We start from the raw sequence: 144,179 nt of genomic DNA, 5'->3' as shown, positions 1-144,179 counted from the left end.
CGCCAGACAAGATTGAGGCTGTAGTCAAGGCTCCAGCACCGGAAAATGTGTCGCAACTGAGGTCGTTTCTCGGGCTGGTGAACTACTACCATAAGTTCTTGCCGAATTTATCTACAATTCTGCACCCACTGAAGGACCTGCTGCGAACTGGAGTAACATGGAAATGGAGTGATGAGTGTAAGCGTGCCTTTCAGAAATGTAAATGCCTAATCACTTCAAAAGAAGTATTGGCCCACTACAACCCAACACGACTGATTCAGTTGGCATGTGATGCGTCTCCCTATGGCATTGGAGCGGTGCTGTCACACAAATTCCTTGACGGTTCAGAGAGGCCAATAGCCTTTGCGTCGCGCTCGTTAACCTCAGCCAAGCGTAACTACGCCCAGATTGACAGGGAGGCCCTCAGCCTGGTGTGGGGGGTGAAGAAGTTCAATCACTATCTGCACGGGCAGAAATTCACCCTACTGACTGATCATCAGCCCCTGGTCTCCATTTTTAACCCAAAGAAGGGCGTTCCGGTGATGACGGCGCAACGGCTGCAAAGCTGGTCACTTTTTCTAGGGGCACATCAGTACGACATAGAGTACAAAGGTACGAAACAGCATGGAAACGCTGATGGGCTGTCGCGCCTCCCGTTGCCTACGGTAGAGGAAGCACCTGCAGTGGACCCTGTTGAGATATTCCATGCGACCATAGTCGAATGTCTACCTGTTACAAACTCAAGTATAGAGAAGGAAACCCGAAATGACCCGACACTCTCTCAAGTCTATGATTTGACGGTGAATGGATAGCCAGCATATGGCGACTCACTGTTGCCAGCATTCTCGCCAAGGAGAGAACAGCTGTCAGTGTGCCGGGGGACCTTGATGTGTGGATCCCGAGTGTTAATTCCACCCAAGTTGAGAGACAGAGTGCTCAATGAGCTTCATGAAGGTCATCTGGGAGGGGTAAAAATGAAAAGCCTAGCCAGGGCTTATATGTGGTGGCCGGGAATCGATAAACAAATCGAGGACCTGACCAAGAGCTGCTCGGGATGCCAGAAAGTCCAAAATGCACCACCACAGGCCCCTCTACACCCATGGGAGTGGCCCTCATCTCCATGGCAATGGGTACACATTGATTTTGCTGGTCCATTTATGGACTCAATGTTTCTAATCGCCGTGGATGCCCATTCGAAATGGCCAGAGGTCATCAAAATGTCCTCCACCACCACGGAGAAAACTACTGCAGTCCTACGGACCATCTTCGCCAGGAATGGCTTGCCAGAACAGATTTGCTCCGATAATGGGCCACAGTTTGCGTCCGAGGATTTCCGGAGGTTTCTGAGGAATAATGGGGTGAAACATTACACATCTGCCCCATATCATCCAGCCACAAATGGATTGGCTGAGGGGTTTGTTCAGACCTTTAAAAAGGCAATAAAGGCGATGTATAATGACGACATACCACTACAACACAAGGTAGATAATTTCTTGTTTGCTTACCGGAATGCGACACATGCAGTCACCAACCAAGCTCCAGCCATAATGTTCTTTAACCGAAAGCTAAGATGTCGCCTGGATTTGCTCAAACCAAACATAAGACGAGATGTTGAGGATAAGCAATTCCAGCACATCAACGAGAAGCCAACCAGGAGCTTCAAGATAGGGCAACCAGTCTTGGCCCGCGACTACCGAACAGAAAAATGGCAGCCAGGAACGATATGCACACAGCAGGGACCACTAATGTACACAGTGGACGTTGGAGAGAGCATCATGAGATGCCATGCTGACCAGATTCTAGAGTCACAGGAACAAGCCAAACCTATACCACGAGCATGTGCACCTGCTAATGAGCCCGAAGTACAGATTGCGTCTACCTCAGAAGCAGTGGTATTGGAAGCTGACGAACCAACCAATGACAATGAGCCAGAATCGACTCCACCGCAAGAACAGGATACTCAAGAAAGGCGCTATCCAGTCAGGATTAGGAAGTCTCCTCAAAGACTGAACTTATAAATGATTATTTCAGTTGATGTATATAGTACCGAGAAAACTGTAATTGTAATTAGTTATTATTTAGCTGTTAAATGAATGTTATGTACTGTTTATCTGAAAGGGGAGGAATTGTTGTGTATGTACCTTTAAGAGAAGAACTGATTTCATACTGCAGTACCGGCAGTGACCACCCCTGTATAAAAGGCCCTAGCAGGCTTCTGTACTTCAGTCTTAAGTTACCCTCTGTTACCTCATTCACAGCATTGCTGGCTGTGCAGCTGCAAGCAGAAGGAGAAGGAGCAGCCAGAGGAGCAGCCAGACTAGGAGAGTGGACTAAAGTGGTGGTCCCCTGACCAGACAGAGGAGGAGAACGCTGGATCACCACCACCTCCACCTCCACCTCCACCATCATCACAGCAACTGAGGTGCCTGGAGAGAGAGGACAGAGGAGGAGAAGGAGAAGGGAGGCCAGAACAACACCAACCAGGGGAGAGGCCTTTCCCATTACTGCCTCCCCAAATTGGCCTCCACTTCAGGAGAGGGAGAGAGGGGAGAGAAACCACCATCAACCAACACCAACTGTTCGGAAGGAGGGAGGAATATCATCTTTCAAAATATCTACAGGTGGGTGTTATTTGGGGCACTCTCCCAAAGACTTTGTATTTTAGGTGGGGGGAGAAAAGAAGAAACAAGGCCAGAACATCAAGGGGTGTCTGTGTGTGTGTGTGTGTGTGTGTGTGTGTGGTTCTTGTTAAAAACTAGGCCACACACACCACTAATAAGCATCCCTTCTATTGCCTGTCCTGGGACAGCTGGAGCTGCCTAGGTGAAGTGGTTAATTCCATTAATTACATCGTTAAGACCTGGTGCAGGACTGAGCCTGGGCATCTCCAGCTTTCCCAGGTGAAGACATCTTCTCCCCCTGCCAGAAGATCACCACTATTAGAGACTTTAAATTTCCATCAGGAGAGTGCACCACTGCCAACACCCACCCACCCGCCATCCTGAGTGGCGACCCTGCCTTTGCGGCCTCCCTCCTTCCCACCCCCCCTCTCGCTCTCTCTTTGTCTCTCTCTGCTCTCTCTCTCAAGAGGCACCTCTACTAATCTTTTTATTAATTGCCACTTGAGCAGAAGGGAGAAGGCCCCTCTCCCAATTCCAATCAATAGAGGGAGAGGTGTGCCTTCAATTTAACAGCACCCTCTGCTCAAGGGAGGACTTTTAACCCGAGGCCATTAACACCTTCAGGCCTGTGACTTGGGGTGGGTGTGGCTCTTTTTAAAAAACCACACTATAATGGCGTCTGCTTCATCGCCGGTGGCGGGGCCAGCCAGGACTTATGCGGGAGTGGCAACCACAGCCACAGCTGCTCCCACTGCTTCTGCTGCCTCGTCACCTTTTAGGCTAATAACCAAAAAGCTTGGGGTGAAGAGTTACACTCACCCCACTATGACCACTGAGGCCTGCGTTAAAGCCATGGCTGGGGTTGTCGGCCCCTCAGCCATCGTAGCGGCCTCAAAAATGTATGGGAAGGCTGTGTTCTTCCTGGGGTCGGAGCGGGCGGTGTCCCTGGCCGTCGCCAAGGGGCTCACTGTGGGCGGGACCTTCCTGCCGGTGGATCCTCTCGAGGCCACCGCGCAGAGGATCGTCATTTCCAATGTCCTGCCATATGTTCCTGGTGAGCTCCTCCTTCCCCATTTACGCCAACTTGGGGAGGTGAGGTCGTGGATCACACCCATCCCGCTCGGCTTCCGGGAGGCCAGCCTTCGCCACGTCTTCTCCTTCCGGCACCAGCTGTTTATCCAGCTGGTGGGGGAGGAGGACACTGACGGGGCGTTCGTCGTCCTCCACGAGGGGACCGCCTATCACGTCTTTTGGACGTCGGACGGTGTGCGGTGCCACGCCTGCAAGGAGGTGGGGCACATCAGGAAAAACTGCCCCGCCTCTAAGGCCGCCAGATCATCTCGTGCGGCCGAGGCTGGCGCCGCCGCCGCTCCTCCCCCCGGATCTGCCCGCGCGTCCAGAACATCTGATGCGCGGTTGACGTCGGGGGCCGATGCCACCAAGGCCTCCGGCGGGGGGGAGGGAGCGCGTCCGGCTGGAATGAAGGTGCAGATAAAATCAAAACACCTTAGGGCGGGTCCCCCCATGGAGGGCCAGCCCTTGCCCCTTGAGCCCCTTACACCCGCGCTCCTCGCGGAGTTGATCGGGGCGGACGTGAGTGGGAGGGGCCTCGTGCCCGAGCCTGTGGTCGCAACCGCCGTTGCGGAAACGCCGATACCTGCGGCCGGGCTCGGGTCCGAGGAACCCGACAAACCTGCTCCGCTGGAGGGAGCTGAGGAGGAGGCCTCTGCAGACATGGAGGTCTCCCTCGCTCCCAAATGCTAAAAAGATGGTGCGACCCCCTGGAAGAGGAGGAGGGCCGGGAGGAGGAAGGTCCCTCCGAGCAGGGGGAGTCGTCGCCCGCCGCGGGTACTGCGCCCCCCCCCCCACTGTCGTCATCACCAGCGATCGGCAGGGGTCGCCTGTCCCTCGGGAGGCTGAGGCAGATGTGTCTGTCCGGCGCGTGCCTCCCGGGGATGGGGACAAGGCCCTGCCCGTGGGGGGGGTCGCGGAACAACCCGCGGCGGAAAGTGACATTCTATCGGTGCCGTTACCCCTCGCCGGGTAGGGCGGCCTGGGGTCTGGGTCGGGCGAGCTCGAGGATAATGAGCTCGCCCAATGCGACCCGGACATCTCCCAGGGGCTGCTCGACCTGGTAGAGGTTTTAATTCAAAACACCCCATCCGCTGGGTCGGAGGTTGGTGGCGGGGAGGATGATGGCCCACTGGCTGTGTCTCTGGTGCTGGACGTACTGGAGGAGCTGGGAATTGTTCTCTCCCTGGTTTGTCCGGTCGTTCCGGTGTCTGGGGCGGAGGGGAGCTCTGAACCGCCGCCGTCTTCTGGCCCAGCAACCCTAGAGGAGCCCAGGGAGGAATCCTCTGCCGCCGATCCTGGGGGTGGGATTCGGGCGGAGGCGGGGCTGGCTGGTGCGGCCGAGCCGTTCGCTGCGCACTGCGCGGCCGACGGGTCGGCCGCTGGTGATGACCCCCTGGAGGAGGATGGGGACTCAATGATGGGCACGGAGGATGATTCGGACTCCAGCGCCGACGAGGCAATGGATGACCTCGTGCCCCTTGCCGAGTCTCCCCTCATTCCCGTAAGGGAACTCCGGCATTTTATGGCCACGTGCCAGGGTCGGCGCAATAAGGTCCGGCTGGCCCTCGACAGGTGGTCGGAGCTGGCGCTGCTCATCGTATCCGTCCGCGCCGCCGTTAAGATCATAGGCGCGGACGAGGGTGTGAACCCGCTCGAGCTGCGTCGGCTCAGAACGTTTCTCACTGGGCTGCTGAGGAAGTGGCGGCTGACCAGCGGCTGCGCTTCCTCCCCCCGTTAGGTGTAGGTAGAGGTTGCACTATGCTTCTGACATGAAGATAACCATAGCCTGCCTCAACATCAACGGCAGCAGGGAGGCGCGCCGCAGATTCAATAACTTCTCGGTCCTTCAGGACGGGAAGCATGCGGTGTGCTTCCTGCAAGAAACCCACACCGTTCCGGGAGACGAAGCCACGTGGCTCCTGGAGTGGCAAGGAGGGGTCAGCATGAGTCACCTCTCCAACAATTCCAGCGGGGTGGCTATCTTGCTGGCCCCACATTTTCAGCCGGATATCTTGGGGGTCAAGGAGCACATGCCGGGCCGCTTGCTCCAGGTCACTGTTCGCCTGGGGGGCGTGCCGCTCCATCTAGTGAACGTGTACACCCCTCAGACCGGTGCGCAGCAAGTGCGCTTCTTCGAAGAAGTATCCGCTCTTTTGGGCTCCGTTGACGTGGGCGAGTGCGTTATCCTCGGGGGGGGATTTTAACTGCACCCTCGAGTCGAGGGACCGTTCGGGTCCCCCGCGAAGCCCGGCGGCGATGGAGAAGTTGAGGGACCTGGTCGGGTCCTTCAACTTGGTGGACATCTGGCGAAATCTCCACCCCAACTCCAGCGCCTTCACTAGCGTGAGGTCTGAGGGAGGAAGGTCCAGAATCGACCGCCTTTACATTTCCCGGGCGTACGTCTCCTGCGTTCCGGCGGCTTTCATGCGGCCGGTGCCGTGCACGGACCACCACCTGGTGTGGGTGGAGCTCGCTCCGCTGCACGTGCGGGGGTGTCCGCATACTGGCATTTTAACAACCTGCTGCTGGAGGACGCGCGGTTCCGGGATTCGTTTCGTCGGTTCTGGGCTGACTGGATAAGGAAGCGGGGGGGCTTCCCCTCCTTGAGGCTATGGTGGGATGTGGGCAAGGCTCACATCTGTCTCTTCTGTCAGGAGTACGCGAAGGGGTCGACCAAGAGGCGGGAGGCCCGGGTCGGGCGGTTGGAGAAGGAGGTGCTCGACCTGGAGTCCCGTCTCGGTCAGGTCGTCGAGGACCCGGCCCTGCGGAAGGTGTATGAAGAGAAGAAGGGCGCGCTGAAGGGCCTGCAGCTCGTCGGGTCCCAAGGCGCGTACGTGAGGTCGCGGATCCAGCTCCTGCGGGACCTGGACCGCGGCTCCCCCTTCTTCTACTCGCCTGAAAAAAGACGGGGGGTCCGTAAGCAACTCTTGGGGCTGCTGGCCGACGACGGATCTCTGGTCTCGGATCCGGAGGGAATCAGCGCGGAGACCCACGCCTACTACGGGGCTCTGTTCTCTCCGGATCCGTCCAGCGAGGATGCATGCAGAGTTTTGTGGGAGGACCTGCCGAAGGTCGGCCCGGAGGGCACCGAATATTTGGACGCTCCGCTAAGCCGGGCGGAGCTGACCGGCGCCCTCCGCCAGCTCTCTAGGAGAAAGTCCCCGGGGGTGGACGGGCTGACTGTGGAGTTCCACAGGACGTTCTGGGACGTCTTGGGGGGCGACTACGTGCGGGTCCTGGGGGAATGTTTGGCGACCTCTTGGCGCAGGGCAGTCATTGTCCTGCTGCCTAAGAAGGGTGATCTCCGCCCCCTTAAGAACTGGCGCCCGGTCTCCCTCCTCAGCACGGAATATAAAAGCTTTGCCAGGGCCATGTCTGCTCGCCTTGGCACCGTGCTGGCCCACATGATCCACCCCGACCAGTCCTACATGGTCCCGGGCCGGACCATCCACGATAACATCCATCTGGTCTGGGACCTGGTCCACCACTCCCAGAGGGCAGGTCTGTCGGTCGCCTTCCTTTCCCTGGCTCAGGAGAAGGCGTTCGATAGGGTGGATCACAAGTATCTCTTCAGGACTCTGCGCGCTTTCGGGTTCGGGACGCATTTCGTCGCCCGGATCCGACTTCTGTACACCGCCGCGGAGTGTCTGATTAAAGTTAACGGGTCCTTGATGGCACCCCTTCGCTTCGGGAGGGGGGTGCATCAGGGATGTCCCATGTAAGGTCAGTTATACGCTGTTTGCGTGGAGCCATTCCTGCACATCTTGCGGAAGAGGTTGACGTGACTGGCTCTGCAAGGGCCGGGCATGGAGGTGGTCCTCTCGGCTTACACCGATGACGTGCTCCTCACGGTCACGGATCCCGCTGACTTGCGGAGGATGCGGGAATGCCAGCAGATTTACTCGGACGCACCCTCCGCCAAGATCAACTGGGAGAAATGTTCCGGACTCCTTGTGGGTCAGTGGCGGGTGGACTCCCTGCCGGAGGAGTTCAGGCCTTTCGCCTGGAGCACCACGCACCTCCTCTATTTGGGAGTCTACCTTAGCCCTGCCGAGGACGCCTGGCCGGCGAACTGGCAAGAGCTGGAGGCCAAAGTCACCACTCGCCTAGGACGCTGGACAGGACTGCTCCGAGTGTTGTCCTACAGGGGTCGAACGTGGGTCATAAACCAGCTGGTGGCTGCCATGTTGTGGTACCAGTTGGTCACTTTGATCCCTCCCCCTGCGTTTGTCGCCAAGATGCAGAAGAAGCTCATCGACTTCTTCTGGGACAAAAGGAAGCACTGGGTCTCTGCCGCAGTTCTGTGTCTCCCGCTTAGGGAGGGCGGTCAGGCGCTGGTGTGCCTTCGCACCCAGGCTGCGACTTTCCGTCTTCAGACTCTGCAGAGATACCTGTACATCGAGAATCCTCCGAGATGGTGTGCGCTGGCGACGTTTTTCTTCCGCCAGCTGCACGGCCTCAATTACGACACGCAGCTCCTGTTTGCGAAAGTGGGCAGCAGGCATGCTGGCCTGCGGGAGCTGCCTATCTTCTACCAGGAACTACTATGGGTTTGGAACTACGTCGCTTCCAGGCGGAGCTCTCCCCTGTCAGGAGCGGCGGCTCTCCTTCGGGAGCAGCTGCTCAGGAATCCGCACCTCCACGAACGCGGGTTCGGGCGGCTGGCGGAGGGCAGGGCTGTGCCTGGCAAGGTGACCAGAGTCGGGGACCTGCTCGATGGCGGAGGAGCGGGCTGGATGGCGCCGGAGGAGCTGGCACGGCGCCTGTCCTGGGCCAACGTCCGGCTCGCGGTCGAAGCCATCGAATCGGTGAAAGCGGCACTGGGCCCTGACTCCACTAGGTGTATCGAGGCGGCTCAAGCACGTGGGGCAATCCCGTCCGAGCTTACCACCGTTCGGACGGAATTCCTCATTGGCGCCCGGCCCCGAAACTCCCCTCGGGAGCCGGCGCCTCACAACTTGAGCCGTCTCGAGGAAATACCCTCCGTGCCTTTTCATTCCGCGTGGAGGGGTTTCCTGTACGGGCTGCTCCTGCACACCCTCCACTTTGCCATCTTCGTCTACCGTCCGGACACACCTTGGCGTGGCGTCTTGCCGACTGGCGGTGGCGGAGGTCCCCAATGGAAGGCTCTCTATGTGGGAGTCCTCCCTTTTTCCATCGGGGACTTGGCCTGGAGGGTGTTCCACGGAGCGGTCCCATGCAATAAGGTTTTAAGTAGGTTCACGGACTCCCAGGCCGCCTGCATTTTTTGCGGCCTGGAGGAGTCCGTGTTTCACGTTTATATGGAGTGTGAGAGGTTGCAGCCCCTCTTTCACTACTTGAAGGGGCTGCTCCTCGATTTTTGGTTGCACTTCAGTCCCACGCTCTTGATCTACGGTCACCCGGTGCGGAGAGGAGCGGACAGGTTGGAGGACCTCCTTGTGGGCCTGCTCCTGGGCCTGGCTAAAAGAGCCATCAATTGGTCCAGGCAGCGGGCGGTCGAGGGGGTCGTCCAGCCGGATTGCCTGCCTCTCTTCCGTGGCCATGTTCGCGCCCGGGTGGCCCTGGAGATGGAGCACGCGGTGTCCACCGGTGCGCTTGAGTATTTCCATGACTGGTGGGCGCCGCGGGGACTGGAGTGCATCATCAACCCGGAAAACCCAATTTTAATTTGATTTGTTAAGTTTTAGTTGAACTTTTGTTTACAGTCCAATTTTTTTTTTTTTGGTACAAACAAAAAGAGTACCCTCTGTTCAGTACCTCATTCACAGCATTGCTGGCTGTGCAGCTGCAAGCACAAGCAGAGGGAGCAGCCAGACTAGGAGAGTGGACTAAAGTGGTGGTCCCCTGACCAGGAAGAGGAGGAGAACGCTGGACCACCACCACCACCAACTCCACCATCATAACATCAACTGAGGTGCCTGGAGAGAGAGGACAGAGGAGGAGAAGGAGAGAGGAGGCCAGCAACAACACCAACCAGGGGAGAGGCCTTTCCCATTACTGCCTCCCCAAATTGGCCTCCATTCCAGGAGAGAGGGGAGAGAAACAACCAACAACCACCAACTGTTTGGAAGGAGTGAAGAACAACATCATCTTTCAGGTGGGTGTTATTTGGTGCACTCTCCCAAAGACTTTGTATTTTAGGTGGGGGGAGAAAAGAAGAAAAAATGGCCGGATCATCAAGGGGTGTGTGTGTGTCTCTTGTAAAACACTAGGCCACACACACCACTAATTAAGCACCCCTTCCTATTGCCTGACCTGGGATAGCTGGAGCTGCCTAGGTGATCAGCCCAATTGTACATCGTTAAGACCTGGTGTGGGACTGAGCCTGGGGCGTCTCCAGCTTTCCCAGGTGAAGACATCTTCTCCCCCTGCTAGAAGACCACCTTCAAAGACTTTAATTTTTCATCGGAGAGTGCACCCCTGCCGACACCCACCCACCTACCATCCTGAGTGGCGACCCTGCCTTTGCGGCCTCCCTCCTTCCCACCCCCCCTCTCTCTCTCTCTTTGTCTTTCTCTGCCTTTCTCTCTGAGGCACCTCATTTCATCTTTAATTATTAATTGCCTATTGAGCAGAGGGGAGAAGGCCCCTCTCCCAATTTCAATCAATAAGGGGGAGAGGTGTGCCTTCAATTTAAACAGCTCCCTCTGCTCAATTGAGGACCAAAAAATACCTGAGGCCTCAATTAACACCTTCAGGCCTGTGACTTGGGGTGAGTGTAGCCCTTTTTAGAAAACACCTCGGAATGGCGACTGCATCTTCGCCGGTGGTGGGGCCAGCCAGGACTTATGCGGGAGTGGCAGCCACAGCCACAGCTGCTCCCGCTGCTTCACAGAAACCCGTGCTTCTGCTGCCCCGTCACCTTTCAGATTGATAATAAAAAAGCTTGGGGTGAAGAGCTACACTCACCCCACTATGACCATTGAGGCCTGCGTTAAAGCCATGGCTGGGGTTGTCGGCCCCTCAGCCATCGTCGCGGCCTCAAAAATGTATGGGAAGGCTGTGTTCTTCCTGGGGTCGGAGCGGGCGGTGTCCCTGGCCGTCGCCAAGGGGCTCACCGTGGGCGGGACCTTCCTGCCGGTGGATCCTCTCGAGGCCACCGCGCAGAGTATCGTCATTGCCAACGTCCCGCCCTATGTTCCTGGTGAGCTCCTCCTTCCCCATTTATGCCAACTTGGGGAGGTGAGGTCGGAGATCACACCCATCTCGCTTGGCTTCCGGGAGGCCAGCCTTCGCCACGTCTTCTCCTTCCGGCGCCAGCTGTCCATCCAGCTGGCGCGGGAGGACACCGACGGGGCGTTCGTCGTCCTCCACGAGGGGACCGCCTATCGCGTCTTCTGGACGTCGGACGGTGTGCGGTGCCACGCCTGCAAGGAGGTGGGGCACATTCGGAAAAACTGCCCTGCCTCCAAGGCCGCCAGATCATCTAGTGCGGCCGAGGCTGGCGCCGACGCCGCTTCTCCCCCCAGATCTGCCCGCGCATCGGGAACCGCTGATGCGCTGTCGACGTCAGTGGCCGATGCCACCAAGGCCTCCGGCGGGGGGAGGCAGCGCGTCCGGCCGGAAAGAAGGCGCGGAATAAATCTAAACACCTTAGGGCGGGTCCCCCCGTGGATGGCCAGCCCTTGCCCCTTGCGCCCCTTACACCCGCGCTCCTCGCGGAGTTAATCGGGGCAGACGCGAGTGGGAGGGGCCTCGAGCCTGTGGCCGCAACCGCAGTAGCGGAAACGCCAATACCTGCGGCCGGGCTCGGGCCCGAGGAACCCGACAAACCTGCTCCGCCAGAGGGAGCGGATGAGGAGGCCCCTGCAGACATGGAGGTCTCCCTCACTCCCTCCGCGTTAAACAGAAGGCGCGACCCCCTGGAAGAGGAGGAGGACTGGGAGGAGGAAGGTCCCTCCGAGTAGGGGGAGTCGTCGCCCGCCGCGGGAACTGCGCCCCCCCCCGCTGTCATTACCACCGACGATCGGCAGGGGTCGCCTGTCCCTTGGGAGGCTGAGGCAGATGGGTCTGTCCGGCGCGTGCCTCCCGGGGATGGGGACGAGACCCTGCCCATGGGGGTAGGCGCGGGACAAACCGCGGCGGTGATTGACATTTTATCGGTGCCGTTACCCCTCGCCGGGTCGGGCGGCCTGGGGTCTGGGTCGGGCGAGCTCGAGGAAAATGAGCTCGCCCAATGTGACCCGGACATCTCCCAGGGGCTGCTCGTCCCAGTGGAGGTTTTAATTGAAAACACCCCATCCGCTGGGTCGGAGGCTGGTGGCGGGGAGGAGGATGGCCCCCTGGCTGCGTCTCTGGTGCCAGATGTACTGGAGGAGCTGGGAATTGTTCTCTCCCCGGTTTCTCCGGTCGTTCTGGCGTCTGAGGCGGGGGGGACTCCGAACTGCCGCCGTCTTCTGGCCCGGCGCCCCTAGAGGAGCCCAGGAAGGAATCCTCTGCCGCCGATCCTGGGGGTGGGATCCGGGCGGAGGCGGGACCGGCTGGTGCGGCCGAGCCGTTCGCTGCGCACTGCGCGACGGACGGGTCGGCCACTGGTGGCGACCCCCTGGAGGAGGATGGGGACTCGGTGATGGGCACGGAGGAAGATTTGGACTCCACCATCCACGAGGCGCTGGATGACCTCGTGCCCCTCGCTGAGTCTCTCCTCATTCCCGTAAGGGAACTCTGGTACTTTATGGCCATGTGCCAGGGTTGGCAAAATAAGATCCGGCTGGCCCTCGACAGGTGGTCGGAGCTGGCGCTGCTCATTGTGTCCGTCCGCACCGCCGTTAAAATCATGGGTGCGGACAAGAACGTGAACCCGCTCGAGCTGCGTCGTCTCAGAACGTTTCTCACTGGGCTGCTGAGGAAGTGGCGGCTGACCAGCGGCTGCGCTCCCTCCCCCCGTTAGGTGTAGGTAGAGGTTGCACTATGCTTCTGACATAAAGATAACCATAGCCAGCCTCAACATCAATGGCAGCAGGGAGGCGCGCCGCAGATTCAACAACTTCTCGGTCCTTCGGGAAGGGAAATATGCGGTGTGTTTCCTGCAAGAAACCCACACCGTTCCGGGAGACGAAGCCACGTGGCTCCTGGAGTGGCAAGGAGGGGTCAGCATGAGTCACCTCTCCAACAATTCCAGCGGGGTGGCTATCTTGCTGGCCCCACATTTTCAGCCGGATATCTTGGGGGTCAAGGAGCACATGCCGGGCCGCTTGCTCCAGGTCACTGTTCGCCTGGGGGGCGTGTACGCCCCTCAGACCAGTGTGCAGCAAGTGCGCTTCTTCGAAGAAGTATCCGCTCTTTTGGGATCCGTCGACATGGGCGAGTGCTTCATCCTCGGGGGGGATTTTAACTGCACCCTCGAGGCGAGGGACCGTTCGGGTCCCCCGCAAAGCCCGGCGGCGATGGAGAAGTTGAGGGACCTGGTCGGGTCCTTCGACTTGGTGGACGTCTGGCGAAATCTCCACCCCGACTCCAGCGCCTTCACTAGCGTGAGGTCTGGGGGAGGAAGGTCCAGAATCGACAGCCTCTACATTTCCCGGGCGTACGTCTCCTGCGTTCCGGCAGCTTCCATGCGGCCGGTGCCGTGCACGGACCACCACCTGGTGTGGGCGGAGCTCACTCCGCTGCACGCGCGGGGGTGTCCGCGTACTGGCATTTTAACAACCTGCTGCTGGAGGACGCGCGGTTCCGGGATTCATTTCGTCGGTTCTGGGCCGACTGGAGAAGGAAGCAGGGGAGCTTCCCCTCCTTGAGGCTATGGTGGGACGTGGGCAAGGCTCACATCCATCTCTTCTGTCAGGAGTACGCGAAGGGGTCGACCAAGAGGCGGGAGGCCCGGGTCGGGCGGTTGGAGAAGGAGGTGCTCGACCTGGAGTCCCGTCTCGGTCAGGTCGTCGAGGACCCGGCCCTGCGGAAGGTGTACGAAGAGAAGAAGAGCGCGCTGAAGGACCTGCAGCTCGTCGGGTCCCAAGGCGCGTACGTGAGGTCGCGGATCCAGCTCCTGCGGGACCTGGACCGCGGCTCCCCCTTCTTCTACGCGCTGGAAAAAAGACGGGGGGTCCGTAAGCAGCTCTTGGGGCTGCTGGCCGACGACGGATCTTTGGTCTCGGATCCGGAGGGAATCAGCGCGGAGACCCGCGCCTACTACGGGGCTCTGTTCTCTCCGGATCCGTCCAGCGAGGATGCGTGCAGAGTTTCGTGGGAGGACCTGCCGAAGGTCAGCCCGGAGGGCGCCGCAAAATTGGAAGCTCCGCTAAGTCTGGCGGAGCTGACCGGCGCCCTCCGCCAGCTCTCTAGGGGAAAGTCCCCGGGACTGGACGGGCTGACCGTGGAGTTCCACAGGGCGTTCTGGGACGTCTTGGGGGGGCGACTACGCGCGGGTCCTGGGGGAAAGTTTGGCGACCGGGGAGATGCCCCTCTCTTGGCGCAGGGCGGTCATTGTCCTGCTGCCTAAGAAGGGCGATCTCCGCCTCCTTAAGAACTGGCGCCCGGTCTCCCTCCTCAGCATGGACTATAAAATCTTTGCCAGGGCCATGTCTGCTCGCCTTGGCACCATGCTGGCCCACATGATCCACCCCGACCAGTCCTACACGGTCCCGGGCCGGACCATCCACGATAACATCCATCTGGTCCGGGACCTGGTCCACCACTCCCAGAGGGCTGTTCTGTCGGTCGCCTTCCTTTCCCTGGATCAGGAGAAGGCGTTCGACAGGGTGGATCACGAGTATCTCTTCGGGACTCTGCGCGCATTTGGGTTCGGGGCGCATTTCGTCGCCCGGATCCGACTTCTGTACGCCGCCGCGGAGTGTCTGATTAAAGTTAACGGGTCCTTGACGGCGCCACTTCGCTTCGGGAGGTGGGTGCGTCAGGGATGCCCCATGTCCGGTCAGTTATACGCCGTTTGCGTGGAGCCATTCCTACGCCTCTTGCGGAAGAGGTTGACGGGACTGGCTCTGCAAGGGCCGGGCGTGGAGGTGGTCCTCTCGGCTTACATCGATGACGTGCTCCTCACGGTCACGGATCCCGCTGACTTGCGGAAGATGCGGGAATGCCAGCAGATTTACTCGGACGCATCCTCCGCCAAGATCAACTGGGAGAAATGTTCCGGACTCCTGGTGGGTCAGTGGCGGGTGGACTCCCTGCCGGAGGAGTTCAGGCCTTTCGCCTGGAGCACCACGCTCGTCCTCTATTTGGGAGTCTGCCTTAGCCCTAGCGAGGACGCCTGGCCGGTGAACTGGCAAGAGCTGGAGGCCAAAGTCACCGCTCGCCTAGGACGCTGGACAGGACTGCTCCGAGTGTTGTCCTACAGGGGTCGAGCGCTGGTCATAAACCAGCTGGTGGCCGCCATGTTGTGGTACCGGTTGGTCACTTTGATCCCTCCCCCTGCGTTTGTCGCCAAGATGCAGAAGAAGCTCATCGACTTCTTCTGGGACAAAAGGAAGCACTGGGTCTCTGCCGCAGTTCTGTGTCTCCCGCTTCGAGAGGGCGGTCAGGCGCTGGTGTGCCTTCGCACCCAGGCTGCGACTTTCCATCTTTAGACGCTGCAGAGATACCTGTACGTCGAGAATCCTCCAAGATGGTGTGCGCTGGCGACGTTTTTCTTCCGCCAGCTGCACGGCCTCAATTACGACACGCAGCTCCTGTTCGCGAAAGTGGGCGGCAGGCATGCCGGCCTGCGGGAGCTGCCTGTCTTCTACCAGGAACTACTATGGGTTTGGAACTACGTCGCTTCCAGGCGGAGCTCTCCTCCGTCAGGAGCGGCGGCTCTCCTTTGGGAGCCGCTGCTCAGGAATCCGCACCTCCACGAACGCGGGTTCGGGCGGCTGGCGGATGGCAGGGCTGTGCCTGGTAAGGTGACCAGAGTCGGGGACCTGCTCAATGGCGGAGGAGTGGGCTGGATGGCGCCGGAGGAGCTGGCGCGGCGCCTGTCCTGGACCAACGTCCGGCTCGCGGTCGAAGCCATCGAATCGGTGAAAGCGGCACTGGGCCCCGACTCCACTAGGTGTATCGAGGCAGCTCAAGCACGTGGGGCGATCCCATCCGAGCTTACCCCCGTTCGGACGGAATTCCTCATCGGCGCCCGGCCCTGAAACTCCCCTCGGGAACCGGTGCCTCACAACTTGCGCCATCTCGAGGAAATACCCTCCGTGCCTTTTCATTCCGCGCGGTGGGGTTTCCTGTACGGGCTGCTCCTGCACACTCTCCACTTTGCCATCTACGTCTACCGCCCGGACACGCCTTGGCGTGGCGTCTTGCCGACTGGCAGTGGCGGAGGTCCCCAATGGAGGGCTCTCTATGCGGGAGTCCTCCCTTGTTCCATCGGGGACTTGGCCTGGAGGGTGTTGCACGGAGCGGTCCCGTGCAATAAGGTTTTAAGTAGGTTCACGGACTCCCAGGCCGCCTGCATTTTTTGCGGCCTGGAGGAGTCCGTGTTTCACGTTTATATGGAGTGTGAGAGGTTGCAGCCCCTCTTTCACTACTTGAAGGGGCTGCTCCTCGATTTTTGGTTGCACTTCAGTCCCACGCTCTTGATCTACGGTCACCCGGTGCAGAGGGGAGCGGACAGGTTGGAGGATCTCCTTGTGGGCCTGCTCCTGGGCCTGGCTAAAAGAGCAATCAATTGGTCCAGGCAGCGGGCGGTCGAGGGGGTCGTCCAGCCGGATTGCCTGCCTCTCTTCCACGGCCATGTTCACCCTCGGGTGGCCCTGGAGATGGAGCACGCGGTGTCCGCCGGCGCGCTTGAGTATTTCCGCGACCGGTGGGCACCGCGGGGACTGGAGTGCATTATCAACCCGGAAAACCAAATTTTAATTTGATTTGTTAAGTTTTAGTTGAACTTTTGTTTATTTACAGTCCAATTGGGTTTTTTTGGGGTCCTAATAAAAGAGTACCCTCTGTTCAGTAAAATACCTGTTTAATTGTTCTCCCGCAGTCCGTGTATTATTGAGGCGCGGACTTTACAGCTTCTAAATTGAAACATGCTTGTACAAATTAAAAAAGAGGAAAATGTGTCAGGTACCAACCAAAGAACAATCAAACCCTTTCACCCTTTAGGTTGTATATAGGAAGCAGTCCACCCGAGAAAGCAACTCAGGTAAAAATCAAAACACTGGAAAACAAACTATACCATCCTCTCCGGTTCGACCAATCACCAAGGAGCAAGAAGGATGTCCTGTACCCCATTATAAATGGCTCTCCAGGGCTCAGAGAATTTGGCATTTCTCTAAACCACAGAGGTCACCAGAGCAAGAAATTCCTATCCCTCCTCTCCAAAAACATGCAGGGTGTTACATTGTTATAGTATCACATCGTTAAATGGAACTACTTTGGTATGGAACTACTTTGTTATGGTGTCGTTAAATTGCTATTTGGCACACTGTGCACGGGCGGTGCACAGTGCAGTGTCGGACATCTTGTATCACTCCGCACCATGCGGCAGCACTGAAACAAAGCAAATACAGCTAAGTAAAAAGCACTAACTAAAAATGAACTAAAAGTGTCTGTAATATATATATAGTAATATAAGAACACAAGGAGACACAACACAGGGTATCAAAAAAATCTCCTCTCAGTTGGCTGATAAGACCAGCAGAGTTATGTCAGATTGGGGGAGGAGAAGTGGGGTAAAGCTGCATGTCCAGACAGTTGAGCCACAAGTTGTACTGAAGAACACAGGAACAGGGGTCGGCCACTCAGCCTCTTGAAAATCTATCAGCCACAGTTCTGAAAATTCGAATTGAAAGAAAAAGGCAGGTATGTTACAACACCGCAATTATATCATTGTCCCTGCCTCGCACTTGTTGTGTCCGTCAGTAGTAAGACACAGACTGCAGGAGAACGGTACAACAGGGGTTTACTCAATGTGGCTCACTCTGGAACTGAACTGTACAGATTACTACTCAGTGCTATATACAGGTGTGGTCACTGCCGGTACTACAGTATACATGAGCTGTAAAAAGTAGTTCCCCCCTTAAAGGTATATACATTACAATTCCTCCCCTTTTAGATTAACAGTACCATAACACTCATTTAACAATTAAATATCAAACTAATTACAATTAACACTTTTAACATACAACGTTAGCTGAAAATAATCCATTTATATATTCAGTCTTTGGGGAGGCTTCCTGATCCTTTCTGGATAGCGCCTTTCCCGAGTGTCTCGCTCTTGGTGCGGAGGCGATTCTGGCACCCTGTCGTCGGTTGGGTCATCAGCTTCCGTTGCTACTGTTTCTGGGGTAGATGCGACCTGTATGTCGGGTTCCTCACCAGGTACGTATGGGCGAGGCATGGGGTTGACTTGTTCCTGTGGCTCTAGGATCTGGTCAGCATGGCGTCTCACGATGTTCTCCCCAACGTCCACTGTGTACATTAGTGGGCCCTGCCGTGTGCATATCGTTCCTGGCTGCCATTTTTCTGTTCGGTAGTCGCGGGCCAAGACTGGTTGCCCTACATTGAAGCTCCTTGTTGGCTTCTCACGGATGTGCTGGAATTGCTTACTCTCAACATCTCTTCGTACGTTTGGTCTGAGCAAATCCAGGCGAGATCTTAACCTTCAGTTAAAGAACATCATGGCCGGGGCCTGGTTGGTGACTGCATGTGTCGCATTCCGGTAGGCGAACAGGAAATTGTCCACCTTATGCTGCAGCGGAATGTTGTCATTGTACATAGCCTTTATTGCCTTCTTAAAGGTTTGTACGAACCTCTCAGCCAATCCATTTGTGGCTGGATGATACGGGGCGGATGTGTAATGCCTTACCCCATTCTTCTTCATAAACCTCCAGAAATCTTCGGACACAAACTGTGGTCCGTTATCGGAGCAAATCTGTTCTGGCAAGCCGTTCCTGGCAAAAATGGTCCGTAGGACTGCAATAGTTTTCTCCGTGGTGGTGGAGGGCATTTTGATGACATCAGGCCATTTCGAGTGCGCATCCACTGCTATTAAAAACATTGAGTCCATGAATGGACCAGCAAAATCAATATGCACCCGTTGCCATGGAGATGAGGGCCACTACCATGGGTGTAGAGGGGCATGTGGTGGTGCATTTTGGACTTTCTGGCATCCTGAGCAGCTCTTGGTCAGGTCCTCGATTTGTTTATCGATTCCCGGCCACCACACTTAAGCCCTGGCAAGGCTTTTCATTTTTACCCCTCCCAGATGACACTCATGAAGCTCATTGAGCACTCTATCCCTTAACTTGGGTGGAATTACCACTCGGGAACCACACATCAAGGTCCCCCGGCACACTGACAGCTGTTCTCTTCTTGTCGAGAATGCTGGCAACAGTGAGTCGCCATGTGCTGGCCATCCCTTCACCGTCAAATCATATACCCGAGACAATGTCGGGTCATTTCGGGTCTCCTTTTCTATACGAGCGTTAGTTACCGGTAGGTATTCAACCATAGTCGAATGAAATATTTCGACAGGATCCACTGCTGGTGCTTCCTCCGCAGTAGGCAGTGGCAGGCGTGATAGCCCATCAGCATTTCCATGCTGTTTCGTGCCCTTATATTCAATCTCATAGTAGTGCGCCCCTAGAAAGAGTGACCATCTTTGTAGTCATTGCGCAATCATCACCGGAACGCCCTTCTTCGGATTAAAAATGGAGACAAGAGGCTGGTGTTCAGTCAGCAAGGTGAATTTCCGCCTGTGCAGATAGTGATTGAACTTTTTCACTCCCCACACTAGGCTGAGGGCCTCCCTGTCAATCTGGGCGTAGATACGCTCGGCTGAGGTTAATGATCATGACGCAAAGGCTATTGGCCTCTCTGAGCCGTCCGAGAATTTGTGCGACAGCACCGCTCCAATGCCGTAGGGTGACGCATCACACGCCAACCGAATTGGTAGTGCTGGGTTGAAATGGGCCAATACCTCTTTCGATGTGATTAGTGTTTTGCTCTTCTGGAAAGCTCGTTTACATTCATCACTCCACTTCCATGGCACTCCAGTTTGCAGTAGGGTGTTCAGTGGGTGTAGTATTGTAGACAAATTTGGCAAGAACTTATGGTAGTAGTTTACCAGCCCGAGGAACGACCTCAGTTGTGACACGTTTTCCGGTGCTGGAGCCTTGACTACTGCCTCAATCTTTTCTGGGGACTTATGTAACCCCTCTTTATCGATAACGTGGCCACAATACGAGCTCTGTTTTTTTAAAAACTCGCATTTGGGGCGGTTAGCTCGGAGCCCATATTCCTTCAATCTAGTGAGCACCTGCTCCAGGTTGGCGAGGTGATCACTGTCATTTTTGCCCGTGACCAGGATGTCATCCAAATAACACTGGGTCCCTGGGATCCCTTGCAGGACTTGTTCCATTGCCCTTTGCCAAATAGCCGGAGCTGATGCTACCCCGAATACCAGCCGGCTGTATTGGTAGAGACCTTTATGGGTGTTGATTGTGAGGTATTTTTTTGATGCTTCTTCTACCTCCATTTGCAGATACGCCTGGGCCAGATCAATCGTAGTGAAGCGTTTCCCTCCAGATAGCGAGGCGAAAATATCTTCAATCCGCGGAAGTGGATATTGCACGGTGTGAAGGACTGGGTTCACTGTTACCTTAAAGTCCCCACAGATGCGAACCTTCCTTGGTTCCCCAGGCGTGCTGCTCAACGACTTTTTCATCACAGGAACGATGGGTGTAGCCCACTCGCTCAAGTCTACCTTGCACAGTACTCCTGAACATTCCAAACTCTCCAGCTCTGCTTCGACAGCTGGGCGGATCGCATTAAAAAATTTTGGGCTTGCGTTTTCTTCGATTTTAATTGTTGCTGTCATGCCTTTTAGTGTTCCGAGTCCTTGCTGGAACACTTCTTGCGCGTCGGTTAGGATCTTTGACAGTCGCCCAGGTGTGACTTCGTCATCCTTTTTGGCAGCCACAGTCAGTGCTTGTATGGAATGCCAATCGAGCTGTATTTTCCAGATCCATTCACGTCCCAGTAATAGTGGTCCTCCATCTTGCAATACATACAGGTCTAGTTTTGGTGTTTCCTTACCGTTATATATAACGGTCACCCTTATTTTTCCTTTGGGGTAGACTTTTTGCCCCGTGTACGTCTTCAAAATAATTTTTGTGTCTCTCAAGGGTGTGTGTGAGAATAGCCGCTCGTAGTCTCGTCAGTTTATGACTGTTAGAGCTGATCCTGTGTCCAATTCCATTTTTACCTGGACTCCTGCTATCTTGAGAGTGACCCAAATGGTTCGGTGATCCTCCATTTTATCACATTATGTCGTTTCAGACAACTCAGCTCCCTGCTTTCGGAGTCGGTATCACTCTTTTGTTCGTCTGAACTATTCTCCGTCACCTTATGTACCTTCTTGTACTTTTCTTTTGGAGATTTCTTATTGCTGGTTTTCTTCCCGACCTGCAGACTCGTGCTATGTGTCCTACTTTTCCACACTGTCTGCACACTTTGTCTTTGAACCAGCAATCCTTGTGGTCGTGTGTTGTTCTGCCGCAGCGATAGCACTTCTCTGTTCTGTATGACATTTCGTTTGTGCCATATTCTTGCGGTCTCTGTTGTATCTCTGCAGCGCCCCATGCTGCTGCTTCATATGATACCGCAATGCTGAAAGCCTTGTCCAGCGTAAGGTCCTTTTCAGATAAAAGCCGTTTCTGGGTTCGTTCACTTTGAAGCCCACACACAAACTTGTCCCTTAAGGTATCTGCCGGTCCCGTTCCAAACTGGCAGTGTTTCGATAGTTTGCGCAGTTCTGTTAAATATTCAGCATTGCTTTCATCCTTATGCTGGTTCTGTTTGTGAAACTTGAATCTTTCTGCTATCAGCAGCGGTGTGGGGTTTAAATGTTCCTGTAGTATCATCACTATGTCTCCAAAACTCTTTTCCACTGGCTTCGCTGGGGTTATTAGATTTTGTAATAAGCCATACGTCTTTGCACCCATTAAATTTAACAATACTGCCGCTTTCTTGTCATCTGACACCTCATTTGCCTTGCAGTATACTTCTCTTCGTTCGACATATGTAGTCCAATCTTCGACTTCATTGTCAAATGCGGTGATACTGCCACTCTTCGGCATTTTGGGTGTGGTTTAAAATGGCTTAAAATGGTGTCTCCCGCGCTTTCCTTCCTCCCCCGCTACAGCCAACGCCACTCTCGGCGGTCCTCGTGGCAATGGCGGTGCCCTGTAGGTTTCGCGCGCTTCTCCTGCGCTGCTGCCAACGCCACTCTCGGCGGTCCTCGTGGCAATGGCGGCGCCTCGCGGCTTTTTGTGCGTCTCTCTCCCTCTCCTCGACGCTGCTCGGCCCCTGAACACTGGCTGCGCCCTGTGCGCTCTGCCCTCTCTCTCTCTCTCCCGTTGACGCTGCTTGGCCCTTTGCTGTGCCGCTCGGTCGGGCTCTAGCCCGCCGCTGTCCGGGAAGGGTCTGCGCACTACCTGTTGCCAGCCCGTTTCGCTGGACCACCGTGACTGGAAAGCCAAGCCTGGCTCTCAACAGCTTCCCCCGCAATTCTCGAGTCTCTGCTGGATGACTGGGCGGTTGCCCGTGGTCGACGCCCGTGTCTCTGGCCTTGACCTCCAATCTACTGGTCTCCAGGAAGAATCCCTGGGAGGTGATGCAGAGTTGTAGGTAGGATCGAATTTGCCTCGTCGCCAATGTTGTGTCCGTCAGTAGTAAGACACAGACTGCAGGAGAACGCTACAACAGGTGCTTACTCAACGTGGCTCCCTCTGGAACTGAACTGTACAGATTACTACTCAGTGCTATATACAGGTGTGGTCACTGCCGGTACTACAGTATACATGAGCTGTAAAAAGTAGTTCCCCCCTTAAAGGTATATACATTACAGCACTAACCCACTAATATTATTGTCAATACTTGACCTCATCCAGCAGACTTGGATTTTATAGAGTGTGTAGACTACAAGTCATTCAGTGGGCGCTCCTGTTTGGACTGTGCATACAGCTGAGGTTGAGTGGGTAGTTAGCTTGTTCAGTTTACCTTGGGTTTCTTTTTATGGGTAGCAACTGGTCTCTATTTCCATCTAACAGTTAATAGGATGTAGTGCAGTCCACTAGGAAAGGGCCTATGTTAAGTTGATGTAAAGAGAGTGCTGGGATTGTGAGACTGATATCTAGGTGAGGGGTGGCTGTGATCTTCAATCATGCAATCTGGAAACATTTCCAAAAAAACATCGTTCCCATAAAAACATCCGCAGAGTCCCGTTCGCATTGCCGGCTTTGGTCTGCACCAGATGGGCATTTGTGGTCTGATTGCTTCAAACAGGGAATACTACTTTCCAAAGTCAGGGAGAATTGCTAACAAAAAAACTGTATGGCCTTTAGTGAGGGGCAAAGGGGGGGGAGTCACATCCACACAGTTGGCTCATCCTCTCCAGGCAGGTTGTTCTTGTTAACAGGAAACAGCTGGTGTGGGCCTGCAACAATCTAGGCCTCTGTGAGTGCTGGGGGGAGGGGCGGAGAGGCAGAGGGCACGATTAACTCTGGTTCCTCAAAACAAACATTCTTTGTGTTTAATCTTCACTCGCTGGGCAGATAATGTTCCACAACACTGCCTCCACTGTTTTAATTGTTAAAAATGACCCTGTATTGGTGTAATTACTCTACCATGTCAGCTGCTTTGTATCATTGCAATAATCTTTATTTGGTTCCAGTGGAGATTAAAACCAGACCCTATCAATCCAATGCTACTGAACTGCCTCCTCGCCTTTGGGAGTTCACGGGTTTAAAATTCATTACTTCTTCCATCAATCCTGCCAAGGCCTACCGAGGCCTACAACTATAAATACACCCACCGAGAGTTCACTTTCTGCTTTTGCCCCTTTAACTGCAGGGCGGAATGGGACTGTGCCCTGGAGCCTTGCTCGCTCGATTCCCCCACCTCCCTTCTCCAGGGCAGCTTGTAGCCTCTATATGGTACCTACGCACTGATGGCACAGTCACGAGACTGTAAATTTAGCACAGGGAAGGGCTGCAGGACCAAACCTGCATCATACCATGTGGACGCACAGCTACATTTTGTTCCTGTTGTATAATCGCTTCGTATTCCAAGGACTGAGGAACTAAAAAAAAATATATATCTAATTGAGGATTTCTGTAACTATTATAATACTGGCTGTTTCATTGTGGCATTTACTAATGTGATTTTTTTTCTTCACCCGCAGGTTTTTTTGTTAACCCACTCGGTTCAATTTGCTGCAGTTTTCTCATCCCTTCTGGTTCCCCACCTGCACCCCCCCCCGCCCCCAACACTCCTGAAGTTGATTATTCAGTGGTTCCATGGATGCCAGTCGTCTTCTGGTGCCTTACCCACGTGTATGTGCGAGGCAAGACAAACAATGTCGACAGGCTATTCAACTATGGAAGGCATCAGAACCAAGTCTGACCCAGTCCTCACTTCACACGCTGACAGGAAAACACCAGAGACACAGACACACCCAGAGAAACAGACACAGATACACCCAGAGAGACACACTCAGAGACATGGACAGAGACACACCCAGAGACACAGACACACCCAGAGACACAGACACAGACACACACAGAGACACAGACACACCCCGAGACACAGACACAGACACACACAGAGACAAAGACACAGACACACCCCGAGACACCAACACAGACACACGCAGAGACACAGACACAGACACACCCAGAGACGCATACACCCACCCAGAGACACAGACACACCCAGACACACAGACACAGACACACCCAGACACACAGACACTCACCCAGAGTCACAGACACATACCCAGAGACACAGACACAGACACACCCAGAGACACAGATACACCCAGACACACAGACACAGACACACCCAGAGACACAGACACACCCAGAGACACAGACACACCCAGAGACACAGACACACCCAGACACAGACACGCACAGACACACACAGAGACACAGACACATCCAGATACACGGACGCACCCAGACAGACAGACACACCCACAGACACAGACACACCCAGAAACACAGACACACTCAGACACACATCCAGACACCCAGACACAACCAGACACTGACACACCCAGAGACACAGACACACTCAGACACCCAGAGGAACAGACACAGACGCACCCAGAGACACAGACACACCCTGACAGACAGACACACCCAGAGACATAGACACACCCAGACACACAGACACACAACCAGAGACACAGACAGACACACCCAGACACACAGACACAGACACATCCAGAGACACAGACACTCACCTAGAGACACAGACACACACCCAGAGACACAGACACAGATACACCCAGAGACACAGACACGACCAGACATACCCGGAGACACAGACACACAGATACACACAGAGACACAGACACACACAGACACACACACCCAGACACAAAGACACGCCCCACCCAGAGACACAGACACACACAGAGACACAGTCAGAACCTCAGGGAGATAGACACAGCTAGAGACACAGACTCATCCAGCGACACAGACACAGACAAATCCAGAGACACAGACACTCAACCAGAGACACAGACGCACACCCAGAGGCAGACACAGAAACACCCAAAGACACAGACACATCCAGAGACATAGACATACCCGGAGACACAGAAACAGACACAGACACACCCAGAGACACAGACACAGACACATCCAGAGACACAGACACTCACCCAGAGTCACAGACACACACCCAGTGACACAGACACACATCCAGAGACACAGACACAGACACACCCAGACACACATATATACCCAGACACACCCAGGGACACAGACAAACCAAGAGACACAGACACACCCAGAGACCCAGACACAGAGACACCCAGACACACACAGAGAAACTGACTCACCCATAGGCACAGACACAGATACACCCAGAGACACAGACATGCCGAGACACACCCAGAGACACTGACACAGACACACCCAGAGACACAGACTCACCCATAGGCACAGACACAGACACACCCAGAGACACAGACTCACCCATAGGCACAGACACAGACACACACAGAGACACAGACTCACCCATAGGCACAGACACAGATACACCCAGAGATACAGACACACCGAGACACACCCAGAGACACCGACACAGACACACCCAGAGACACAGACTCACCCATAGGCACAGACACAGACACACCCAGAGACACAGACTCACCCATAGGCACAGACACAGACACACACAGAGACACAGACTCACCCATAGGCACAGACACAGATACACCCAGAGACACAGACACACCGAGACACACCCAGAGACACCGACACAGACACACCCAGAGACACAGACTCACCCATAGGCACAGACACAGACACACCCAGAGACACATACACATCCAGAGACACACAGAGACACAGACACACCCAGAGGCACAGACACAGACACACCGAGGGACACAGAAACAGACTCATGCATATACACAGACACATCCAGACACACAGACATACCCAGAAACACAGGCACATAGATACACCCAGACACACCCAGAGACACAGACACATCCAGAGACACAGACACATCCGGAGACAAAGACATACCCGGAGACACAGACATACCCGGAGACACAGAAACAGACACAGACACACTCAGAGAAACAGACACACCCAGAGACACAGACACACCCAGACACACACCCAGACACCCAGACTCACAGACACAACCAGACACCGACACACCCAGAGACACAGACACACCCAGACACACAGACACACCCCGAGGAACAGACACAGACACACCTAGAGACACAGACACACCCCGACACACAGACACACCCAGAGACATAGACACACCCAGACACACAGACACACAATCAGAGACACAGACAGACACACCCAGACACACAGACACAGACACATCCAGAGTCACAGACACTCACCCAGAGACACAGACACACACCCAGACACACAGTCACACCTAGGCACACCCATAGGCTCAGACACAGATACACCCAGAAACACAGACACGACCAGACACACCCGGAGACACAGACACACAGATACACCCAGAGACACAGACACACACAGACACACACACCCAGACACAAAGACACACCCCACCCAGAGACACAGACTCACACCCAGAGACAGACACAGAAACACCCAGAGACACAGACACACCCGGAGGCCCAGACACAGAAACAGACATGCCGAGAGACACAGACACAGGCACAACCAAAGACACAGACACATCCAGAGACATAGACATACCCGGAGACACAGAAACAAACACAGACACACCCAGAGACACAGACACATCCAGAGACACAGACACTCACCCAGAGTCACAGACATACACCCAGTGACACAGACACACACCCAGAGATACAGACACAGACACACACAGACACACATATATACCCAGACACACCCAGGGACACAGACAAACCAAGAGACACAGACACACCCAGAGACCCAGACACAGAGACACCCAGACACACACAGAGAAACTGACTCACCCATAGGCACAGACACAGATACACCCAGAGACACAGACACGCCAAGACACACCCAGAGACACCGACACAGACACACCCAGAGACACAGACTCACCCATAGGCACAGACACAGACACACCCAGAGACACAGAATCACCCATAGGCACAGACACAGATACACCCAGAGACACAGACACACCGAGACACACCCAGAGACACCGACACAGACACACCCAGAGACACAGACTCACCCATAGGCACAGACACAGACACATCCAGAGACACATACACATCCAGAGATACACAGAGACACAGACACACCCAGAGACACAGACACAGACACACCGAGGGACACAGAAACAGACTCATGCATATACACAGACACATCCAGACACACAGACATACCCAGAAACACAGACACATAGATACACCCAGACACACCCAGAGACACAGACACATCCAGAGACAGACACATCCGGAGACACAGACATACCCGGAGACACAGACATACCCGGAGGCACAGAAACAGACACAGACAAACTCAGAGAAACAGACACACCCAGAGACACACACACACAGAAACACAGACACACCCAGACACCCAGACTCACAGACACAACCAGACACCGACACACCCAGACACACAGACACACCCCGAGGAACAGACACAGACACACCCTGACACACAGACACACCCAGAGACATAGACACACCCAGACACACAGACACACAATCAGAGACACAGACAGACACACCCAGACACACAGACACAGACACATCCAGAGACACAGACACTCACCCAGAGACACAGACACACACCCAGGCACACAGTCACACCTAGACACACCCATAGACTCAGACACAGATACACCCAGAAACACAGACACGACCAGACACATCCGGAGACACAGACACACAGATACACCCAGAGACACAGACACACACAGACACACACACCCAGACACAAAGACACACCCCACCCAGAGACACAGACTCACACCCAGAGACAGACACAGAAACACCCAGAGACACAGACACACCCGGAGGCACAGACACAGAAACAGACATGCCGAGAGACACAGACACAGGCACAACCAAAGACACAGACACATCCAGAGACATAGACATACCCGGAGACACAGAAACAGACACAGACACACCCAAAGACACAGACACGGACACATCCAGAGACACAGACACTCACCCAGAGTCACAGACACACACCCAGTGACACAGACACACACCCAGAGATACAGACACAGACACACACAGACACACATATATACCCAGACACACCCAGGGACACAGACAAACCAAGAGACACAGACACACCCAGAGACCCAGACACAGAGACACCCAGACACACCCAGAGACACAGACTCACCCATAGGCACAGACACAGACACACCCAGAGACACAGACACACCCAGAGACACACAGAGACACAAACACACCTAGAGACACAGACACACCCAGACACACAGTCATGCCCAGACACACCCAGAGACACAGACACATCCAGAGACACAGACATACCCAGAGACACAGACATACCCGGTGTCACAGAAACAGACACACCCAGAGACAGACACAGACACTCCCAGAGACACAGACACACCCAGACACACCCAGAGACACAGACACATCCAGAGACAAAGACACACCCAGAAACACAGACACACCCAGAAACACAGACACAGACACACACAGACATACAGATACAGCCAGACACATTCAGAGACACAGACCCAGACACACCAAGTCACACACACACCTAGAAACACAGACACACCCTGAGACACAGACACACCCAGAGACACAGAAACAGACTCATGCATATACACAGACACATCTAGACACCCAGACACACCCAGAGACACAGACACATCCAGAGACACAGACATACCCGGAGACACAGACATACCCGGAGACACAGAAACAGACAGAGACACACCCAGAGACACAGACACAGACACATCCAGAGACACAGACACACCCAGAGACACAGACACTCACTCAGAGACGCATACACCCACCCAGAGACACAGACACACCCAGACACACAGACACACCCAGACACACAGACACTCACCCAGAGTCACAGACACATACCCAGAGACACAGACACAGACACACCCAGAGACACAGATACACACAGACACAGACACACCCAGAGACACAGACACACCGAGACACAGACATACCAAGAGACACAGACACACCCAGACACAGACACGCACAGACACACACAGAGACACAGACACATCCAGATACACAGACGCACCCAGACAGACAGACACACCCACAGACACAGACACACCCAGAAACACAGGCACACTCAGACACACATCCAGACACCCAGACACCCAGACAAACCAGACACTGACACACCCAGAGACACAGACACACCCAGACACACAGACACACCCAGAGGAACAGACACAGATCCACCCAGAGACACAGACACACCCTGACAGACAGACACACCCAGAGACATAGACACACCCAGACACACAGACACACAACCAGAGACACAGACAGACACACCCAGACACACAGACACATCCAGAGACACAGACACTCACCTAGAGACACAGACACACACCCAGAGACACAGACACAGATACACCCAGAGACACAGACATGACCAGACACACCCGGAGACACAGACACACAGATACACACAGAGACACAGACACACACAGACACACTCACCCAGACACAAAGACACGCCCCACCCAGAGACACAGACACACACAGAGACACAGTCAGAACCTCAGGGAGACAGACACAGCTAGAGACACAGACTCATCCAGCGACACAGACAAATCCAGAGACACAGACACTCACCCAGAGACACAGACGCCCACCCAGAGACAGACACAGAAACACCCAGAGACACAGACACACCCGGAGGCCCAGACACAGAAACAGACTTGCCGAGAGACACAGACACAGACACATCCAGAGACATAGACATACCCGGAGACACAGAAACAGACACAGACACACCCAGAGACACAGACACAGACACACCCAGAGACACAGACACTCACCCAGAGTCACAGACACACACCCAGTGACACAGACACACATCCAGAGACACAGACACAGACACACCCAGACACACATATATACCCAGACACACCCAGGGACACAGACAAACCAAGAGACACAGACACACCCAGAGACCCAGACACAGAGACACCCAGACACACACAGAGAAACAGACTCACCCATAGGCACAGACACAGATACACCCAAAGACACAGACACGCCGAGACACACCCAGAGACACTGACACAGACACACCCAGAGACACAGACTCACCAATAGGCACAGACACAGACACACCCAGAGACACAGACACATACAGACACACACACCCAGACACACAGACACACCCAGAGACACAGACACACACAGGCACACCCAGAGACACAGACACACCCAGACACCCAGACACGCCCAGACACACAGACATACCCAGAGACACAGACACCCCCAGAAACACAGACACAGCCAGACACACAGACACATGCAGAGACACAGATACAGACACACCCGGAGGCACAGACACACACCCAGACACACAGACACCCCCAGACACACAGACACACTCAGACACACTGACAGACGCAGAGACACAGACACACACAGGCACACCCAGAGACACAGACGTACCCAGAGGCACAGACACACCCAGACACCCAGACACAACCAGACACACCCCGAGACACAGACACCACCAGACACACAGACACAGCCAGACACACAGACACACACAGAGACACAGACACACCCAGAAACATGGACACACCCAGAGACACAGACACACCCAGAGACACAGACAAACTCAGACACACAGACACAGCCAGATACACAGACACATGCAGAGACACAGACACAGACACACCCAGAAACACAGACACACCCAGAAACACAGACACACCCAGAGACACAGACACACCCAGTGACACAGACACAGACACACCCAGAGACACAGACACAGACACACCCAGAGATACAGACACAGACACACCCAGAGACACAGACGCATACAGACACACACACCCAGACACACAGACACACCCAGAGACACAGACACACACAGGCACACCCAGAGACACAGACACACCCAGACACCCTGACACATCCAGACACACAGACACACCCAGAGACACAGACACCCCCAGAAACACAGACACAGCCAGACACACAGACACACGCAGAGACACAGACACAGACACACCCGGAGGCACAGACACACACCCAGACACACAGACACCCTCAGACACACAGACACACCCAGAGACACATACACACCCAGACACATAGACACACCCAGAGACACACCACAAACCCAGAGACACAGACACACCCAGAGACACAGACGCATCCAGGCACACACACCCAGACACAGCCAGAGACACAGACACACACAGAGACACAGACACATACAGACACACACACCCAGACACACAGACACACCCAGAGACAGAGACACACACAGGCACACCCAGAGACACAGACACACCCAGACACCCAGACACACCCAGACACACAGACACACACAGAGACACAGACACACCCAGAAACATGGACACACCCAGAGACACAGACACACCCAGAGACACAGGCACCCCCAGACACACAGATACAGCCAGACACACAGACACATGCAGAGACACAGACACAGACACACCCAGAAACATAGACACAGACACACTCAGAGACACAGACACACCCAGTGACACAGACACAGACACACCCAGAGACACAGACACAGACACACCCAGAGACACAGACACACAGACACACCAGGAGACACGGACACAGACAAACCCAGAGACACAGACACACACAGAGACACAGACCTACCCGTAGGCACAGACACACCCAGAGACGCAGACACAGACACACCCAGAGACACAGACACACCCAGACACACAGACACAACCAGACACACAGAAACACCCAGAGAAACAAGACACACCCAGACACACAGACACTCCCAGAGACACAGACACAACCAGACACACAGACACACAGAAACACCCAGAGAAACAAGACACACCCAGACACACAGACACTCCCAGAGACACAGACACACACAGAGACATAGACACACTCGGAGGCACAGACACAGACACACCCAGACACACCCAGAGACACAGACAACCCCAGAGACACAGACGCACACCCAGAGACACAAACACACGCAGAGACACAAACACACCCAGACACACCCAGAGACACAGACACAGACACAGCCACAGACACAGACACAACCAGAGACACAGACATGCCCAGACACACAGACACACCCTGAGACACAGACACACCCAGAGACACAGACACCCCCAGAAACACAGACACAGCCAGACACACAGACACATGCAGAGACACAGACACAGACACACTCAGAAACACAGACACAGACACACCCAGAGACACAGACACACCCAGTGACACAGACACAGACACACCCAGAGACACAGACACAGACACACCCAGAGACACAGACACACAGACACACCAGGAGACACGGACACAGACAAACCCAGAGACACAGACACACACAGAGACACAGACCTACCCGTAGGCACAGACACACCCAGAGACGCAGACACAGACACACCCAGAGACACAGATACACCCAGACACACAGACAGAACCGGACACACAGAAACACCCAGAGAAACAAGACACACCCAGACACACAGACACTCCCAGAGACACAGACACAACCAGACACACAGACACACAGAAACACCCAGAGAAACAAGACACACCCAGACACACAGACACTCCCAGAGACACAGACACACACAGAGACATAGACACACTCGGAGGCACAGACACAGACACAACCAGAGACACAGACACGCCCAGACACACCCAGAGACACAGACAAACCCAGAGACACAGACACACACCCAGAGACACAAACACACGCAGAGACACAGACACACCCAGACACACCCAGAGACACAGACACAGCCACAGCCACAGACACAGACACACCCAGAGACACAGACACAGACACCCCCAGAAACACAGACACAGCCAGACACACAGGCACACACAGAGACACAGACACAGACACACCCGGAGGCACAGACACACACCCAGACACACAGACACCCCTAGACACACAGACACACCCAGACACACCCAGAGACACAGACACATCCAGACACATAGACACACCCAGAGACACAGACACAAACCCAGAGACACAGACACACCCGGAGACACAGACGCATCCAGACACACACACCCAGACACACCCAGAGTCACAGACACAGACACACCCAGAGACACAGACACATACAGACACACACACACAGACACACAGACACACCCAGAGACACAGACACACACAGGCACACCCAGAGACACAGACACACCCAGACACCCAGACACGCCCAGACACACAGACACACCCAGAGACACAGACACCCCCAGAAACACAGACACAGCCAGACACACAGACACACGCAGAGACACAGACACAGACACACCCGGAGGCACAGACACACACCCAGACACACAGACACCCCCAGACACACAGACACACTCAGACACACTGACAGACGCAGAGACACAGACACACACAGGCACACCCAGAGACACAGACGTACCCAGAGGCACAGACACACCCAGACACCCAGACACAACCAGACACACCCCGAGACACAGACACCACCAGACACACAGACACAGCCAGACACACAGACACACACAGAGACACAGACACACCCAGAAACATGGACACACCCAGAGACACAGACACACCCAGAGACACAGACAAACTCAGACACACAGACACAGCCAGACACACAGACACATGCAGAGACACAGACACAGACACACCCTGAAACACAGACACACCCAGAAACACAGACACACCCAGAGACACAGACACACCCAGTGACACAGACACAGACACACCCAGAGACACAGACACAGACACACCCAGAGACACAGACACAGACACACCCAGAGACACAGACGCATACAGACACACACACCCAGACACACAGACACACCCAGAGACACAGACACACACAGGCACACCCAGAGACACAGACACACCCAGACACCCTGACACATCCAGACACACAGACACACCCAGAGACACAGACACCCCCAGAAACACAGACACAGCCAGACACACAGACACACGCAGAGACACAGACACAGACACACCCGGAGGCACAGACACACACCCAGACACACAGACACCCCCAGACACACAGACACACCCAGAGACACATACACACCCAGACACATAGACACACCCAGAGACACACCACAAACCCAGAGACACAGACACACCCAGAGACACAGACACATCCAGGCACACACACCCAGACACAGCCAGAGACACAGACACACACAGAGACACAGACGCATACAGACACACACACCCAGACACACAGACACACCCAGAGACAGAGACACACACAGGCACACCCAGAGACACAGACACACCCAGACACCCAGACACACCCAGACACACAGACACACACAGAGACACAGACACACCCAGAAACATGGACATACCCAGAGACACAGACACACCCAGTGACACAGACACAGACACACCCAGAGACACAGACACAGACACACCCAGAGACACAGACACAGACACACCCAGAGACACAGACGCATACAGACACACACACCCAGACACACAGACACACCCAGAGACACAGACACACACAGGCACACCCAGAGACACAGACACACCCAGACACCCTGACACATCCAGACACACAGACACACCCAGAGACACAGACACCCCCAGAAACACAGACACAGCCAGACACACAGACACACGCAGAGACACAGACACAGACACACCCGGAGGCACAGACACACACCCAGACACACAGACACTCCCAGACACACAGACACACCCAGAGACACATACACACCCAGACACATAGACACACCCAGAGACACACCACAAACCCAGAGACACAGACACACCCAGAGACACAGACACATCCAGGCACACACACCCAGACACAGCCAGAGACACAGACACACACAGAGACACAGACGCATACAGACACACACACCCAGACACACAGACACACCCAGAGACAGAGACACACACAGGCACACCCAGAGACACAGACACACCCAGACACCCAGACACACCCAGACACACAGACACACACAGAGACACAGACACACCCAGAAACATGGACACACCCAGAGACACAGACACACCCAGAGACACAGGCACCCCCAGACACACAGATACAGCCAGACACACAGACACATGCAGAGACACAGACACAGACACACCCAGAAACACAGACACAGACACACCCAGAGACACAGACACACCCAGTGACACAGACACAGACACACCCAGAGACACAGACACAGACACACCCAGAGACACAGACACACAGACACACCAGGAGACACGGACACAGACAAACCCAGAGACACAGACACACACAGAGACACAGACCTACCCGTAGGCACAGACACACCCAGAGACGCAGACACAGACACACCCAGAGACACAGACGCACCCAGACACACAGACACAACCAGACACACAGAAACACCCAGAGAAACAAGACACACCCAGACACACAGACACTCCCAGAGACACAGACACACACAGAGACATAGACACACTCGGAGGCACAGACACAGACACAACCAGAGACACAGACACACCCAGACACACCCAGAGACACAGACAACCCCAGAGACACAGACGCACACCCAGAGACACAAACACACGCAGAAACACAAACACACCCAGACACACCCAGAGACACAGACACAGACACAGCCACAGACACAGACACAACCAGAGACACAGACATGCCCAGACACACAGACACACCCTGAGACACAGACACACCCAGAGACACAGACACCCCCAGACACACAGACACAGCCAAACACACAGACACATGCAGAGACACAGACACAGACACACCCAGAAACACAGACACAGACACACCCAGAGACACAGACACACCCGGTGACACAGACACAGACACACCCAGAGACACAGACACAGACACACCCAGAGACACAGACACACAGACACACCAGGAGACATGGACACAGACAAACCCAGAGACACAGACACACACAGAGACACAGACCTACCCGTAGGCACAGACACACCCAGAGACGCAGACACAGACACACCCAGAGACACAGACACACCCAGACACACAGACACAACCAGACACACAGAAACACCCAGAGAAACAAGACACACCCAGACACACAGACACTCCCAGAGACACAGACACAACCAGACACACAGACACACAGAAACACCCAGAGAAACAAGACACACCCAGACACACAGACACTCCCAGAGACACAGACACACACAGAGACATAGACACACTCGGAGGCACAGACACAGACACAACCAGAGACACAGACACGCCCAGACACACCCAGAGACACAGACAACCCCAGAGACACAGACACACACCCAGAGACACAAACACACGCAGAGACACAGACACACCCAGAGACACAGACACAGCCACAGCCACAGACACAGACACACCCAGAGACACAGACACAGACACCCCCAGAAACACAGACACAGCCAGACACACAGGCACACACAGAGACACAGACACAGACACACCCGGAGGCACAGACACACACCCAGACACACAGACACCCCTAGACACACAGACACACCCAGACACACCCAGAGACACAGACACATCCAGACACATAGACACACCCAGAGACACAGACACAAACCCAGAGACACAGACACACCCAGAGACACAGACGCATCCAGACACACACACCCAGACACACCCAGAGTCACAGACACAGACACACCCAGAGACACAGACACATACAGACACACACACCCAGACACACAGACACACCCAGAGACACAGACACACACAGGCACACCCAGAGACACAGACACACCCAGACACCCAGACACGCCCAGACACACAGACACACCCAGAGACACAGACACCCCCAGAAACACAGACACAGCCAGACACACAGACACACGCAGAGACACAGACACAGACACACCCGGAGGCACAGACACACACCCAGACACACAGACACCCCCAGACACACAGACACACTCAGACACACTGACAGACGCAGAGACACAGACACACACAGGCACACCCAGAGACACAGACATACCCAGAGGCACAGACACACCCAGACACCCAGACACAACCAGACACACCCCGAGACACAGACACCACCAGACACACAGACACAGCCAGACACACAGACACACACAGAGACACAGACACACCCAGAAACATGGACACACCCAGAGACACAGACACACCCAGAGACACAGACACCCTCAGACACACAGACACAGCCAGACACACAGACACATGCAGAGACACAGACACAGACACACCCAGAAACACAGACACACCCAGAAACACAGACACACCCAGAGACACAGACACACCCAGTGACACAGACACAGACACACCCAGAGACACAGGCACACAGACACACCAGGAGACACGGACACAGACAAACCCAGAGACACAGACACACACAGAGACACAGACCTACCCATAGGCACAGACACACCCAGAGACGCAGACACAGACACACCCAGAGACACAGACACACCCAGACACACAGACACAACCAGACACACAGAAACACCCAGAGAAACAAGACACACCCAGACACACAGACACTCCCAGAGACACAGACACAACCAGACACACAGACACACAGAAACACCCAGAGAAACAAGACACACCCAGACACACAGACACTCCCAGAGACACAGACACACACAGAGACATAGACACATTCGGAGGCACAGACACAGACACAACCAGAGACACAGACACGCCCAGACACACCCAAAGACACAGACAACCCCAGAGACACAGACACACACCCAGAGACACAAACACATGCAGAGACACAGACACACCCAGACACACCCAGAGACACAGACACAGCCACAGCCACAGACACAGACACAACCAGAGACACAGACATGCCGAGACACACAGACACACCCCGAGACACAGACACACCCGTAGGCACAGACACAGCCACACCCGGAGAAACAGACACATCCAGATACACAGACACACCCAGACACACCCAGAGACACAGACACACCCAGACATACCTGGGGACACAGACAGACACACAGATACACCCACAAACCCAGACACAAACACACAACCAGACACACAGAGACACAGATACAGACACATCCAGAGACACAGACACACCCAGAGACACAGACAAACCCAGAGACACAGACACACGCCCAGAGACACAGACACACCCAGAGACACAGACACACCCAGACACACCCAGACACACAGACACACCCAAAGACAGAGACACACCCAGACACACACAGACACACAGACACACCCAAAGACAGAGACACACCCAGACACCCCCAGAGACACAGACACACCCAGACACACAGACACACCCAGAGACACAGACACACACACACACAGAGACACAGACACACACCCAGAGACACAGACACACCCAAAGACACACAGAGACACAGACACACACACAGACACAGACACACCCAGAGACACAGAGACACACATACACAGATACACCGAGAGACACAGACACACACAGAGACACAGACACAGACACATCCAGAGACACAGACACAGACACACCCAGAGACACAGACACAGACACACCCAGAGATACAGACAGAGACAAACCCAGAGACACAGACACAGACACACCCAGACACACCGAAACACACGGAGACACAGACTTACCCGTTGGCACAGACACAGACACACGCAGACACCCAGACACACTGACACAACCAGAGACAAGACACACCCAGACACACAGACACAGCCAGACACACAGTCACACCCTGAGACACAGACACTCCCAGACACACCCAGAGACACAGACACACCCAGAGACAAAGACACATGCAGAGACACCCGGAGGCACAGATACACCCAGACACACAGACACACCCAGAGACACGTAAACACAGACACACACAGACCCAGAGACACAGACGCATCCAGACACACACAGACCCAGACACACAGACACACCCAGAGACACAGACACACTCAGACACACCTAGAGACACAGACTCACCCAGAGACAAAGACACAGACACACTCAGAGACTGAGACACAGACTCACCCAGACACACCCAGAGACACAGACACACTCAGACACACCCAGAGACACAGACTCACCCAGGGACAAAGACACAGACACACTCAGAGACTGAGACACAGACTCACTCAGACACACCCAGAGCCACAGGCACACCCAGAGACACAGACACACTCAGACACACCCAGAGACACAGACTCACCCAGAGACAAAGACACAGACACACTCAGAGACTGAGACACAGACTCACCCAGACACACCCAGAGACACAGACACACTCAGACACACCCAGAGACACAGACTCACCCAGAGACAAAGACACAGACACACTCAGAGACTGAGACACAGACTCACTCAGACACACGCAGAGACACAGACACACCCAGAGACACAGACACACGCAGAGACACAGACACACCCAGAGACACAGACGCATCTAGACACACACACCCAGACACACAGACACACCCAGAGACACAGACACAGACAAACCCAGAGACACAGACACACCCAGACACATCGAAACACCCGGAGACACAGACTTACCCGTTGGCACAGACACAGACACACCCAGACACCCAGTCAAACTGACACAACCAGAGACAAGACACACCCAGACACACAGGCACAGCCAGACACACAGTCACACCCTGAGACACAGACACTCCCAGACACACCCAGAGGCACAGACACACCCAGAGACACAGACTCACCCAGACACACCCAGAGACACAGACACAGACAAACCCAGAGACACACCCAGAGACAAAGACACAAACACACTCAGAGACTGAGACACAGACTCACCCAGACACACCCAGAGACACAGACGCATCCAGACACACACACCCAGACACACCCAGAGACACAGACACAGACACACCCAGAGACACAGACGCATACAGACACACACACCCAGACACACAGACACACCCAGAGACACAGACACACACAGGCACACCCAGAGACACAGACACACCCAGACACACCCAGACACACAGACACACCCAGAGACACAGACACCCCCAGAAACACAGACACAGCCAGACACACAGACACACGCAGAGACACAGACACAGACACACCCGGAGGCACAGACACACACCCAGACACACAGACACCCCCAGACACACAGACACACCCAGAGACACATACACACCCAGACACATAGACACACCCAGAGACATAACACAAACCCAGAGACACAGACACACCCAGAGACACAGACGCATCCAAACACACACACCCAGACACACCCAGAGACACAGACACAGACACACCTAGAGACACAGACGCATGCAGACACACACACCCAGACACACAGACACACCCAGAGACAGAGACACACACAGGCACACCCAGAGACACAGACACACCCAGACACCCAGACACACCCAGACATACAGACACACCCAGAGAAACAGACACCCCCAGAAACACAGACACAGCCAGACACACAGGCACACACAGAGACACAGACACAGACACACCCGGAGGCACAGACACACACCCAGACACACAGACACCCCTAGACACACAGACACACCCAGACACACCCAGAGACACAGACACATCCAGACACATAGACACACCCAGAGACACAGACACAAACCCAGAGACACAGACACACCCAGACACACACACGCATCCAGACACACACACCCAGACACACCCAGAGTCACAGACACAGACACGCCCAGAGACACAGACACATACAGACACACACACCCAAACACACAGACACACCCAGAGACACAGACACACACAGGCACACCCAGAGACACAGACACACCCAGACACCCAGACACGCCCAGACACACAGACACACCCAGAGACACAGACACCCCCAGAAACACAGACACAGCCAGACACACAGACACACGCAGAGACACAGACACAGACACACCCAGAGGCACAGACACACACCCAGACACACAGACACCCCCAGACACACAGACACACTCAGACACACTGACAGACGCAGAGACACAGACACACACAGGCACACCCAGAGACACAGACATACCCGGAGGCACAGACACACCTAGACACCTAGACACAACCAGACACACCCCGAGACACAGACACCACCAGACACACAGACACAGCCAGACACACACAGAGACACAGACACAACCAGAAACATGGACACACCCAGAGACACAGACACACCCAGAGACACAGACACCCTCAGACACACAGACACAGCCAGACACACAGACACATGCAGAGACACAGACACAGACACACCCAGAAACACAGACACACCCAGAAACACAGACACACCCAGAGACACAGACACACCCAGTGACACAGACACAGACACACCCAGAGACACAGACACAGACACACCCAGAGACACAGACACACAGACACACCAGGAGACACGGACACAGACAAACCCAGGGACACAGACACACACAGAGACACAGACCTACCCGTAGGCACAGACACACCCAGAGACGCAGACACAGACACACCCAGAGACACAGACACACCCAGACACACAGACACAACCAGACACACAGAAACACCCAGAGAAACAAGACACACCCAGACACACAGACACTCCCAGAGACACAGACACAACCAGACACACAGACACACAGAAACACCCAGAGAAACAAGGCACACGCAGACACACAGACACTCCCAGAGACACAGACACACACAGAGACATAGACACACTCGGAGGCACAGACACAGACACAACCAGAGACACAGACACGCCCAGACACACCCAGAGACACACACAACCCCAGAGACACAGACACACACCCAGAGACACAAGCACACGCAGACACAGACACACCCAGACACACCCAGAGACACAGACACAGCCACAGCCACAGACACAGACACAACCAGAGACACAGACATGCCCAGACACACAGACACACCCCGAGACACAGACACACCCGTAGGCACAGACACAGCCACACCCGGAGACACAGACACATCCAGATACACAGACACACCCAGACACACCCAGAGACACAGACACACCCAGACATACCTGGGGACACAGACAGACACACAGATACACCCACAAACCCAGACACAAACACACAACCAGACACACAGAGACACAGATACAGACACATCCAGAGACACAGACACACCCAGAGACACAGACAAACCCAGAGACACAGACACACGCCCAGAGACACAGACACACCCAGAGACACAGACACACCCAGACACACCCAGACACACAGACACACCCAAAGACAGAGACACACCCAGACACACACAGACACACAGACACACCCAAAGACAGAGACACACCCAGACACCCCCAGAGACACAGACACACCCAGACACACAGACACACCCAGAGACACAGACACACACACACCCAGAGACACAGACACACACCCAGAGACACAGACACACCCAGAAACACCCAGACACACAGACACACACAGAGACAGAGACACAGACACACCCAGAGACACAGAGACACACAGACACAGATACACCGAGAGACACAGACACACACAGAGACACAGACACATCCAGAGACACAGACACAGACACACCCAGAGACACAGACACACCCAGAGACACAGACAGAGACAAACCCGGAGACACAGACACAGACACACCCAGACACACCGAAACACACGGAGACACAGACTTACCCGTTGGCACAGACACAGACACACCCAGACACCCAGACACACTGACACAACCAGAGACAAGACACACCCAGACACACAGACACAGCCAGACACACAGTCACACCCTGAGACACAGGCACTCCCAGACACACCCAGAGACACAGACACACCCAGAGACAAAGACACACGCAGAGACACCCGGAGGCACAGACACACCCAGACACACAGACACACCCAGAGACACGTAAACACAGACACACACAGACCCAGAGACACAGGCGCATCCAGACACACACACCCAGACACACAGACACACCCAGAGACACAGACACACTCAGACACACCAGAGACACAGACTCACCCAGAGACAAAGACACAGACACACTCAGAGACTGAGACACAGACTCACTCAGACACACCCAGAGATACAGACCCACCCAGAGACACAGACACACACAGAGACACAGACACACCCAGAGACACAGACGCATCCAGACACACACACCCAGACACACAGACACACCCAGAGACACAGACACAGACACACCCAGAGACACAGACACAGACAAACCCAGAGACACAGACACAGACACACCCAGACACACCGAAACACCTGGAGACACAGACTTACCCGTTGGCACAGACACAGACACACCCAGACACCCAGACACACTGACAGAACCAGAGACAAGACACACCCAGACACACAGGCACAGCCAGACACACAGTCACACCCTGAGACACAGACACTCCCAGACACACCCAGAGGCACAGACACACCCAGAGACACAGACACAGACACACCCAGAGACACACCCAGAGACAAAGACACAAACACACTCAGAGACTGAGAAACAGACTCACCCAGACACACCCAGAGACACAGACACATCCAGACACACAGACACGCACAGACACACCCAGACACATAGACACACCCAGACACACCCAGAGACATAGACACACCCAGACAGATAGACACACCCAGAGACACAGACACAAACCCAGAGACACAGACACACCCAGAGACACAGACACAGACTCACCCAGAGACACAGACGCATACAGACACACAGACACAACCAGACACACAGAAACACCCAGAGAAACAAGACACACCCAGACACACAGACACTCCCAGAGACACAGACACAACCAGACACACAGACACACAGAAACACCCAGAGAAACAAGGCACACCCAGACACACAGACACTCCCAGAGACACAGACACACACAGAGACATAGACACACTCGGAGGCACAGACACAGACACAACCAGAGACACAGACACGCCCAGACACACCCAGAGACACACACAACCCCAGAGACACAGACACACACCCAGAGACACAAACACACGCAGACACAGACACACCCAGACACACCCAGAGACACAGACACAGCCACAGCCACAGACACAGACACAACCAGAGACACAGACATGCCCAGACACACAGACACACCCCGAGACACAGACACACCCGTAGGCACAACACAGCCACACCCGGAGACACAGACACATCCAGATACACAGACACACCCAGACACACCCAGAGACACAGACACACCCAGACATACCTGGGGACACAGACAGACACACAGATACACCCACAAACCCAGACACAAACACACAACCAGACACACAGAGACACAGATACAGACACATCCAGAGACACAGACACACCCAGAGACACAGACAAACCCAGAGACACAGACACACGCCCAGAGACACAGACACACCCAGAGACACAGACACACCCAGACACACCCAGAAACACAGACACACCCAAAGACAGAGACACACCCAGACACACACAGACACACAGACACACCCAAAGACAGAGACACACCCAGACACCCCCAGAGACACAGACACACCCAGACACACAGACACACCCAGAGACACAGACACACACACACCCAGAGACACAGACACACACCCAGAGACACAGACACACCCAGAGACACCCAGACACACAGACACACACAGAGACAGAGACACAGACACACCCAGAGACACAGAGACACACAGACACAGATACACCGAGAGACACAGACACACACAGAGACACAGACACATCCAGAGACACAGACACAGACACACCCAGAGACACAGACACAGACACACCCAGAGACACAGACAGAGACAAACCCAGAGACACAGACACAGACACACCCAGACACACCGAAACACACGGAGACACAGACTTACCCGTTGGCACAGACACAGACACACCCAGACACCCAGACACACTGACACAACCAGAGACAAGACACACCCAGACACACAGACACAGCCAGACACACAGTCACACCCTGAGACACAGGCACTCCCAGACACACCCAGAGACACAGACACACCCAGAGACAAAGACACACGCAGAGACACCCGGAGGCACAGACACACCCAGACACACAGACACACCCAGAGACACGTAAACACAGACACACACAGACCCAGAGACACAGGCGCATCCAGACACACACACCCAGACACACAGATACACCCAGAGACACAGACACACTCAGACACACCAGAGACACAGACTCACCCAGAGACAAAGACACAGACACACTCAGAGACTGAGACACAGACTCACTCAGACACACCCAGAGATACAGACCCACCCAGAGACACAGACACACACAGAGACACAGACACACCCAGAGACACAGACGCATCCAGACACACACACCCAGACACACAGACACACCCAGAGACACAGACACAGACACACCCAGAGACACAGACACAGACAAACCCAGAGACACAGACACAGACACACCCAGACACACCGAAACACCTGGAGACACAGACTTACCCGTTGGCACAGACACAGACACACCCAGACACCCAGACACACTGACAGAACCAGAGACAAGACACACCCAGACACACAGGCACAGCCAGACACACAGTCACACCCTGAGACACAGACACTCCCAGACACACCCAGAGGCACAGACACACCCAGAGACACAGACACAGACACACCCAGAGACACACCCAGAGACAAAGACACAAACACACTCAGAGACTGAGAAACAGACTCACCCAGACACACCCAGAGACACAGACACATCCAGACACACAGACACGCACAGACACACCCAGACACATAGACACACCCAGACACACCCAGAGACATAGACACACCCAGACAGATAGACACACCCAGAGACACAGACACAAACCCAGAGACACAGACACACCCAGAGACACAGACACAGACTCACCCAGAGACACAGACGCATACAGACACACACACCCAGACACACAGACACACCCAGAGACACAGACACACACAGGCACACCCAGAGACATAGACACACCCAGACACACCCAGAAACACAGACACAGCCAGACACACAGACACACCCAGAAACACAGACACAGCCAGACACACAGACACACGCAGAGACACAGACACAGACACACCCGGAGGCACAGACACACACCCAGACACACAGACACCCCCGACACACAGACACACCCAGAGACACATACACACCCAGACACATAGACACACCCAGAGACACAACACAAACCCAGAGACACAGACACACCCAGAGACACAGACGCATCCAGACACACACACCCAGACACACACAGGGACACAGACACAGACACACCCAGAGACACAGACGCATGCAGAAACACACACCCAGACACACAGACACACCCAGAGACAGAGACACACACAGGCACACCCAGAGACACAGACACACCCAGACACCCAGACACACCCAGACACACATACACACCCAGAGAAACAGACACCCCCAGAAACACAGACACAGCCAGACACACAGGCACACACAGAGACACAGACACAGACACACCCGGAGGCACAGACACACACCCAGACACACAGACACCCCTAGACACACAGACACACCCAGACACACCCAGAGACACAGACACATCCAGACACATAGACACACCCAGAGACACAGACACAAACCCAGAGACACAGACACACCCAGAGACACAGACGCATCCAGACACACACACCCAGACACACCCAGACTCACAGACACAGACGGACCCAGAGACACAGACACCTACAGACACACACACCCAGACACACAGACACACCCAGAGACACAGACACACACAGGCACACCCAGAGACACAGACACACCCAGACACGCCCAGACACACAGACACACCCAGAGACACAGACACCCCCAGAAACACAGACACAGCCAGACACACAGACACACGCAGAGACACAGACACAGACACACCCGGAGGCACAGACACACACCCAGACCCCCAGACACACAGACACACTCAGACACACTGACAGACGCAGAGACACAGACACACACAGGCACACCCAGAGACACAGACATACCCGGAGGCCAGACACACCCAGACACCCAGACACAACCAGACACACCCCGAGACACAGACACCACCAGACACACAGACACAGCCAGACACACAGACACACACAGAGACACAGACACACCCAGAAACATGGACACACACAGAGACACAGACACACCCAGAGACACAGACACCCCCAGACACAGCCAGACACACAGACACATGCAGAGACACAGACACAGACACACACCCAGACACACAGACACCCCCAGACACACAGACACACCCAGAGACACATACACACCCAGACACATAGACACACCCAGAGACACACCACAAACCCAGAGACACAGACACACCCAGAGAAACAGACGCATCCAGGCACACACACCCAGACACAGCCAGAGACACAGACACAGACACACCCAGAGACACAGACGCATACAGACACACACACCCAGACACACAGACACACCCAGAGACAGAGACACACACAGGCACACCCAGAGACACAGACACACCCAGACACCCAGACACACAGACACACACAGAGACGCAGACACACCCAGAAACATGGACACACCCAGAGACACAGACACACCCAGAGACACAGGCACCCCCAGACACACAGATACAGCCAGACACACAGACACATGCAGAGACACAGACACAGACACACCCAGAAACACAGACACAGACACACCCAGAGACACAGACACACCCAGTGACACAGACACAGACACACCCAGAGACACAGACACAGACACACCCAGAGACACAGACACACAGACACACCAGGAGACACGGACACAGACAAACCCAGAGACACAGACACACACAGAGACACAGACCTACCCGTAGGCACAGACACACCCAGAGACGCAGACACAGACACACCCAGAGACACAGACACACCCAGACACACAGACACAACCAGACACACAGAAACACCCAGAGAAACAAGACACACCCAGACACACAGACACTCCCAGAGACACAGACACAACCAGACACACAGACACACAGAAGCACCCAGAGAAACAAGACACACCCAGACACACAGACACTCCCAGAGACACAGACACACACAGAGACATAGACACACTCGGAGGCACAGACACAGACACAACCAGAGACACAGACACACCCAGACACACCCAGAGACACAGACAACCCCAGAGACACAGACACACACCCAGAGACACAAACACACGCAGAGACACAAACACACCCAGACACACCCAGAGACACAGACACAGACACAGCCACAGAGACAGACACAACCAGAGACACAGACATGCCCAGACACACAGACACACCCTGAGACACAGACACACCCATAGGCACAGACACAGCCACACCCGGAGACACAGACACATCCAGATACACAGGCACACCCAGACACACCCAGAGACACAGACACACCCAGACATACCCGGGGACACTGACAGACACACAGATACACCCACAAACCCAGACACAAACACACAACCAGACACACAGAGACACAGATACAGACACATCCAGAGACACAGACACACGCCCAGAGACACAGACACACCCAGAGACACAGACTCACCCAGACACACCCAGAGGCACAGACACACTCAGAGACACAGACCCACCCAGAGACACAGACTCACCCAGACACACCCAGAGACACAGACACGGACACACCCAGAGACAAAGACACAAACACACTCAGAGACTGAGACACAGGCTCACCCAGACACAACCAGAGACACAGACACACCCAGACACACAGACACACACAGACACACCCAGACACATAGACACACCCACACACACACAGAGACACAGATACACCCAGACACATCGACACACCCAGAGACACAGACACAAACCCAGAGACACAGACACACCCAGAGACACAGACGCATCCAGACACACACACCCAGACACACCCAGAGACACAGACACAGACACACCCAGAGACACAGACGCATACAGACACACACACCCAGACACACAGACACACACAGAGACACAGACACACACAGGCACACCCAGAGACACAGACACTCCCAGACACCCAGACACACCCAGACACACAGACACACCCAGAGACACAGACACCCCCAGAAACACAGACGCAGCCAGACACACAGACACACGCAGAGACACAGACACACCCGGAGGCACAGACACACACCCAGACACACAGACACCCCCGACACACAGACACACCCAGAGACACATACACACCCAGACACATAGACACACCCAGAGACACATCACAAACCCAGAGACACAGACACACCCAGAGACACAGACGCATCCAGGCACACACACCCAGACACACCCAGAGACACAGACACAAACACACCCAGAGACACAGACGGATACAGACACACACACCCAGGCACACAGACACACCCAGAGACAGAGACACACACAGGCACACCCAGAGACACAGACACACCCAGACACCCAGACACACCCAGACACACAGACAAACCCAGAGAAACAGACACCCCCAGAAACACAGACACAGCCAGACACACAGGCACACACAGAGACACAGACACAGACACACCCGGAGGCACAGACACACACCCAGACACACAGACACCCCTAGACACACAGACACACCCAGACACACCCAGAGACACAGACACATCCAGACACATAGACACACCCAGAGACACAGACACAAACCCAGAGACACAGACACACCCAGAGACACAGACGCATCCAGACACACACACCCAGACACACCCAGAGTCACAGACACAGACACACCCAGAGACACAGACACATACTGACACACACACCCAGACACACAGACACACCCAGAGACACAGACACACACAGGCACACCCAAAGACACAGACACACCCAGACACCCAGACACGCCCAGACACACAGACACACCCAGAGACACAGACACCCCCAGAAACACAGACACAGCCAGACACACAGACACACGCAGAGACACAGACACAGACACACCCGGAGGCACAGACACACCCCCAGACACACAGACACCCCCAGACACACAGACACACTCAGACACACTGACAGACGCAGAGACACAGACACACACAGGCACACCCAGAGACACAGACATACCCAGAGGCACAGACACACCCAGACACCCAGACACAACCAGACACACCCCGAGACACAGACACCACCAGACACACAGACACAGCCAGACACACAGACACACACAGAGACACAGACACACCCAGAAACATGGACACACCCAGAGACACAGACACACCCAGAGACACAGACACCCCCAGACACACAGACACAGCCAGACACACAGACACATGCAGAGACACAGACACAGACACACCCAGAAACACAGACACACCCAGAAACACAGACACACCCAGAGACACAGACACACCCAGTGACACAGACACAGACACACCCAGAGACACAGACACAGACACACCCAGAGACACAGACACACCAGGAGACACGGACACAGACAAACCCAGAGACACAGACACACACAGAGACACAGACCTACCCGTAGGCACAGACACACCCAGAGACGCAGACACAGACAGACCCAGAGACACAGACACACCCAGACACACAGACACTCCCAGAGACACAGACACGACCAGACACACAGACACACAGAAACACCCAGAGAAACAAGACACACCCAGACACACAGACACTCCCAGAGACACAGACACACACAGAGACATAGACACACTCAGAGGCACAGACACAGACACAACCAGAGACACAGACACGCCCAGACACACCCAGAGACACAGACAACCCCAGAGACACAGACACACACCCAGAGACACAAACACACGCAGAGACACAGACACACCCAGACACACCCAGAGACACAGACACAGCCAAAGCCACAGACACAGACACAACCAGAGACACAGACATGCCGAGACACACAGACACACCCCGAGACACAGACACACCCGTAGGCACAGACACAGCCACACCCGGAGACACAGACACATCCAGATACACAGACACACCCAGACACACCCAGAGACACAGACACACCCAGACATACCTGGGGACACAGACAGACACACAGATACACCCACAAACCCAGACACAAACACACAACCAGACACACAGAGACACAGATACAGACACATCCAGAGACACAGACACACCCAGAGACACAGACAAACCCAGAGACACAGACACACGCCCAGAGACACAGACACACCCAGAGACACAGACACACCCAGACACACCCAGACACACAGACACACCCAAAGACAGAGACACACCCAGACACACACAGACACACCCAAAGACAGAGACACACCCAGACACCCCCAGAGACACAGACACACTCAGACACACAGACACACCCAGAGACACAGACACACACACACCCAGAGACACAGACATACACCCAGAGACACAGACACACCCAGAGACACAGAGACACACAGACACAGATACACCGAGAGACACAGACACACACAGAGACACAGACACAGACACATCCAGAGACACAGACACAGACACACCCAGAGAAACAGACACCCCCAGAAACACAGACACAGCCAGACACACAGGCACACACAGAGACACAGACAGAGACACCCCTAGACACACAGACACACCCAGACACACCCAGAGACACAGACACATCCAGACACATAGACACACCCAGAGACACAGACACAAACCCAGAGACACAGACACACCCAGAGACACAGACGCATCCAGACACACACACCCAGACACACCCAGAGTCACAGACACAGACACACCCAGAGACACAGACACATACAGACACACACACCCAGACACACAGACACACCCAGAGACACAGACACACACAGGCACACCCAGAGACACAGACACACCCAGACACCCAGACACGCCCAGACACACAGACACACCCAGAGACACAGACACCCCCAGAAACACAGACACAGCCAGACACACAGACACACGCAGAGACACAGACACAGACACACCCGGAGGCACAGACACACACCCAGACACACAGACACCCCCAGACACACAGACACACTCAGACACACTGACAGACGCAGAGACACAGACACACAGACACACCCAGAGACACAGACATACCCAGAGGCACAGACACACCCAGACACCCAGACACAACCAGACACACCCCGAGACACAGACACGACCAGACACACAGACACAGCCAGACACACAGACACACACAGAGACACAGACACACCCAGAAACATGGACACACCCAGAGACACAGACACACCCAGAGACACAGACACCCCCAGACACACAGACACAGCCAGACACACAGACACATGCAGAGACACAGACACAGACGCACCCAGAAACACAGACACACCCAGAGACAAAGACACACCCAGTGACACAGACACAGACACACCCAGAGACACAGACACAGACACACCCAGAGACACAGACACACAGACACACCAGGAGACACGGACACAGACAAACCCAGAGACACAGACACTCACAGAGACACAGACCTACCCGTAGGCACAGACACACCCAGAGACGCAGACACAGACACACCCAGAGACACAGACACACCCAGACACACAGACACTCCCAGAGACACAGACACGACCAGACACACAGACACACAGAAACACCCAGAGAAACAAGACACACCCAGACACACAGACACTCCCAGAGACACAGACACACACAGAGACATAGACACACTCAGAGGCACAGACACAGACACAACCAGAGACACAGACACGCCCAGACACACCCAGAGACACAGACAACCCCAGAGACACAGACACACACCCAGAGACACAAACACACGCAGAGACACAGACACACCCAGACACACCCAGAGACACAGACACAGCCACAGCCACAGACACAGACACAACCAGAGACACAGACATGCCGAGACACACAGACACACCCCGAGACACAGACACACCCGTAGGCACAGACACAGCCACACCCGGAGATACAGACACATCCAGATACACAGACACACCCAGACACACCCAGAGACACAGACACACCCAGACATACCTGGGGACACAGACAGACACACAGATACACCCACAAACCCAGACACAAACACACAACCAGACACACAGAGACACAGATACAGACACATCCAGAGACACAGACACACCCAGAGACACAGACAAACCCAGAGACACAGACACACGCCCAGAGACACAGACACACCCAGAGACACAGACACACCCAGACACACCCAGACACACAGACACACCCAAAGACAGAGACACACCCAGACACACACAGACACACAGACACACCCGAAGACAGAGACACACCCAGACACCCCCAGAGACACAGACACACTCAGACACACAGACACACCCAGAGACACAGACACACACACACCCAGAGACACAGACAAACACCCAGAGACACAGACACACCCAGAGACACAGAGACACACAGACACAGATACACCGAGAGACACAGACACACACAGAGACACAGACACAGACACATCCAGAGACACAGACACAGACACACCCAGAGACACAGACACAGACACCCCCAGAAACACAGACACAGCCAGACACACAGGCACACACAGAGACACAGACACAGACACACCCGGAGGCACAGACACACACCCAGACACACAGACACCCCTAGACACACAGACACACCCAGACACACCCAGAGACACAGACACATCCAGACACATAGACACACCCAGAGACACAGACACAAACCCAGAGACACAGACACACCCAGAGACACAGACGCATCCAGACACACACACCCAGACACACCCAGAGTCACAGACACAGACACACCCAGAGACACAGACACATACAGACACACACACCCAGACACACAGACACACCCAGAGACACAGACACACGCAGGCACACCCAGAGACACAGACACACCCAGACACCCAGACACGCCCAGACACACAGACACACCCAGAGACACAGACACCCCCAGAAACACAGACACAGCCAGACACACAGACACATGCAGAGACACAGACACAGACACACCCGGAGGCACAGACACACACCCAGACACACAAACACCCCCAGACACACAGACACACTCAGACACACTGACAGACGCAGAGACACAGACACACACAGGCACACCCAGAGACACAGACGTACCCAGAGGCACAGACACACCCAGACACCCAGACACAACCAGACACACCCCGAGACACAGACACCACCAGACACACAGACACAGCCAGACACACAGACACACACAGAGACACAGACACACCCAGAAACATGGACACACCCAGAGACACAGACACACCCAGAGACACAGACACCCTCAGACACACAGACACAGCCAGACACACAGACACATGCAGAGACACAGACACAGACACACCCAGAAACACAGACACACCCAGAAACACAGACACACCAGAGACACAGACACACCCAGTGACACAGACACAGACACACCCAGAGACACAGACACAGACACACCCAGAGACACAGACACAGACACACCCAGAGACACAGACGCATACAGACACACACACCCAGACACACAGACACACCCAGAGACACAGACACACACAGGCACACCCAGAGACACAGACACACCCAGACACCCTGACACATCCAGACACACCCAGAGACACAGACACCCCCAGAAACACAGACACAGCCAGACACACAGACACACGCAGAGACACATACACACCCAGACACATAGACACACCCAGAGACACACCACAAACCCAGAGACACAGACACACCCAGAGACACAGACGCATCCAGTCACACACACCCAGACACAGCCAGAGACACAGACACACACAGAGACACAGACGCATACAGACACACACACCCAGACACACAGACACACCCAGAGACAGAGACACACACAGGCACACCCAGAGACACAGACACACCCAGACACCCAGACACACCCAGACACACAGACACACACAGAGACACAGACACACCCAGCAACATGGACACACACAGAGACACAGACACACCCAGAGACACAGGCACCCCCAGACACACAGATACAGCCAGACACACAGACACATGCAGAGACACAGACACAGACACACCAGAAACACAGACACAGACACACCCAGAGCCACAGACACACCCAGTGACACAGACACAGACACACCCAGAGACACAGACACAGACACACCCAGAGACACAGACACACAGACACACCAGGAGACACAGACACAGACAAACCCAGAGACACAGACACACACAGAGACACAGACCTACCCGTAGGCACAGACACACCCAGAGACGCAGACACAGACACACCCAGAGACACAGACACACCCAGACACACAGACACAACCAGACACACAGAAACACCCAGAGAAACAAGACACACCCAGACACACAGACACTCCCAGAGACACAGACACAACCAGACACACAGACACACAGAAACACCCAGAGAAACAAGACACACCCAGACACACAGACACTCCCAGAGACACAGACACACACAGAGACATAGACACACTCGGAGGCACAGACACAGACACAACCAGAGACACAGACACACCCAGACACACCCAGAGACACAGACAACCCCAGAGACACAGACACACACCCAGAGACACAAACACACGCAGAGACACAAACACACCCAGACACACCCAGAGACACAGACACAGACACAGCCACAGACACAGACACAACCAGAGACACAGACATGCCCAGACACACAGACACACCCTGAGACACAGACACACCCGTAGGCACAGACACAGCCACACCCGGAGACACAGACACATCCAGATACACAGGCACACCCAGACACACCCAGAGACACAGACACACCCAGACATACCCGGGGACACTGACAGACACACAGATACACCCACAAACCCAGACACAAACACACAACCAGACACACAGAGACACAGATACAGACACATCCAGAGACACAGACACACGCCCAGAGACACAGACACACCCAGAGACACAGACTCACCCAGACACACCCAGAGACACAGACACACTCAGAGACACAGACCCACCCAGAGACACAGACTCACCCAGACACACCCAGAGACACAGACACAGACACACCCAGAGACAAAGACACAAACACACTCAGAGTCTGAGACACAGGCTCACCCAGACACAACCAGAGACACAGACACACCCAGACACACAGACACACACAGACACACCCAGACACATAGACACACCCACACACACACAGAGACACAGACACACCCAGACACATCGACACACCCAGAGACACAGACACAAACCCAGAGACACAGACACACCCAGAGACACAGACGCATCCAGACACACACACCCAGACACACCCAGAGACACAGACACAGACACACCCAGAGACACAGACACACACAGGCACACCCAGAGACACAGACACTCCCAGACACCCAGACACACCCAGACACACAGACACACCCAGAGACACAGACACCCCCAGAAACACAGACGCAGCCAGACACACAGACACACGCAGAGACACAGACACACCCGGAGGCACAGACACACACCCATACACACAGACACCCCCGACACACAGACACACCCAGAGACACATACACACCCAGACACATAGACACACCCAGAGACACATCACAAACCCAGAGACACAGACACACCCAGAGACACAGACACATCCAGACACACACACCCAGACACACCCAGAGACACAGACACAAACACACCCAGAGACACAGACGCATACAGACACACACACCCAGGCACACAGACACACCCAGAGACAGAGACACACACAGGCACACCCAGAGACACAGACACACCCAGACACCCAGACACACCCAGACACACAGACACACCCAGAGAAACAGACACCCCCAGAAACACAGACACAGCCAGACACACAGGCACACACAGAGACACAGACACAGACACACCCGGAGGCACAGACACACACCCAGACACACAGACACCCCTAGACACACAGACACACCCAGAGACACAGACACATCCAGACACATAGACACACCCAGAGACACAGACACAAACCCAGAGACACAGACACACCCAGAGACACAGACGCATCCAGACACACACACCCAGACACACCCAGAGTCACAGACACAGACACACCCAGAGACACAGACACATACAGACACACACACCCAGACACACAGACACACCCAGAGACACAGACACACACAGGCACACCCAGAGACACAGACACACCCAGACACCCAGACACGCCCAGACACACAGACACACCCAGAGACACAGACACCCCCAGAAACACAGACACAGCCAGACACACAGACACACGCAGAGACACAGACACAGACACACCCGGAGGCACAGACACACACCCAGACACACAGACACCCCCAGACACACAGACACACTCAGACACACTGACAGACGCAGAGACACAGACACACACAGGCACACCCAGAGACACAGACATACCCAGAGGCACAGACACACCCAGACACCCAGACACCCAGACACAACCAGACACACCCCGAGACACAGACACCACCAGACACACAGACACAGCCAGACACACAGACACACACAGAGACACAGACACACCCAGAAACATGGACACACCCAGAGACACAGACACACCCAGAGACACAGACACCCCCAGACACACAGACACAGCCAGACACACGCAGAGACACAGACACAGACACAGCCAGAAACACAGACACACCCAGAAACACAGACACACCCAGAGACACAGACACACCCAGTAACACAGACACAGACACACCCAGAGACACAGACACAGACACACCCAGAGACACAGACACACAGACACACCAGGAGACACGGACACAGACAAACCCAGAGACACAGACACACACAGAGACACAGACCTACCCGTAGGCACAGACACACCCAGAGACGCAGACACAGACACACCCAGAGACACAGACACACCCAGACACACAGACACAACCAGACACACAGAAACACCCAGAGAAACAAGACACACCCAGACACACAGACACTCCCAGAGACACAGACACAACCAGACACACAGACACACAGAAACACCCAGAGAAACAAGACACACCCAGACACACAGACACTCCCAGAGACACAGACACACACAGAGACATAGACACACTCAGAGGCACAGACACAGACACAACCAGAGACACACACGCCCAGACACACCCAGAGACACAGACAACCCCAGAGACACAGACACACACCCAGAGACACAAACACACGCAGAGACACAGACACACCCAGACACACCCAGAGACACAGACACAGCCACAGCCACAGCCACAGACACAACCAGAGACACAGACATGCCGAGACACACAGACACACCCCGAGACACAGACACACCCGTAGGCACAGAAACAGCCACACCCGGAGACACAGACACATCCAGATACACAGACACACCCAGACACACCCAGAGACACAGACACACCCAGACATACCTGGGGACACAGACAGACACACAGATACACCCACAAACCCAGACACAAACACACAACCAGACACACAGAGACACAGATACAGACACATCCAGAGACACAGACACACCCAGAGACACAGACAAACCCAGAGACACAGACACACGCCCAGAGACACAGACACACCCAGAGACACAGACACACCCAGACACACCCAGACACACAGACACACCCAAAGACAGAGACACACCCAGACACACACAGACACACAGACACACCCAAAGACAGAGACACACCCAGACACCCCCAGAGACACAGACACACTCAGACACACAGACACACCCAGAGACACAGACACACACACACCCAGAGACACAGACACACACCCAGAGACACAGACACACCCAGAGATACACAGAGACACAGACACACACAGAGACACAGACACACCCAGAGACACAGAGACACACAGACACAGATACACCGAGAGACACAGACACACCCAGAGACACAGACACAAACACACCCAGAGACACAGACGCATACAGACACACACACCCAGGCACACAGACACACCCAGAGACAGAGACACACACAGGCACACCCAGAGACACAGACACACCCAGACACCCAGACACACCCAGACACACAGACACACCCAGAGAAACAGACACCCCCAGAAACACAGACACAGCCAGACACACAGGCACACACAGAGACACAGACACAGACACACCCGGAGGCACAGACACACACCCAGACACACAGACACCCCTAGACACACAGACACACCCAGAGACACAGACACATCCAGACACATAGACACACCCAGAGACACAGACACAAACCCAGAGACACAGACACACCCAGAGACACAGACGCATCCAGACACACACACCCAGACACACCCAGAGTCACAGACACAGACACACCCAGAGACACAGACACATACAGACACACACACCCAGACACACAGACACACCCAGAGACACAGACACACACAGGCACACCCAGAGACACAGACACACCCAGACACCCAGACACGCCCAGACACACAGACACACCCAGAGACACAGACACCCCCAGAAACACAGACACAGCCAGACACACAGACACACGCAGAGACACAGACACAGACACACCCGGAGGCACAGACACACACCCAGACACACAGACACCCCCAGACACACAGACACACTCAGACACACTGACAGACGCAGAGACACAGACACACACAGGCACACCCAGAGACACAGACATACCCAGAGGCACAGACACACCCAGACACCCAGACACCCAGACACAACCAGACACACCCCGAGACACAGACACCACCAGACACACAGACACAGCCAGACACACAGACACACACAGAGACACAGACACACCCAGAAACATGGACACACCCAGAGACACAGACACACCCAGAGACACAGACACCCCCAGACACACAGACACAGCCAGACACACGCAGAGACACAGACACAGACACAGCCAGAAACACAGACACACCCAGAAACACAGACACACCCAGAGACACAGACACACCCAGTAACACAGACACAGACACACCCAGAGACACAGACACAGACACACCCAGAGACACAGACACACAGACACACCAGGAGACACGGACACAGACAAACCCAGAGACACAGACACACACAGAGACACAGACCTACCCGTAGGCACAGACACACCCAGAGACGCAGACACAGACACACCCAGAGACACAGACACACCCAGACACACAGACACAACCAGACACACAGAAACACCCAGAGAAACAAGACACACCCAGACACACAGACACTCCCAGAGACACAGACACAACCAGACACACAGACACACAGAAACACCCAGAGAAACAAGACACACCCAGACACACAGACACTCCCAGAGACACAGACACACACAGAGACATAGACACACTCAGAGGCACAGACACAGACACAACCAGAGACACACACGCCCAGACACACCCAGAGACACAGACAACCCCAGAGACACAGACACACACCCAGAGACACAAACACACGCAGAGACACAGACACACCCAGACACACCCAGAGACACAGACACAGCCACAGCCACAGCCACAGACACAACCAGAGACACAGACATGCCGAGACACACAGACACACCCCGAGACACAGACACACCCGTAGGCACAGAAACAGCCACACCCGGAGACACAGACACATCCAGATACACAGACACACCCAGACACACCCAGAGACACAGACACACCCAGACATACCTGGGGACACAGACAGACACACAGATACACCCACAAACCCAGACACAAACACACAACCAGACACACAGAGACACAGATACAGACACATCCAGAGACACAGACACACCCAGAGACACAGACAAACCCAGAGACACAGACACACGCCCAGAGACACAGACACACCCAGAGACACAGACACACCCAGACACACCCAGACACACAGACACACCCAAAGACAGAGACACACCCAGACACACACAGACACACAGACACACCCAAAGACAGAGACACACCCAGACACCCCCAGAGACACAGACACACTCAGACACACAGACACACCCAGAGACACAGACACACACACACCCAGAGACACAGACACACACCCAGAGACACAGACACACCCAGAGATACACAGAGACACAGACACACACAGAGACACAGACACACCCAGAGACACAGAGACACACAGACACAGATACACCGAGAGACACAGACACACACAGAGACACAGACACAGACACATCCAGAGACACAGACACAGACACACCCAGAGACACAGACACAGACACCCCCAGAAACACAGACACAGCCAGACACACAGGCACACACAGAGACACAGACACAGACACACCCGGAGGCACAGACACACACCCAGACACACAGACACCCCTAGACACACAGACACACCCAGACACACCCAGAGACACAGACACATCCAGACACATAGACACACCCAGAGACACAGACACAAACCCAGAGACACAGACACACCCAGAGACACAGACGCATCCAGACACACACACCCAGACACACCCAGAGTCACAGACACAGACACACCCAGAGACACAGACACATACAGACACACACACCCAGACACACAGACGCACCCAGAGACACAGACACACACAGGCACACCCAGAGACACAGACACACCCAGACACCCAGACACGCCCAGACACACAGACACACCCAGAGACACAGACACCCCCAGAAACACAGACACAGCCAGACACACAGACACACGCAGAGACACAGACACAGACACACCCGGAGGCACAGACACACACCCAGACACACAGACACCCCCAGACACACAGACACACTCAGACACACTGACAGACGCAGAGACACAGACACACACAGGCACACCCAGAGACACAGACGTACCCAGAGGCACAGACACACCCAGACACCCAGACACAACCAGACACACCCCGAGACACAGACACCACCAGACACACAGACACAGCCAGACACACAGACACACACAGAGACACAGACACACCCAGAAACATGGACACACCCAGAGACACAGACACACCCAGAGACACAGACACCCTCAGACACACAGACACAGCCAGACACACAGACACATGCAGAGACACAGACACAGACACACCCAGAAACACAGACACACCCAGAAACACAGACACACCCAGAGACACAGACACACCCAGTGACACAGACACAGACACACCCAGAGACACAGACACAGACACACCCAGAGACACAGACACAGACACACCCAGAGACACAGACGCATACAGACACACACACCCAGACACACAGACACACCCAGAGACACAGACACACACAGGCACACCCAGAGACACAGACACACCCAGACACCCAGACACATCCAGACACACAGACACACCCAGAGACACAGACACCCCCAGAAACGCAGACACAGCCAGACACACAGACACACGCAGAGACACAGACACAGACACACCCGGAGGCACAGACACACACCCAGACACACAGACACCCCCAGACACACAGACACACCCAGAGACACATACACACCCAGACACATAGACACACCCAGAGACACACCACAAACCCAGAGACACAGACACACCCAGAGACACAGACGCATCCAGGCACACACACCCAGACACAGCCAGAGACACAGACACACACAGAGACACAGACGCATACAGACACACACACCCAGACACACAGACACACCCAGAGACAGAGACACACACAGGCACACCCAGAGACACAGACACACCCAGACACCCAGACACACCCAGACACACAGACACACACAGAGACACAGACACACCCAGCAACATGGACACACCCAGAGACACAGACACACCCAGAGACACAGGCACCCCCAGACACACAGATACAGCCAGGCACACAGACACATGCAGAGACACAGACACAGACACACCCAGAAACACAGACACAGACACACCCAGAGACACAGACACACCCAGTGACACAGACACAGACACACCCAGAGACACAGACACACCCAGAGACACAGACACACAGACACACCAGGAGACACGGACACAGACAAAGCCAGAGACACAGACACACACAGAGACACAGACCTACCCGTAGGCACAGACACACCCAGAGACGCAGACACAGACACACCCAGAGACACAGACACACACAGACACACAGACACAACCAGACACACAGAAACACCCAGAGAAACAAGACACACCCAGACACACAGACACTCCCAGAGACACAGACACAACCAGACACACAGACACACAGAAACACCCAGAGAAACAAGACACACCCAGACACACAGACACTCCCAGAGACACAGACACACACAGAGACATAGACACACTCGGAGGCACAGACACAGACACAACCAGAGACACAGACACACCCAGACACACCCAGAGACACAGACAACCCCAGAGACACAGACGCACACCCAGAGACACAAACACACGCAGAGACACAAACACACCCAGACACACCCAGAGACACAGACACAGACACAGCCACAGACACAGACACAACCAGAGACACAGACATGCCCAGACACACAGACACACCCTGAGACACAGACACACCCAGAGACACAGACACCCCCAGACACACAGACACAGCCAGACACACAGACACATGCAGAGACACAGACACAGACACACCCAGAAACACAGACACAGACACACCCAGAGACACAGACACACCCAGTGACACAGACACCGACACACCCAGAGACACAGACACAGACACACCCAGAGACACAGACACACAGACACACCAGGAGACACGGACACAGACAAACCCAGAGACACAGACACACACAGAGACACAGACCTACCCGTAGGCACAGACACACCCAGAGACGCAGACACAGACACACCCAGAGACACAGACACACCCAGACACACAGACACAACCAGACACACAGAAACACCCAGAGAAACAAGACACACCCAGACACACAGACACTCCCAGAGACACAGACACAACCAGACACACAGACACACAGAAACACCCAGAGAAACAAGACACACCCAGACACACAGACACTCCCAGAGACACAGACACAAACAGAGACATAGACACACTCGGAGGCACAGACACAGACACAACCAGAGACACAGACACACCCAGACACACCCAGAGACACAGACAACCCCAGAGACACAGACACACACCCAGAGACACAAACACACGCAGAGACACAAACACACCCAGACACACCCAGAGACACAGACACAGACACAGCCACAGAGACAGACACAACCAGAGACACAGACATGCCCAGACACACAGACACACCCTGAGACACAGACACACCCGTAGGCACAGACACAGCCACACCCGGAGACACAGACACATCCAGATACACAGGCACACCCAGACACACCCAGAGACACAGACACACCCAGACATACCCGGGGACACTGACAGACACACAGATACACCCACAAACCCAGACACAAACACACAACCAGACACACAGAGACACAGATACAGACACATCCAGAGACACAGACACACGCCCAGAGACACAGACACACCCAGAGACACAGACTCACCCAGACACACCCAGAGACACAGACACACTCAGAGACACAGACCCACCCAGAGACACAGACTCACCCAGACACACCCAGAGACACAGACACAGACACACCCAGAGACAAAGACACAAACACACTCAGAGTCTGAGACACAGGCTCACCCAGACACAACCAGAGACACAGACACACCCAGACACACAGACACACACAGACACACCCAGACACATAGACACACCCACACACACACAGAGACACAGACACACCCAGACACATCGACACACCCAGAGACACAGACACAAACCCAGAGACACAGACACACCCAGAGACACAGACGCATCCAGACACACACACCCAGACACACCCAGAGACACAGACACAGACACACCCAGAGACACAGACACACACAGGCACACCCAGAGACACAGACACTCCCAGACACCCAGACACACCCAGACACACAGACACACCCAGAGACACAGACACCCCCAGAAACACAGACGCAGCCAGACACACAGACACACGCAGAGACACAGACACACCCGGAGGCACAGACACACACCCAGACACACAGACACCCCTGACACACAGACACACCCAGAGACACATACACACCCAGACACATAGACACACCCAGAGACACATCACAAACCCAGAGACACAGACACACCCAGAGACACAGACACATCCAGACACACACACCCAGACACACCAGAGACACAGACACAAACACACCCAGAGACACAGACGCATACAGACACACACACCCAGGCACACAGACACACCCAGAGACAGAGACACACACAGGCACACCCAGAGACACAGACACACCCAGACACCCAGACACACCCAGACACACAGATACACCCAGAGAAACAGACACCCCCAGAAACACAGACACAGCCAGACACACAGGCACACACAGAGACACAGACACAGACACACCCGGAGGCACAGACACACACCCAGACACACAGACACCCCTAGACACACAGACACACCCAGAGACACAGACACATCCAGACACATAGACACACCCAGAGACACAGACACAAACCCAGAGACACAGACACACCCAGAGACACAGACGCATCCAGACACACACACCCAGACACACCCAGAGTCACAGACACAGACACACCCAGAGACACAGACACATACAGACACACACACCCAGACACACAGACACACCCAGAGACACAGACACACACAGGCACACCCAGAGACACAGACACACCCAGACACCCAGACACGCCCAGACACACAGACACACCCAGAGACACAGACACCCCCAGAAACACAGACACAGCCAGACACACAGACACATGCAGAGACACAGACACAGACACACCCGGAGGCACAGACACACACCCAGACACACAGACACCCCCAGACACACAGACACACTCAGACACACTGACAGACGCAGAGACACAGACACACACAGGCACACCCAGAGACACAGACATACCCAGAGGCACAGACACACCCAGACACCCAGACACCCAGACACAACCAGACACACCCCGAGACACAGACACCACCAGACACACAGACCCAGCCAGACACACAGACACACACAGAGACACAGACACACCCAGAAACATGGACACACCCAGAGACACAGACACACCCAGAGACACAGACACCCCCAGACACACAGACACAGCCAGACACACGCAGAGACACAGACACAGACACAGCCAGAAACACAGACACACCCAGAAACACAGACACACCCAGAAACACAGACACACCCAGAAACACAGACACACCCAGAGACACAGACACACACAGGCACACCCAGAGACACAGACACACCCAGACACCCAGACACGCCCAGACACACAGACACACCCAGAGACACAGACACCCCCAGAAACACAGACACAGCCAGACACACAGACACACGCAGAGACACAGACACAGACACACCCGGAGGCACAGACACACACCCAGACACACAGACACCCCCAGACACACAGACACACTCAGACACACTGACAGACGCAGAGACACAGACACACACAGGCACACCCAGAGACACAGACATACCCAGAGGCACAGACACACCCAGACACCCAGACACCCAGACACAACCAGACACACCCCGAGACACAGACACCACCAGACACACAGACACAGCCAGACACACAGAGAGACACAGAGACACAGACACACCCAGAAACATGGACACACCCAGAGACACAGACACACCCAGAGACACAGACACCCCCAGACACACAGACACAGCCAGACACACGCAGAGACACAGACACAGACACAGCCAGAAACACAGACACACCCAGAAACACAGACACACCCAGAGACACAGACACACCCAGTAACACAGACACAGACACACCCAGAGACACAGACACAGACACACCCAGAGACACAGACACACAGACACACCAGGAGACACGGACACAGACAAACCCAGAGACACAGACACACACAGAGACACAGACCTACCCGTAGGCACAGACACACCCAGAGACGCAGACACAGACACACCCAGAGACACAGACACACCCAGACACACAGACACAACCAGACACACAGAAACACCCAGAGAAACAAGACACACCCAGACACACAGACACTCCCAGAGACACAGACACAACCAGACACACAGACACACAGAAACACCCAGAGAAACAAGACACACCCAGACACACAGACACTCCCAGAGACACAGACACACACAGAGACATAGACACACTCAGAGGCACAGACACAGACACAACCAGAGACACACACGCCCAGACACACCCAGAGACACAGACAAACCCAGAGACACAGACACACACCCAGAGACACAAACACACGCAGAGACACAGACACACCCAGACACACCCAGAGACACAGACACAGCCACAGCCACAGACACAGACACAACCAGAGACACAGACATGCCGAGACACACAGACACACCCCGAGACACAGACACACCCGTAGGCACAGACACAGCCACACCCGGAGACACAGACACATCCAGATACACAGACACACCCAGACACACCCAGAGACACAGACACACCCAGACATACCTGGGGACACAGACAGACACACAGATACACCCACAAACCCAGACACAAACACACAACCAGACACACAGAGACACAGATACAGACACATCCAGAGACACAGACACACCCAGAGACACAGACAAACCCAGAGACACAGACACACGCCCAGAGACACAGACACACCCAGAGACACAGACACACCCAGACACACCCAGACACACAGACACACCCAAAGACAGAGACACACCCAGACACACACAGACACACAGACACACCCAAAGACAGAGACACACCCAGACACCCCCAGAGACACAGACACACTCAGACACACAGACACACCCAGAGACACAGACACACACACACCCAGAGACACAGACACAGACACACCCAGAGACACAGACACACACAGGCACACCCAGAGACACAGACACTCCCAGACACCCAGACACACCCAGACACACAGACACACCCAGAGACACAGACACCCCCAGAAACACAGACGCAGCCAGACACACAGACACACGCAGAGACACAGACACACCCGGAGGCACAGACACACACCCATACACACAGACACCCCTGACACACAGACACACCCAGAGACACATACACACCCAGACACATAGACACACCCAGAGACACATCACAAACCCAGAGACACAGACACACCCAGAGACACAGACACATCCAGACACACACACCCAGACACACCCAGAGACACAGACACAAACACACCCAGAGACACAGACGCATACAGACACACACACCCAGGCACACAGACACACCCAGAGACAGAGACACACACAGGCACACCCAGAGACACAGACACACCCAGACACCCAGACACACCCAGACACACAGATACACCCAGAGAAACAGACACCCCCAGAAACACAGACACAGCCAGACACACAGGCACACACAGAGACACAGACACAGACACACCCGGAGGCACAGACACACACCCAGACACACAGACACCCCTAGACACACAGACACACCCAGAGACACAGACACATCCAGACACATAGACACACCCAGAGACACAGACACAAACCCAGAGACACAGACACACCCAGAGACACAGACGCATCCAGACACACACACCCAGACACACCCAGAGTCACAGACACAGACACACCCAGAGACACAGACACGTACAGACACACACACCCAGACACACAGACACACCCAGAGACACAGACACACACAGGCACACCCAGAGACACAGACACACCCAGACACCCAGACACGCCCAGACACACAGACACACCCAGAGACACAGACACCCCCAGAAACACAGACACAGCCAGACACACAGACACATGCAGAGACACAGACACAGACACACCCGGAGGCACAGACACACACCCAGACACACAGACACCCCCAGACACACAGACACACTCAGACACACTGACAGACGCAGAGACACAGACACACACAGGCACACCCAGAGACACAGACATACCCAGAGGCACAGACACACCCAGACACCCAGACACCCAGACACAACCAGACACACCCCGAGACACAGACACCACCAGACACACAGACCCAGCCAGACACACAGACACACACAGAGACACAGACACACCCAGAAACATGGACACACCCAGAGACACAGACACACCCAGAGACACAGACACCCCCAGACACACAGACACAGCCAGACACACGCAGAGACACAGACACAGACACAGCCAGAAACACAGACACACCCAGAAACACAGACACACCCAGAAACACAGACACACCCAGAAACACAGACACACCCAGAGACACAGACACACACAGGCACACCCAGAGACACAGACACACCCAGACACCCAGACACGCCCAGACACACAGACACACCCAGAGACACAGACACCCCCAGAAACACAGACACAGCCAGACACACAGACACACGCAGAGACACAGACACAGACACACCCGGAGGCACAGACACACACCCAGACACACAGACACCCCCAGACACACAGACACACTCAGACACACTGACAGACGCAGAGACACAGACACACACAGGCACACCCAGAGACACAGACATACCCAGAGGCACAGACACACCCAGACACCCAGACACCCAGACACAACCAGACACACCCCGAGACACAGACACCACCAGACACACAGACACAGCCAGACACACAGACACACACAGAGACACAGACACACCCAGAAACATGGACACACCCAGAGACACAGACACACCCAGAGACACAGACACCCCCAGACACACAGACACAGCCAGACACACGCAGAGACACAGACACAGACACAGCCAGAAACACAGACACACCCAGAAACACAGACACACCCAGAGACACAGACACACCCAGTAACACAGACACAGACACACCCAGAGACACAGACACAGACACACCCAGAGACACAGACACACAGACACACCAGGAGACACGGACACAGACAAACCCAGAGACACAGACACACACAGAGACACAGACCTACCCGTAGGCACAGACACACCCAGAGACGCAGACACAGACACACCCAGAGACACAGACACACCCAGACACACAGACACAACCAGACACACAGAAACACCCAGAGAAACAAGACACACCCAGACACACAGACACTCCCAGAGACACAGACACAACCAGACACACAGACACACAGAAACACCCAGAGAAACAAGACACACCCAGACACACAGACACTCCCAGAGACACAGACACACACAGAGACATAGACACACTCAGAGGCACAGACACAGACACAACCAGAGACACACACGCCCAGACACACCCAGAGACACAGACAAACCCAGAGACACAGACACACACCCAGAGACACAAACACACGCAGAGACACAGACACACCCAGACACACCCAGAGACACAGACACAGCCACAGCCACAGACACAGACACAACCAGAGACACAGACATGCCGAGACACACAGACACACCCCGAGACACAGACACACCCGTAGGCACAGACACAGCCACACCCGGAGACACAGACACATCCAGATACACAGACACACCCAGACACACCCAGAGACACAGACACACCCAGACATACCTGGGGACACAGACAGACACACAGATACACCCACAAACCCAGACACAAACACACAACCAGACACACAGAGACACAGATACAGACACATCCAGAGACACAGACACACCCAGAGACACAGACAAACCCAGAGACACAGACACACGCCCAGAGACACAGACACACCCAGAGACACAGACACACCCAGACACACCCAGACACACAGACACACCCAAAGACAGAGACACACCCAGACACACACAGACACACAGACACACCCAAAGACAGAGACACACCCAGACACCCCCAGAGACACAGACACACTCAGACACACAGACACACCCAGAGACACAGACACACACACACCCAGAGACACAGACACACACCCAGAGACACAGACACACCCAGAGATACACAGAGACACAGACACACACAGAGACACAGACACACCCAGAGACACAGAGACACACAGACACAGATACACCGAGAGACACAGACACACACAGAGACACAGACACAGACACATCCAGAGACACAGACACAGACACACCCAGAGACACAGACACAGACACCCCCAGAAACACAGACACAGCCAGACACACAGGCACACACAGAGACACAGACACAGACACACCCGGAGGCACAGACACACACCCAGACACACAGACACCCCTAGACACACAGACACACCCAGACACACCCAGAGACACAGACACATCCAGACACATAGACACACCCAGAGACACAGACACAAACCCAGAGACACAGACACACCCAGAGACACAGACGCATCCAGACACACACACCCAGACACACCCAGAGTCACAGACACAGACACACCCAGAGACACAGACACATACAGACACACACACCCAGACACACAGACGCACCCAGAGACACAGACACACACAGGCACACCCAGAGACACAGACACACCCAGACACCCAGACACGCCCAGACACACAGACACACCCAGAGACACAGACACCCCCAGAAACACAGACACAGCCAGACACACAGACACACGCAGAGACACAGACACAGACACACCCGGAGGCACAGACACACACCCAGACACACAGACACCCCCAGACACACAGACACACTCAGACACACTGACAGACGCAGAGACACAGACACACACAGGCACACCCAGAGACACAGACGTACCCAGAGGCACAGACACACCCAGACACCCAGACACAACCAGACACACCCCGAGACACAGACACCACCAGACACACAGACACAGCCAGACACACAGACACACACAGAGACACAGACACACCCAGAAACATGGACACACCCAGAGACACAGACACACCCAGAGACACAGACACCCTCAGACACACAGACACAGCCAGACACACAGACACATGCAGAGACACAGACACAGACACACCCAGAAACACAGACACACCCAGAAACACAGACACACCCAGAGACACAGACACAACCAGTGACACAGACACAGACACACCCAGAGACACAGACACAGACACACCCAGAGACACAGACACAGACACACCCAGAGACACAGACGCATACAGACACACACACCCAGACACACAGACACACCCAGAGACACAGACACACACAGGCACACCCAGAGACACAGACACACCCAGACACCCTGACACATCCAGACACACAGACACACCCAGAGACACAGACACCCCCAGAAACGCAGACACAGCCAGACACACAGACACACGCAGAGACACAGACACAGACACACCCGGAGGCACAGACACACACCCAGACACACAGACACCCCCAGTCACACAGACACACCCAGAGACACATACACACCCAGACACATAGACACACCCAGAGACACACCACAAACCCAGAGACACAGACACACCCAGAGACACAGACGCATCCAGGCACACACACCCAGACACAGCCAGAGACACAGACACACACAGAGACACAGACGCATACAGACACACACACCCAGACACACAGACACACCCAGAGACAGAGACACACACAGGCACACCCAGAGACACAGACACACCCAGACACCCAGACACACCCAGACACACAGACACACACAGAGACACAGACACACCCAGCAACATGGACACACCCAGAGACACAGACACACCCAGAGACACAGGCACCCCCAGACACACAGATACAGCCAGGCACACAGACACATGCAGAGACACAGACACAGACACACCCAGAAACACAGACACAGACACACCCAGAGACACAGACACACCCAGTGACACAGACACAGACACACCCAGAGACACAGACACAGACACACCCAGAGACACAGACACACAGACACACCAGGAGCCACGGACACAGACAAAGCCAGAGACACAGACACACACAGAGACACAGACCTACCCGTAGGCACAGACACACCCAGAGACGCAGACACAGACACACCCAGAGACACAGACACACCCAGACACACAGACACAACCAGACACACAGAAACACCCAGAGAAACAAGACACACCCAGACACACAGACACTCCCAGAGACACAGACACAACCAGACACACAGACACACAGAAACACCCAGAGAAACAAGACACACCCAGACACACAGACACTCCCAGAGACACAGACACACACAGAGACATAGACACACTCGGAGGCACAGACACAGACACAACCAGAGACACAGACACACCCAGACACACCCAGAGACACAGACAACCCCAGAGACACAGACGCACACCCAGAGACACAAACACACGCAGAGACACAAACACACCCAGACACACCCAGAGACACAGACACAGACACAGCCACAGACACAGACACAACCAGAGACACAGACATGCCCAGACACACAGACACACCCTGAGACACAGACACACCCAGAGACACAGACACCCCCAGACACACAGACACAGCCAGACACACAGACACATGCAGAGACACAGACACAGACACACCCAGAAACACAGACACAGACACACCCAGAGACACAGACACACCCAGTGACACAGACACCGACACACCCAGAGACACAGACACAGACACACCCAGAGACACAGACACACAGACACACCAGGAGACATGGACACAGACAAACCCAGAGACACAGACACACACAGAGACACAGACCTACCCGTAGGCACAGACACACCCAGAGACGCAGACACAGACACACCCAGAGACACAGACACACCCAGACACACAGACACAACCAGACACACAGAAACACCCAGAGAAACAAGACACACCCAGACACACAGACACTCCCAGAGACACAGACACAACCAGACACACAGACACACAGAAACACCCAGAGAAACAAGACACACCCAGACACACAGACACTCCCAGAGACACAGACACAAACAGAGACATAGACACACTCGGAGGCACAGACACAGACACAACCAGAGACACAGACACACCCAGACACACCCAGAGACACAGACAACCCCAGAGACACAGACACACACCCAGAGACACAAACACACGCAGAGACACAAACACACCCAGACACACCCAGAGACACAGACACAGACACAGCCACAGAGACAGACACAACCAGAGACACAGACATGCCCAGACACACAGACACACCCTGAGACACAGACACACCCGTAGGCACAGACACAGCCACACCCGGAGACACAGACACATCCAGATACACAGGCACACCCAGACACACCCAGAGACAGAGACACACCCAGACATACCCGGGGACACTGACAGACACACAGATACACCCACAAACCCAGACACAAACACACAACCAGACACACAGAGACTCAGATACAGACACATCCAGAGACACAGACACACCCAGAGACACAGACAAACCTAGAGACACAGACACACGCCCAGAGACACAGACACACCCAGAGACACAGACTCACCCAGACACACCCAGAGACACAGACACACTCAGAGACACAGACCCACCCAGAGACACAGACTCACCCAGACACACCCAGAGACACAGACACAGACACACCCAGAGACAAAGACACAAACACACTCAGAGACTGAGACACAGGCTCACCCAGACACAACCAGAGACACAGACACACCCAGACACACAGACACACACAGACACACCCAGACACATAGACACACCCAGAGACACAGACACACCCAGACACATCGACACACCCAGAGACACAGACACAAACCCAGAGACACAGACACACCCAGAGACACAGACGCATCCAGACACACACACCCAGACACACCCAGAGACACAGACACAGACACACCCAGAGACACAGACGCATACAGACACACACACCCAGACACACAGACACACCCAGAGACACAGACACACACAGGCACACCCAGAGACACAGACACTCCCAGACACCCAGACACACCCAGACACACAGACACACCCAGAGACACAGACACCCCCAGAAACACAGACGCAGCCAGACACACAGACACACGCAGAGACACAGACACACCCGGAGGCACAGACACACACCCAGACACACAGACACCCCCGACACACAGACACACCCAGAGACACATACACACCCAGACACATAGACACACCCAGAGACACATCACAAACCCAGAGACACAGACACACCCAGAGACACAGACGCATCCAGACACACACACCCAGACACACCCAGAGACACAGACACAAACACACCCAGAGACACAGACGCATACAGACACACACACCCAGGCACACAGACACACCCAGAGACAGAGACACACACAGGCACACCCAGAGACACAGACACACCCAGACACCCAGACACACCCAGACACACAGACACACCCAGAGAAACAGACACCCCCAGAAACACAGACACAGCCAGACACACAGGCACACACAGAGACACAGACACAGACACACCCGGAGGCACAGACACACACCCAGACACACAGACACCCCTAGACACACAGACACACCCAGACACACCCAGAGACACAGACACATCCAGACACATAGACACACCCAGAGACACAGACACAAACCCAGAGACACAGACACACCCAGAGACACAGACGCATCCAGACACACACACCCAGACACACCCAGAGTCACAGACACAGACACACCCAGAGACACAGACACATACAGACACACACACCCAGACACACAGACACACCCAGAGACACAGACACACACAGGCACACCCAGAGACACAGACACACCCAGACACCCAGACACGCCCAGACACACAGACACACCCAGAGACACAGACACCCCCAGAAACACAGACACAGCCAGACACACAGACACACGCAGAGACACAGACACAGACACACCCGGAGGCACAGACACACACCCAGACACACAGACACCCCCAGACACACAGACACACTCAGACACACTGACAGACGCAGAGACACAGACACACACAGGCACACCCAGAGACACAGACATACCCAGAGGCACAGACACACCCAGACACCCAGACACAACCAGACACACCCCGAGACACAGACACCACCAGACACACAGACACAGCCAGACACACAGACACACACAGAGACACAGACACACCCAGAAACATGGACACACCCAGAGACACAGACACACCCAGAGACACAGACACCCTCAGACACACAGACACAGCCAGACACACAGACACATGCAGAGACACAGACACACCCAGAAACACAGACACACCCAGAAACACAGACACACCCAGAGACACAGACACACCCAGAGACACAGACACAGACACACCCAGAGACACAGACACACAGACACACCAGGAGACACGGACACAGACAAAGCCAGAGACACAGACACACACAGAGACACAGACCTACCCGTAGGCACAGACACACCCAGAGACGCAGACACAGACACACCCAGAGACACAGACACACCCAGACACACAGACACAACCAGACACACAGAAACACCCAGAGAAACAAGACACACCCAGACACACAAACACTCCCAGAGACACAGACACAACCAGACACACAGACACACAGAAACACCCAGAGAAACAAGACACACACAGACACACAGACACTCCCAGAGACACAGACACACACAGAGACATAGACACATTCGGAGGCACAGACACAGACACAACCAGAGACACAGACACGCCCAGACACACCCAGAGACACAGACAACCCCAGAGACACAGACACACACCCAGAGACACAAACACACGCAGAGACACAGACACACCCAGACACACCCAGAGACACAGACACAGCCACAGCCACAGACACAGACACAACCAGAGACACAGACATGCCGATACACACAGACACCCCCCGAGACACAGACACACCCGTAGGCACAGACACAGCCACACCCGGAGACACAGACACATCCAGATACACAGACACACCCAGACACACCCAGAGACACAGACACACCCAGACATACCTGGGGACACAGACAGACACACAGATACACCCACAAACCCAGACACAAACACACAACCAGACACACAGAGACACAGATACAGACACATCCAGAGACACAGACACACCCAGAGACACAGACAAACCCAGAGACACAGACACACGCCCAGAGACACAGACACACCCAGAGACACAGACACACCCAGACACACCCAGACACACAGACACACCCAAAGACAGAGACACACCCAGACACACCCAGACACACAGACACACCCAAAGACAGAGACACACCCAGACACCCCCAGAGACACAGACACACCCAGACACTCAGACACACCCAGAGACACAGACACACACACACCCAGAGACACAGACACACACCCAGAGACACAGACACACCCAGAGACACACAGAGACACAGACACACACACAGACACAGACACACCCAGAGACACAGAGACACACAGACACAGATACACCGAGAGACACAGACACACACAGAGACACAGACACAGACACATCCAGAGACACAGACACAGACACACCCAGAGACACAGACACAGACACACCCAGAGATACAGACAGAGACAAACCCAGAGACACAGACACAGACACACCCAGACACACCGAAACACACGGAGACACAGACTTACCCGTTGGCACAGACACAGACACACGCAGACACCCAGACACACTGACACAACCAGAGACAAGACACACCCAGACACACAGACACAGCCAGACACACAGTCACACCCTGAGACACAGACACTCCCAGACACACCCAGAGACACAGACACACCCAGAGGCAAAGACACATGCAGAGACACCCGGAGGCACAGACACACCCAGACACACAGACACACCCAGAGACACGTAAACACAGACACACACAGACCCAGAGACACAGACGCATCCAGACACACACACCCAGACACACAGACACACCCAGAGACACAGACACACTCAGACACACCCAGAGACACAGACTCACCCAGAGACAAAGACACAGACACACTCAGAGACTGAGACACAGACTCACTCAGACACACCCAGAGACACAGACACACACAGAGACACAGACACACGCAGAGACACAGACGCATCCAGAGACACAGACACAGACACACCCAGAGACACAGACACAGACAAACCCAGAGACACAGACACAGACACACCCAGACACACCGAAACACCCGGAGACACAGACTTACCCGTTGGCACAGACACAGACACACCCAGACACCCAGTCACACTGACACAACCAGAGACAAGACACACCCAGACACACAGGCACAGCCAGACACACAGTCACACCCTGAGACACAGACACTCCCAGACACACCCAGAGACACAGACTCACCCAGACACACCCAGAGACACAGACACAGACAAACCCAGAGACACACCCAGAGACAAAGACACAAACACACTCAGAGACTGAGACACAGACTCACCCAGACACACCCAGAGACACAGACGCATCCAGACACACACACCCAGACACACCCAGAGACACAGACACAGACACACCCAGAGACACAGACGCATACAGACACACACACCCAGACACACAGACACACCCAGAGACACAGACACACACAGGCACACCCAGAGACACAGACACACCCAGACACACCCAGACACACAGACACACCCAGAGACACAGACACCCCCAGAAACACAGACACAGCCAGACACACAGACACACGCAGAGACACAGACACAGACACACCCGGAGGCACAGACACACACCCAGACACACAGACACCCCCAGACACACAGACACACCCAGAGACACATACACACCCAGACACATAGACACACCCAGAGACACAACACAAACCCAGAGACACAGACACACCCAGAGACACAGACGCATCCAAACACACACACCCAGACACACCCAGAGACACAGACACAGACACACCTAGAGACACAGACGCATGCAGACACACACACCCAGACACACAGACACACCCAGAGACAAAGACACACACAGGCACACCCAGAGACACAGACACACCCAGACACCCAGACACACCCAGACATACAGACACACCCAGAGAAACAGACACCCCCAGAAACACAGACACAGCCAGACACACAGGCACACACAGAGACACAGACACAGACACACCCGGAGGCACAGACACACACCCAGACACACAGACACCCCTAGACACACAGACACACCCAGACACACCCAGAGACACAGACACATCCAGACACATAGACACACCCAGAGACACAGACACAAACCCAGAGACACAGACACACCCAGAGACACAGACGCATCCAGACACACACACCCAGACACACCCAGAGTCACAGACACAGACACGCCCAGAGACACAGACACATACAGACACACACACCCAGACACACAGACACACCCAGAGACACAGACACACACAGGCACACCCAGAGACACAGACACACCCAGACACCCAGACACGCCCAGACACACAGACACACCCAGAGACACAGACACCCCCAGAAACACAGACACAGCCAGACACACAGACACACGCAGAGACACAGACACAGACACACCCAGAGGCACATACACACACCCAGACACACAGACACCCCCAGACACACAGACACACTCAGACACACTGACAGACGCAGAGACACAGACACACACAGGCACACCCAGAGACACAGACATACCCGCAGGCACAGACACACCTAGACACCTAGACACAACCAGACACACCCCGAGACACAGACACCACCAGACACACAGACACAGCCAGACACACAGACACACACAGAGACACAGACACAACCAGAAACATGGACACACCCAGAGACACAGACACACCCAGAGACACAGACACCCCCAGACACACAGACACAGCCAGACACACAGACACATGCAGAGACACAGACACAGACACACCCAGAAACACAGACACACCCAGAAACACAGACACACCCAGAGACACAGACACACCCAGTGACACAGACACAGACACACCCAGAGACACAGACACAGACACACCCAGAGACACAGACACACAGACACACCAGGAGACACGGACACAGACAAACCCAGGGAGACAGACACACACAGAGACACAGACCTACCCGTAGGCACAGACACACCCAGAGACGCAGACACAGACACACCCAGAGACACAGACACACCCAGACACACAGACACAACCAGACACACAGAAACACCCAGAGAAACAAGACACACCCAGACACACAGACACTCCCAGAGACACAGACACAACCAGACACACAGACACACAGAAACACCCAGAGAAACAAGGCACACCCAGACACACAGACACTCCCAGAGACACAGACACACACAGAGACATAGACACACTCGGAGGCACAGACACAGACACAACCAGAGACACAGACACGCCCAGACACACCCAGAGACACACACAACCCCAGAGACACAGACACACACCCAGAGACACAAACACACGCAGAGACACAGACACACCCAGACACACCCAGAGACACAGACACAGCCACAGCCACAGACACAGACACAACCAGAGACACAGACATGCCGAGACACACAGACACACCCCGAGACACAGACACACCCGTAGGCACAGACACAGCCACACCCGGAGACACAGACACATCCAGATACACAGACACACCCAGACACACCCAGAGACACAGACACACCCAGACATACCTGGGGACACAGACAGACACACAGATACACCCACAAACCCAGACACAAACACACAACCAGACACACAGAGACACAGATACAGACACATCCAGAGACACAGACACACCCAGAGACACAGACAAACCCAGAGACACAGACACACGCCCAGAGACACAGACACACCCAGAGACACAGACACACCCAGACACACCCAGACACACAGACACACCCAAAGACAGAGACACACCCAGACACACACAGACACACAGACACACCCAAAGACAGAGACACACCCAGACACCCCCAGAGACACAGACACACTCAGACACACAGACACACCCAGAGACACAGACACACACACACCCAGAGACACAGACACACACCCAGAGACACAGACACACCCAGAGATACACAGAGACACAGACACACACAGAGACACAGACACACCCAGAGACACAGAGACACACAGACACAGACACACCCAGAAACACAGACACACCCAGAAACACAGACACACCCAGAGACACAGACACACCCAGTGACACAGACACAGACACACCCAGAGACACAGACACAGACACACCCAGAGACACAGACACACAGACACACCAGGAGACACGGACACAGACAAACCCAGAGACACAGACACACACAGAGACACAGACCTACCCGTAGGCACAGACACACCCAGAGACGCAGACACAGACACACCCAGAGACACAGACACACCCAGACACACAGACACAACCAGACACACAGAAACACCCAGAGAAACAAGACACACCCAGACACACAGACACTCCCAGAGACACAGACACAACCAGACACACAGACACACAGAAACACCCAGAGAAACAAGACACACCCAGACACACAGACACTCCCAGAGACACAGACACACACAGAGACATAGACACACTTGGAGGCACAGACACAGACACAACCAGAGACACAGACACGCCCAGACACACCCAGAGACACAGACAACCCCAGAGACACAGACACACACCCAGAGACACAAACACACGCAGAGACACAGACACACCCAGACACACCCAGAGACACAGACACAGCCACAGACACAGACACAACCAGAGACACAGACATGCCGAGACACACAGACACACCCCGAGACACAGACACACACGTAGGCACAGACACAGACACACCCGGAGACACAGACACATCCAGATACACAGACACACCCAGACACACCCAGAGACACAGACACACCCAGACATACCTGGGGACACAGACAGACACACAGATACACCCACAAACCCAGACACAAACACACAACCAGACACACAGAGACACAGATACAGACACATCCAGAGACACAGACACACCCAGAGACACAGACAAACCCAGAGACACAGACACACGCCCAGAGACACAGACACACCCAGAGACACAGACACACCCAGACACACCCAGACACACAGACACACCCAAAGACAGAGACACACCCAGACACACACAGACACACAGACACACCCAAAGACAGAGACACACCCAGACACCCCCAGAGACACAGACACACTCAGACACACAGACACACCCAGAGACACAGACACACACACACCCAGAGACACAGACACACACCCAGAGACACAGACACACCCAGAGATACACAGAGACACAGACACACACAGAGACACAGACACACCCAGAGACACACAGACACACAGACACAGATACACCGAGAGACACAGACACACACAGAGACACAGACATAGACACATCCAGAGACACAGACACAGACACACCCAGAGACACAGACACAGACACCCCCAGAAACACAGACACAGGCAGACACACAGGCACACACAGAGACACAGACACAGACACACCCGGAGGCACAGACACACACCCAGACACACAGACACCCCTAGACACACAGACACACCCAGACACACCCAGAGACACAGACACATCCAGACACATAGACACACCCAGAGACACAGACACAAACCCAGAGACACAGACACACCCAGAGACACAGACGCATCCAGACACACACACCCAGACACACCCAGAGTCACAGACACAGACACACCCAGAGACACAGACACATACAGACACACACACCCAGACACACAGACCCACCCAGAGACACAGACACACACAGGCACACCCAGAGACACAGACACACCCAGACACCCAGACACACCCAGACACACAGACACACCCAGAGACACAGACACCCCCAGAAACACAGACACAGCCAGACACACAGACACACGCAGAGACACAGACACAGACACACCCGGAGGCACAGACACACACCCAGACACACAGACACCCCCAGACACACAGACACACTCAGACACACTGACAGACGCAGAGACACAGACACACACAGGCACACCCAGAGACACAGACATACCCAGAGGCACAGACACACCCAGACACCCAGACACAACCAGACACACCCCGAGACACAGACACCACCAGACACACAGACACAGCCAGACACACAGACACACACAGAGACACAGACACACCCAGAAACATGGACACACCCAGAGACACAGACACACCCAGAGACACAGACACCCTCAGACACACAGACACAGCCAGACACACAGACACATGCAGAGACACAGACACACCCAGAAACACAGACACACCCAGAAACACAGACACACCCAGAGACACAGACACACCCAGAGACACAGACACAGACACACCCAGAGACACAGACACACAGACACACCAGGAGACACGGACACAGACAAAGCCAGAGACACAGACACACACAGAGACACAGACCTACCCGTAGGCACAGACACACCCAGAGACGCAGACACAGACACACCCAGAGACACAGACACACCCAGACACACAGACACAACCAGACACACAGAAACACCCAGAGAAACAAGACACACCCAGACACACAAACACTCCCAGAGACAGAGACACAACCAGACACACAGACACACAGAAACACCCAGAGAAACAAGACACACACAGACACACAGACACTCCCAGAGACACAGACACACACAGAGACATAGACACATTCGGAGGCACAGACACAGACACAACCAGAGACACAGACACACCCAGACACACCCAGAGACACAGACAACCCCAGAGACACAGACACACACCCAGAGACACAAACACACGCAGAGACACAGACACACCCAGACACACCCAGAGACACAGACACAGCCACAGCCACAGACACAGACACAACCAGAGACACAGACATGCCGATACACACAGACACCCCCCGAGACACAGACACACCCGTAGGCACAGACACAGCCACACCCGGAGACACAGACACATCCAGATACACAGACACACCCAGACACACCCAGAGACACAGACACACCCAGACATACCTGGGGACACAGACAGACACACAGATACACCCACAAACCCAGACACAAACACACAACCAGACACACAGAGACACAGATACAGACACATCCAGAGACACAGACACACCCAGAGACACAGACAAACCCAGAGACACAGACACACGCCCAGAGACACAGACACACCCAGAGACACAGACACACCCAGACACACCCAGACACACAGACACACCCAAAGACAGAGACACACCCAGACACACCCAGACACACAGACACACCCAAAGACAGAGACACACCCAGACACCCCCAGAGACACAGACACACCCAGACACTCAGACACACCCAGAGACACAGACACACACACACCCAGAGACACAGACACACACCCAGAGACACAGACACACCCAGAGACACACAGAGACACAGACACACACACAGACACAGACACACCCAGAGACACAGAGACACACAGACACAGATACACCGAGAGACACAGACACACACAGAGACACAGACACAGACACATCCAGAGACACAGACACAGACACACCCAGAGACACAGACACAGACACACCCAGAGATACAGACAGAGACAAACCCAGAGACACAGACACAGACACACCCAGACACACCGAAACACACGGAGACACAGACTTACCCGTTGGCACAGACACAGACACACGCAGACACCCAGACACACTGACACAACCAGAGACAAGACACACCCAGACACACAGACACAGCCAGACACACAGTCACACCCTGAGACACAGACACTCCCAGACACACCCAGAGACACAGACACACCCAGAGACAAAGACACATGCAGAGACACCCGGAGGCACAGACACACCCAGACACACAGACACACCCAGAGACACGTAAACACAGACACACACAGACCCAGAGACACAGACGCATCCAGACACACACACCCAGACACACAGACACACCCAGAGACACAGACACACTCAGACACACCCAGAGACACAGACTCACCCAGAGACAAAGACACAGACACACTCAGAGACTGAGACACAGACTCACTCAGACACACCCAGAGACACAGACACACGCAGAGACACAGACACACACAGAGACACAGACACACGCAGAGACACAGACGCATTCAGAGACACAGACACAGACACACCCAGAGACACAGACACAGACAAACCCAGAGACACAGACACAGACACACCCAGACACACCGAAACACCCGGAGACACAGACTTACCCGTTGGCACAGACACAGACACACCCAGACACCCAGTCACACTGACACAACCAGAGACAAGACACACCCAGACACACAGGCACAGCCAGACACACAGTCACACCCTGAGACACAGACACTCCCAGACACACCCAGAGACACAGACTCACCCAGACACACCCAGAGACACAGACACAGACAAACCCAGAGACACACCCAGAGACAAAGACACAAACACACTCAGAGACTGAGACACAGACTCACCCAGACACACCCAGAGACACAGACGCATCCAGACACACACACCCAGACACACCCAGAGACACAGACACAGACACACCCAGAGACACAGACGCATACAGACACACACACCCAGACACACAGACACACCCAGAGACACAGACACACACAGGCACACCCAGAGACACAGACACACCCAGACACACCCAGACACACAGACACACCCAGAGACACAGACACCCCCAGAAACACAGACACAGCCAGACACACAGACACACGCAGAGACACAGACACAGACACACCCGGAGGCACAGACACACACCCAGACACAGAGACACCCCCAGACACACAGACACACCCAGAGACACATACACACCCAGACACATAGACACACCCAGAGACACAACACAAACCCAGAGACACAGACACACCCAGAGACACAGACGCATCCAAACACACACACCCAGACACACCCAGAGACACAGACACAGACACACCTAGAGACACAGACGCATGCAGACACACACACCCAGACACACAGACACACCCAGAGACAGAGACACACACAGGCACACCCAGAGACACAGACACACCCAGACACCCAGACACACCCAGACATACAGACACACCCAGAGAAACAGACACCCCCAGAAACACAGACACAGCCAGACACACAGGCACACACAGAGACACAGACACAGACACACCCGGAGGCACAGACACACACCCAGACACACAGACACCCCTAGACACACAGACACACCCAGACACACCCAGAGACACAGACACATCCAGACACATAGACACACCCAGAGACACAGACACAAACCCAGAGACACAGACACACCCAGAGACACAGACGCATCCAGACACACACACCCAGACACACCCAGAGTCACAGACACAGACACGCCCAGAGACACAGACACATACAGACACACACACCCAGACACACAGACACACCCAGAGACACAGACACACACAGGCACACCCAGAGACACAGACACACCCAGACACCCAGACACGCCCAGACACACAGACACACCCAGAGACACAGACACCCCCAGAAACACAGACACAGCCAGACACACAGACACACGCAGAGACACAGACACAGACACACCCAGAGGCACAGACACACACCCAGACACACAGACACCCCCAGACACACAGACACACTCAGACACACTGACAGACGCAGAGACACAGACACACACAGGCACACCCAGAGACACAGACATACCCGCAGGCACAGACACACCTAGACACCTAGACACAACCAGACACACCCCGAGACACAGACACCACCAGACACACAGACACAGCCAGACACACAGACACACACAGAGACACAGACACAACCAGAAACATGGACACACCCAGAGACACAGACACACCCAGAGACACAGACACCCCCAGACACACAGACACAGCCAGACACACAGACACATGCAGAGACACAGACACAGACACACCCAGAAACACAGACACACCCAGAAACACAGACACACCCAGAGACACAGACACACCCAGTGACACAGACACAGACACACCCAGAGACACAGACACAGACACACCCAGAGACACAGACACACAGACACACCAGGAGACACGGACACAGACAAACCCAGGGACACAGACACACACAGAGACACAGACCTACCCGTAGGCACAGACACACCCAGAGACGCAGACACAGACACACCCAGAGACACAGACACACCCAGACACACAGACACAACCAGACACACAGAAACACCCAGAGAAACAAGACACACCCAGACACACAGACACTCCCAGAGACACAGACACAACCAGACACACAGACACACAGAAACACCCAGAGAAACAAGGCACACCCAGACACACAGACACTCCCAGAGACACAGACACACACAGAGACATAGACACACTCGGAGGCACAGACACAGACACAACCAGAGTCACAGACACGCCCAGACACACCCAGAGACACACACAACCCCAGAGACACAGACACACACCCAGAGACACAAACACACGCAGAGACACAGACACACCCAGACACACCCAGAGACACAGACACAGCCACAGCCACAGACACAGACACAACCAGAGACACAGACATGCCGAGACACACAGACACACCCCGAGACACAGACACACCCGTAGGCACAGACACAGCCACACCCGGAGACACAGACACATCCAGATACACAGACACACCCAGACACACCCAGAGACACAGACACACCCAGACATACCTGGGGACACAGACAGACACACAGATACACCCACAAACCCAGACACAAACACACAACCAGACACACAGAGACACAGATACAGACACATCCAGAGACACAGACACACCCAGAGACACAGACAAACCCAGAGACACAGACACACGCCCAGAGACACAGACACACCCAGAGACACAGACACACCCAGACACACCCAGACACACAGACACACCCAAAGACAGAGACACACCCAGACACACACAGACACACAGACACACCCAAAGACAGAGACACACCCAGACACCCCCAGAGACACAGACACACCCAGACACACAGACACACCCAGAGACACAGACACACACACACCCAGAGACACAGACACACACCCAGAGACACAGACACACCCAGAGACACCCAGACACACAGACACACACAGAGACAGAGACACAGACACACCCAGAGACACAGAGACACACAGACACAGATACACCGAGAGACACAGACACACACAGAGACACAGACACAGACACATCCAGAGACACAGACACAGACACACCCAGAGACACAGACACAGACACACCCAGAGACACAGACAGAGACAAACCCAGAGACACAGACACAGACACACCCAGACACACCGAAACACACGGAGACACAGACTTACCCATTGGCACAGACACAGACACACCCAGACACCCAGACACACTGACACAACCAGAGACAAGACACACCCAGACACACAGACACAGCCAGACACACAGTCACACCCTGAGACACAGACACTCCCAGACACACCCAGAGACACAGACACACCCAGAGACAAAGACACACGCAGAGACACCCGGAGGCACAGACACACCCAGACACACAGACACACCCAGAGACACGTAAACACAGACACACACAGACCCAGAGACACAGGCGCATCCAGACACACACACCCAGACACACAGACACACCCAGAGACACAGACACACTCAGACACACCCAGAGACACAGACTCACCCAGAGACAAAGACACAGACACACTCAGAGACTGAGACACAGACTCACTCAGACACACCCAGAGCCACAGGCACACGCAGAGACACAGACACACCCAGAGACACAGACACACGCAGAGACACAGACACACCCAGAGACACAGGCACAGACAGAGACACAGACGCATCCAGACACACACACCCAGACACACAGACACACCCAGAGACACAGACACACGCAGAGACACAGACACACCCAGAGACACAGACACATCCAGACACACACACCCAGACACACAGACACACCCAGAGACACAGACACAGACACACCCAGAGACACAGACACAGACAAACCCAGAGACACAGACACAGACACACCCAGACACACCGAAACACCCGGAGACACAGACTTACCCGTTGGCACAGACACAGACACACCCAGACACACTGACAGAACCAGAGACAAGACACACTCAGACACACAGGCACAGCCAGACACACAGTCACACCCTGAGACACAGACACTCCCAGACACACCCAGAGGCACAGACACACCCAGAGACACAGACTCACCCAGACACACCCAGAGACACAGACACAGACACACCCAGAGACACACCCAGAGACAAAGACACAAACACACTCAGAGACTGAGACACAGACTCACCCAGACACACCCAGAGACACAGACACATCCAGACACACAGACACGCACAGACACACCCAGACACATAGACACACCCAGACACACCCAGAGACATAGACACACCCAGACACATAGACACACCCAGAGACACAGACACAAACCCAGAGACACAGACACACCCAGAGACACAGACGCATCCAGACACGCACACCCAGACACACCCAGAGACACAGACTCACCCAGAGACACAGACGCATACAGACACACACACCCAGACACACAGACACCCCCAGACACACAGACACACTCAGACACACTGACAGACGCAGAGACACAGACACACACAGGCACACCCAGAGACACAGACATACCCGCAGGCACAGACACACCTAGACACCTAGACACAACCAGACACACCCCGAGACACAGACACCACCAGACACACAGACACAGCCAGACACACAGACACACACAGAGACACAGACACAACCAGAAACATGGACACACCCAGAGACACAGACACACCCAGAGACACAGACACCCCCAGACACACAGACACAGCCAGACACACAGACACATGCAGAGACACAGACACAGACACACCCAGAAACACAGACACACCCAGAAACACAGACACACCCAGAGACACAGACACACCCAGTGACACAGACACAGACACACCCAGAGACACAGACACAGACACACCCAGAGACACAGACACACAGACACACCAGGAGACACGGACACAGACAAACCCAGGGACACAGACACACACAGAGACACAGACCTACCCGTAGGCACAGACACACCCAGAGACGCAGACACAGACACACCCAGAGACACAGACACACCCAGACACACAGACACAACCAGACACACAGAAACACCCAGAGAAACAAGACACACCCAGACACACAGACACTCCCAGAGACACAGACACAACCAGACACACAGACACACAGAAACACCCAGAGAAACAAGGCACACCCAGACACACAGACACTCCCAGAGACACAGACACACACAGAGACATAGACACACTCGGAGGCACAGACACAGACACAACCAGAGACACAGACACGCCCAGACACACCCAGAGACACACACAACCCCAGAGACACAGACACACACCCAGAGACACAAACACACGCAGAGACACAGACACACCCAGACACACCCAGAGACACAGACACAGCCACAGCCACAGACACAGACACAACCAGAGACACAGACATGCCGAGACACACAGACACACCCCGAGACACAGACACACCCGTAGGCACAGACACAGCCACACCCGGAGACAAAGACACATCCAGATACACAGACACACCCAGACACACCCAGAGACACAGACACACCCAGACATACCTGGGGACACAGACAGACACACAGATACACCCACAAACCCAGACACAAACACACAACCAGACACACAGAGACACAGATACAGACACATCCAGAGACACAGACACACCCAGAGACACAGACAAACCCAGAGACACAGACACACGCCCAGAGACACAGACACACCCAGAGACACAGACACACCCAGACACACCCAGACACACAGACACACCCAAAGACAGAGACACACCCAGACACACACAGACACACAGACACACCCAAAGACAGAGACACACCCAGACACCCCCAGAGACACAGACACACCCAGACACACAGACACACCCAGAGACACAGACACACACACACCCAGAGACACAGACACACACCCAGAGACACAGACACACCCAGAGACACCCAGACACACAGACACACACAGAGACAGAGACACAGACACACCCAGAGACACAGAGACACACAGACACAGATACACCGAGAGACACAGACACACACAGAGACACAGACACAGACACATCCAGAGACACAGACACAGACACACCCAGAGACACAGACACAGACACACCCAGAGACACAGACAGAGACAAACCCAGAGACACAGACACAGACACACCCAGACACACCGAAACACACGGAGACACAGACTTACCCGTTGGCACAGACACAGACACACCCAGACACCCAGACACACTGACACAACCAGAGACAAGACACACCCAGACACACAGACACAGCCAGACACACAGTCACACCCTGAGACACAGACACTCCCAGACACACCCAGAGACACAGACACACCCAGAGACAAAGACACACGCAGAGACACCCGGAGGCACAGACACACCCAGACACACAGACACACCCAGAGACACGTAAACACAGACACACACAGACCCAGAGACACAGGCGCATCCAGACACACACACCCAGACACACAGACACACCCAGAGACACAGACACACTCAGACACACCCAGAGACACAGACTCACCCAGAGACAAAGACACAGACACACTCAGAGACTGAGACACAGACTCACTCAGACACACCCAGAGCCACAGGCACACGCAGAGACACAGACACACCCAGAGACACAGACACACGCAGAGACACAGACACACCCAGAGACACAGGCACAGACAGAGACACAGACGCATCCAGACACACACACCCAGACACACAGACACACCCAGAGACACAGACACACGCAGAGACACAGACACACCCAGAGACACAGACACATCCAGACACACACACCCAGACACACAGACACACCCAGAGACACAGACACAGACACACCCAGAGACACAGACACAGACAAACCCAGAGACACAGACACAGACACACCCAGACACACCGAAACACCCGGAGACACAGACTTACCCGTTGGCACAGACACAGACACACCCAGACACACTGACAGAACCAGAGACAAGACACACTCAGACACACAGGCACAGCCAGACACACAGTCACACCCTGAGACACAGACACTCCCAGACACACCCAGAGGCACAGACACACCCAGAGACACAGACTCACCCAGACACACCCAGAGACACAGACACACCCAGACATACCTGGGGACACAGACAGACACACAGATACACCCACAAACCCAGACACAAACACACAACCAGACATACAGAGACACAGATACAGACACATCCAGAGACACAGACACACCCAGAGACACAGACAAACCCAGAGACACAGACACACGCCCAGAGACACAGACACACCCAGAGACACAGACACACCCAGACACACCCAGACACACAGACACACCCAAAGACAGAGACACACCCAGACACACCCAGACACACAGACACACCCAAAGACAGAGACACACCCAGACACCCCCAGAGACACAGACACACCCAGACACTCAGACACACCCAGAGACACACACACACACACACCCAGAGACACAGACACACACCCAGAGACACAGACACACCCAGAGACACACAGAGACACAGACACACACACAGACACAGACACACCCAGAGACACAGAGACACACAGACACAGATACACCGAGAGACACAGACACACACAGAGACACAGACACAGACACATCCAGAGACACAGACACAGACACACCCAGAGACACAGACACAGACACACCCAGAGATACAGACAGAGACAAACCCAGAGACACAGACACAGACACACCCAGACACACCGAAACACACGGAGACACAGACTTACCCGTTGGCACAGACACAGACACACGCAGACACCCAGACACACTGACACAACCAGAGACAAGACACACCCAGACACACAGACACAGCCAGACACACAGTCACACCCTGAGACACAGACACTCCCAGACACACCCAGAGACACAGACACACCCAGAGACAAAGACACATGCAGAGACACCCGGAGGCACAGACACACCCAGACACACAGACACACCCAGAGACACGTAAACACAGACACACACAGACCCAGAGACACAGACGCATCCAGACACACACACCCAGACACACAGACACACCCAGAGACACAGACACACTCAGACACACCCAGAGACACAGACTCACCCAGAGACAAAGACACAGACACACTCAGAGACTGAGACACAGACTCACTCAGACACACCCAGAGACACAGACACACGCAGAGACACAGACACACACAGAGACACAGACACACGCAGAGACACAGACGCATTCAGAGACACAGACACAGACACACCCAGAGACACAGACACAGACAAACCCAGAGACACAGACACAGACACACCCAGACACACCGAAACACCCGGAGACACAGACTTACCCGTTGGCACAGACACAGACACACCCAGACACCCAGTCACACTGACACAACCAGAGACAAGACACACCCAGACACACAGGCACAGCCAGACACACAGTCACACCCTGAGACACAGACACTCCCAGACACACCCAGAGACACAGACTCACCCAGACACACCCAGAGACACAGACACAGACAAACCCAGAGACACACCCAGAGACAAAGACACAAACACACTCAGAGACTGAGACACAGACTCACCCAGACACACCCAGAGACACAGACGCATCCAGACACACACACCCAGACACACCCAGAGACACAGACACAGACACACCCAGAGACACAGACGCATACAGACACACACACCCAGACACACAGACACACCCAGAGACACAGACACACACAGGCACACCCAGAGACACAGACACACCCAGACACACCCAGACACACAGACACACCCAGAGACACAGACACCCCCAGAAACACAGACACAGCCAGACACACAGACACACGCAGAGACACAGACACAGACACACCCGGAGGCACAGACACACACCCAGACACAGAGACACCCCCAGACACACAGACACACCCAGAGACACATACACACCCAGACACATAGACACACCCAGAGACACAACACAAACCCAGAGACACAGACACACCCAGAGACACAGACGCATCCAAACACACACACCCAGACACACCCAGAGACACAGACACAGACACACCTAGAGACACAGACGCATGCAGACACACACACCCAGACACACAGACACACCCAGAGACAGAGACACACACAGGCACACCCAGAGACACAGACACACCCAGACACCCAGACACACCCAGACATACAGACACACCCAGAGAAACAGACACCCCCAGAAACACAGACACAGCCAGACACACAGGCACACACAGAGACACAGACACAGACACACCCGGAGGCACAGACACACACCCAGACACACAGACACCCCTAGACACACAGACACACCCAGACACACCCAGAGACACAGACACATCCAGACACATAGACACACCCAGAGACACAGACACAAACCCAGAGACACAGACACACCCAGAGACACAGACGCATCCAGACACACACACCCAGACACACCCAGAGTCACAGACACAGACACGCCCAGAGACACAGACACATACAGACACACACACCCAGACACACAGACACACCCAGAGACACAGACACACACAGGCACACCCAGAGACACAGACACACCCAGACACCCAGACACGCCCAGACACACAGACACACCCAGAGACACAGACACCCCCAGAAACACAGACACAGCCAGACACACAGACACACGCAGAGACACAGACACAGACACACCCAGAGGCACAGACACACACCCAGACACACAGACACCCCCAGACACACAGACACACTCAGACACACTGACAGACGCAGAGACACAGACACACACAGGCACACCCAGAGACAAAGACATACCCGCAGGCACAGACACACCTAGACACCTAGACACAACCAGACACACCCCGAGACACAGACACCACCAGACACACAGACACAGCCAGACACACAGACACACACAGAGACACAGACACAACCAGAAACATGGACACACCCAGAGACACAGACACACCCAGAGACACAGACACCCCCAGACACACAGACACAGCCAGACACACAGACACATGCAGAGACACAGACACAGACACACCCAGAAACACAGACACACCCAGAAACACAGACACACCCAGAGACACAGACACACCCAGTGACACAGACACAGACACACCCAGAGACACAGACACAGACACACCCAGAGACACAGACACACAGACACACCAGGAGACACGGACACAGACAAACCCAGGGACACAGACACACACAGAGACACAGACCTACCCGTAGGCACAGACACACCCAGAGACGCAGACACAGACACACCCAGAGACACAGACACACCCAGACACACAGACACAACCAGACACACAGAAACACCCAGAGAAACAAGACACACCCAGACACACAGACACTCCCAGAGACACAGACACAACCAGACACACAGACACACAGAAACACCCAGAGAAACAAGGCACACCCAGACACACAGACACTCCCAGAGACACAGACACACACAGAGACATAGACACACTCGGAGGCACAGACACAGACACAACCAGAGTCACAGACACGCCCAGACACACCCAGAGACACACACAACCCCAGAGACACAGACACACACCCAGAGACACAAACACACGCAGAGACACAGACACACCCAGACACACCCAGAGACACAGACACAGCCACAGCCACAGACACAGACACAACCAGAGACACAGACATGCCGAGACACACAGACACACCCCGAGACACAGACACACCCGTAGGCACAGACACAGCCACACCCGGAGACACAGACACATCCAGATACACAGACACACCCAGACACACCCAGAGACACAGACACACCCAGACATACCTGGGGACACAGACAGACACACAGATACACCCACAAACCCAGACACAAACACACAACCAGACACACAGAGACACAGATACAGACACATCCAGAGACACAGACACACCCAGAGACACAGACAAACCCAGAGACACAGACACACGCCCAGAGACACAGACACACCCAGAGACACAGACACACCCAGACACACCCAGACACACAGACACACCCAAAGACAGAGACACACCCAGACACACACAGACACACAGACACACCCAAAGACAGAGACACACCCAGACACCCCCAGAGACACAGACACACCCAGACACACAGACACACCCAGAGACACAGACACACACACACCCAGAGACACAGACACACACCCAGAGACACAGACACACCCAGAGACACCCAGACACACAGACACACACAGAGACAGAGACACAGACACACCCAGAGACACAGAGACACACAGACACAGATACACCGAGAGACACAGACACACACAGAGACACAGACACAGACACATCCAGAGACACAGACACAGACACACCCAGAGACACAGACACAGACACACCCAGAGACACAGACAGAGACAAACCCAGAGACACAGACACAGACACACCCAGACACACCGAAACACACGGAGACACAGACTTACCCGTTGGCACAGACACAGACACACCCAGACACCCAGACACACTGACACAACCAGAGACAAGACACACCCAGACACACAGACACAGCCAGACACACAGTCACACCCTGAGACACAGACACTCCCAGACACACCCAGAGACACAGACACACCCAGAGACAAAGACACACGCAGAGACACCCGGAGGCACAGACACACCCAGACACACAGACACACCCAGAGACACGTAAACACAGACACACACAGACCCAGAGACACAGGCGCATCCAGACACACACACCCAGACACACAGACACACCCAGAGACACAGACACACTCAGACACACCCAGAGACACAGACTCACCCAGAGACAAAGACACAGACACACTCAGAGACTGAGACACAGACTCACTCAGACACACCCAGAGCCACAGGCACACGCAGAGACACAGACACACCCAGAGACACAGACACACGCAGAGACACAGACACACCCAGAGACACAGGCACAGACAGAGACACAGACGCATCCAGACACACACACCCAGACACACAGACACACCCAGAGACACAGACACACGCAGAGACACAGACACACCCAGAGACACAGACACATCCAGACACACACACCCAGACACACAGACACACCCAGAGACACAGACACAGACACACCCAGAGACACAGACACACTCAGACACACCCAGAGACACAGACTCACCCAGAGACAAAGACACAGACACACTCAGAGACTGAGACACAGACTCACTCAGACACACCCAGAGCCACAGGCACACGCAGAGACACAGACACACCCAGAGACACAGACACACGCAGAGACACAGACACACCCAGAGACACAGGCACAGACAGAGACACAGACGCATCCAGACACACACACCCAGACACACAGACACACCCAGAGACACAGACACACGCAGAGACACAGACACACCCAGAGACACAGACACATCCAGACACACACACCCAGACACACAGACACACCCAGAGACACAGACACAGACACACCCAGAGACACAGACACAGACAAACCCAGAGACACAGACACAGACACACCCAGACACACCGAAACACCCGGAGACACAGACTTACCCGTTGGCACAGACACAGACACACCCAGACACACTGACAGAACCAGAGACAAGACACACTCAGACACACAGGCACAGCCAGACACACAGTCACACCCTGAGACACAGACACTCCCAGACACACCCAGAGGCACAGACACACCCAGAGACACAGACTCACCCAGACACACCCAGAGACACAGACACAGACACACCCAGAGACACACCCAGAGACAAAGACACAAACACACTCAGAGACTGAGACACAGACTCACCCAGACACACCCAGAGACACAGACACATCCAGACACACAGACACGCACAGACACACCCAGACACATAGACACACCCAGACACACCCAGAGACATAGACACACCCAGACACATAGACACACCCAGAGACACAGACACAAACCCAGAGACACAGACACACCCAGAGACACAGACGCATCCAGACACGCACACCCAGACACACCCAGAGACACAGACTCACCCAGAGACACAGACGCATACAGACACACACACCCAGACACACAGACACCCCCAGACACACAGACACACTCAGACACACTGACAGACGCAGAGACACAGACACACACAGGCACACCCAGAGACACAGACATACCCGCAGGCACAGACACACCTAGACACCTAGACACAACCAGACACACCCCGAGACACAGACACCACCAGACACACAGACACAGCCAGACACACAGACACACACAGAGACACAGACACAACCAGAAACATGGACACACCCAGAGACACAGACACACCCAGAGACACAGACACCCCCAGACACACAGACACAGCCAGACACACAGACACATGCAGAGACACAGACACAGACACACCCAGAAACACAGACACACCCAGAAACACAGACACACCCAGAGACACAGACACACCCAGTGACACAGACACAGACACACCCAGAGACACAGACACAGACACACCCAGAGACACAGACACACAGACACACCAGGAGACACGGACACAGACAAACCCAGGGACACAGACACACACAGAGACACAGACCTACCCGTAGGCACAGACACACCCAGAGACGCAGACACAGACACACCCAGAGACACAGACACACCCAGACACACAGACACAACCAGACACACAGAAACACCCAGAGAAACAAGACACACCCAGACACACAGACACTCCCAGAGACACAGACACAACCAGACACACAGACACACAGAAACACCCAGAGAAACAAGGCACACCCAGACACACAGACACTCCCAGAGACACAGACACACACAGAGACATAGACACACTCGGAGGCACAGACACAGACACAACCAGAGACACAGACACGCCCAGACACACCCAGAGACACACACAACCCCAGAGACACAGACACACACCCAGAGACACAAACACACGCAGAGACACAGACACACCCAGACACACCCAGAGACACAGACACAGCCACAGCCACAGACACAGACACAACCAGAGACACAGACATGCCGAGACACACAGACACACCCCGAGACACAGACACACCCGTAGGCACAGACACAGCCACACCCGGAGACACAGACACATCCAGATACACAGACACACCCAGACACACCCAGAGACACAGACACACCCAGACATACCTGGGGACACAGACAGACACACAGATACACCCACAAACCCAGACACAAACACACAACCAGACACACAGAGACACAGATACAGACACATCCAGAGACACAGACACACCCAGAGACACAGACAAACCCAGAGACACAGACACACGCCCAGAGACACAGACACACCCAGAGACACAGACACACCCAGACACACCCAGACACACAGACACACCCAAAGACAGAGACACACCCAGACACACACAGACACACAGACACACCCAAAGACAGAGACACACCCAGACACCCCCAGAGACACAGACACACCCAGACACACAGACACACCCAGAGACACAGACACACACACACCCAGAGACACAGACACACACCCAGAGACACAGACACACCCAGAGACACCCAGACACACAGACACACACAGAGACAGAGACACAGACACACCCAGAGACACAGAGACACACAGACACAGATACACCGAGAGACACAGACACACACAGAGACACAGACACAGACACATCCAGAGACACAGACACAGACACACCCAGAGACACAGACACAGACACACCCAGAGACACAGACAGAGACAAACCCAGAGACACAGACACAGACACACCCAGACACACCGAAACACACGGAGACACAGACTTACCCGTTGGCACAGACACAGACACACCCAGACACCCAGACACACTGACACAACCAGAGACAAGACACACCCAGACACACAGACACAGCCAGACACACAGTCACACCCTGAGACACAGACACTCCCAGACACACCCAGAGACACAGACACACCCAGAGACAAAGACACACGCAGAGACACCCGGAGGCACAGACACACCCAGACACACAGACACACCCAGAGACACGTAAACACAGACACACACAGACCCAGAGACACAGGCGCATCCAGACACACACACCCAGACACACAGACACACCCAGAGACACAGACACACTCAGACACACCCAGAGACACAGACTCACCCAGAGACAAAGACACAGACACACTCAGAGACTGAGACACAGACTCACTCAGACACACCCAGAGCCACAGGCACACGCAGAGACACAGACACACCCAGAGACACAGACACACGCAGAGACACAGACACACCCAGAGACACAGGCACAGACAGAGACACAGACGCATCCAGACACACACACCCAGACACACAGACACACCCAGAGACACAGACACACGCAGAGACACAGACACACCCAGAGACACAGACACATCCAGACACACACACCCAGACACACAGACACACCCAGAGACACAGACACAGACACACCCAGAGACACAGACACAGACAAACCCAGAGACACAGACACAGACACACCCAGACACACCGAAACACCCGGAGACACAGACTTACCCGTTGGCACAGACACAGACACACCCAGACACACTGACAGAACCAGAGACAAGACACACTCAGACACACAGGCACAGCCAGACACACAGTCACACCCTGAGACACAGACACTCCCAGACACACCCAGAGGCACAGACACACCCAGAGACACAGACTCACCCAGACACACCCAGAGACACAGACACACCCAGACATACCTGGGGACACAGACAGACACACAGATACACCCACAAACCCAGACACAAACACACAACCAGACATACAGAGACACAGATACAGACACATCCAGAGACACAGACACACCCAGAGACACAGACAAACCCAGAGACACAGACACACGCCCAGAGACACAGACACACCCAGAGACACAGACACACCCAGACACACCCAGACACACAGACACACCCAAAGACAGAGACACACCCAGACACACCCAGACACACAGACACACCCAAAGACAGAGACACACCCAGACACCCCCAGAGACACAGACACACCCAGACACTCAGACACACCCAGAGACACACACACACACACACCCAGAGACACAGACACACACCCAGAGACACAGACACACCCAGAGACACACAGAGACACAGACACACACACAGACACAGACACACCCAGAGACACAGAGACACACAGACACAGATACACCGAGAGACACAGACACACACAGAGACACAGACACAGACACATCCAGAGACACAGACACAGACACACCCAGAGACACAGACACAGACACACCCAGAGATACAGACAGAGACAAACCCAGAGACACAGACACAGACACACCCAGACACACCGAAACACACGGAGACACAGACTTACCCGTTGGCACAGACACAGACACACGCAGACACCCAGACACACTGACACAACCAGAGACAAGACACACCCAGACACACAGACACAGCCAGACACACAGTCACACCCTGAGACACAGACACTCCCAGACACACCCAGAGACACAGACACACCCAGAGACAAAGACACATGCAGAGACACCCGGAGGCACAGACACACCCAGACACACAGACACACCCAGAGACACGTAAACACAGACACACACAGACCCAGAGACACAGACGCATCCAGACACACACACCCAGACACACAGACACACCCAGAGACACAGACACACTCAGACACACCCAGAGACACAGACTCACCCAGAGACAAAGACACAGACACACTCAGAGACTGAGACACAGACTCACTCAGACACACCCAGAGACACAGACACACGCAGAGACACAGACACACACAGAGACACAGACACACGCAGAGACACAGACGCATTCAGAGACACAGACACAGACACACCCAGAGACACAGACACAGACAAACCCAGAGACACAGACACAGACACACCCAGACACACCGAAACACCCGGAGACACAGACTTACCCGTTGGCACAGACACAGACACACCCAGACACCCAGTCACACTGACACAACCAGAGACAAGACACACCCAGACACACAGGCACAGCCAGACACACAGTCACACCCTGAGACACAGACACTCCCAGACACACCCAGAGACACAGACTCACCCAGACACACCCAGAGACACAGACACAGACAAACCCAGAGACACACCCAGAGACAAAGACACAAACACACTCAGAGACTGAGACACAGACTCACCCAGACACACCCAGAGACACAGACGCATCCAGACACACACACCCAGACACACCCAGAGACACAGACACAGACACACCCAGAGACACAGACGCATACAGACACACACACCCAGACACACAGACACACCCAGAGACACAGACACACACAGGCACACCCAGAGACACAGACACACCCAGACACACCCAGACACACAGACACACCCAGAGACACAGACACCCCCAGAAACACAGACACAGCCAGACACACAGACACACGCAGAGACACAGACACAGACACACCCGGAGGCACAGACACACACCCAGACACAGAGACACCCCCAGACACACAGACACACCCAGAGACACATACACACCCAGACACATAGACACACCCAGAGACACAACACAAACCCAGAGACACAGACACACCCAGAGACACAGACGCATCCAAACACACACACCCAGACACACCCAGAGACACAGACACAGACACACCTAGAGACACAGACGCATGCAGACACACACACCCAGACACACAGACACACCCAGAGACAGAGACACACACAGGCACACCCAGAGACACAGACACACCCAGACACCCAGACACACCCAGACATACAGACACACCCAGAGAAACAGACACCCCCAGAAACACAGACACAGCCAGACACACAGGCACACACAGAGACACAGACACAGACACACCCGGAGGCACAGACACACACCCAGACACACAGACACCCCTAGACACACAGACACACCCAGACACACCCAGAGACACAGACACATCCAGACACATAGACACACCCAGAGACACAGACACAAACCCAGAGACACAGACACACCCAGAGACACAGACGCATCCAGACACACACACCCAGACACACCCAGAGTCACAGACACAGACACGCCCAGAGACACAGACACATACAGACACACACACCCAGACACACAGACACACCCAGAGACACAGACACACACAGGCACACCCAGAGACACAGACACACCCAGACACCCAGACACGCCCAGACACACAGACACACCCAGAGACACAGACACCCCCAGAAACACAGACACAGCCAGACACACAGACACACGCAGAGACACAGACACAGACACACCCAGAGGCACAGACACACACCCAGACACACAGACACCCCCAGACACACAGACACACTCAGACACACTGACAGACGCAGAGACACAGACACACACAGGCACACCCAGAGACAAAGACATACCCGCAGGCACAGACACACCTAGACACCTAGACACAACCAGACACACCCCGAGACACAGACACCACCAGACACACAGACACAGCCAGACACACAGACACACACAGAGACACAGACACAACCAGAAACATGGACACACCCAGAGACACAGACACACCCAGAGACACAGACACCCCCAGACACACAGACACAGCCAGACACACAGACACATGCAGAGACACAGACACAGACACACCCAGAAACACAGACACACCCAGAAACACAGACACACCCAGAGACACAGACACACCCAGTGACACAGACACAGACACACCCAGAGACACAGACACAGACACACCCAGAGACACAGACACACAGACACACCAGGAGACACGGACACAGACAAACCCAGGGACACAGACACACACAGAGACACAGACCTACCCGTAGGCACAGACACACCCAGAGACGCAGACACAGACACACCCAGAGACACAGACACACCCAGACACACAGACACAACCAGACACACAGAAACACCCAGAGAAACAAGACACACCCAGACACACAGACACTCCCAGAGACACAGACACAACCAGACACACAGACACACAGAAACACCCAGAGAAACAAGGCACACCCAGACACACAGACACTCCCAGAGACACAGACACACACAGAGACATAGACACACTCGGAGGCACAGACACAGACACAACCAGAGTCACAGACACGCCCAGACACACCCAGAGACACACACAACCCCAGAGACACAGACACACACCCAGAGACACAAACACACGCAGAGACACAGACACACCCAGACACACCCAGAGACACAGACACAGCCACAGCCACAGACACAGACACAACCAGAGACACAGACATGCCGAGACACACAGACACACCCCGAGACACAGACACACCCGTAGGCACAGACACAGCCACACCCGGAGACACAGACACATCCAGATACACAGACACACCCAGACACACCCAGAGACACAGACACACCCAGACATACCTGGGGACACAGACAGACACACAGATACACCCACAAACCCAGACACAAACACACAACCAGACACACAGAGACACAGATACAGACACATCCAGAGACACAGACACACCCAGAGACACAGACAAACCCAGAGACACAGACACACGCCCAGAGACACAGACACACCCAGAGACACAGACACACCCAGACACACCCAGACACACAGACACACCCAAAGACAGAGACACACCCAGACACACACAGACACACAGACACACCCAAAGACAGAGACACACCCAGACACCCCCAGAGACACAGACACACCCAGACACACAGACACACCCAGAGACACAGACACACACACACCCAGAGACACAGACACACACCCAGAGACACAGACACACCCAGAGACACCCAGACACACAGACACACACAGAGACAGAGACACAGACACACCCAGAGACACAGAGACACACAGACACAGATACACCGAGAGACACAGACACACACAGAGACACAGACACAGACACATCCAGAGACACAGACACAGACACACCCAGAGACACAGACACAGACACACCCAGAGACACAGACAGAGACAAACCCAGAGACACAGACACAGACACACCCAGACACACCGAAACACACGGAGACACAGACTTACCCGTTGGCACAGACACAGACACACCCAGACACCCAGACACACTGACACAACCAGAGACAAGACACACCCAGACACACAGACACAGCCAGACACACAGTCACACCCTGAGACACAGACACTCCCAGACACACCCAGAGACACAGACACACCCAGAGACAAAGACACACGCAGAGACACCCGGAGGCACAGACACACCCAGACACACAGACACACCCAGAGACACGTAAACACAGACACACACAGACCCAGAGACACAGGCGCATCCAGACACACACACCCAGACACACAGACACACCCAGAGACACAGACACACTCAGACACACCCAGAGACACAGACTCACCCAGAGACAAAGACACAGACACACTCAGAGACTGAGACACAGACTCACTCAGACACACCCAGAGCCACAGGCACACGCAGAGACACAGACACACCCAGAGACACAGACACACGCAGAGACACAGACACACCCAGAGACACAGGCACAGACAGAGACACAGACGCATCCAGACACACACACCCAGACACACAGACACACCCAGAGACACAGACACACGCAGAGACACAGACACACCCAGAGACACAGACACATCCAGACACACACACCCAGACACACAGACACACCCAGAGACACAGACACAGACACACCCAGAGACACAGACACAGACAAACCCAGAGACACAGACACAGACACACCCAGACACACCGAAACACCCGGAGACACAGACTTACCCGTTGGCACAGACACAGACACACCCAGACACACTGACAGAACCAGAGACAAGACACACTCAGACACACAGGCACAGCCAGACACACAGTCACACCCTGAGACACAGACACTCCCAGACACACCCAGAGGCACAGACACACCCAGAGACACAGACTCACCCAGACACACCCAGAGACACAGACACAGACACACCCAGAGACACACCCAGAGACAAAGACACAAACACACTCAGAGACTGAGACACAGACTCACCCAGACACACCCAGAGACACAGACACATCCAGACACACAGACACGCACAGACACACCCAGACACATAGACACACCCAGACACACCCAGAGACATAGACACACCCAGACACATAGACACACCCAGAGACACAGACACAAACCCAGAGACACAGACACACCCAGAGACACAGACGCATCCAGACACGCACACCCAGACACACCCAGAGACACAGACTCACCCAGAGACACAGACGCATACAGACACACACACCCAGACACACAGACACCCCCAGACACACAGACACACTCAGACACACTGACAGACGCAGAGACACAGACACACACAGGCACACCCAGAGACACAGACATACCCGCAGGCACAGACACACCTAGACACCTAGACACAACCAGACACACCCCGAGACACAGACACCACCAGACACACAGACACAGCCAGACACACAGACACACACAGAGACACAGACACAACCAGAAACATGGACACACCCAGAGACACAGACACACCCAGAGACACAGACACCCCCAGACACACAGACACAGCCAGACACACAGACACATGCAGAGACACAGACACAGACACACCCAGAAACACAGACACACCCAGAAACACAGACACACCCAGAGACACAGACACACCCAGTGACACAGACACAGACACACCCAGAGACACAGACACAGACACACCCAGAGACACAGACACACAGACACACCAGGAGACACGGACACAGACAAACCCAGGGACACAGACACACACAGAGACACAGACCTACCCGTAGGCACAGACACACCCAGAGACGCAGACACAGACACACCCAGAGACACAGACACACCCAGACACACAGACACAACCAGACACACAGAAACACCCAGAGAAACAAGACACACCCAGACACACAGACACTCCCAGAGACACAGACACAACCAGACACACAGACACACAGAAACACCCAGAGAAACAAGGCACACCCAGACACACAGACACTCCCAGAGACACAGACACACACAGAGACATAGACACACTCGGAGGCACAGACACAGACACAACCAGAGACACAGACACGCCCAGACACACCCAGAGACACACACAACCCCAGAGACACAGACACACACCCAGAGACACAAACACACGCAGAGACACAGACACACCCAGACACACCCAGAGACACAGACACAGCCACAGCCACAGACACAGACACAACCAGAGACACAGACATGCCGAGACACACAGACACACCCCGAGACACAGACACACCCGTAGGCACAGACACAGCCACACCCGGAGACACAGACACATCCAGATACACAGACACACCCAGACACACCCAGAGACACAGACACACCCAGACATACCTGGGGACACAGACAGACACACAGATACACCCACAAACCCAGACACAAACACACAACCAGACACACAGAGACACAGATACAGACACATCCAGAGACACAGACACACCCAGAGACACAGACAAACCCAGAGACACAGACACACGCCCAGAGACACAGACACACCCAGAGACACAGACACACCCAGACACACCCAGACACACAGACACACCCAAAGACAGAGACACACCCAGACACACACAGACACACAGACACACCCAAAGACAGAGACACACCCAGACACCCCCAGAGACACAGACACACCCAGACACACAGACACACCCAGAGACACAGACACACACACACCCAGAGACACAGACACACACCCAGAGACACAGACACACCCAGAGACACCCAGACACACAGACACACACAGAGACAGAGACACAGACACACCCAGAGACACAGAGACACACAGACACAGATACACCGAGAGACACAGACACACACAGAGACACAGACACAGACACATCCAGAGACACAGACACAGACACACCCAGAGACACAGACACAGACACACCCAGAGACACAGACAGAGACAAACCCAGAGACACAGACACAGACACACCCAGACACACCGAAACACACGGAGACACAGACTTACCCGTTGGCACAGACACAGACACACCCAGACACCCAGACACACTGACACAACCAGAGACAAGACACACCCAGACACACAGACACAGCCAGACACACAGTCACACCCTGAGACACAGACACTCCCAGACACACCCAGAGACACAGACACACCCAGAGACAAAGACACACGCAGAGACACCCGGAGGCACAGACACAGCCAGACACACAGACACACCCAGAGACACGTAAACACAGACACACACAGACCCAGAGACACAGGCGCATCCAGACACACACACCCAGACACACAGACACACCCAGAGACACAGACACACTCAGACACACCCAGAGACACAGACTCACCCAGAGACAAAGACACAGACACACTCAGAGACTGAGACACAGACTCACTCAGACACACCCAGAGCCACAGGCACACGCAGAGACACAGACACACCCAGAGACACAGACACACGCAGAGACACAGACACACCCAGAGACACAGGCACAGACAGAGACACAGACGCATCCAGACACACACACCCAGACACACAGACACACCCAGAGACACAGACACACGCAGAGACACAGACACACCCAGAGACACAGACACATCCAGACACACACACCCAGACACACAGACACACCCAGAGACACAGACACAGACACACCCAGAGACACAGACACAGACAAACCCAGAGACACAGACACAGACACACCCAGACACACCAAAACACCCGGAGACACAGACTTACCCGTTGGCACAGACACAGACACACCCAGACACACTGACAGAACCAGAGACAAGACACACTCAGACACACAGGCACAGCCAGACACACAGTCACACCCTGAGACACAGACACTCCCAGACACACCCAGAGGCACAGACACACCCAGAGACACAGACTCACCCAGACACACCCAGAGACACAGACACAGACACACCCAGAGACACACCCAGAGACAAAGACACAAACACACTCAGAGACTGAGACACAGACTCACCCAGACACACCCAGAGACACAGACACATCCAGACACACAGACACGCACAGACACACCCAGACACATAGACACACCCAGACACACCCAGAGACATAGACACACCCAGACACATAGACACACCCAGAGACACAGACACAAACCCAGAGACACAGACACACCCAGAGACACAGACGCATCCAGACACGCACACCCAGACACACCCAGAGACACAGACTCACCCAGAGACACAGACGCATACAGACACACACACCCAGACACACAGACACCCCCAGACACACAGACACACTCAGACACACTGACAGACGCAGAGACACAGACACACACAGGCACACCCAGAGACACAGACATACCCGCAGGCACAGACACACCTAGACACCTAGACACAACCAGACACACCCCGAGACACAGACACCACCAGACACACAGACACAGCCAGACACACAGACACACACAGAGACACAGACACAACCAGAAACATGGACACACCCAGAGACACAGACACACCCAGAGACACAGACACCCCCAGACACACAGACACAGCCAGACACACAGACACATGCAGAGACACAGACACAGACACACCCAGAAACACAGACACACCCAGAAACACAGACACACCCAGAGACACAGACACACCCAGTGACACAGACACAGACACACCCAGAGACACAGACACAGACACACCCAGAGACACAGACACACAGACACACCAGGAGACACGGACACAGACAAACCCAGGGACACAGACACACACAGAGACACAGACCTACCCGTAGGCACAGACACACCCAGAGACGCAGACACAGACACACCCAGAGACACAGACACACCCAGACACACAGACACAACCAGACACACAGAAACACCCAGAGAAACAAGACACACCCAGACACACAGACACTCCCAGAGACACAGACACAACCAGACACACAGACACACAGAAACACCCAGAGAAACAAGGCACACCCAGACACACAGACACTCCCAGAGACACAGACACACACAGAGACATAGACACACTCGGAGGCACAGACACAGACACAACCAGAGTCACAGACACGCCCAGACACACCCAGAGACACACACAACCCCAGAGACACAGACACACACCCAGAGACACAAACACACGCAGAGACACAGACACACCCAGACACACCCAGAGACACAGACACAGCCACAGCCACAGACACAGACACAACCAGAGACACAGACATGCCGAGACACACAGACACACCCCGAGACACAGACACACCCGTAGGCACAGACACAGCCACACCCGGAGACACAGACACATCCAGATACACAGACACACCCAGACACACCCAGAGACACAGACACACCCAGACATACCTGGGGACACAGACAGACACACAGATACACCCACAAACCCAGACACAAACACACAACCAGACACACAGAGACACAGATACAGACACATCCAGAGACACAGACACACCCAGAGACACAGACAAACCCAGAGACACAGACACACGCCCAGAGACACAGACACACCCAGAGACACAGACACACCCAGACACACCCAGACACACAGACACACCCAAAGACAGAGACACACCCAGACACACACAGACACACAGACACACCCAAAGACAGAGACACACCCAGACACCCCCAGAGACACAGACACACCCAGACACACAGACACACCCAGAGACACAGACACACACACACCCAGAGACACAGACACACACCCAGAGACACAGACACACCCAGAGACACCCAGACACACAGACACACACAGAGACAGAGACACAGACACACCCAGAGACACAGAGACACACAGACACAGATACACCGAGAGACACAGACACACACAGAGACACAGACACAGACACATCCAGAGACACAGACACAGACACACCCAGAGACACAGACACAGACACACCCAGAGACACAGACAGAGACAAACCCAGAGACACAGACACAGACACACCCAGACACACCGAAACACACGGAGACACAGACTTACCCGTTGGCACAGACACAGACACACCCAGACACCCAGACACACTGACACAACCAGAGACAAGACACACCCAGACACACAGACACAGCCAGACACACAGTCACACCCTGAGACACAGACACTCCCAGACACACCCAGAGACACAGACACACCCAGAGACAAAGACACACGCAGAGACACCCGGAGGCACAGACACACCCAGACACACAGACACACCCAGAGACACGTAAACACAGACACACACAGACCCAGAGACACAGGCGCATCCAGACACACACACCCAGACACACAGACACACCCAGAGACACAGACACACTCAGACACACCCAGAGACACAGACTCACCCAGAGACAAAGACACAGACACACTCAGAGACTGAGACACAGACTCACTCAGACACACCCAGAGCCACAGGCACACGCAGAGACACAGACACACCCAGAGACACAGACACACGCAGAGACACAGACACACCCAGAGACACAGGCACAGACAGAGACACAGACGCATCCAGACACACACACCCAGACACACAGACACACCCAGAGACACAGACACACGCAGAGACACAGACACACCCAGAGACACAGACACATCCAGACACACACACCCAGACACACAGACACACCCAGAGACACAGACACAGACACACCCAGAGACACAGACACAGACAAACCCAGAGACACAGACACAGACACACCCAGACACACCGAAACACCCGGAGACACAGACTTACCCGTTGGCACAGACACAGACACACCCAGACACACTGACAGAACCAGAGACAAGACACACTCAGACACACAGGCACAGCCAGACACACAGTCACACCCTGAGACACAGACACTCCCAGACACACCCAGAGGCACAGACACACCCAGAGACACAGACTCACCCAGACACACCCAGAGACACAGACACAGACACACCCAGAGACACACCCAGAGACAAAGACACAAACACACTCAGAGACTGAGACACAGACTCACCCAGACACACCCAGAGACACAGACACATCCAGACACACAGACACGCACAGACACACCCAGACACATAGACACACCCAGACACACCCAGAGACATAGACACACCCAGACACATAGACACACCCAGAGACACAGACACAAACCCAGAGACACAGACACACCCAGAGACACAGACGCATCCAGACACGCACACCCAGACACACCCAGAGACACAGACTCACCCAGAGACACAGACGCATACAGACACACACACCCAGACACACAGACACCCCCAGACACACAGACACACTCAGACACACTGACAGACGCAGAGACACAGACACACACAGGCACACCCAGAGACACAGACATACCCGCAGGCACAGACACACCTAGACACCTAGACACAACCAGACACACCCCGAGACACAGACACCACCAGACACACAGACACAGCCAGACACACAGACACACACAGAGACACAGACACAACCAGAAACATGGACACACCCAGAGACACAGACACACCCAGAGACACAGACACCCCCAGACACACAGACACAGCCAGACACACAGACACATGCAGAGACACAGACACAGACACACCCAGAAACACAGACACACCCAGAAACACAGACACACCCAGAGACACAGACACACCCAGTGACACAGACACAGACACACCCAGAGACACAGACACAGACACACCCAGAGACACAGACACACAGACACACCAGGAGACACGGACACAGACAAACCCAGGGACACAGACACACACAGAGACACAGACCTACCCGTAGGCACAGACACACCCAGAGACGCAGACACAGACACACCCAGAGACACAGACACACCCAGACACACAGACACAACCAGACACACAGAAACACCCAGAGAAACAAGACACACCCAGACACACAGACACTCCCAGAGACACAGACACAACCAGACACACAGACACACAGAAACACCCAGAGAAACAAGGCACACCCAGACACACAGACACTCCCAGAGACACAGACACACACAGAGACATAGACACACTCGGAGGCACAGACACAGACACAACCAGAGACACAGACACGCCCAGACACACCCAGAGACACACACAACCCCAGAGACACAGACACACACCCAGAGACACAAACACACGCAGAGACACAGACACACCCAGACACACCCAGAGACACAGACACAGCCACAGCCACAGACACAGACACAACCAGAGACACAGACATGCCGAGACACACAGACACACCCCGAGACACAGACACACCCGTAGGCACAGACACAGCCACACCCGGAGACACAGACACATCCAGATACACAGACACACCCAGACACACCCAGAGACACAGACACACCCAGACATACCTGGGGACACAGACAGACACACAGATACACCCACAAACCCAGACACAAACACACAACCAGACACACAGAGACACAGATACAGACACATCCAGAGACACAGACACACCCAGAGACACAGACAAACCCAGAGACACAGACACACGCCCAGAGACACAGACACACCCAGAGACACAGACACACCCAGACACACCCAGACACACAGACACACCCAAAGACAGAGACACACCCAGACACACACAGACACACAGACACACCCAAAGACAGAGACACACCCAGACACCCCCAGAGACACAGACACACCCAGACACACAGACACACCCAGAGACACAGACACACACACACCCAGAGACACAGACACACACCCAGAGACACAGACACACCCAGAGACACCCAGACACACAGACACACACAGAGACAGAGACACAGACACACCCAGAGACACAGAGACACACAGACACAGATACACCGAGAGACACAGACACACACAGAGACACAGACACAGACACATCCAGAGACACAGACACAGACACACCCAGAGACACAGACACAGACACACCCAGAGACACAGACAGAGACAAACCCAGAGACACAGACACAGACACACCCAGACACACCGAAACACACGGAGACACAGACTTACCCGTTGGCACAGACACAGACACACCCAGACACCCAGACACACTGACACAACCAGAGACAAGACACACCCAGACACACAGACACAGCCAGACACACAGTCACACCCTGAGACACAGACACTCCCAGACACACCCAGAGACACAGACACACCCAGAGACAAAGACACACGCAGAGACACCCGGAGGCACAGACACAGCCAGACACACAGACACACCCAGAGACACGTAAACACAGACACACACAGACCCAGAGACACAGGCGCATCCAGACACACACACCCAGACACACAGACACACCCAGAGACACAGACACACTCAGACACACCCAGAGACACAGACTCACCCAGAGACAAAGACACAGACACACTCAGAGACTGAGACACAGACTCACTCAGACACACCCAGAGCCACAGGCACACGCAGAGACACAGACACACCCAGAGACACAGACACACGCAGAGACACAGACACACCCAGAGACACAGGCACAGACAGAGACACAGACGCATCCAGACACACACACCCAGACACACAGACACACCCAGAGACACAGACACACGCAGAGACACAGACACACCCAGAGACACAGACACATCCAGACACACACACCCAGACACACAGACACACCCAGAGACACAGACACAGACACACCCAGAGACACAGACACAGACAAACCCAGAGACACAGACACAGACACACCCAGACACACCGAAACACCCGGAGACACAGACTTACCCGTTGGCACAGACACAGACACACCCAGACACACTGACAGAACCAGAGACAAGACACACTCAGACACACAGGCACAGCCAGACACACAGTCACACCCTGAGACACAGACACTCCCAGACACACCCAGAGGCACAGACACACCCAGAGACACAGACTCACCCAGACACACCCAGAGACACAGACACAGACACACCCAGAGACACACCCAGAGACAAAGACACAAACACACTCAGAGACTGAGACACAGACTCACCCAGACACACCCAGAGACACAGACACATCCAGACACACAGACACGCACAGACACACCCAGACACATAGACACACCCAGACACACCCAGAGACATAGACACACCCAGACACATAGACACACCCAGAGACACAGACACAAACCCAGAGACACAGACACACCCAGAGACACAGACGCATCCAGACACGCACACCCAGACACACCCAGAGACACAGACTCACCCAGAGACACAGACGCATACAGACACACACACCCAGACACACAGACACACCCAGAGACACAGACACACACAGGCACACCCAGAGACACAGACACACCCAGACACACCCAGAAACACAGACACAGCCAGACACACAGACACACCCAGAAACACAGACACAGCCAGACACACAGACACACGCAGAGACACAGACACAGACACACCCGGAGGCACAGACACACACCCAGACACACAGACACCCCCGACACACAGACACACCCAGAGACACATACACACCCAGACACATAGACACACCCAGAGACACAACACAAACCCAGAGACACAGACACACCCAGAGACACAGACGCATCCAGACACACACACCCAGACACACACAGGGACACAGACACAGACACACCCAGAGACACAGACGCATGCAGACACACACACCCAGACACACAGACACACCCAGAGACAGAGACACACACAGGCACACCCAGAGACACAGACACACCCAGACACCCAGACACACCCAGACACACATACACACCCAGTGAAACAGACACCCCCAGAAACACAGACACAGCCAGACACACAGGCACACACAGAGACACAGACACAGACACACCCGGAGGCACAGACACACACCCAGACACACAGACACCCCTAGACACACAGACACACCCAGACACACCCAGAGACACAGACACATCCAGACACATAGACACACCCAGAGACACAGACACAAACCCAGAGACACAGACACACCCAGAGACACAGACGCATCCAGACACACACACCCAGACACACCCAGACTCACAGACACAGACACACCCAGAGACACAGACACCTACAGACACACACACCCAGACACACAGACACACCCAGAGACACAGACACACACAGGCACACCCAGAGACACAGACACACCCAGCCACCCAGACACGCCCAGACACACAGACACACCCAGAGACACAGACACCCCCAGAAACACAGACACAGCCAGACACACAGACACACGCAGAGACACAGACACAGACACACCCGGAGGCACAGACACACACCCAGACACACAGACACCCCCAGACACACAGACACACTCAGACACACTGACAGACGCAGAGACACAGACACACACAGGCACACCCAGAGACACAGACATACCCGGAGGCACAGACACACCCAGACACCCAGACACAACCAGACACACCCCGAGACACAGACACCACCAGATACACAGACACAGCCAGACACACAGACACGCACAGAGACACAGACACACCCAGAAACATGGACACACACAGAGACACAGACACACCCAGAGACACAGACACCCCCAGACACACAGACACAGCCAGACACACAGACACATGCAGAGACACAGACACAGACACACCCAGAAACACAGACACACCCAGAAACACAGACACACCCAGAGACACAGACACAGACACACCCAGAGACACAGACACAGACACACCCAGAGACACAGACACACCCAGTGACACAGACACAGACACACCCAGGGACACAGACACAGACACACCCAGAGACACAGACACACAGACACACCAGGAGACACGGACACAGACAAACCCAGAGACACAGACACACACAGAGACACAGACCTACCCGTAGGTACAGACACACCCAGAGACGCAGACACAGGCACACCCAGAGACACAGACACACCCAGACACACAGACACTCCCAGAGACACAGACACAACCAGACACACAGACACACAGAAACACCCAGAGAAACAAGACACACCCAGACACACAGACACTCCCAGAGACACAGACACACACAGAGACATAGACACACTCGGAGGCACAGACACAGACACAACCAGAGACACAGACACACCCAAAGACAGAGATACACCCAGACACCCCCAGAGACACAGACACACCCAGACACACAGACACACCCAGAGACACAGACACACACACACCCAGAGACACAGACACACTCCCAGAGACACAGACACACCCAGAGACACACAGAGACACAGACACACACAGAGACACAGACACACCCAGAGACACAGAGACACATAGACACAGATACACCGAGAGACACAGACACACACAGAGACACAGACACAGACACACCCAGAGACACAGACACACCCAGTGACACAGACACAGACACACCCAGAAACATGGACACACCCAGAGAGAAAGACACACCCAGAGACACAGACACCCCCAGACACACAGACACAGCCAGACACACAGACACATGCAGAGACACAGACACACCCAGAAACACAGACACACCCAGAAACACAGACACACCCAGAGACACAGACACAGACACACCCAGAGACACAGACACAGACACACCCAGAGACACAGACACACCCAGTGACACAGACACAGACACACCCAGAGACACAGACACAGACACACCCAGAGACACAGACACACAGACACACCAGGAGACATGGACACAGACAAACCCAGAGACACAGACACACACAGAGACACAGACCTACCCGTAGGCACAGACACACCCAGAGACACAGACACAGACACACCCAGAGACACAGACACACCCAGACACACAGACACAACCAGACACACAGAAACACCCAGAGAAACAAGACACACCCAGACACACAGACACTCCCAGAGACACAGACACAACCAGACACACAGACACACAGAAACACCCAGAGAAACAAGACACACCCAGACACACAGACACTCCCAGAGACACAGACACACACAGAGACATAGACACACTCGGAGGCACAGACACAGACACAACCAGAGACACAGACACACCCAAAGACAGAGACACACCCAGACACCCCCAGAGACACAGACACACCCAGACACACAGACACACCCAGAGACACAGACACACACACACCCAGAGACACAGACACACACCCAGAGACACAGACACACCCAGAGACACCCAGACATACAGACACACACAGAGACACAGACACAGACACACCCAGAGACACAGAGACACACAGACACAGATACACCAAGAGACACAGACACACACAGAGACACAGACACAGACACATCCAGAGAAACAGACACAGACACACCCAGAGACACAGACACAGACACACCCAGAGACACAGACAGACACCCAGAGACACAGACACACCCAGAGACACCCAGACACACAGACACACACAGAGACACAGACACAGACACACCCAGAGACACAGACACACACAGACACAGACACACCGAGAGACACAGACACACACAGAGACACAGACACAGACACATCCAGAGACACAGACACAGACACACCCAGAGACACAGACACAGACACACCCAGAGACACAGACAGAGACAAACCCAGAGACACAGACACAGACACACCCAGACACACCAAAACACACGGAAACACAGACTTACCCGTTGGCACAGACACAGACACACCCAGACACCCAGACACACTGACACAACCAGAGACAAGACACACCCAGACACACAGACACAGCCAGACACACAGTCACACTCTGAGACACAGACACTCCCAGACACACCCAGAGACACAGACACACCCAGAGACAAAGACACACGCAGAGACACCCGGAGGCACAGACACACCCAGACACACAGACACACCCAGAGACACGTAAACACAGACACACACAGACCCAGAGACACAGACGCATCCAGACACACACACCCAGACACACAGACACACCCAGAGACACAGACACACTCAGACACACCCAGAGACACAGACTCACCCAGAGACAAAGACACAGACACACTCAGAGACTGAGACACAGACTCACTCAGACACACCCAGAGACACAGACACACGCAGAGACACAGACATACACAGAGACACAGACACACGCAGAGACACAGACACACCCAGAGACACAGACGCATCCAGACACACACACCCAGACACACAGACACACCCAGAGACACAGACACAGACTCACCCAGAGACACAGACACAGACAAACCCAGAGACACAGACACAGACACACCCAGACACACCGAAACACCCGGAGACACAGACTTACCCGTTGGCACAGACACAGCCACACCCGGAGACACAAACACACGCAGAGACACAGACACACCCAGACACACCCAGAGACACAGACACAGCCACAGCCACAGACACAGACACAACCAGAGACACAGACATGCCGAGACACACAGACACACCCCGAGACACAGACACACCCGTAGGCACAGACACAGCCACACCCGGAGACACAGACACATCCAGATACACAGACACACCCAGACACACCCAGAGACACAGACACACCCAGACATACCTGGGGACACAGACAGACACACAGATACACCCACAAACCCAGACACAAACACACAACCAGACACACAGAGACACAGATACAGACACATCCAGAGACACAGACACACCCAGAGACACAGACAAACCCAGAGACACAGACACACGCCCAGAGACACAGACACACCCAGAGACACAGACACACCCAGACACACCCAGACACACAGACACACCCAAAGACAGAGACACACCCAGACACACACAGACACACAGACACACCCAAAGACAGAGACACACCCAGACACCCCCAGAGACACAGACACACTCAGACACACAGACACACCCAGAGACACAGACACACACACACCCAGAGACACAGACACAGACACACCCAGAGACACAGACACACACAGGCACACCCAGAGACACAGACACTCCCAGACACCCAGACACACCCAGACACACAGACACACCCAGAGACACAGACACCCCCAGAGACACAGACACACACACACCCAGAGACACAGACACACACCCAGAGACACAGACACACCCAGAGACACCCAGACACACAGACACACACAGAGACAGAGACACAGACACACCCAGAGACACAGAGACACACAGACACAGATACACCGAGAGACACAGACACACACAGAGACACAGACACAGACACATCCAGAGACACAGACACAGACACACCCAGAGACACAGACACAGACACACCCAGAGACACAGACAGAGACAAACCCAGAGACACAGACACAGACACACCCAGACACACCGAAACACACGGAGACACAGACTTACCCGTTGGCACAGACACAGACACACCCAGACACCCAGACACACTGACACAACCAGAGACAAGACACACCCAGACACACAGACACAGCCAGACACACAGTCACACCCTGAGACACAGACACTCCCAGACACACCCAGAGACACAGACACACCCAGAGACAAAGACACACGCAGAGACACCCGGAGGCACAGACACACCCAGACACACAGACACACCCAGAGACACGTAAACACAGACACACACAGACCCAGAGACACAGGCGCATCCAGACACACACACCCAGACACACAGACACACCCAGAGACACAGACACACTCAGACACACCCAGAGACACAGACTCACCCAGAGACAAAGACACAGACACACTCAGAGACTGAGACACAGACTCACTCAGACACACCCAGAGCCACAGGCACACGCAGAGACACAGACACACGCAGAGACACAGACACACGCAGAGACACAGACCCACCCAGAGACACAGACACACGCAGAGACACAGACACACCCAGAGACACAGACACACACAGAGACACAGACGCATCCAGACACACACACCCAGACACACAGACACACCCAGAGACACAGACACAGACACACCCAGAGACACAGACACAGACAAACCCAGAGACACAGACACAGACACACCCAGACACACCGAAACACCCGGAGACACAGACTTACCCGTTGGCACAGACACAGACACACCCAGACACACTGACAGAACCAGAGACAAGACACACCCAGACACACAGGCACAGCCAGACACACAGTCACACCCTGAGACACAGACACTCCCAGACACACCCAGAGGCACAGACACACCCAGAGACACAGACTCACCCAGACACACCCAGAGACACAGACACAGACACACCCAGAGACACACCCAGAGACAAAGACACAAACACACTCAGAGACTGAGACACAGACTCACCCAGACACACCCAGAGACACAGACACATCCAGACACACAGACACGCACAGACACACCCAGACACATAGACACACCCAGACACACCCAGAGACATAGACACACCCAGACACATAGACACACCCAGAGACACAGACACAAACACAGAGACACAGACACACCCAGAGACACAGACACAAACCCAGAGACACAGACACACCCAGAGACACAGACGCATCCAGACACGCACACCCAGACACACCCAGAGACACAGACACAGACTCACCCAGAGACACAGACGCATACAGACACACACACCCAGACACACAGACACACCCAGAGACACAGACACACACAGGCACACCCAGAGACACAGACACACCCAGACACACCCAGAAACACAGACACAGCCAGACACACAGACACACCCAGAAACACAGACACAGCCAGACACACAGACACACGCAGAGACACAGACACAGACACACCCGGAGGCACAGACACACACCCAGACACACAGACACCCCCGACACACAGACACACCCAGAGACACATACACACCCAGACACATAGACACACCCAGAGACACAACACAAACCCAGAGACACAGACACACCCAGAGACACAGACGCATCCAGACACACACACCCAGACACACACAGGGACACAGACACAGACACACCCAGAGACACAGACGCATGCAGACACACACAGCCAGACACACAGACACACCCAGAGACAGAGACACACACAGGCACACCCAGAGACACAGACACACCCAGACACCCAGACACACCCAGACACACATACACACCCAGAGAAACAGACACCCCCAGAAACACAGACACAGCCAGACACACAGGCACACACAGAGACACAGACACAGACACACCCGGAGGCACAGACACACACCCAGACACACAGACACCCCTAGACACACAGACACACCCAGACACACCCAGAGACACAGACACATCCAGACACATAGACACACCCAGAGACACAGACACAAACCCAGAGACACAGACACACCCAGAGACACAGACGCATCCAGACACACACACCCAGACACACCCAGACTCACAGACACAGACACACCCAGAGACACAGACACCTACAGACACACACACCCAGACACACAGACACACCCAGAGACACAGACACACACAGGCACACCCAGAGACACAGACACACCCAGCCACCCAGACACGCCCAGACACACAGACACACCCAGAGACACAGACACCCCCAGAAACACAGACACAGCCAGACACACAGACACACGCAGAGACACAGACACAGACACACCCGGAGGCACAGACACACACCCAGACCCCCAGACACACAGACACACTCAGACACACTGACAGATGCAGAGACACAGACACACACAGGCACACCCAGAGACACAGACATACCCGGAGGCACAGACACACCCAGACACCCAGACACAACCAGACACACCCCGAGACACAGACACCACCAGACACACAGACACAGCCAGACACACAGACACACACAGAGACACAGACACACCCAGAAACATGGACACACACAGAGACACAGACACACCCAGAGACACAGACACCCCCAGACACACAGACACAGCCAGACACACAGACACATGCAGAGAAACAGACACAGACACACCCAGAAACACAGACACACCCAGAAACACAGACACACCCAGAGACACAGACACAGACACACCCAGAGACACAGACACAGACACACCCAGAGACACAGACACACCCAGTGACACAGACACAGACACACCCAGGGACACAGACACAGACACACCCAGAGACACAGACACACAGACACACCAGGAGACACGGACACAGACAAACCCAGAGACACAGACACACACAGAGACACAGACCTACCCGTAGGCACAGACACACCCAGAGACGCAGACACAGGCACACCCAGAGACACAGACACACCCAGACACACAGACACTCCCAGAGACACAGACACAACCAGACACACAGACACACAGAAACACCCAGAGAAACAAGACACACCCAGACACACAGACACTCCCAGAGACACAGACACACACAGAGACATAGACACACTCGGAGGCACAGACACAGACACAACCAGAGACACAGACACACCCAAAGACAGAGATACACCCAGACACCCCCAGAGACACAGACACACCCAGACACACAGACACACCCAGAGACACAGACACACACACACCCAGAGACACAGACACACTCCCAGAGACACAGACACACCCAGAGACACACAGAGACACAGACACACCCAGAGACACAGAGACACATAGACACAGATACACCGAGAGACACAGACACACACAGAGACACAGACACAGACACACCCAGAGACACAGACACACCCAGTGACACAGACACAGACACACCCAGAAACATGGACACACCCAGAGAGACAGACACACCCAGAGACACAGACACCCCCAGACACACAGACACAGCCAGACACACAGACACATGCAGAGACACAGACACACCCAGAAACACAGACACACCCAGAAACACAGACACACCCAGAGACACAGACACAGACACACCCAGAGACACAGACACAGACACACCCAGAGACACAGACACACCCAGTGACACAGACACAGACACACCCAGAGACACAGACACAGACACACCCAGAGACACAGACACACAGACACACCAGGAGACATGGACACAGACAAACCCAGAGACACAGACACACACAGAGACACAGACCTACCCGTAGGCACAGACACACCCAGAGACGCAGACACAGACACACCCAGAGACACAGACACACCCAGACACACAGACACAACCAGACACACAGAAACACCCAGAGAAACAAGACACACCCAGACACACAGACACTCCCAGAGACACAGACACAACCAGACACACAGACACACAGAAACACCCAGAGAAACAAGACACACCCAGACACACAGACACTCCCAGAGACACAGACACACACAGAGACATAGACACACTCGGAGGCACAGACACAGACACAACCAGAGACACAGACACACCCAAAGACAGAGACACACCCAGACACCCCCAGAGACACAGACACACCCAGACACACAGACACACCCAGAGACACAGACACACACACACCCAGAGACACAGACACACACCCAGAGACACAGACACACCCAGAGACACCCAGACATACAGACACACACAGAGACACAGACACAGACACACCCAGAGAAACAGAGACACACAGACACAGATACACCAAGAGACACAGACACACACAGAGACACAGACACAGACACATCCAGAGACACAGACACAGACACACCCAGAGACACAGACACAGACACACCCAGAGATACAGACAGACACCCAGAGACACAGACACACCCAGAGACACCCAGACACACAGACACACACAGAGACACAGACACAGACACACCCAGAGACACAGACACACACAGACACAGACACACCGAGAGACACAGACACACACAGAGACACAGACACAGACACATCCAGAGACACAGACACAGACACACCCAGAGACACAGACACAGACACACCCAGAGACACAGACAGAGACAAACCCAGAGACACAGACACAGACACACCCAGACACACCGAAACACACGGAAACACAGACTTACCCATTGGCACAGACACAGACACACCCAGACACCCAGACACACTGACACAACCAGAGACAAGACACACCCAGACACACAGACACAGCCAGACACACAGTCACACCCTGAGACACAGACACTCCCAGACACACCCAGAGACACAGACACACCCAGAGACAAAGACACACGCAGAGACACCCGGAGGCACAGACACACCCAGACACACAGACACACCCAGAGACACGTAAACACAGACACACACAGACCCAGAGACACAGACGCATCCAGACACACACACCCAGACACACAGACACACCCAGAGACACAGACACACTCAGACACACCCAGAGACACAGACTCACCCAGAGACAAAGACACAGACACACACTCAGAGACTGAGACACAGACTCACTCAGACACACCCAGAGCCACAGACACACGCAGAGACACAGACACACCCAGAGACACAGACACACGCAGAGACACAGACACACCCAGAGACACAGACACACGCAGAGACACAGACACACACAGAGACACAGACACACGCAGAGACACAGACACACGCAGAGACACAGACACACCCAGAGACACAGACACACACAGAGACACAGACACACCCAGAGACACAGACACACGCAGAGACACAGACACACCCAGAGACACAGACACACGCAGAGACACAGACACACACAGAGACACAGACACACGCAGAGACACAGACACACGCAGAGACACAGACACACCCAGAGACACAGACACACCCAGAGACACAGACGCATCCAGACACACACACCCAGACACACAGACACACCCAGAGACACAGACACAGACTCACCCAGAGACACAGACACAGACAAACCCAGAGACACAGACACAGACACACCCAGACACACCGAAACACCCGGAGACACAGACTTACCCGTTGGCACAGACACAGACACACCCAGACACCCAGACACACTGACACAACCAGAGACAAGACACACCCAGACACACAGGCACAGCCAGACACACAGTCACACCCTGAGACACAGACACTCCCAGACACACCCAGAGACACAGACACACCCAGAGACAAAGACACACGCAGAGACACCCGGAGACGCAGACACACCCAGACACGCAGACACACCCAGAGACACGTAAACACAGACACACACAGACCCAGAGACACAGCCGCATCCAGACACACACACCCAGACACACAGACACACTGAGAGACACAGACATACTCAGACACACCCAGAGACACAGACTCACCCAGAGACAAAGACACAGACACACTCAGAGACTGAGACACAGACTCACTCAGACACACCCAGAGACACAGACACACGCAGAGACACAGACCCACCCAGAGACACAGACGCATCCAGACACACACACCCAGACACACAGACACACCCAGAGACACAGACACACCCAGACACAACCAGAGACACAGACACACCCAGACACACCCAGAGACACAGACTCACCCGTAGACACAGACAAAGACACAGACACACCCAGAGACACAGACACACCCAGACACAACCAGGGACACAGACAGACACACAGATACACCCAGACATGCAGAGGCACAGACACACCCAGACACACACACCCAGGCACACACACAGACACACACAGACACATAGACACACACAGACACACAGATACACCCAGACACGCAGAGACACAGACACAGACACACCCAGACACCCAGACACACAAAGGCACACACAGACACACAGGCACACCCAGAGACACAGACACACCTATAAACACAGACACACACCCAGTGACACAAACACACGCAGAGACACAGACACACCCAGACACACCCGGAGACACAGACACAGACACAGCCACAGACACAGACACACACAGAGACACAGACACACCCGGACACACAGAAACTCCCAGACACACCTGTAGACACAGACACACCCAGAGACACACACCCAGACACACCCAGAAACGCAGACACACCCAGACACACACAGACACACAGACACACCCAGAGACACAGACACACCCGGAGACACAGACTCAGACACAGACACACCCGGAGACACAGACTCAGACACAGACACACCCAGACACACAGACACACCCAGAGACACAGACACACCCAGAGACACAGACACACCCAGAGACAAAGACACAGACACACTCAGAGACTGAGACACAGACTCACCCAGACACACCCAGAGACACAGACACACGCAGAGACACAGACCCACCCAGAGACACATACTCACCCAGACACACCCAGAGACACAGACACAGACACACCCAGAGACACAGACCCACCCAGAGACACAGACTCACCCAGACACACCCAGAGACACAGGCACAGACACACCTAGAGACACAGACCCACCCAGAGACACAGACTCACCCATACACACCCAGAGACACACCCAGAGACAAAGACACAGACACACTCAGAGACAAAGACACAGACACACTCAGAGACTGAGACACAGACTCACCCAGACACACCCAGAGACACAGACACAGACACACTCAGAGACACAGACCCACCCAGAGACACATACTCACCCAGACACACCCAGAGACACAGACACAGACCCACCCAGAGACACAGACCCACCCAGAGACACAGTCTCACCCAGACACACCCAGAGACACAGACACAGACACACCCAGAGACACATACTCACCCAGACACGCCCAGAGACACAGACATAGACACACCCAGAGACACAGACCCACCCAGAGACACAGACTCACCCAGACACACCCAGAGACACAGACACAGACACACCCAGAGACACAGACCCACCCAGAGACACAGACCCACCCAGAGACACATACTCACCCAGACACACTCAGAGATACAGACACAGACACACCCAGAGACACAGACCCACCCAGAGACACAGACTCACCCAGACACACCCAGAGACACAGACACAGACACACCCAGAGACACAGACCCACCCAGAGACACAGACACTCACACACACATTCCAGCAGCCATCACTAAATAGCAACCAGGACCGATTATTTTACTCTCTCTTGCCTTGGGGTGCTTTGAGCAGTTGTAGCACTCACATGACAACCTGGCTGAGATAAGTCAATGCAGTACAGACTGTCGATTGAAGCTAAATGGTTTCGTACAACAAATGGCGAATTGTGCACAATGAATGATCGGGGAACCTCTGCTGCTGCTTCCCAATATAAAAATAAGAAAGAAAGACTTGCATTTACAGTATATCGCACCTTTCATGACTTCAGGATGTCCCAAAGCGCTTTACAGGCAAGGAAGTACTTTTGAAATGTGGCCACTGTTGTAATGTAGGAAACAGAGCAGCCAATTTGCACACAGCAAGCTCCCACAAACAGCAATGTGATAATTGACCAGATAATGGGCCAGAAATTCGCGGCCAGAAGCGTGAGTACGGTCGGGGTACTCACGCATCTGGCCGTTGGAAATGCCGGCGTTCAGCAGGAACAGCGCATGCGGGGAACGCCGGCATTTCCAGACCCGAGGTCTATTCACAGCGCGTGCGACTGCACAGGCAGCGCTTGCGCAGTGAACTTTGTGGATTTCAATGATGGATTCAGTGAGGGTAAGTCCTTAGAAGTTACACTTGAAAAAAGCAAGTGTAAAGTTGTTCATTGGCTGCGGAGGAAGATATATTTTATCGTGGAGCTTCTGAAATGCAATATTTTTGTTTCGGAAAGGGAGGGAAGTTATTTTAAGAAATTTTAAGTAAGTTTTAAAGTTAAAATTTTTTTTTTTTTAAAGGGTTTTCAGAACGGTAGGTAGAAGGAGCAATTGTGGCTGTGTGAATGGAATGTGAGAATGAGTTATGTATGTATGTCCACATATATTCCTTTACGTATATGTATGTATGTTTTATTTTCCTTTACTAATGTGTATGAATGTATGTTTTTAATTATGATTTTCCAATAAGTTACTTTCTCTGAAAGTCATAATTAAATAATACATTCATACACATAAGTAAAGGAATATATACATAACACGCAAAGGAATATATACAGACATACATACTTTCAGAAGCTCCACGATAATAAATATCTTCCTCCGCAGCCTCTGGAAGAACTGTACCCATGCTTTTTTCATGTGTAAGTTGTAATGACTTGACCTCACTGAAAGCATTAATGAAAGCGGCGAATTATACTGCGCACGCGCTGCCTGTGCAGTCGCACGCGTTCTGCCTCTGAACCCCTTCGTTCAGAGGACAGGAAATGCCGGTTTTCCCCACATGCACTGTGCATGCTGAAAACCGGCATTTCATCCGGCCAGATGCGTAAGTACCCCGACCGTACTCGCGCATTTGGAAGGGAATTACTGGGCCAACATTTTACATGTCAATAAAATGAAAAATTTAACAATTGCACGACTTGCCCCCTCGCATCTGCGACTGAGGGTCCAAGGAGGTGCATTGCGCAAGAGGTCATCATCGTACGTATCCTCACACTGTTCCCTTTGGGGAACTGTATGAAGTGGTGGAAGGATTTATGGCCGTGATTCACGCTCATTCCGTGACCGTAACCATCTTTGAACCAGCCATTAGGGTGGTTAGTCCTATGGCGGGAGGGTTTTACGGGCTCCCACAACCCATCTGAGGGGGGGGGGGGGGGGCCACCAACACCCACGGACGCAAGTATCCCGCTGGATGTCCACCCAGAATTTAAAGTTGGAGCTCCAACTCCACTTGCCGGGACTGTCTGGAGTGGGGTTCAAAACCCTACTCCTTCTGGCCCAGCGGCGGGGATGCTTACTGCTACGCAAAAGGCCCACTCCGCACAAAAGGTGACACCCATACGTTTCCTGCGCCTTTTCCCTCCCCATGACTGGAGCCCTATGCTGCCATTTCACGTTGCTAATCGGATTGGGCCTTTGTCATAGCGGTAGGATCCCCGCCGCTGGGCCAGATCAGGGTAGGGTTTCGAACCCCGCTCCAGACAGTCCCGACAAGTGGAGTCGGAGCTCCGGCTCTAAATTCTGGGTTGACATCCAGTGGGATATTTGCGTCCGTGGGTGTGGGTGGCCCCCCCTCCTTGTATAGCTTGTGGGAGCCTGTAAAACCCTCCCGCCATAGGACTAACCGTCCTAATGGCTGGTTCAAAGATGGTTACGGTCACGGAATGAGCGTTAATCATGGCCATAAATCCTTCCACCACTTCATACAGTTCCCCAAAGGGAACAGTGTGAAGACACATATGACGACGACATTGCTAAATAAATAAATGGAATTAAAAAAATTCTTTTAGGGCTTTTAAAAGTCTTTAAATTGCTTTAATTCTCTTTAAAACTACTTCAGATTACTCAAAATAATGTAAACATTTTAAAAAGTTTATAAAAGTTACCAAAATCTTCAAAAAACTTCCAAAAACCTATTTAAACTGCTGCTTTGCATGTAAAAATGCTTAGCAGCTTGACAGAAACATTGGGGGCGTGTCCAGTGAAACTGAGACCTCAAGGGGCGTGTCTCACTTGCACTGCACGCTCCTGGCTTCGCGCTGGCTGCACTCCTGGGCGGCGTGACGTCATACGCTGCCCGGGATTCTTCTTTTTCAAACACCAAGTCCAGGCGTCCCTGGAGCTGATCGGCAGTAGCGCGGGGTAAGTGCATATACGGGGCTTGCACGCGCGGCAAGCCCCGTTCACCAATTTCTGGCCCAATCTGTTTTAGTGTTGTTGGTTGAAGGATAAATGTTGGCCAGGACACCGGGGAAAACGCCCCTGCAGGGTACAGGAAATACATTGTCTAATGGCCAATCCTTCTCTTGTCTCCAAACCCTCTTCTTTCTCTCTCTCCCGTTGTCACAAGCTTTCTTTTTTCTTTCTATTTTACTCAGCCTACTGTGCTCAGTTCACCTCTCGTTTTCCTCCCAAACTCCAGATACCCTATCGTACAATCTTCCCCTTCCCTGCACCTTCACTCTGTTGAAATCATGCTCCTACTCTTACTCAATCTTTCCAAGAACTGAAGAACTTCTCAGTTCCCTTGATTCTCTGATGCTCCTACCCAAGCTTGGTGTCACCCAATCATAAATCTTCTTGATTTATCGTTTCTTCTCTCCTTGCCCTTTTCATAATTAGTGGTGTCATGCACTGTGGGCCTTGGGGTAGAGGTTTATGCACATGGTTGATTGGCTGCAACCTGGTGTTAAACCCACATAGTTTATATCATCCAATAAGTTCCAACAAGCAGTTTTCAACCATTCAATCCCTTAACTCCCTTTCCGTGATTGGAATCTCTGTTGTTCCTTTTCTTCTCCTTTCTGTTTCTTCCAACTTAATTAAAATGCCTGGTTATCAAAGTGTCTGCACATGAGATAATGGCCCAGAAATTCGGGTCTCCACGGGTGAGTACGCACAGGGTACTCACCCATAGGCCCAATGGAAGTGCTGGTTTCCTGCATGCACTGTGCATGCGCGGGAAACCGGCACTTCCGTTCCACTGAACGAAGGGGTTCAGAGGTCGAACGCATGCGCAGGAGGGGCTGTGCATGCACATCGAACTTCGGTCTTTTTTACAGGTTTTCCCGGGAACGTAAGCCTGCAGAATTTAGAAATGTAAAAAGCAGGCGTAAGGCCTGCTTTTTACAAGGTAAGTGGTGAATTAATTAAAATTAAAACATTTTTTCCACAGGTTTATTATTTTTAAATACTTTAAAGCAAGGTAAGTTTATTTTTAGCCCCGTTAGAAAATAAAACTATTTTTTTCAAAAATTTAAATTATTGTTTAAAATAGTTATTTTATGTAATTTCTAGTTATTTTAAAAATGTGATTTAAAAAAAAAATTATTTGAAGATTTAGTGCTATTTTGGGGCCGTAGTATTTATAAGTCTTGACAGCACTTCCTGTCAGACTTATGAATGGAGCATTCCCTGCTCCGATTGGCTCCCCATGGCCCACGTGATCCCAGGGGACGCATCAAACTAACTGCGCCCCTGGGATACACAAGCACTGCGCGCCGACAGCTGGACCAGACCCCGGATCGGAATTCCACGGGGGCCCACAGCTCAACGGCCGGCGCGCAAGGTAAGTGCAGATCGGGGGCTTGCACCCGCGGGAAGCCCCCGACCCGAATTTCTGGGCCATTAACTTGTCTTTTCTCTTTACTGATCTACACATAGCACGGAAATATGGGCACTGCATCTACTTCATGAATGCTGTCAAAATAGCTAAAGGTAAAGTTGAAAGAGAACTGGGAGCCTTAGTAGACTTGATGCTCAACACATCCAACCAATGCAGAGCAGCCAATAGAATGCTCCAATTATATAGCCAAAACAGTAGATAACAGGGTGGATTTTCAACTTGCCGTCCCGGCATAACATTGGTGACACAAATTGGCCACCTGTTACAGAAACCGCCCAATCTTCATTACCCCTACAAGTCAGAGGAAGTCATGTGCAAACAGTATCGTGCTCTGGTCAGACCACACCTTGAGTACTGCGGCCAGTTCTGGTCATTGAGATACAAGTGAGACATTTAAGCATTGGAGACAATGCAGAGAAGAGCCACAAAGCTGTACCCTAGTGTAAGAGGTCTGAGTCATGAGGACAGACTGGATAGACTTAGGCTTTTCAGCATTGAAAGTAGGAGTCTAAGAGATGATCTTATAGGGATACATAGGGGAACATAGGAACAGGAGTAGACCATTCAGCCCCTCGAGTCTGTTCCGCCATTCAGTTAGGTCATGGCTGAAATGTACCTCAATCCCATTTACCTGCCTTTGCTCCATAACTAAGATATTATAGAAAAAGTTAAATCCCCCAAAAAATTCAAATTAGAACATGAGAGTAGGACACATGTGCTGCAGGTTAAAATCAGGACAAGGCAAATTTAGTACTGATGTCAGGAAGTTCTTCACACACAGTCAGCAACATATGGAATGGCCTTGCGGGTAGGGTAGTGGAGCAAAACATCTGGAATTATTTAAGAATCATTTGAATGCTGTGATGCAGGGACTGTAGGGTCATTCTGGACCAGGTAAGAGGAGCCAAATAACCTTTCCCGTCTGAAATCAGGAAGTAAGTTTTCACACAAAAGGTTGTGGATGCTGAGACAGTTGGAGCTTCCAAGAATGAGATCGATAGATTTTTGTTGGGTAAGGGTATCAAGGGATACAGAGCAAAGGTGGGTAAATGGAGCTGAGGTACAGCTCAGCCATGAATGGCTAATTGAATAGCGGAACAGGCTCAAGGGTCTGAATGGCCTGTTCCTATGTTCCTATGTAATGATTAGTGATCTTATGACTTTGAGTCCTGCTGTGTATTTCCAGCATTTTCTGTTTTTGTTTCAGATTGCCATCATTTGCAGATTTTATTTCTCTTTAACCTTGTTAAAAAAGAACGACTGCCTTATATTCTGTTTATTAACACATTTCCACTTACATGATACAGCACAAAAATATCCCTGTCAAAATCAATCCCCGAACCTCGGCTCCATCTCACATGCCCCCTTATCTTATTTTTCTTGGCTCTATCCACTGCTTCCCACGCTCCAAGCCTGAGTGCCTCATTCCTAAATAGCTGTATTCAAATTCAATGTGTAGTTAATCATAGCTATTTTTCTAAACTGTAAAATCAGATGAAATACAGGACATGCTTTCTGATTGTGTATTGATGAGAAATTGAGTTTTCCCCCCTTATTGTGTATTTTTTCCAAATGGCTACTTGGGGAGGGGGGCGGAGCGGGAACGGGGATCCAACAAGCACCATGGGGCAGGAACCTGAGAGGGAAGCTTCAGAGAAAGTGAAGAGAATTTCATTCTGTACAGTTATTTCAGTGTTTGAAAGGGAATATCCGTTTATTATCTGATTTGGCCTCTTTTCAAGAATCTGTATTATGAGAAAGTATATTTTATACAGTCTGGCTGGTGATAGTCTCAGGGTGTAGTTTAGAGTATAATGCGTTTTGGGTACTGAGAGTCCTCTGCAGCAACAAAAAAAACTAGCACTAATATTATAAGATAATAACTAAAGAGCCACCTGGGAACTCTTTAAAGTTAGCTGCACACCAGACTGCAGTTATACTGCAGGCGGTGTGAAACTCTAGTGTTGTGAGACTGCCTCCTGGAAATGTTCTTATCGAAAGCTCACTACGTCAAAGAAAAATGTAATATTAGGACAGAGCTTAAGGGGGAGAAATTTGGTATCGCCCCATTTGGGGTGCAATTATCGGCTGGGCGCAAAGTTGGCCCACTGCTATTTTGGTCTCTTTCGCCCCTGGAGGTGATTGCAGCGCTAAATCAGGCACTGCACGACTCTCTTAAGGCGCTAAGCCGGAGGAGCGAGGCGCTACCTCAGAGGGCGGGCGCAGCGCAGGTGCTGTCAGTTAGCGATTGCACACAGACCCGCTGGCGCCAGTCAGCTCTTAAAGGGGAAGGTCGATCTTGAATTGCAGCCGCACCCTGCGCATCGGAGCCCTGAATCTCGGCCTGGACAGACCTGTTGCCAAATCCTGAAGCCAAGGACCATGGAGAGGGCCAGGGAGCGAGCGCAGCGCTTCAGCGAGGAGGCCTTGGAGGCTCTGGTTGGCACGGTGGAGCGCAGGCGATCACTCCTGTACCCGGAGCGTGGCAGGAGGCCTCTGCCCAGCGAGTACCGAAAAGCTTGGACGGAGGTGGCTCACAGCGTGACCTCCAGCAGCATGGTGCCTAGGACCCCTGTGCAATGCAGGAAGAAGTTCAACGATCTCACTCAGGTCGTCAGTGTGAGTGTCTTTTTCAGAAACCTCTTCATCCCTCCATCTCGACTTCGCTTTATGGCCAAAGGGTCTTGAAAGCCCCAATGCCCAGCACTCATCCAACACCTATGGCCCTTTCAGGAAACTCATACGCACATTCAGCACTTTGCATACAGTAAGGGCTATTCGACCATAGGAGGCATTTCAGCCAGGAGCATGGCTGCACACAGTAAGGGCTATTCAACCATGGGAGGCATTTCAGAAAAGAGCATGGCTGCACACAGTAAGGGCTATTCGACCATGGGAGGCATTTCAGCAAAGAGCATGGCTGCACACAGTAAGGGCTATTCTACCATGGGAGGCATTTCAGCTAAGAGCATGGCTGCACACAGTAAGGGCTATTCGACCATGGGAGGCATTTCAGCCAGGAGCATGGCTGCACACAGTAAGGGCTATTCGACCATGGGAGGCATTTCAGCCAAGATCATGGCTGCATCTTTACTCAGACCCCGTCCTTTTTCTTGCAGGGCAAGCTGGCGCATAATAAGAGACAGCAGCAATGGACCAGGGGAGGCCGGCCTCACCTTCAAGCCCTGACCGATCTGGAGCAGCGAGTCCACTGGTTTGTGGCAAGCCGGATGCTTGGCCCCGTCGCCACTGGAGACGCCGATCCCGTTATGGACAGCAATGGTAAGGTCATCATCTTTTTGACCTCTCTCCTTCCACTTGTTCCTCACAACAGCATCCTTTGACACTTTCGAGCCAAATAATTACTTCGCTGCACTCATGCCTCCCTTGCTGCCACCCTGTCCTCATGCTAAAGCCACTCTTGTACCTCCCTGCTTTCAGATGCTTATTCACCAGGTGAGGAGACAGGCCCTCAAGCTGCCACTGGGAGTGAATCTGAAGGCAAGGAGGAAGAGGAAGCCGGACCATCAGCGCAACCCTCTGCCAAGGCAGCCCATGGCCATACTGGGGACACGCCTTCCCTGGAGGGGAGCGGGGGGGAATGGTTTGATGAGGGTGAAGCTCCAGGACCCACCGGGCTGCAGTAACGCGAGGGGGGTAGGGAAGCTCAGGGGCCTTCTCCCCGGAGGGAGAGTATGGCCTCGAGTCCTGCTGCCATGAGCACAGACGAGGTGCAGGTCCTCGCTGAAATAAGCGCCCAGGCGGAGCAAAGGCACACTGAGCTCATGGCTGCAGTGGCAAGGATGCCCGAATCCATTGAGTCACTGGCGAGGAGTGTCCAGGACTTCGGTGCAGTACAGGCGTCTGCCACACAAATGCTAAGTGCTGCAATGCAGTCAGTGGCTGGTCTCATGCAGACGCAGATTGAGGCCATGCGAGCACTAACTGCTGTCACCCTCGCTGAATCGGGCAGGTTTCCCCGGAGCACTCACCGCGCCGCAGCAGGCCAGCAATCTGTGCTCCAGCAGATTGCTCCGCATGCTGAAGTGCTGCCCCGTGGGTGTGCCAGTGTGTCGGTTGAGCAGGGAGTTGCTGTCCTCTCGCAGGAGGACAGCATTCCTGCTGCCAGCACTGTCACTTCTCCACTGCAGTTGCCACCACCTGTAGGACAGACTGCTGCCGCCATGCAGAGTTGAAGCAGTCAGCAGCCGGGCCCTCCAGGCCCAGAGCTGGTCCAGGCCGTCCCTCAAGGGCATCTGCAGTTTCAGTTTCTGACACTCAGCTGCCTTCCCCCAGCCTTGCTGCAGCCACTGGGGTCCCATTACGGAGGAGCTGCAGGGTGGGAAGGGGGCAATTTCGCAAGGGAAGCAGATCACCCTTGAAGGGCAAAAAGTAGGAGGTGTAGCAAAATGATGTTCATTGTTTTATTGAAGGCCGAGGATCGTGCTCATATTTTTGTTACTGTTTTGGAGATTGTCTGCAGGTTGTGAGAGCCAGTTATGTGATTGACAGGTTTTTTTTGTGTTTCTTTCTATTACTTTGTCATGCGGGAGGGTACACAGTTTGGTAAATAAAGAATTGTCTTTATTCAAAATGTGCATGTTTGCTCTTTGCACTCATTATTGCCTTGACCGGCTTAGGGGTTGCGGCATGGTTCCATTCAAGTTCTTTGAATGGCAGAAGCCATTCCCTCAGAGGGGGCCTAGAAGCGACTTGCTATAAGTCTTTGACGGACAGCCCTTGCACTTTGTGCCTCCCTCCCAGCTTGGTGCTGCTGCTCCTCCTCCTCCTCCTCCTCCTCTTCCTCTGCTGGTGCTCCAAGGCCCAGTGGCATTGGCTGGGTCCTGAGGATTGCCAAGTTATGCAGCATGCAGCACACAACAACGAAGTGGGAGACTCGCTCAGGCGAGTACTGCAGGGCTCCTCCAGAGTGGTCCAAACAGTGGAACCGTTGCTTGAGCACGCCGATTGTGTGCTCAATGATGTTCCTGGTAGCTTGAGGGCTCTCGTTGTATCGTTCTTCAGCAGGGGTGCTGGGCGAACGGAGCGGGGTCATCAGCCAGGTGCACAGAGGATAGCCCTTGTCCCCGAGAAGCCAGCCTCCTGGGTGAAGCGGGGCCTCGAAAAGGTCTGCCACTGAAGTCTGGCGCAGGATGAAATCATAATGGCTGCTGCCTGGAAAGTGGGCATTGACAGCGAGTATCAGCTGTCTGTGGTCACAGACCAACTGGACGTTCAAGGAATGGAAGCCCTTTCGGTTGCGGAAATCCTTGGCATTCTCTTGCGGCGTCCGCAAAGCCACATGGGTGCAGTCAATGGCGCCCTGCGCCATGGGGAAGCCCGCTATTCTTGCAAAGCCCGCTGCGCATTCTTGCTGCTTGTCCGGGGTCATGGGGAAAGAAATGTACTCTCGTCTCCTTTTAAAGAGGGCATTTGTGACTTGACGGATGCAGCAATGCACCGCGAACTGGGAGGTATTGGCAATGTCCCCAGTAGCAGATTGAAAGGAGCCGGCGGCATAAAAGTTGAGAGTCACTGTTATCTTCACTGCCACCGACAGAGACGTCCTGCTCCTCAGTTGAGGCTGCAGATCTGGCTGAAGCAGGTGACTGTTGTGTCCGTGTGTTAATAGAGACACTGAAGACAGGAGTTGGTTTCACAGGTGTTTACTGAACAAAGTCTGGAGGGGAGCTAACTGATACAACACAATATACAGGCTTATATAGCCCGAGTGGCCATTACCGGCATTACAGTACACAGGGGGCTCTTAAAGGCACATACACTACAATTCCTCCCCTTTTAGCCAACCAGTACATAATATTTTAAGTAATCATTAATTACATGTTACAAGAAAAATAATCTACACATTGCTGCAGTTAATTAATTATAAGTCAGTCTCTCTGGAGGCTTCCTGACTCGGTCCGGATAATGCCTCGGTGGTGTAGTAGTTTCTGGTGGTGTAGTAGGTTCTTTTGGCAAGGCTGATTCGGCTTGAATGCCAGTGTCGGGTTCATCGGGTTCCAGTATCACCGGATCGGAGGTAGATATGGGTATCTCTACTTCATCATTAGGCGTATAGAGTTGTGGTGTAGGTTGTCCCTTTTCGGATGACTCTATGATTTGGTCAGCATGGCGCCTTATTATGCTTTCTCCGATGTCCACGGTATACATCAGCGGTCCTAGTCGTATGCAGATAGTTCCAGGCTGCCATTTCTCGGTACGGTAGTGCCGGGCCAAAACTTGTTGACCTATCTGGAAGGTTCTAGTTGGCCTTTCATTCATGCCTTGAAATTGCCGGTTCTCCACGTCCCTTCTGATGTTTGGCTTGATCAAATCCAGCCGGCATCTTAGGCTTCTATTGAAGAACATCATGGCGGGAGTTTGGTTTGTAACCATATGTGTTGCATTCCTGTATGCGAACAAGAAGTTATCCACCTTGTGCTGAAGTTTTATGTCTTCATTACCCATGGCCTTGATGGCCTTCTTGAAGGTCTGGACAAACCTTTCAGCCAATCCATTGGTGGCGGGATGGTATGGGGCGGACGTGTACTGCTTAACCCCATTGTTTTTTAAGAACTTCCTGAATTCTTCGGACACAAATTGCGGTCCATTATCAGAACAGATCTGTTCAGGCAGCCCATTCCTGGCAAATATGGTCCTTAATACTGTGATGGTTTTTTCCGTGGTGGTGGAGGACATCTTTATTACCTCCAGCCACTTGGAGTGTGCATCAACCGCGATTAAGAACATTGAGTCCATAAATGGACCAGCAAAGTTGATGTGTACCCTTTGCCAGGGAGATGAGGGCCACTCCCATGGATGTAGAGGGGCTTGTGGTGGAGCGTTTTGGACCTTCTGGCATCCTAGGCAGCTCTTGGTCATTTCTTCGATGTCTCCATCGATACCTGGCCACCATACAAACGCCCTGGCTAGGTTCTTCATTTTCATTCCACCCAGATGCCCCTCGTGAAGCTCCTTTAGAACTTTATCCTGGAGTTTGGGTGGAATCACCACTCTGGATCCACACATCAAGGTTCCTCGGCACACTGACAGCTGTTCTCTTCTTTGCGAGAATGCTGGCAACAGTGGTTCGCCATGTGCTGGCCATCCCTTCACTGTTAAATCGTAGACTCGTGAGAGAGTCGGGTCATTTCTAGTTTCCCTTTCAATGGCAGAATTTGTTACTGGTAGACATTAGACTATGGTAGAGTGGAAAATCCCCACTGGGTCTACGGTAGGTGCTTCTTCTACCATTGGCAACGGTAGGCGCGATAACCCGTCAGCATTCCCATGCTGTTTTGATCCTTTGTATTCTATGTTATATTGGTGTGCCCCTAGAAAAAGGGACCACCTCTGTAGCCTTTGCGCTGTCATAATGGGAACACCCTTTTTAGGGTTGAATATGGAGATGAGGGGTTGATGGTCAGTCAACAAGGTAAATTTTTGTCCGTGCAGGTAATGGTTGAATTTCTTCACTCCCCATACCAGGCTGAGTGCTTCCCTGTCGATTTGGGCATAGTTACGCTCAGCTGAGTTCAATGAGCGTGACGCAAAAGCTATCAGCCGTTCCGAGCCATCAGGGAATTTATGCGATAATACTGCTCCTACGCCGTAAGGGGATGCATTGCACGCCAGTCTGATTGGCAGTGATGGGTTGTAATGAGCCAAAACTTCTTTGGATGTGATTAAGTCTTTGCATTTATGGAAGGCACGTTTACAGTCTTCGCTCCATTTCCAAATTACTCCTGTTTGTAGCAGTTCATTAAGAGGGTGCAGAAGAGTTGATAAGTTCGGTAAAAATTTATGATAGTAATTTATTAATCCCAGGAACGACCTTAATTGTGAAACATTTTCAGGTGCTGGGGCTTTTATGACCGCTTCAATTTTTTCAGGTGACTTATGCAACCCTTCCTTATTAATTATGTGGCCACAATATGATATTTGATTCTGGAAAAATTCGCACTTGGGGCGATTTGCTCGTAGGCCCCGTTCTTTCAGCCTAGTGAGCACCTGCTCCAAATTGGCAAGGTGCTCGTTGTCGTTTTCTCCTGTTACAAGGATGTCGTCTAGGTAGCATTGAGTCCCCGGAATCCCTTGGAGGACTTGCTCCATAGCTCTTTGCCAGATAGCTGGAGCGGGTGCTACTCCGAAAACCAGTCGATTGTACTGGTACAGACCTTTGTGTGTATTTATCGTGAGATACTTTTTAGAGGCCTCTTCAACCTCCATCTGTAGATATGCCTGTGCCAAGTCAATTTTGGTGAAACGTTTCTCTCCAGATAGTGAGGCGAAAATATCTTCTATCCTCGGAAGAGGATACTGTACTGTGTGAAGGACCGGGTTTACAGTCACCTTGAAGTCTCCACAGATGCGAATTTTTCTCTGTTCTTCAGATTTATCATTATTCAATGCTTTCTTCATGACTGGGACGATGGGTGTTGCCCACTCGCTCCAATCTATTTTGGATAATACGCCTGCCTTTTCCAAATTCTCCAGCTCTGCCTCGACTGCTGGACGAATTGCGTATGGCACCAGTCTTGCCTTAAAAAACTTGGGAATTGCTGCATCTTCCACTTTTATTGAGGCGGTGATGCCTTTCAAGGTTCCTTGTTTCTCTTGAAACACTTCTTTGGCGTTGGCCAAGATGTCTTTTAATCGTTCAGGTATGACGTCATCATCGTTTTTTTCCTTACTGGTCACCGTCAGTGCCTGAATGGAGTGCCAGTCTAAACGTATTTTCCTGATCCATTCACGTCCCAACAGCGGTGGACCACCATCTTGTAGAACGTATAAATACAACTTTTGTATTTCCTTGCCGTTGTATACAACAGGCACCCTTATTTTTCCTTTGGGGTATACTTTCTGCTCCGTATATGTTTTCAAGATAATGGATGTGTCTTTTAAAGGTATATGTGGAAATAGCCGCTCGTAATCCCATCGATTTATGACGGTCAGAGCTGACCCTGTATCTAGCTCCATTTTAACTGGGGACCCTGCTATCGTGAGGGTAACCCAAATGGTCTGGTAATCTTCTTTGGCAATTACATTATGTAATTTGAGACAGCTTAGTCTCTTGTTTTCGGAGTCGCTATCGCTCTTCTGGTCTTCAGAGCTACTGTCCGTCATCGTTTGTACCTTTCTGTACTTTTCTTTATTGATTTTTTTTTGCCTGTCCGTGGATTTTTTTTGTCCAGATCGGCATACCCGTGCAATGTGTCCAATCTTTCCGCATTGCCTGCATGCTTTGTCCTTGAACCAGCAGTCCCTCTGGTCATGGGTGGATCTGCCGCAGCGATAACATCTCTCGAAACCCTGTGTCATTTCATGGGTGCCGAAGTCCTGTGTCTTTTGTTGTATCTCTGCAGCTCCTCTCGCGGCTGCTTCGTATGATACAGCCATACTGAAAGCCTTGTCCAGTGTTAAATCTTTTTCAGAAAGCAGCCTTTTCTGTGTTCCTTCACTTCGGAGACCGTAGACGAATTTGTCTCGAAGATAATCTGCTAGTCCTGCCCCGAATTGGCAGTGCTTTGATAGCTTTCTTAATTCGGTGAGGTAATCAGCGTTACTTTCATTCTTGTGTTGGTTCCTCTTGAAGAATTTGAATCGTTCCACTATCAGCGGCGCTGTTGGGTTTAAGTGCTCCTGTAGGGTATCAACAATTTCTTTAAAATTCTTGTCCTTTGGTTTGGCTGGAGTGATTACGTTTTGTAACAGCCCGTATGTCTTTGCGCCCATTAGATTTAGAAGTACTGACGCTTTTTTTTCATTTTCTATTCCATTTGCGGTGCAATATACCTCCACTCTTTCCACATATGTGGTCCAATCCACTATCTCGTTATCAAAAGCATCAATATTACCAGACTTAGGCATCCTAGAAAAAAAATGGCGTTTCCCGCGCTTTTCTTTCTTTTCTGCAGAAAAGATATGGCGCTTCCCGCACTTCCCCGCCGCTGCTGCCGATGACAACGCTGTTTCCCGCGGGTTTCCGTTCTTTTTATTTATTTATTTACAGTTGGAGACTCGTTCCTGCCGGACTCTCTCTCTAGGTCTGAACGCCGACCTGCTCGCAGCGCCGGCCGTTCCCGAGTGCTCCCTCCCCATCTGTTACTGCTTGCCTCCGCCTTCGCTGCTTGGCCTAGCTGCAGGGCCAGCCGCTGGAGCCCCAGCCCGACGCCCAGGAAGGATTATTGCAGTACCTGCCACCAGCTTGGCTAGCTGGTGAAACCACAGCTTTTTCTTTTTCTTGATTTTCTTCAACTTTGGATGCCAGAGGAATCGATGTCCTTGAGGTGCTGCCGAATTGCAGGTAAGTCCGTTTCCAATTCGTCGCCACTGTTGTGTCCGTGTGTTAATAGAGACACTGAAGACAGGAGTTGGTTTCACAGGTGTTTACTGAACAAAGTCTGGAGGGGAACTAACTGATACAACACAATATACAGGCTTATATAGCCCGAGTGGCCATTACCGGCATTACAGTACACAGGGGGCTCTTAAAGGCACATACACTACAGTGACCACCTCCTTGCTGAATCGCAGCCTTCGCAAACACTGCTCCTCAGACATATTGATGTATGAGAACTGTTGGCGAAAAACCGTGGGAGGGTAAGGTCTCCTGTACCGATGCCTGTTGGCCCTCCTCCGTCTGGCCATGATTGCCACTCTCTCTCTGCGTCTCTGTACCCTCTCAATGTGATGGAGAAGCACGACGTTCCCATCCATTGCAGCCCCCATAGTATGTGGGCAATCAAAGTTATGCCGGTGAAAAAGCAAAGCAACTACAAAGTTATGGTCAGAAGCCAAAACTTCCTCAGACAGCGTTGACTCAATGCAGAAGTCTCTCTTTCTCCCTTTGTCTCTCTGCAAATCTCTCTCGCTCTCTTAGAACGAGTGGTCCAAAAATGGCTCCCACACAGAAGCCAGGAAGAGCCCCCTTTAAATAGCGCCCCCCCAGCCCCACAGCGACTGGGAAGCGTTCCAGTCAACCTGTCGTTGGTAGCGACAGGCGGAAAGGAGGGGGGCGCCACTGAATTTCTGGTCCGGGGCGCCCCAAAGGCGTTGCACTCTCGAATGACGTCAAGATCTGCGTGCGCAGGAGAGCGGGCGGTATGGTTTAGCGCCGCCGCTTAATGTCCGGTCAATTTCGCGAGAGGCGCAGGTATCGCCGCGCCCGGGCGCTAGTTGGTTAGCGCCCCACTTATCGCCCTCTTAAGGCGCTAACGGGTGGCGCTAATGACTGAATTTCTCCCCCTAAATCTCTTGTCTCTGTACTAGATGTGCATGACTGTTCCGTGTGTGTTCTCCGTGTGTGTGCATGCGTGTGTGTGTGATGGGAAATTAAAGGTGAGAAACTGATGCCCCTTTTGGATTCAAATGGAATGTGACTTCCACTTCCACAGCATTATTCCTGCACTATAAGAGAATACCGTGCAGAGAATTTTCAGTAGAGAGTGTTCCCTCTTCTCTCTGAGTCAGAAGGTTGTGGGTGGAAGTCCCACTCCAGGGACTTGAGCACATAAAGCTAGGCTGACCCTTCTTGCAGTGCTGAGGGAGTGCTGCACTGTCGGAGGTGCTGTCTTTCGGATGAGACGTTAAACCGAGGCCCCGTCTGCTCTCTCAGGTGGACGTAAAAGATCCCATGGCACTATTTCGAAGAAGAGCAGGGGAGTTATCCCCAGTGTCCTGGCCAATATTTATCCCTCAACCAAAATAACAAAAACAGATTATCTGGTCATTATCACATTGCTGTTTGTGGGAACTTGCTGTGCGCAAAATTGGCTGCCGCGTTTCCCACATTACAACAGTGACTCCACTTGAAATAGTACTTCATTGGCCGTAAAGTGCTTTGAGATGTCCGGTGGTCATGAATTGCGCACTTTCTTTCTTTCTTTTACCCGCCACCCCCCAACCCCTCCCCGTCTACAATGTCAGGAAGAAGAATTCACTATTCCTGTCTTGTTTCTGTTAATTGTGTGTACTTGTGTTTACGTGTGTGTGTGTGTGTGCGAGCGTGTATGCGTGTGTTCTGTGTGTGTGTGAGTGTATGTGTGCGTGTACACGTGCGCGTGTGTGTGCGTGTGTGCATGTATGCGCGCGTGCATGCGCGTTCCATGTGTGTGCAGCTTGCGTGTTCCGTGTGTGTGTATACGTGTGTTCCGTGTGTGTGTATGCGTGCATGTGCATGTGTGTGTGTGTGTGCATGCATGTGTTCCGTGTGTGTGTGTGCGTGCGTGTCCCATGTGTGTGCGTGCGTGCATGTGGGAAAGTGGGCACTCTGCCATCTGCAACGGTAGCTGAGGCATCATC

Source organism: Somniosus microcephalus, chromosome 6 (genome assembly GCF_052327205.1).
Source record: "Somniosus microcephalus isolate GS21.2 chromosome 6, FLI_Smic_1.0, whole genome shotgun sequence".
In the NCBI taxonomy this organism is placed as follows: Eukaryota; Metazoa; Chordata; class Chondrichthyes; order Squaliformes; family Somniosidae; genus Somniosus; species Somniosus microcephalus.
This window is presented reverse-complemented; position numbering follows the sequence as displayed.